The sequence below is a fragment of the Halichoerus grypus genome, chromosome 4 (assembly GCF_964656455.1).
Source record: "Halichoerus grypus chromosome 4, mHalGry1.hap1.1, whole genome shotgun sequence".
Classification (NCBI taxonomy): domain Eukaryota; kingdom Metazoa; phylum Chordata; class Mammalia; order Carnivora; family Phocidae; genus Halichoerus; species Halichoerus grypus.
The window spans coordinates 154,277,617-154,421,795 of record NC_135715.1 but is presented as its reverse complement, the minus strand read 5'-3'; the positions used below and the strand labels follow the sequence as shown (position 1 = coordinate 154,421,795).

The following is a 144,179-nucleotide window of genomic DNA, read 5'->3' as shown; positions in this document are numbered from 1 at the left end:
TCAATGAAGGAGCTGAAAATAAGAGAAATTGGGTTGCCCTTTGAGTTAAGTCATAAAATAATCTGTGATAAAATCTTTCAAAGTCTTCTTGAAAGAGAAAGAATAACTGAAGTGGAAGAAAAGTCTATGTTGACATATGTGAATAATATATTGATTACAAATGTGCATTCATAAGCAATAAACAATTGAAAAAATTCATAGAAGACATTTTGACAGCGCTTCTTTGACTTGGGTATAAGCTGTAAGAAACAAAGTCACTTAAATAGTACGGAGAAAATGATTTTGCTTAAAGGACTTAGCTGTAAGGACAAACTCTTACTTTGTTTCTCTTTGTAGAATACTTCATTCCTCTCACTGTATAAACTAACACAACCTCTACTGTTTATTGTTTTTGCTAACATTGACATGACGGTTTCCTTATAATTTCAATTTCACTATTCCAAAGTAATGACATTATTTCTACTCCCATTCAAAATCCTGAAAGAGAAAACTGATTAAGTCATCATTTTGAACCAGGATACACAATGTGGTCAGAGATGACTGGTCAGCCTGCAGATCAGTTGTTTGGGGTCAGGTGCTCACATTGATCTAAGGTAGGGGAGGCATGGGGCGCCAGGCTGGTACAGTCGGTTAAGCAACTGACTCTTGGTTTCAGCTCAGGTCATGATCTCAGAGTCGTGAGACAGAGCCCCAAATCAGGCTCTGCACTCAGCGCAGAGTCTGCTTAAGATTCTCCCAGGGTGCCTGCATGACTCATATGGTTAACTGTCTGCTGAGCCTTTGGCTCAGGTCGTGTATCAAGGTCCAAGGATAGAGCCGCATGTTCAGGTTCCTGCTCAGCCGAGAGTCTGCTTCTCCCTCTCCCTCTGCCCCTCCCCTCCTTGCGTGTGCTCTCTCTCAAATAAATAAATAAATAAATAAATAAGTAAATAAATAATATCTTAAAAAAAAAGACTTTCTCCCCCCGTGCACTTGCTCGCTCTCACTCTCTCTCTCAAATAAATAAATAAATAAATAAATAAATAAATAAGTAAATAAATAAATAAATCCTTAAAAAAATAGAGGAGGTGAGTGGCAGGTACAGAAACATAATCACTTGGCAACAGGAGATGTAGTCAAGGCAGATATCCTTAAGACTTTTGACGGCATTGTAGACAAATATCAACATTTCCAGTTTAGTTTCTATTCAAGCCCTGTCCAAGGAGAGTATACCGTCCCAAGATCATGTCTGTTTGATCTGAAAGGCAAGAATAATCTATGTATATTGGAAGTCTAACTCAGTCTTCCTTAATCTCTTGCCATAAAGTCTGTGAATCTTAAAACTGATTCTTTTCCTTCATACTTCATGCTTTCCCTGCAAACTGCTGGGAAATTAATAAACAGACATACTTTGTATAAAATAGTTTCTTATAATGTTCGTTGTTTTCAATCAATGTGACCAGTACCCTGTCAACTCATAAATTCAAGTCTCTAAGCCTGCAAAAATGAGTGCCAGATCCTGCGATGAGCCAAACTCACAAAGATAAATGCCAGTTGGAGAGACCTCTTGACAGCCAGTTAGCAAGCTGACCTTCCCTAGCTGAGTGACTTTCTTTTACAGGTCTATCAATCACTTTTTCCCTGATTTGTTTTTATCAATATGATTCTACAAAATGCACATATACTACCCTATACACACACAAACTCACAAATGTAACTACATACAAAAACACTTTAAGGTTTTGTTCTTTATCACACAAATTAAATTTCAGGAAAATATTTATTTGGTGATTTTGTAAAACTAGATTATTTAATAGCAATAAAGGAATGAATTCAACTTCTTCTAGATCATTTATTATCAGTTGTTATGAACAACACAATCAATCTGACTTGAATCTCTAACTTTATGATGTTTTGGTATCATTCAGATGACCTTTCTTCTGAATATTGCACTAATTATTTCTGACAATGTAATATTTATTATAATACTGTTGGGAACTTTCTGACCCAAAACTGGTTTATTTGCTTTTTATGTGTAATGCTATTAAAATATAAAATATTGGTTATTGGAGTTCTGTTGATGTTATATATAATGCTTAATTTGTACTGTTAATATTACTTTAAATCGTGAAATTGTTAATATTCAAATTTTATGAACTACAAAATGGCAATTTAATATGATTCAATGTAATAATTCCAAAACACATTATATATTTTTTAAGATTTACTTATTTATTTGAGAGAGAGAGAGAGAGCACACACACAAGCAAGGGAAGGGGCAGAAGGAGAGGGAGAGAGAAAATCCTTAAGCGGACTCCCCGCTGAGCACAGAGCCTGATGTGGAGCTCGATCTCACGACCCTGAGATCATGACATGAGCTGAAATCAAGAGTGCTCAACAGACTAAGCCACCCAGGTATCCCCCCAAAACCATTATATTTAGAAGGATGACACTGTGGGATACTCCCACTGGATTGCATTGTGCCTCTTTATGCATAAATGTGTAATTAATTATTTTCCCTCACTAGTTTCTTTGAGGACTGCTTTTTCCATCCATATAACACTGTGCTTAAGAATATTGAATCTGGATTAAGAACTGGTGTCCAGTCCTGGCTCCATAACTTAATATCCATGTGACATTAAATAAGTTCTCCAACCATCAGTGCCTTGTCACAAAATCAGAGCGTAAAAATATGAACCTCATAGGATAATTATGAGGGCCAAGTGAGATAGTTCATGTAATTATTTAATGTTGCATTAAGTGATATTATGACTTTAATAAATGTTAACTTTTTTATATTTATCTTTTTTTTTGTGAGAACATTTAAATTCTACTCTCAGCCAATTTCAGTTATACAACACAGTATATCAACTGTAGTCATTTTGTTATACATTTGATCTTTATACCTTATTCATCTTGTAACTGAAAATTTGTACCATTTTACCAACCCCTCCCCATATCTCCCACCTCCCAGTTCCTGGCAACCACTTTTCTATTCTCTGTTTCTATGAGTTTAACTTTTATTTTTAGATTCCACATATAAATGATACTGTGCAGTGTATATCTTTCTCCATCTGGCTTATTTCATTTAACAGAATGCCCTAAAGATCTAGCCATGTTGTCATAAATGACAAGTTTTTCTTCTTTCTCATGGCTGGATAATATTCTATTATACATACATACATACATACATACATACATACGTGTGTGTGTGTGTATCACATCTTTATCCATTCATCCGTTGATAGACACTTAGGTGTCTCCGTATCTTGGCTATTGTGAATAATGCTGCAGTGAACATGGGAATACACACATCTCTTTTAGATTCTGTTTTCATTTCCTTTGGCTATATATCCAGAAATGGGATTGCTTTATCATATGATAGTTTAATTTTTAATATTTTGAGGAACCTCCATTCTGTTAACTATTATTATTAGTAGTAGTTATTTCTAAAACCTCAAATATCACTTCCTGCCTTCTAAAATAAACAATAATATGGGGCGCCTGGGTGGCTCAGTTGGTTAAGTGTCCAATTCTTGGTTTCAGCTCAGGTCATGATCACAGGGTTGTGAGATCGAGCCGTAGGTCAGGCTCCATGCTGGGCGCGGAACCTGCTTAAGATTCTCTCTCTTTCTCTCCCTCTGTCCCTCCCACCCTCTAGAAAAAATTAAAAAATAAAATGAACAATAATATAAAAGCATAAGAAATTCTACTAGGCAGAAATCTTCAAGATAAGTTGTGGATTCTTCAGGATTGTTTAATTTCGTCTAACTCATACACTATGCAGATGCTTCTGTGTAAAAGTGATAATCAAATGCATAAGTGTGGTCATATTCTAAGCACCCTGCTCAATCTAATGTAATACATAGTTATTGAGACCTTGGTATGTGTAAATTACTATTCTAAGTACTTGAGATATGAAAAGAATGTTCCAAGGTTGTCGTAAATAAAGATAAAGAATGAGTTTGCCTAGGGAGAGTTCAAATCATGATGAGTTTTGAGTTTTTACTGTAACTAAGACTCTGTGTAGATTTGTGATCAAGAACAACACTGGGAAAGGATTGAAGATCATTCTCAACAGCCAGCCCAGCTGAGTGTTTAGTTGACTGAAATCACAGCCAGTATCTCATTGTTGAACTGATCGAAAGCAAGAACTGCCCAGCTGAGCTGGGTCAATCCACAGTGTCAGGAGAGATAAGAAGTTGTTGCTTTAAGGCCCTAAGTTTAGGGTTATTTATTATGAAACAAAGATAACTTGAACACCAACCAATCATTTTTTGTTTGTTTGTTTGCAGCAGAAAATAAGCACCAACCAGTAATCATAATTGTATTAATAATAATAGCAGTAAAAAGGGTATTTATTTTTATGTTGCTAAATGTATTTCCAGCAAATTTTAACCAACTTTTTAGGAACAAAGCTTTTGTTAAAATATTCATTTTAGCAGATAATCATGAGTTTAACTTTGCCAGGAAGTTCTGTTTCTGTTTCCTATACATTTCTATTCATTTGTGGAACAGATTAAGACAATCTCATTTGGAGGTTTTCTACCTAATTTATTGTTTCTCATGTGTTGCTACAACCTGGGTAGTTATTGGGCATGTAAACTTGCAAATGGATTTCTGCTCTAGACTGTCAACTTCTTTGCTGATCAGTTAGTCTGACCTATACCATATCTACAAGATGTTCAACCAGTGTCCCTGTTAGTATCTGCCTTCCCCTGGGACCCCTGATGCTGCAGCTGGGGGACATCCCCAGTGAAGTGATCTGTTCTTCCATATAGATCATGAATATCAGGGAAGAGTGACAACCAGAAGTAGAAAGAAAGTTATTTTTACTAAGTGTAGCTTTAAGAATTTGAAAAGTATAATTGGAGTCCATGGACTGTCTGGAAGAATTTTTTAATAAAAATGGCATTTTTTTAAGCTGAGACTTTTTTTATGTTTTCTAAAATATAATGACCCACTTTGTAGAGCTCTGTTTCTCCCTTTCCCCTGTATTTCTCTGTCTGTGTTTGTACACCAACACCACACACAATATCACACCATTTACTTATTTGACATAACATATTTTTAAAAATGAAATTATAAAAAAGAAAACTTATTGAAACAATTAGACTGATTGCAATAGAGAATGCTTTTCTTTAACTATGTGCAGGCTCATATTTGTTTACAGCAACTGATGATTGTTTTGTGATATGCTTGTGATATGTTTGATAACTAACAGTGGAATTTGAAACAGATTAAAGTTTTACAAATAAAAGAAATTTTCCCATGTTTCAAGTTACACACCTAACATAGCTGAATGAACTTTAGATGTATTTATTTCTTCCATGAAGTTTTGGGAATGAATTTATTTCAAATGGTCCTGTTTCTCTTTCTTAGCTAATAATCCATATTTTATGTTGTATTATTATGGAATGTTAGCTAGTCTTGACATTTAACTATGAAAATTAAATAACATGCCTAGTTTTGCATCTCTTCTAACTATATATAAGGACTTTCAGGTAACCTCTAAAGGCCTGTGTTCTGACTAATGTGTCAAATAAGAGTAACAAGAGTCTCTTTGGTAAAATAATAAGTTACAAATATAGATCCCCTTGAAAAATACTTAGTGAGCATGACTGCTTCCCCCTCCCTTTCTCCCCCTTCTCTCCCTTCCCCTTTTCTTCCTTCTCTCCATCTCCCTCTATGATAAAGAGTGCAAGTTTTTCCAAGTAATTTGTTTTGTTTCTTACTAAGTAACTATCATAGCCAGGATCCATAGTACATTAAGTCAGTTTTTTTTTTCTTTTTTGCATTAACACTGTTAGACATTTATGGCAAGATTATTTCCCACAATGCACTTTAATTTTCTCTTGCTAGAATGTGGACAAGAAAATCAATTTCTCATAGAATACCAATGTTCTTATTCTCATACTTTACCTTCCTCTTTCTAGCATCAAGAAAAGCTTAGGAGAACTCATTACAATGAGAAGAATGAGTAGAAGAGTGAAAAAAACCAAAAAGATCTTAATTCAGAATTCCTGGGGTTAAATATTTCATTTTATTTTTTCCTTGTACTATCTTTTTGGGACCCTGGACTGAACTGGAAACCTCCCACTATTCACATCATATCTGTGGGTGAAGTTGATATGTATATAAGGCAGAAAAATAATAATATGTATAAATAATATGTGAGAAAACAAAAACTTTTTTTAGAACAAAAAACTGCATTTCCTTAGAACTTTTCATTCTGCCCAAGAAAGAAAAACAATCTTATTGCCTGTAGGAGATATACTGACCAAGTCAAGAATCATTTTGGTTTGGGTTTCACAAATTTGGTCCCTGTCCAATTAAAAGCTTATTCTTTGAAATCTCTCCTCTTCCCTCTCATTAAGGGCAGTGATAAATGTTGGCTTTGTTGTGGGTGTGATCATGTGTCTAGTTTGCCTCTGTGCAGAAGTGAGGTATGGAGGCAGGACCTCTTCCCCAATTCCTTACCTCTAGCAAATACCCTACTCTGTTTATGCAGTTGGGTGGCCACTTGAGCCCATGGTCAGCCTTCCTGAGCACTTGCCTACATAAACTAAGGCCCCTGAAGGGCAAGCTTGGTCTCCTCACCTTGTGCTTGTGCCACTGCTCAAGCCTGTCCTCCCTCAACCTCTGAAGCACCAAGCGCTTCTGTAGATGTTGCAGGTAGCAAATGTCTGCTGAGAATCAAAACTAGTCTCTGTGTTCAGAAGCTCTCCTCTAACCTCTTGACAATCTTTCACACCCCAGTTACTTAGGGAGAAGACCGAGAAAGCATGTCCTTTTTATTCTTTCCTTAACATTCCTTCATCTCTACTCTCTCATTCCTCTGGTCTCTTTTGATGTCTAGTCTCTCAAAAGGAAGTTAGAAGATATGGGGAAAGATGATATAGAGCTCCCTGTGGCTTGCACATATCCTCAAAAACTTCATTTTCTATGTTGCTCAATCTCTAGTGAATCTTGCAATTTATTATTTCAAGTGTTGAGCCTCATTGGTGTATAGGTGCAGCGTATGTATGAGTAACGCAGGAGTGGTGGGACCCCGTGGAACTTTGAAGCAACAATCTTTTTTCTTCTCCTTCTATATCTCGAGTTATTGCTGCAAGTAAACATTTTGTATCTCACCTCTTTACAAAAAAATATTCTGTGGTAATAAATATGCTCTAGTGACACACCTGAAAGCAAAACATGTCACAGATATTTCAATTCCAGACCCCCTATAATTACTAGAGCAAGGTGCCCTGTGTTCAGTATTCTTTTAGATGACTATTTATTGTACTATTCAAAAAAATGTTGTTTCCATAGCAACCTTGTCTGCAGATAGTTTCAGAACAGCTTTTTACAGCTTTAGAATCATGAATATATTTTATCCACTTGGAAAAAAAAGGGAGCAGAACAGGCTTTACAATTAATTTATATTCAGTATCAGAAAGAACTGTTTCTCCCCAAGATACCTTTCACATACACAAAATATCATTAACAATAATGGTCTCAGTTTATAGAAGGTGGGGGAGGGGTGCTTCCCATTTCTCCCAAAAGATGGTAGTTATTCTCTGATGAGGAATTAGAATTTCTTTGTCTATTCCTTAAAAAGCACACTGTATCTGATTGAAGTGTATATCAAAAAAGATCGTGATACCTCAAATAAGCAATCCTAGAATATGCTTATATGTCGGCATGTCTGGGAGATTTACACTATATTTATTTTCCTTTGTTTAATGAGTATTTATTACACATCTTCTAGTAACAGTCAGTGTGTGGGCCCTGGCAGTAAAAGATGAAAATGACACTATTACTGCCCTCTAATAAAAAATTCTGGGAGTGGAGTAGACAGTTTATAAAGAGGTAAAATATCAAGAATGCTGACAAGACAGGATCATGAATGGGAACAGAGAAGAGAAACACCACCCAATCTGAGTGCATAGGGAAAGCTTCTCAGAGGGGACAATACTATATTTGACGATTTAAAGATCAGTAAGACTATCTCATCAATTAGAAAAAGGATGCAAGATGTTTCAAGTTTAGGGAAAAATCTGAGACAATATCTGGTCTATGGGGAAACTAAATGCAGAATGGTATGCTATCACTATAATATGAGCTGTCAACAAATTAGCAGATGCAGCAGAAATAAGGTTTTGAAACACTAAAGACATAAATGTTAACGTGTAATAATTGAATATATATAAATACCTTTATAGTTTTTGTTTTTTGTTTTTTGTTTTTTGCTATTGTTGCGGGTAACACAAATTTGGTTATGTACTTTAAAGAAATGCTGAAGGAAGTTCTTTCAGACTGAATGAACCCTTTTTATAAGACTCCTCAAATTGGCACAAAAATATTGATTGTAAAAATTGAATTTTTTAGGTATAACATCGTAAGAAAGTAGAAACGCTACTAGTACCCAAGGCAATCCATAGACTTCCAAGGTGAACTCCTGGTGTCCTTTCCCTCCAATATATGCCAGACTGTTCCAGTGAGGGAGATTATGGGGTATTTCTTTTAGTTTGCAACCTCTCCTGACTCTCTAAGAAATAACAAAAGGCAGCAATAAAAAGCTTTGACATTTATGCTGAAAAGTTATGTATACATGTGTTCCTTGATGTTATATTAACAGAAAGCTAAAATACAAAGTACAGAATACAAAAGTAAATAAATAAATAATAAATTAATAACAACTTGCCAAATAACTGTAACCAGGGCTATGACCTGAGGGACAACTGCCCATCATCAGTTAGTCACTGCTCAGGTCCCTTAGAGTTAAGCGTGGAATTCGCCACCAGGGCACACTCCCTGATGACTCAAGTTTCCACCAATTTTCTTTCTTTTTTTTTTTTTTAAAGATTTTGTTTATTTATTTGACAGAGAGAGACACAGCGAGAGAGGGAACACAGCAGGGGGAGTGGGAGAGGGAGAAGCAGGCTTCCCACAGAGCAGGGAGCCCGATGCAGGGCTTGATCCCAGGACCCTGGGATCATGACCTGAGCCAAAGGCAGACGCTTAACGACTGAGCCACCCAGGTGCCCCTCCACCAATTTTCTTCATTTGAACTATATGTAAGACTTTTATTTAATGGACATTTTTTTGGCTTTTATTGGATGGATTTCGGAATATTCCTTGCCACTTTTAAGTTCCCCCAGCTTCAGTTGTGAATGAGGGAATTGAAATAGATGATTCATAAATTACAGAAAGGAAAATGGAAGATCTAAAGTTCTTATAATTCTCAGTAATTCAAATGTCTTTCCAGTGCATTCCATCTCTTGAGGCCATTCGCATCGTGTGCCCTAATTCATTTTTTTCCTGACCTTTCAGTTACCTCCATGACAACTGTGTTTCTTACTACTTTAAGACATCAAGACCCATCTGTGGTTTCACTTTTTCTTGGACTTTTTAATTAGTTCATTGAATCTTTGAACCATCTCCGTAGAGCACAGAAATTTCTGCTTCTCCAGTTTAACCTTTCTTTGCCAATTACTTGCTGGAGCCTTTATTAGAGTGTCAGTCTTAGGGTGCCTCAAGAAGTCAAGTAACGCTCATTACTGGGAACAACAAATGTTTTCACCAAATTTCACTCCCGGTAACTACCTTTGAAATATCTTATTAGTTAGGAAACGGAATAGCGAACGAAGAGAAGAAAAATACTCTAGATCAAGAATTCAGAATTATCTCTTTGGAAAGTCTCTGTGTCAAATAACGCCTCTGACTATTCTGAAAATCAGGAGCTTACAAATGTGTAGGACATTTTGCATGCCGTTTATAAATAATCCTCAAAATATTGCTGTATTAAGTGGAACCCAAGGGGTTTTGTTTGTTTGTTTGTTTGTTTGTTTTCTTTTGCTATTTTTTTTAAATTAAGGTGGAAACTGCAGTTCGGAGAGATTAAAAAACTTGTCCTATCTTGTATATCTAATACGTGGCCAAGCAAAGATTCAAATAAGGATGATGTAGACTCTAAAGCTTAAATGCATACTTTTTGCTATTTTTTACAGCTGCATTACCACAGTGAGGAAATTTTGCTCAAAAATTTTTGGTGGGTTTCTCTTTCTCCTTATGAGATTTTACTTTAATGAATGCCCATATTTTTACTACAAGAATTCAGACAAACAGCATTTTTCATGGAAGATTCATGCCTTAGGCTCTGAAATGATCTGAGGCCACGTTATTCTCCTTCAGGGTTTGGTTCAAGAGCCATTCCCATGATGACACACTTTGATGTACATTAAATTTATTCTGTTTTTAATGCTGTTTTTTGATTTCTTTTAACATTGCCACCAGTTCTATTTTAATTAATTGTGTTTGGAAGTATTCTCGGGGAATCTCTAGGAAAGTGTGCTTCCTCAGACGAAGTCACATTATTTTCTAGGTCATCAGTTATGAGGAATCAGAAGATATGTGTTCTGATCCCTGGATTGTCACTAATTAGCTGTGTGATACCAACCTTGAAAAAAAAAAAAAAGTCACTTAACCTCTCTAAAACCTTCTGGCTTCCTGTGTATTTTAGTGACTGGACAAAAAAATATATTTAAGTCCCTATTATATAATTCTATTATATAATTCTATGATATTTTCCTTACATTCAACCTCCTCTATGTGGTGTCACAAAATCTTGGTCTAAGCCCCTATCCACTATTATAAGGATTTGGTCCTAGAGAGCTCATTCTTCTTACCTCTCCAGGAGACAATCTTGGCATGCTTTCACAACCACCAAACCAACCCCCTTTTCTCAAAATTCTTCCTGTTTAAAAAGATGGAACACTGCCAGCAATATTTATACAGACTCATCCTAACTCAGCAGAGTGGATTGCACTGTAGTGGTCAAATAACTAAGACTGGATGAATTAGATTTTCTTGATGAAAAGGATTTGGGGTTGGAATTCAGAGAAAAGCAGCATAAATATTTTAGATGTTTGGGATAGTATCACATCCTCTTTCATCTACTCTTATAGACACACTAGTCTTCTTGCAGTTTTTAAAACACGCCTGTGCATTTGCAAATATTTCTGCCACTAAGGCATTTCCTTCGAGTATATACATGGCTTACTTCTTTTTCAGAGAGGCGTTCCTTCCATCTTATTTCCAGACTACCATCAAACTATCACTTCTCATTCCATAAAATCCCATCCTGTTTCTATGTGTTATTTTTCTTCATAGAATTCAAGCATATTTTTATAGTATGTATCTCCCTTCTTTATAACTTAAGCTTTGACAGGGGATAATGCCATCTTTGTGGTTTGCCCGCATCTAGCCTTCATCTTGGTGAATAATAACCCTGTTAAAACCTCCTCAGTGCCTAGTCTACCAGAATCCTGACTGATGTGTCTGGCATTTCAATTCCTTCTAGCTTAGATGCCTTTGAATACTTTTCATCAACTAGTAGAGAAGATGATTAGAATTGCTCAAACACTGAATCTAGGATTTCTGGCAAGCACACCCATATGGAAAAGAAGCAACACTGATTAAAAACTACATTTTATCTTCTAGATTAACCTTCTTTAGAATCTACTGCCACACATATGCCTCAGATTTTTGCTGATATAATTAATGACTTCGTGCAGTTTTTAGTATGTAAACCTTTGGCTTCAAATTTGAACACAGCGTCTTGCCTCTGAAACTGCTCACCTCACAACTGTGGTTTCCTACAAAATGAGAAGGAGTTTGAATCTGCAAGCAAAACAAGATGAGGAGAGAAGATATCCATCTACCAGCTAGAGAAATGCACAGATTTATTAAATTTGACACCCTATACAACAGCTGAACCATTAATCATTAGACTGTCCAAATTGCTAGGTAATGAAAGATAGATCTTTTCCTTTCTTGCCACTCTGGAAGACAGTACCCAAAGGCAGGAGGGCAGCAGAATTATGCTTTAAATGTCTCATAAACTAGGGGTGTTGTGACTGGTCTAATATACATTGATAGAATAACTTATTTCTCAATCTATCTATCTCTATCTGTATTTCTATCTCTCTCTCTCTCTCTCTCTTTCTCTGAATTTAGAGAAATAGAACTAAGTGAGCCAAGATTAAAAAGTCATAAATCTATCTAGCAAGTTTGCCAGTCTATATTGACAGGAAAAGGATGCTCAGAGCCTCAGTCCTCTATCATGTGGTTGGGGGTAGGGGAATGGAGTTGGGGATGGGTAATTACTATCATTTTAATCATTTTATATTTGTCTTTCTATTCAGTACAACAGTTTCTTCCCTCATTCCCTTGCAGAGCTTTGTAATAAAAGGTGCTTATTTTTTTTTTTAATATCCTGTCAAGGTCAAATTACAAATGACATTCAAAAATTAAATATAAATCAACAAAATTACCTTACAAATTATTCTGCTATATATGTTATCAATTTAGATGTTGACTGTGTACTAAGATTGCTATCCTATCTAAATCACACGTCCATTTAGCATTTTCTCACTCAGCTGATAAAAATTAAACAACCAGGAAAACAATAGAAAAGTGATACTGAATTTAACATTTTTTTGTGACTAATAGTCCCTTTTTCACCAGTAAAACACTTATAAAATTCAGATTAAAACACACACAAGAATCTCTAACAATGTAGATAATTGGCAAATATTTTAAAAGATTGTGGAAATAGTACAACAGAATCTTGGGGGTGGTGTCAGACATCGTGTAAGTCCCAGCTTGGCCATTACTTACTCTGTGACTCTGGGCACATCATTTAACTTCTTTACTGCATAGTTTTATCAACTGTGAAATGCAGAGTCACCAGTAGTATCTATCCCATAGGATTGCTATGAAGATTAAATGAGAATATGCACATAAAATATATATCACACTGCTTAAGCAGTATAAGTATAAACACTAGTTACTTCTATTATTGCTGTTTTGTTGTTATTGTTTAGGTTATATGCAGAACATTGAAGATTTTTATATGATAGATGGAGGGAGTCATAGATTTTCTAGACAATAAATTGAGGAGAGGATAGCTGGTGAGGGAAATGAAGACAATTGTTTTATAGAAACTTTCCCCCCAGAAAATGACCTTGAAAGATAGTAGAAAGGGTAATTACTGGTTGTTGTGGGGCTTCAAGTGTTTTTTGTTTGTTTTTATTGTGTTTGTTTTTTGGTTTTTCCTTTCTTCAAAGACAGATGAGCTTAAATGAAGGAGAATTTAGAGAGGCTGTGCAAAATCAATAAATCAATGGAACAATGAACAACTTCACTGTGTGTGTTGCAGAAGGCAACGTTATAAAAGTTAAATGGTTAGCCTTGGAAATGAGCAGAGATAGCTTCATTATCATAGCCCGAAAGAGGAAAGGAAAATATGGTTGCCAATGAAGTGAGTTCATAAGTTTGAAAAAAATGTGGTTTTGTCTTGTCTGTGAAGTAGTAGTAGTAGTGTTAGTAGTATGCATCGACTCTCAAAATAGTAATTACTGAACCAAAGGGAATACACATTTCTAATTCACTGGAGACATATAGGCAAAATTATTTTCAGGAGAAAAATACTAATTCATACCCTTTAGTAGTATATCAGTGAGCTTAGCCCTTCCTCACCACACAACTAGACAGCATTTAGTAATCATCAATTTATTCAATAAGAATTATGTGTGCCAAATAGTATTTTAAGCAGTGATGAAAGATATAAATGTATTTTCTGCCCTTAAGGAATGTAAAAATACAATGGGGAACAAAAGATAATAGGCAGGACATATAATAACTGATATCTATCAATCTATCTATCTAAATATACTATGGAAAAATATAGATAGAAGATAGATAGATAGATGATAGATAAAAAATAGATATAGATAGCTATCTGTCTATATCTATCTATCTCTCTATCTATAAATCAAAGATGGTGAGATAAAAGACATAGATTTCTATGTATAGATAGATACATATATCCAGGTCCTTTGACCATAACAAAGAAAATAGAATAAGATGGTTCGGTATAGAATATAGGATCTACTTTGTTAAGTAAGATGGTCATGGAAAATTTCTTCATTTTTTTAATCTTTAAAATCCATGGGAAATAAATGCTATCTACTCAATTGGCATGAATTTCCTCTTTAGATTCTTTACTGTTGGCATGTGGTAAGAGACACATATGGGTGGATTTTTTTTTCCTGAATATAACTACTCACTTATATAACTATATTTTGTTGATTAATCAAAAGATTAAAAAAGAGGAGATTAATGGGGTGCCTGGGTGGCTCAGTCGTTAAGCGTCTGCCTTCAGCTCAGGTCATGATCCCAGGGTCCTGCGGTCGAGCTCCACATCGGACTCCCTGCTCAGTGGGAAACCTGCTTCTCCCTCTCCCACTCCCCCTGCTTGTGTTCCCTCTCTTGCTGTCTCTCTCTCTGTCAAAATAAATAAATAAAATATTAAAAAAATAAAAATAAATAAAAAGATTAATAACATTACATTTTTTTCAAAATTTTATTTAAATTCTCGTTAGTAAACATATAGTATAATATTGGTTTCAGGAATAGAATTTAGTGATTCATCACTTACATATAATACCCAGTGGTCAACACAAGTGCCCTCCTTAATACTTGTCACCCATGTAGCCCATCCCCTGTCCACCTTCCTCCATCAATCTTCAGTTTCTTCTCTATAGTTAAGAGTTCCTATGGTTTGGTTTCCTCTCTTTTTTTCCTTCTCCCATATTCATCTGTTTTGTTTCTTAAATTCCACATATGAGCTAAATCCTATGGTATTTGTCTTTCTCTGTCTGACTGCTTCACTTAGCAAAATATACTCTAGCTCTATCCATGTCATTGCAAATGGCAATATTTCATTCTTTTTGATGGCTGAGTAATATTCCATTGTATATATACCACATTTTCTTTATCCATTCATCAGTCATCACATTTTATTTTTAGAAAAATCATTTGGAACTAGTGTAAAGAGAAATGATGGAGGGTTAGAATGGGAAAATATAGGAGAACATTTTAGGAAGATCTTACACTGAGAATAGAAATGATGAAGGGCAGAAATAAAATTTGGGAACTGGAAGAGAAGATGAGCTGGGGAAATATTTAGGAGGTAGAAATTGTTACTATTACTTCATTTAACTTTTTATACCTAATATCCATTAACAGTGTTCACAAGCAGTTGCCCAGACATTGGCAGAGCATGCGGAATAAAAGTTATCTCAGGGACATGCACTGTTATTATTCTGCCAGTTTCAAGGGCGTCTGTCTCACTGCCACCATCAAATCTATTCCTGCTACAAATCAAATTTCACTTCTATTAAATGTACCAAGAACTGGTAGCCAGAGCTCAGAATTCTTGTTCTAGTTAAGCATGCCTCATTGAAGAATTATGCAAAGCCTTAGAACTAACTGATGGATTTAAAACTTTCTAAAAGAGTTCCATTTTAAAAGTTTGTAGCTAGTTCAGAAATTATCTTTGCATATGTATCTTTGTGATTTGGGTTCTAAATTTCTAAATTACTAAAACTCAAATTTTCTAAAAATATTTTTTTGGGTTTCAGTTAAGGTTATAAATGTTATTTTGTGTTATATCTTTTCTATATTCCCATTAATTTCTAATTTTATTGAATTAGTCTTCAAGGATGCATGTTCACTAGTAAATATTCTGTAAATATTTAACTAAATCAAAAGTTTAAAGTAATAGAGTTTTTTATAGGATTGGTGAATTCTAAAATATTTATGAAGCTTCTTTGTTCTTTTGATTTTATAATATCACAATAAAATTTTAAAGTAATTACTATTCAAGCACTTATGTTTAAAATAAAGGCCCCCCAATTTATAAGTCTCTTATAAATAAGACACAGATCAACTTCTCAATTAGCATATATTTAAAATATATTTTTCTGATTATAAAATAAAATACACTATTATGTAAAATTTGGGAAGTAGAAATATAGTTGACAAGATAAAAACATGCATAATCCCCTATAAAACTTTCTGTTTTAACTTATTTTCCTTTAAGCAGCAAAAGGTTTTCATAATATGACAGTGCAAGTGGCTAGGACAGATGGTTGGTAGGTTAAGTCTGGATTAAAGCAGAACAAACGGGCACCTGGGTGGCTCAGTTGGTCAAGTGTCTGCCTTCGGCTCAGGTCATGATCCCAGGGCCTGGGATCGAGCCCCATGTAGGGCTCCCTGCTCAGTGGGGAGTCTGCTTCTCCCTCTGTCTGCCACTCCCCCTGCTTGTGTGCACTCTCTCTCTCTCTCTCTGTCAAATAAATAAATCTTTAAAAAAATAAATAAATATACAATGGAAGAATGAAGATTCTTTTATTATAAAGAAAATATAACAGTGCAGTTTCTCTTGTATATCCTTTACGTTGTTGAAGCATCGTTAAGAAGAGTAAAACTTCATAAAAATCATTGTTAAGCAGCTTCTTCAGTTCAATTTGCAAATGGCAGAGGAAAATCCAGTGGCTTGAGTAAAAAAGATTGGAAAAGCATTTTTCCCTTTGAAGATCTCTGAATGGATGGTTACTGTTATTCATCTTCTAAATAAATTCGCATATTCATACAGAAACATGAGCCTTGTGGCAAATGACCATTAGTATGAATCCCATTTATAATGAAATTGGGTGACATTGAGCTCTTGAGCCTCTTTTAGTTGCATTTGCTGGAAAAGAGTGTAAGAGATAAATGATAAGGACCTGACAAGCAAAAGGAGATAATGCTTCCTGCTGCCATTCATTACCTACATTATCTATGTTTTTAACGAGCATATTAAGTACCATCCCCACTGGTTTTGTTTCATGTGATTTGGAAATGGTTTGTGATTTCCATTTCCAGCTATTAGCTAATATCTTGGCTAAATGAAAGGTGATTACAACTTTCACGATTAGGTTTTTTTTTTTTTTTTAAAGATCTTATTTATTTATTTGAGAGAGAAAGATAGAGACAGAGAGACCATGAGAGGGGGGGAGGGTCAGAGGGAGAAGCAGACTCCCCGCCGAGTGGGGAGTCCGATGCGGGACTCGATCCTAGGACTCCAGGATCATGACCTGAGCCAAAGACAGTTGCTTAACCAACTGAGCCACCCAGGCACCCTACGATTAGGTTTATTTAGAAGGCTTGACAGAGATTTGAAAGAAAAAAAATTAGTTTCAGAAGAAATTAATTTTGTAGGGGCCACAGTACCAGAGTATCAGTGGTGTAAATTTCTTTTTAGTTTTTCCTGTAGTGTTTTCTTTTGTTGTATTCCCAGCATCTTTGAAATCTACACTGTATCATGTTGTCTGAGCTATTTATAAACTCCTCTCTAAAACCTCTAAAATCTCTCTCTTTTTCTCTCTCTTTCCATATATATAATCCATATATATATGAATATATATAAGAATACATATGTATATAATAAAACAGAAATATAAAAAATGAAAAATGCATATTAAAAACTTACATTGCAAAATTCCTGGAAATCATCAGGCTCGGATCATAAGTTAATATAGGACTCTGGAATAGATATTCACAATTCATACTCGCAGTTCTTTATAGCAGTCTTCTGCACACTAAAAACCTAGAGACAGTTATTACGAGTTCTAGAAAAGACTCTTTTATGTCTGACAACAAAGGAAAATGTTACAGTGGTAAATAAGTGTATTCAAACCGAAGTTAAAATACCTGGAAGGGCAGGCGCCTGGGTGGCCCAGTCACTTAAGCATCTGCCTTCAGCCCAGGTCATGATCCTGGGGTCCTGGGATTGAGGGTCCTAGGATTGAGCCCCTGTGGAGGGCTCCCTGCTCAGCTGGGGACTCAGTGGGGAGTCTGCTTCTTCCCCTCCCCCCACTCGTACTCTCTCTCCCTCAATCATTCTCTCTCTCAAATAAATAAATAAAATCTTAAAAAAAAAAAAAAAAAACCTGGAAGGGAATACCTGATGAGATGGATGTAGAATAACCAAGGGGGATTATTATTTGGCGATACAGAAGTATTTCAACTAATAGGAGTATCTTTTTGCAGTACTGGCACCACAGATCCTGACAGCAAATTCTTTGGAGGAATTTTTTAAAAAAGAAAAAAAAGAAAAAAGAAAGTAAAAATTAAATGAGGAGATTTCAGTACCAAAAGTACAACTGAAACAAATCTAATTCAATGGGCAGAAATTAAGACAATGTGAAAAAGGCCACTGAGGAAAGCATTAACTTTAAATTATAAGCATGCTTTTAAAACAAATTTAAATATAAAGTGCTTGACCATAGAATTTCCTTGATGAATAGACATTTGTATATTCCCTCCTTGCAACTGAAATTTCCTTTATTATTATTTATTTATTTTATTTGAAATCCAAAATTTTAAAATATCTATCCAAATAAAAGCCTGTTTTCCTATTTTTATTTTTTATTTTTTTCTCAACCAAGAGAAAAACAAAAAGGTAGATCTGGGAAGGGAAGAAAATTGTATTTTTTCTTGATTCCAGATTTTTATTAAACAGTAAGTAAAAGCATATTTTTCAGTGAAATTCATTTTGTAAGAATGCTGTTTCATGGTTCAAAGACAGAAAGCTACAACAAATAACAAATGAAGGACTTTGGAGGATGGAATATCAACTTCTCCTACTATTTCTTTCATAAATTTTGGAATTTCTAACATGTGAGATCCCTGTTTGCTAAAACTTCATAAGCTAAAAGCCAAATCATGATTTAAAAATGAAAAACATATGAGATGACTTCAGCAATAATTGATTACCATGGAATGGAGTTCAGAGAAGTATTACAGATGTTTCCAAGAGAATATGTTAGGTAACTATCTCACAATAACTTTAATGCACTGTTAATTATAATCATATTATCCCAAACCTTATTAAACAAAGAATAATAAAATGGACTCATTGAGAGTGAATATATCATTTAGAAATCTTCTAAGTAGCTTATTCCTTAAGGGAATATTCGAGATACTTACAGTCATTTCCACTAATATTGAAAAACTCATGCAATTCATCTCATGTTTATTTAAAAATATATATTTATATATAATCTAATGATAGTAAACATGAGTTTGTAGATTACTTTTGACTAATACTGAAAATAATTAGTAACGAATTCGTTGGGAATTGATATGTAAACACACACGCAAAGATGTTTACAAATCTGATTTTTTTTCCTTTTTATATTTTCTTGCTTTTTAAAAATCATGCCTGGAGCAATGCAGTAATAGATACCTTTTTTCCTGAGGTTTTGAGTAAAATCTTCAGCCAGTCATTCTGAAGAGAAAAATGTTTTTATGATTTTAAGCATTACTAATGTCAATATTATCACCATTCATAGAAGTTGCAAATAAGCATTTATTTCCTCAAATATATATTTTCTAGGAGATGTGTTATGAATAGATGTAACACTCACAAGGAATTACTACCTTGGTAAGAAGCAGCAGGCTACATGGATGGAAGAGTGAGGTGCCTGCCCAGTACTCGCAAGTGGCCGCCTCGAAGGGCTGTCTGGCAGGGATTCTCTCCACCGAGCGGCCACGAGGCTTGTGTGCAATAGGCTACCTCAGGAGTCAAGCCTTTAACCCTCTGCTCTTTGCCTCCACTGTCAGTGGGAAGTAATAGTTGTGAAAACTATTAGAGCATAATCTTAATATTTAGAGCAAAATCTAAGAAATGAAGCCCTCAGAAATCGGCACTGCCACATCTACCTCTAGAGATCTTTCATCTCTGAGAGACATTCCGCAGAACACAGAAGAAACCAGACTCTGGCAGAAGGTAGGCCAAGTGACACCCACGACAGGGAAAATATTTTCCAAGAGCAAATGGAAAAGATACTCATTGGAGGAAAAGAAAAAAATGATGAAGAATGTGAACAAAGAGCATGAAATGGAACATATTTAATAGGACAAAGAACTGGTTGAAGGACAAGTGAAAAAAATATGAAGAATAATGAAAAGTGTGAATTAGAAATAAGAATAGTTGACAATTATGTGAAATATAATGGAAATTGCATACTGGAAATAAGAATGGGTGACAGTTATTCATTTATTTTGCATTATTTTGATGAACTGTTTTTCAATTATTCTCAGGCAGACACAGATTCAAGGAAACATTTTCAGTTAATATGCCCTTGTTTTTATCTTGATAAACTGAAAGACTGTTAATTTTTTTTTACATTTGAGAATGTAAGATTTGAGAATAATTTGAGAATAATGATTGCTAGCACTTATTAAAACACTGTTTATATGCTTCATATGTAATAGCTCAAATATTAATGTATGTATTCATCACAACCATCCTTTGAAGTGGGTATCACTATTATTCATACCTTACAAATGAGAAAACTAAGATCTTGAACAGGTTAACTAAGTTTGCCAAGTATCACTCAACTTGTAAACGTCCACACAAGAGTAGTCCATGCTAATCTGGCTTCAGAGGCAATGTTCTTAACACATATTTCATAATAACCCTAAAATAACAGGCTGCCTTTAAAGAAATGCTAATTATTACACACCTATAATTTTCTTGTCATTTTTAAATAGTTAACCAGTTTTTCACCAAGTTTAAAATTACCAACTGTCTTCCCAAATATATATTTTACCTTTGTAAATATTACATGACTAAACTTAGAGACAGATATGTAATACTTTTTACTAAAAAGCATATGCAAAGCCTAAGGATTAAGCAATGTTAAATATTAACATGACATGAGTTGTAATAAATGGATTTTAAATGGGCATTTCAGATTATTTTCTTAGGAAAGTTCATTGTTAACAATGATATTCATTAGCAATAAACTAGATCCTTTTAAAACATTTATAAAGAATTACAAATTAAATGTCATTCACATCAGCAAGTGCTGGATTTTATTTATTTTAAATTTCCACCCATTTTGACTATATTCTAAAGAGGAAAGAAGCAGGTATTTTTATTTTTTGGTAACTATTATCTGAAAAAAAATCATCATTATAACAAGATCTTTCAAAAAATTTCTCAGCCTGTGTGGTATGTTTAAAATGTTTTCTTTAAAAAGGAGAAATTTCGAGATATTATCATGTGATGTCATTTATAAAAATCCATCTTTTATGTATCTTTTAAATTACATCTTTCTGATGTAATTTTTAAAGATTTATTTGAGAGAGAGAAAGAAAGAGTGCATGTGTGAGTGGGGGGGAGGGGCAGAGGGAGAGAGAATCTCAAGCAGACTCCCTGCTAAATGTGGAGCCTGACACAGGGCTAGATCCCACAACCCTGAGATCACAACCTGAGCTGAAATCAGGAGTCGTTTGCTCACCCAACTGAGCCACCCAGGCACCCCTCTTTTTGATGTAATTTTATTTGTTTATTTTATTTTTTAAAGATTTGCTTATTTGAGAGAGAGACCATGTGTGCAAAAGTGCAGGGAGGGGGAGAGGGAGAGAATCTTCAAGCAGACTCCCCTCTAAGCGCATGACCCATGAGATTACCATCTGAGCCAAAACCAAGAATCAGATGCTCAACCAACTGAGCCATCCAGGTGCCCCGTGTAATCTTAAACTTAAAGAAAAATTTTCAAGAATAGTATAAGGAATCCCGTATACTCTTTATCCAGATTCATGAATTGTTTAAATTTTGCCTCATTTGCTTTAGTATTTTGTATACACACATGTACATGCACACACATACATACATATTATATATGTGTGTATATATTGTGTAGATGCATATATTGCACATATTTATAAAATATATATTTTATAAACTTTTTAGAGAGATGTGGAAATATTATCTTCCTTTACTGTTAAAATTTTTTATGTATACTTCCTAAGTAAAAGAAAATTCTTTTGCCTATCCACAGTATAGTTATCAAATCAGGCAATTTAACAATGATATAGCACTACTATCTAATCCAAAATCCATATGTGAATTCCATCAAGTTTTTTAGCTCAATATACAAACCAGAATCACACTTTCACTGAGTTGTTATAAGTCTTTAGTCTTCTTTGGTAGGAATCAATCTCTCAACCTTTCTTTGCATTTCTTAAAAATGACTTTTTTGAAGAAAACAGTTCAGTTACTTTATAGAACAATTTTGGGTTATTCTGCTGTTTCTTCAAGATAGAAGTAGGTCATGTATTTTTGTCAAGAATATCACTACAGGGTTAGTGTCCTCAGTGAATCTTCTCAGGAACGGTGTGATGTAGGTTTGTTCCAACAGTGATGATGTTAGATTAGATCATTCAGATGGTCTACGTATCCTCCAGGTTTTACCACTGTAAAGTTATTATTTTCTTTTTCAATAGTAAATATTTTGTTGGGAGATACTTTGAGACTATTGCATATATTCTGTTACTTATCAAACTTGTACTTACTAGCTTTAGCATTTATTTTCTTTTTATAGTTCATTAATCCTTCTATATTTATTAGGTGGAATTGTGTCCTGAGGAAGGGCATTGTTTTCTTCCCTATTTATTTACATTAGTATTAAAAATGGATCTTTGTTTTATTCAATGAGTTGTGATCCAATATTATTATTTATTTTAGTGCTCATATTGCCCGAGATTTTGGCAATTGCCCGAGATTTGGCAAGTGCATGCCTCTTTATTTGGCTTCAGTGTTCATTTCACATCATCTCATAATTCTTTAAGCATTTCTTAATTTCCTGGCACAACAAAATGCACCAGGCTCATCTTGTACTTTTCTTGCCTCAGCTCTCTAAATCATCCGTGAGCTCTGGTTACTTTTAGATGTGAATGGTTTTTAGAAAGCAAGACTTTCCTGCTACGTGTGTTTAATGCAGCTGGTATTTCCTTGTTTCTAAGATTTGTTTAATGTGTGCTTTTGCTTTATTTACTATTTATTACTTACAAATAATTAATATTATGTTTATTTGTTTATAATAAAATACTACTAAGAAGGGTTTAACATTTTCTTGACCCTGGGTAACATGACCATAAGTTTCTTTGGCTTTCAACCTTACAACAATGCTATTCACTGAGTTATCTTATTGTTGTCATCTCATGAATCCACAGATTTTGCTGCTTTTCTCTTTTTTCCCATAGCTTCATCACATACCACAGATGCCACCCTAGCACTTTACAGATTGAGCTCACATACAGATGGACAGATCTCCTCTTCCTTTTCCTGAATGTGCACTAGTGTTGATTCAGTAACACCGAGCCCGTAGCCAACATCACTATACCCTGTGTCTGAACACAGCTCATCTGACACGTGTGTTCTCTCCATAACGCACATCACAGCCTTGTTGTTCTCAGGCACACTGGAGAGCATGTTAACACTACATGTGGGGGCCATTTTAAGCAGCAAAATCATCAAGAAAAAGCACACAAATGTAAAAAAAAAATGGCACTAAATACACCATGAAAAGAACACGTGTATAGTATGGAAACTAAAACAAGAAGGCAGTGTCCTCTTGTTTGACCTCAGCTGGGAATGTAGGCCTCAGGCAACTCCAGCTTTTTACTACTCTGTGCATGTCCTCAAGTGACTATGAAAGCAGCGTGACTCTTGATTTTGGGGTTGCAAATATATTTTAGCAAGTAGGCGAATTGACAAGTATGGAATCTATAAATGACGAGAATCAGCTGTATGTTGTAAAATATAAAACATGATATAAGCGTATATGAAATATACAAGATATATACATGTAAATATTTGATGAATAGATATATAGTATGTAAAATAAGTTGTTTTGAAAATATATGACTATATAAAATAATATATATTTTATAAATATATATATAATATTTGGATGGATGTACACACACACACACATATTTCTTTCTAAATTTCTCTCTCCCTCATTCTGAATTTCCACATATGTAGATAGATAGATAGATAGACCAATAGAGGCAAATGTAGATATAGATATCAATATCTTTAATATATTCATTCACTTTCTCAAATGTAAAATACACAGAAAGCAGCTTTAATATTGTTAACATATAACACTGCACCAAGCAAACCTACATACTGGCACTAATATCCATCCACAGCCCTTTGTTACATACATTTATAAAAAATTAAATGTACAAACTTGGACATTTAAAGTGAATATTCCAAATACGTGGAAAAGTAGACATTTGCTAATTCTTAAAGTTTTGGATAAGCACTATGCTTCCTATCATAAACTTCCTAATAGTCTTCTACATCTAAACACTTCTGAAATTAAAAAAAAATAAAATAAAATCAAGCCAACTTTGAAAGTAATTCCAAAAAAGACCTAAAGTCTTTTAAAATTGGTGTTGAAATGATTAAGTAGGACAATTAAGCTAGCTATTCTAAGTGTTAACACTAACAGACTTTAAAAGTTCAAACATCACAAAGAGGAAAAAAAAATCTTGAAACTAATAGTGTCCTTATCTTTAAAAGCAAAATTTAGGTTTTTTTCTCTTTTTTAAAAAGAACACTTATTTCCTTCCAAAGTAAAATATAATATTTAACCATTAAGGAAAATTGAGGAATTTTGTTAAAAAATAACTTCTTTCCAATCAGAGATATTCATTGCTAACATGTAATCTTGCAGTGTACTGGTAAAGAACATGAACTTTTAAGCCATAACTGGATTCATATTTTCAACACTGCTATTTTCTAGCAATATGATGTTAGGATTATTATTTAATCTCTATAAACCATGGTTTTATAACATAAAAAATTTCATTATCTCAATTTCATAGTTATCTAAATTAAAAAAATGGTTTTTAATATACCATATGGTACATCCTCCTCAGTATTACTCAATAAAAGGCAGATTAATATATAAAATCATGATTTTACTGTATATATATATATTATAGTCTGCATTTTTGTTCATCATTATGTGTTAAACAGGATTTTTAGTGGCTTCCTAATATTGCCGTATATTTATGTGTTACAATTTATTCAATTTCTGTCTTTATTGGAATTTGTTTTTAAATATTATAGTGATTCAGTGTACCTCCTATACATTTACTCTCTCATCCCACAAATATCTAATGAGTGACTTTGTTTACTAAGCTTAGTGCTAAATATAGAACACATGTGAAAGGGACAAAGTTCCTGCCTCGTGAGTCTTACAGTCCACCAGAGAAGATATACAGCAAACAAAGAGACAAACATGAAATTACAAAATGTGACAGGCTATATGAAAATGGATGAGGCTCTAAGTAGTCTTTCTCTTTTTCTTTCCATCTTTTCCTTCATCTATCCATTGATCTATGTGACAGGAGCTAGGAAAAGACATTCCAAAGTTTCAAGGTCTAATGTGATACTGAATTTTCAGAAGGGGCCAACTATGTAGGAGAACAGGGAAAGAGCATTCCCAGCCTAGGTAACAATATATGTGAATATTCCATTGTAAGAAAGAGTTTGGGGTATTTAAGGAACCCAAAGAGGGCCTCATACACATCTAAAGCATACTGAAAAGTAAAGATGCAGAACTAACCATGGGCTACATTGTTGTAACAGACATGCTAAAAATGCACTGAGCAAAGTTTTGATCAAAGCTCAGTTTGAGGGGCACTTGGGTGGCTCAGTCGTTAAGCGTCTGCCTTCGGCTCAGGTCACGATCCCAGGATCCTGGGATTGAGCCCCATGTCGGGCTCCTTGCTCAGCGGGGAGCCTGCTTCTCCCTCTGCCTGCCGCTCCTCCCTGCTTATTGTGTCAAATGTGCCACGTGGTGCAATAGAGCTTGAATTGGGTAGATCTGAGTTTGTTTTCAAGCCCTGTCTTTTACTAGCTTTGTGATTTTGGGCCTTGATTTTTCTCACCTGTGAATTGGGTTAATGTTTCCACTATTGTGAGAATTACATTTATATAAAGTATTCAATAAATCTTTTTTTCTAAATAAAAAAATGACAAAACAAACAAAAAAACATGGAACAGTTTGAGCCCTCAGGTGTGCCATGTGACTTCAGGGATGTGAGCGAAGTAAGTGAAAGATGGATGGAGGGTCAGGGAAAGGATGTGCTTGGGTTGCTGGGCATCCAGGGCAGCTCGAAGGATGGTGGAATCTGGCCCTAGGCACTGCAGCCACGACTACACTTCCCAGAAGCCTAATTTCACGGGATCTTGGGGTCTGGGCAGTTCTACCGGTGCTGGCCGGGGAGTCCTGGCTTGAGAAGTTTCCAGGTGCTCTGGTTCAGTCAGTCCCCGCCTCTTAGACTTTTCCAGGAGGAGGTTGGCTCGCACCACCTATTAAGCAAACCTCAATGCTCGTGAATTCCTTGACTTCTGCCTCCCTAAGAATCACTTTGCAGCGGAGCCTATCCCCTGAGGCCGGGCCAGGGCAAGGCGGCGTGTTCTGGAGCAAAAGCCGTGGGCACGGGAGGGACCTCCTCACCAGCCTTGTGCTCTCTGGTAAGGCTAGAAATAGTTATTTATTTATTTATTTAGGCTCAAAACTGCCTCTTATTAGACCTATTACTTTGTAGCAATTTTATTTTATTTAAGATATTACTTAAATTCAAGTTAGTTAACATACAGTGTGATACTGGTTTCAGGAGTAGAATTTAGTGATTGACCACTTACATATAACATCCAGTGCTTATCCCAACAAGTGCCCTCCTTAATACCCATCACCCGTTCAGTCCATCCCCTGCCCATCTCCCCTCCCTCAACCCTCACTTTGTTCTCTATAGTTAAGAGTCTCTTATGGTTTGCTTCCCTCTCTCTTTTTTCCCCTTCCCCCATGTTCATGTTTTGTTTCTTAAATTCCACATATAGGTGAAATCATAGGATATTTGTCTTTCTCTGACTTATTTTGCTTAGCATAATATGCTCTGGCTCCATCCATGTCAGTTGCAAATGACAAGATTTTATTCTTTTGGATCGATGACTACTATTCCTCTGTGTGTGTGTGTGTGTGTGTGTTTGTAGATATATATCTACATATACATACATACACACACACCACTTCTTCTTTATCTACTCCTCAGTTGTTGGACGTTTGGGCTCTTTCCATAGTTTGGCTGTTGTTGATAATACTGCTATAAACATCAGGTTGCATGTGCCCCTTCAAGTCAGTATTTTTGTATCTTTTGGGTAAATACCTAGTAGTGCAATTGCTGGGTTATAGGGTAGTTCTCTTTTTAACATTTTGAGGAACCTTCCTACTGTTTTCCAGAATGGCTGCACCAGTTTGCATTCCCACCAACAGTGCAAAAAGTTTCCCCTTTCTCCACATCCTCACCTACATCTGTTATTTCCTGTTTTGTTAATTTTAGCCATTCTGACATGAGTGAGGTGGTATCTCATCATAGTTTTGATTTGTATTTCCCTGATGAAGAGTGGTGTGTGGCATCTTTTCATGTGTGTGTTAGCCATCTGATTGTCTTATTTGGAAACATGTCTGTTCATGTCTTCTGCCCATTTCTTAGCTGGATTATTTGTTTTTTGGGTGTTGAGTTTGGTAAGTTTTTTATAGATTTCGGATACTAACACTTTATCAGATAGGTCATTTGCAAAAGTTGGGACTTCATAAGATAAAAAGCTTCTGCACAGTGAAGGAAACAATCAACAAAACTAAAACGCAACCTATGTAATGGGAGAAGATATTTGCAAAAGGCTAGAAATATTCTTTAAAACTTAGTCCCATGTTACCAACTAATAATAGGTGCTTTAAATATATATCTTAAAAGGCTCTCTTCACATAAAAATTGGCTTTGTTTCTCTGTACCAGCAATGAACAATCCAAAAAGGAATTTAAGAAAACATTTTCACTTATGATAATATCCAAAAGAATAAAATACCTAGGGATAAATTTAATCAAATAGGTGAAAGATTTGTATGCTGAAAACTACAAAACATTCTGGAGAAATTAAAGAAAACCTAAATAAATGGAAAGACATACCATACCATATTCGTGCTTTGAAAGATTTAATACTAAAATGACAATATTTTCACCAAAGAGATCAATGGATTCAATGCAGTCTCTATCAAAATTCCAATGACATCTTTTGCAAAAATAGAAAAGTTTATCTTCAAAATCAAATGGAATTGCAAGAGACCCTAAATATTCAAAACAATATTGAAAAATGAAACCAAAGCATGAGGAATCATATTTACCAATTTCAAAACTTACTATGAGGCTACAGTAATTAAAACAGTATAATACTGGCATAAAGAGAGATGTAGACTGATGTCATAGAATTGAGAATACAGAAATAAACCCATTCTCATTCCATATACAAAAATTAACTTGAAGTAGATAAATGACTTAAAGGAGCTAAAACCATGAAGCTGTCAGAAGGAAACATAGAGCCCACCATTCATGACTTCAGATTTGGAAATGGATTCTTCATTTTGATACTAAACACATAAACAGCAACAAAACTAGATAAATAGGACTGCATTCAAATTAAAAATATTTGTACATCAATGAACATTATCAAGAATGTGGAGAGACAACCTAAATAATTGCCAAAAATATCTTCAAATCGTAACTGATAACAATTTAATATCCAGAAGACATTAAGAACACTTATAACCTAATAAAAAAGACAACCCAATTAAAAAATGGGAAAAGTCTTAAATAGACATATCCTCCAAAAATAGAATATATACTTATATATCATATAAATATTGAATACATATTAAAAGTGTAATCAGAATATGAAAGATGTTCAACATAATTGGTCATTAAAAAATGCAAATCAAAACCATGATGGGATGTCACTCCACACGCACTATGATGGCTTTAATTAAAACAAATGGAAAATAAGTGTTGGTGAAGATGTGATCTTCGAACTCCTGCCCATTGCTAGTGGGGATATAAAAGGTGCAGCCACTGTAGAAGACATTTAGTTTGGTAGTTCTTCAAAGAATTAAACGTGGAATTACTATATGACTCAATAATTCCATTCCTAGGTATATATCCAAGAGAAATGCAAGCATATGTCCACACAAAAGTTTGTATACAAATATTTATAGCAGCATTATTTATAATAATGAAAAGCCAAAACAACCTCTGTGTCCATCAGTGGATAAATGGATAAACAAATTTTGGTACATACATACAATGGACTACTATTCAGCCATAAAGAGGAACAAACTGTGGATGTGTACTATAGCTTAGATTAACCTTGAAAATATTATGCTAAATCAGAGAAGCCAGACCAAAAAAAGTCACATATTGTATAATTTCTGACATGATATATTTATAATAGGCAAATCTATAGAAAGAGAAAGCAGATCATAGGTTACCAAGGGATAGAGGGGGAGAATGAGAAGTGATTACTTAACTGTAGAAGGTGTTTTTATAGCATAAAATTTAGAGCTGGTGACTGACATTGTGAATACATTAAATATGACTAAATTTTACCCTTTAAAATAGCTAATTGTATGTTATGTGAACTTCACCTAAATTTATATCTCCACCTATGAAGATACTCTGTTACATCTTTCCCATGCACATGCACACACACACACACACACACACACAAAGCCTCTTGAAACTCGTTCTGCCCTTAGTGCCCTAGTTTAGACATCGTTATCTCTTGCCTTCAGTATAATAATCATTAATTATTTTTCATGAATCCAGTTTTTTCCTCCTGAAGTTTATATTCTCTAATTTCTGGCAGAGTGACCAATTGTCCTTTAAAATCTCCTTGTTTCATAGAGGGTAGTGTAAATTTCCTAAAATAACCATGCCTTTCAAGATCAGAATTGTAGCCATATCCTAAGTCTTCTTATTACCATTTCCCCTGTATAATTTACAGTTCTTCAGTACCAAATTGGTAGTTTCCAAAAGATACATTATATTCTTTGATGCCTCTGACTTTGGTAACAATAATTCTTCTTGGATTTCCTTTCCATCCTTTGTAAACATGGATCATCTCTACTTGCCTTCTAAGAATCAGCTTTTTCCTCACTTCCTTTCTCCCCAAAATGTTTAGATGCCCCTCTTTTAATTTCTATAATTACTGTGTTTAGCTATATTGTTGCATTGTATACATTCTGTTGAAATTACATTTTCAAATGTCATTTTCCCCTGGGCACTACTATCTAAGTTGTAGGGTTTGTTTTAATCATTGCATGCATCTAATACTTAGACTCTCAGATTTATTTGTCGACATATCTTGTTGTGGGTTTACATTTATTTTCTCAGTTTTACATCTTTTATATTTCTCTATCGACTTTTTCATATCAGAGTTCATATTTCTGTTGACTAAACCTTCTTTTTAATCTCAATAACCAGGAGCATACATACTGTTTGAGGATGAGAAATTTTATTGGGTTTACATACTCGTAATTACCCAGCTTTAGAAACCTGCCTAATTCTTTACAAGAGTCCAGGGAACCTTCCTCTTTGATGAAGTACAAGGCTATATCTCTTGGTAGTATTGCCAGGATTTTGGAAAGTGGAAGTTCTTGGCCCTTATTATGTTATCTCCTAAGCCTTCTTAAAAAGGAACTGAAACCTTGGAAGCACAGGGGAATCTCTGCTTGAGTCCCTGAAAGTTAATCTTAGCCCTCAAATCCTGCACACAGTACCACTTCCGCATCAATGGCAGTGACTCTCAGTTCTGAGAACGTAGTAGATGCATGGTAAAAAGTTAAGTAAAGCAGTTGTTTTCTATTTTTTAACCAATTTTAATAACCAACTAGTTATTGAAATAGTGAATACTGAAATAGTGAATACTGAAATAGATTCATTTCATAAATACAAATGCATTCTAATATGTGAATATATTTCTGTAAAATAAACATTATCAAATAAAGCTATCATTATTGATGGTAATATACAAAATAAGAGAAGGTTGTTTATCTTATGCCCAAGCAAGGAGTGTATACGAATTTTTATAAGATTCTATAATCACTCAGGATGAATGAATAAATATACTGGCATGCGGTAGAAAATGTCAACACTCTTAACACTTAAATCTGTAAATTCTACAGAACTGCTAGTGCCTCAGCTCTGACATTAAAAATAAATCAATTTATGAGCATTTAGAAAATCTTCTGCTTTTTATACTGGTTATAATTATACGTTTACCTGTTAAGATTGTCAGATTCCCTAAGGAACAATTCTAGGAGTATGTGTTACAGACAGGGTGAAGGTGGTATTAGAGAATTAAAAAACAAATTGAAGGTGTTTTCTAAGCCTTCAAATGTTTTTGACAAGAAATAATATATTAAGCTGAATGATCCTGAATTTGGAGCCACCAGTTTTGATGTTATGCCAGAATTCATTTTTTCCTCCTCAGAGATCAGGGTTTTTCAAAATGCAATATATATTCAGACCCAGGTAACTATAAGACATAAGTAAAGTAAAGCCAATTAAGGGTCAAGAAAAATACTAGAATTTCAGCATTTGTTATCTTTCAAAAACAAAATACTGTTCTTAGGAAACATTCTGGAATGTTTTGAACTGTATATAGATATGACATAAAGAGCCGGCTGCAGCCGGACTGTGTCACAGGAAGGATTTGGTTTTGGTTTTGTTTTGCTTCCCTTCTTTTGTACCACACATCCTCATGCCATTTTTTCATTTGGTACTCTCTGTCTCTTCCACAGTACATACCCAAAGCTGGTTCTTCTTTACAGATGCAAAACTATCCTTAGAGAGGCATAGAAATCAGAAAAGGGATTCTAACATTTCTGCTTACAGTCCGTACTCTGTCTTACAGTGTCCATCTCTATTTCACAAGCTTACTTCTTCAAAGTCAAGATATCAGCCTTTCAAGGTGACAAAGTATTAAATTGATCTATGAATGATTTGTGGTTATTTAGAAAGCCAGAAAAAAATGTAGACATTCTACCCCTACACTCTGAAACAGGTAATCAGCATGTTAACAAGGATCCTTGCTTTTTCCTAATCATTAAGTTGTGAGTAGGATACCTTAAAAGAATCAGCAAGGTTTCTGGGTTTGTCCTTAGGTACCCATTTCTACAAATTTGGCTTTATTAGTGTTATTTAAGATGAGCTTGATCTTAGACTATGATATATAAATATAACAAGTGACCAGATTTCAATTTCAATTTCATATTGAGGCATAAATAACTGCCAACTTGACTACAGTGCAAATTTTGTGTGGTTAATGAGTTTGCTTTTTGTAAGGCATAGTTAGGACATATAGAAAAGCAAAGAATACCCATATCCCCTCAGTAAGATTTAGCACTGTTAATAATTAATTTTGCTACATTTGATCCATCTATTTATGCTTTTACTAAAGTATTTGAAATAGGTTAATAAAACATATCAGATCAGACATAAATAATTCACTTGGCATCTATACAAAATAAGATCATTTTCCTAACATAACCACTATGTCATCAGACCTAGCAAAATAAATAATTACTTAACCATCTAAAATCTGGCCTTAGTCACATTTATTTACCAGTTCACCAAATATCTTTTATGCTGGTTTCATTTGATCAGTATTCATCAAGAATCATGCATTTCACTTGGTTGGTATGTCTTTACATCATTTCAGTTTAAAAGACAACACCGATACAAACACTCATGGCCAAACACATGTGCGTGTGCACGCACACACACACACACACACACACACACACACACACACACACCCTTTATTCCTCTATGGTACTGACTTGTTGAAGAGCTTCTAGAATGTCCCACCTTCTGATTTGAGCATTTTTACATGAATTTTTCATTCACTACTGGAATTACTGTAACTAGAAAGTTAGATCTAAGAGACTGAATAGATTCAGGTTAAATATTTCTTGGAAATGTACTTCAGAGTTGGTCCTATGAACTTCATATTGGAAGATGTCAGGAGGTATGTAACATCTGGTCGAGTGATAGTAAGACTGATCACTGATGCAAAGTAATGAAAATTCATTGTGAACAAGTAATCTGTGGAGTGTGCTTTGTTACAACACAAATACATGGCATCTCATTAGTCTTTTAGATACTGGTTTAGGACCAGTGATGATTATTATGAAATCAGTTATTTCATTGGGATTACAAAATGGTGATTTTCTAATTCTATCATTCTTTTTAAATTTAATTGTTGTCATTCTCTTGTTAAAAAGATCTTTCTCTGATTAAGTAGGACTATACATTCTCTACTGTGAAACAGGGTTAATGCATAATTCTTTTCTTTTATCTGTCAATTTTGAGAATAAGTAGTTCTTATCATAGTTACTTAAAATTGTGGCAAATAGGCTTTTTGTTTTGCTTTTTGCTTTTACTATTTTGAATATTTTTATGGAGCAATGGAATTTTACATATGAAGTGTTTCTGTCAATAACAGTCTTTCTTATATGTGCTAATTCAGCATAACTCACTTTTGTCTATGAACGCAACTTTAATCTGGCTTCTCTGTCCTTTTGATACAACTCCCATTTGTTTCCTTATTTTCTTGTACAACAGGATGGTTCAGACTCATATTATACCTTGCTCCTCCGACCCAGAATCAGACATTCCTGCAATTAGCCCTACTGCCTTTAAGATAAAATGACAATTAGAGGCCCAAATCTGTGAACTAGAGACATACATTGCTACTAAAGCATTATTGCTTTTAGAGTCCCTTAGGAGACTGAACCAGATATTTATATATAAATATAAATATATACATTTACATTTTGATTTGACACTGATATTTCATATTCAAAATTACTACAATGTTTTTACATAATTTTTCTATTTTTTTATTTTTCTATTATTTTCTATACTAAAAATACTGGTTCTTCACAATAATTTGCTTATATTAAATATAAATTCTCAGTTCTCTTTTAAGCATCTTTATAAGCAATGGCTACTGACTCTTTAGGGGTCCAAGGTAAATAGTCTTCATTGAATTTATTAGCTCTAGTATGTTAATTTTTATTAAGCATTTTTGAAACAAAAGTTCAGATTACTGAGAAAGCTAGGTGTTTTTTTTTTAATGTTAGTTCTTTGTGAGTCTGCTTTCTAAAACTGCACAGTGTGGTTTGCACTAATTCCCTCATCATTTTTCTACTCAATTTGAAACATGAATCATTAGGAGAGAATATTTTCCTATGAACTGTAAATTCCCTAGAGTTCAGTCTTGGGTGAGGCCAGTAGTAAGTATCTCAGTGTGAATTATGATAGGAGAGGCAATTGGTAACCTTTGCTCCTTTTGAATGTCAGGCAGGCTTTAGCTGAAAATCCCACTGGGTTTTTACTGACAGATCTTATCCCCTGTTTCTTCTCATCAACACCAATGAAAACATGGAACAGAATTTTGAACAGATAAACCCACGGATATACAAGAAAATTCTGAAATCATAATTTTTTCTCAGAGAAGAGGCAGAAAAAGCTTAATCAGAAAATGAACTCTATCCATCTTTTCTTGGACTTTAGTATTAAGTAAGCTCTTTCTGTTACTTTGGATAAACTTCTTAAATTGTTTCAAGGTCTCATGTTCTTTCTCTGTGAAATGGGTATGTTAATCATATCAGTTCCTATAACTGCTGTAAGAATTTAATGAGATGGTTTAAGCAAAATATTTTGGCACGATGACTAGAACAGTCCTTGTAGCAAAAACATGTGTATTGAGAAGGTAGGAAAAGAAGGTGATACAGATGGAGTGGACAGTCTTTTCATTCCAAGAGGCTTAAAGATTTTAAGAGATTCAACAATCAGGAAACAAATTACAGGAACCACAGGATTGGAAAGTGTGAGGAAGTGTTCAATGGAGGACGGATTCAATGTGATCCCCACAACATCTATGCTAAAACCTAAAACCTATGCTAAAATCTATGCTAAAACCTATGTTAAGAATTCAGATTGCAGGATATTAGTGACATGGGGAAGTGAGAGTATTCAACCTAACATATCAGTCTCTGAGCTAAGGCTGCCTTTCATTGCTTCCTACTGTTGTTAAGTTCATAATGTAATTCTGTTCCAATCTTAGTGCATAATGGAAGAAGTATGGCTTACCTCAGTGAAAGAGAGTTATCAAATGCACAAAGACAACATGAAATAGCCTGAGGGATCTTATCCTAAGGTAAATATAAGAATCAATACAGGGATTACATTCAGTGAAATCTAATTATTACATAGTTTTAATTTCTCACTAAGATCTACATATTTTTTCCTGCATTACTTTAAATGGTGATGAGAAATAACATCTCATATACAAGGCAATTTAGAAAAGAAACTAAGGTTCTGTTTTTGTGTCTCATGTTCACCAAACTTTATAGTTGTCTGCCTTTCACTTACATTTTCATCAGAGAATGGTTTTGTTTCCTAATGGACACTTTGTAGTCAAAGATCACTGATAAAAATTAGAAACAAATTATTTAATATTTAGAAAATATCTAGCTGTTTTCTTTGTGTTTCCTTGGAAAATACATGTTGTTAAATATATGTAATGTATTTAAAAATAACTTTATAACATATTTTTTTGCTCTTGTGATCAAGGAGCCTTCTAATATCAAATCTCTAACATTTTTAAGCTGTCAGCAATGTCTTTTCAGATGAAGTGGTTTAGCAGTGACTTTCCAAATGGTTTACATATGATTTTATCTTTTAAAATTACTTAATTTATAGCCATTTGTTTAATTACACCATTTTCATCCATTTAGCTTTTACTATAAAATATGATTTTAATCATTTTGTATAAAGCTATACTTAAAGCTCCATTAGAAAGACAGTAACTACTATTATTGAAAATACTATTATACTTCAGATTGCTTTTATCACTCAGCATTCTTAGAAAAGTTAAAATGAGAACAATACCAACTGAATTAATTGTAAAACTTGATTAAGATTTTCTCTCTGTTTTCTGCCACATGGTTACTGTAGTAAGTAATCTATTTAGATACACTTTATAGAGTTAAAAATAGATAAACACTCAAAAGTATTTGCATATTAAAGCAAGATGATATAAGATATTTTAAATATTTCATAGCAATTACCTATACTTATGAATTCATAGAACTCAATATTTGAATAGGATTTTGGTTTATCAATGTTAAATTTTTAGTGAAAATAATTTTAGATTATAAAAGAAAAATAAATTACTGTGGCTCATTACTTGAAACATCTTGTTTTTGTCGTTAATTTTTTTTGCAATTATGACTTGCAGTTGGAGTGTTTTATCCCTTTACTTTTATGTAATTAATGAAATATTGGGTTGAATTCTGCCTTCTTGATAATTATTTTTTATTGTCACATCTGTTCCGTAACTTTACTTACCCTTTCCTACCTTCTTTTGAAATAGTGTAATACTTTCATTCTCTTTTCTTCTTTATCAGCTTTTAATTTATATAGTATGTGTGTAATTTATACAGAGTGTACTATTTTTCTCATTCTGGGAATTTCACTGGTATTTGGAGTGGCCAGACCTTCAAAATGGAATTTTGACATATAGTTGTTAACGTAATTGAGGAATATGTAGGTAACTTACTTGTAAAGGGAGATGGGGCCCTGGTAATCAATGGCGGGAGGTGGCATCACAGTCAGTGATTACAAAGGTTGTGATTTGGGAGGCTAGCTTCAAAGACCCTTGAAAGTATACACAAGTAAAAGGTCAAATTGAGGCCTTAAAATCATAACTGGTATAAAATCAGAAAGCCTGTATCCCAGGCTTGTCTTCTAGAATTGCAGGCAGGATATTTCAGAATCAAGGCCAGAGTCTCCTTAAGTAGCATCGTACTAAACAAGCCTATATTACCACTTGATTTCTTATACTAAGTTAAGGGAAGATGTGGGGAAGGAATGAAACCCTGAGACATGGGGTAGGAGTATTTGGGCAAACAGAAACAAAGGTACAAATGTGAACCTATAAATCTTCCTGAAGCTATCTGACCAAATCAGCTTCCCTTCCTAATGAAGGACTCAACCTTCCTCTGTATAAAAGATTTTCATGATTATAATTTGCCTTACAAGGAGATGCCTTTACCCTCAGGGTCACCACTCCCCCAACCCCATCTCGTATTCCTCTAAAGTCTAAACCCATAAGGAGAGATTGATCTCAAAACAGCAACTCTCGTATAAGTCTACACAGGGAGGAGTCAGCTAAGACAGGGAAAGAGTGGCTAATTTGTATCAGCAAGCATGGGGAATATATAAGTACGTGGAAGCATTGTAGTCCAAGAGAGAATGAAATATAAAGCTTGATTAAACTGAATTTATTAATGAATGTGGCACATCCAGCATTCAGGTTTCAATGTGTTGGTTTGATCATAATTAAGTGGTATGATTAGTCAGTTGTGTTAGTTAATTGAAGCCTTTGCTTAAGGTTACCTATAGTCAACGGGGTTGCAAAACCTGGATTTCCTTGAAATGTTGTTGAAGGAATCCAAAATCTAGGGAGTTGGGAATGTTGGAACTTAGGTTTACGTGCAATATAATCATATATTTCTCAATCATATCCCTCACAAAGTTCATTAAAAATATATTATGAAAAGAGAGAACATCAGAATTCCTGCAAAAGCTCTTTAGTAGGCTGGAGATATTCAAGGGAAAGATTACAATAGAATTGGTTTTCCTATTTCAGTAGGAAAAGGGAGTTCTTATTTGTGGGCCCCAAAGCAAAATGAAAATGTTCAAAAAGCAGGAAAAAAGTACCTTTAATAGTACTAAAATATAAGGCATTTTTCTTTCCCAGTATCTGTCAACTTGTCATAGGTTTGCATTTGCTATTTAATATCATCTTAGGTTTAAAAAACCAAAATAAACTATTATCAAATGTTAATGTTAATTTTTATGTTGTATAATGACAATTTTAAATGCAAATATAAAAACATTGAACTCATACTCAGAATCACAAAAAGTACACAATTCATTTGAATATGTATTTTCTTCTGACCAGAAGAGCAGAAGTGCTGCAGAAAACTAATTTAATTGCTTTTATTTCACTTTTTGATCTGTGCACATTCTATCAACACTCTACCTTTGGCTTACTAATGAGTAAAGAAAAACTGAAAGGAAAAGGAACTGTAGTTGCCTTTTCTTTCTTTCACTCTGTCATCATTTCCAGAATAAATGCACGGCGAATACGTGGGAGTACCACAAGTGAGAAAGGATATGGTAGGGTTCCTTGGTCTTTTGGTTTCTTATAATTCCATTGCCTTCTTCCTGCATTTCAAGCAAGCTCTGTTTCAGTGCAGAACATGGCAAGTTGTCAGAGGCTTCCACCTGCCCAGTTGTTGAGCCAGCATGCTGTTCTTGTTTTTGCTTTGCTCATTGGACTCCCTCACATAATCGATCTAACAGCATTCTGTGCTTATGTGGTATTGCAAGTATTATATGCAAATTAAGAGATAAGAAACCAGTGAAAATGCATATTACATGTACTTCCTCTGCTCATATACATACTCCAGTGTCCCATCAGACTTCTCATACAAAAATACAAGTTCAAAGTTAAAATTATTAAGATTACAAGATAGCAAAAGTGGAACATTAAGTGTGGGACTACTTCCTCATTTTATGATCCTCTGGAAGAATGAGGGTACAATATTGACCAATGTAGTAGATCCTAATTGTTGCTACAGAATAACTACAAGGAGTTCTCCCCCCCAGCTTTATTGAGATATAATTGAAATTCAACATTGTGTTAGTTTAAGGTATATAATGTAACAATTTGGTTTATTTGTATCTTGCAAAATGATTACCACAATAGGGTTAGTTACCTCCATCACCTCACATAATTATCTTTTGTGTGTGTGTGGTAAGAACATTTTTAAGATCTCCTTAGCAACTTTCAACAACATAATATAGTATTGTTAACTATAATCACCATACCGTACATTAGATACCCCCAAATTATTTATCTTATAACTGGAGGTTTGTACCTTTTAACCAGTATCTCCCCATTTCCTTCCACTGCCCAGCCCTGGCAACCACCATTCTACTCTGTTTCTCTACTTTGTTTTCCTTAGGTTCTATGTATAAGTGATATCAAGAATCCAGGGTAATTCACTAAGGAACCTCTTAGTACTCTGTAGTCTTATAGCCCTTGTCGGTGAGAGATTGTAGGAAGAATACTTCCTATTGGTAAAACTGTTACCTCTGGGTACCAGTAATCACTTCCTCTCCTTGGCAGCTCAGTTATAGGGGTGGTAAGTTTCCTTGCTCTTTTTGGCCCCTGGCCACACCTTTGAAAATAGTCCCTTCATTAAATTATCATCAGTTATTTTGAGTGTGACATGAACTTCATGCCAAAATCCCAACTGATTTTCAATATTACTGAATTAAATGGTGAATACATGATGCAGACCATTTTATAGGACTAATACTTTGCTTCTTTAAAGAGCAATAATATGAAAAAAGTAGGGTACATATAGTAACCATTTAAAGCTACTTAGAATATATTTAAATTTTAAAACACTTTTCGTAAAAAATAAAGTGATATTTCTAGCAGAATTCCAAAGACAAAAATTATACAGTATATTGTTATTTTGTGTCACATGCTAAAATTATGATTAAGGTTTATCTCCTATATTTTATTCTTTAAAGTTATTTTATTTTATTAAATGTATTTATTTTCTTTAAAGCTATTTTAATAGGATTAAGAAACATGAGATAACTTCTATAATGTAGATAATATTCTAATGAATTTATTTCCTTTTTGTAAGTACATATTTAGAATATTTCTTACTCTGAAGGAAATTATAAACAGCTTATTTTATTTCAAAGACTTCTTTCTTTGTGGCTTTAACTAGTATATATACTAGTTATACTAGTTAAAGCCACTAGTATATATGCTAGTATATACTAGTTATACCTATACATATATATATATGAAAGAAAATGTCCATTTTAAAAGTAATACGATATTAACCAAATTGTCCAGTGATTTTCAAAACATTTATTTTTAATTATTATTTAAAATTTGAATTCAACATTTTAAAGAGCATTTTGAGTGTAGAGACAGCTGACACTCTTGTTGCTTCTTGCCTCTGAGAAATAGCCCTTGCAACTAAGCTGTTACCTTTGTATTGATATACGTTGAAAACTCCTGAATAGGCAGTACTAAGATGATCACACATTGTCTTCATTTGGCACAGACACAGGCCACACATGCAGGTTCATTGTAATTAATGGCACTTTTTCAAAATGATCAGTTTAGATGATGAATTATATGGTTGCTCAAGGCAGTTCTATATGCAGTGAGTTTTAGTTGCCAGTCTTTGTTCTTCATTATCCATATTAAAGGGTTTATTTCTCATACTACCTGTTTATAAATGCTTCTTTAAAACCTGTTTAACATTTAAAGAAAAATTAAATAAAAGTTCTTGCAATCCCCAGTGACTCACTGTTTCTCTCTGACTTTCAGGGGAATTAGCCCTTATAATTCCCTGCTCATGAATGCCTGAGGAATTAGTATGAAGTGTTAATTGGGTACAGATTAATGGTAAACACACCCTGAAAGGTAATATAGAGAGGAAACAAAAGGTCATTATTTTTAAGCAGGTTTTAAAAGAACATGTTTTAAAAAGTCAAATTCATATCCGTGTGGTTGAGCAGTATTGAACTGCAGTATTTTTATATAATAATTGTTAATAAAATAAATTCCTGTATATGAATTTTAATAATGTAAAATATAATTTAAAAGAAAATTACACCTGCAGGATATGAAAAAATGACCAAGTAAAACAAAGCAAACAAAGCAATACATTTTTACCCCTATTTTCCTTCCCACCACATATTCTCAAGCATATTTTTAGCACCAATCCAAGTCTGAAATGTATGTTTACATTTAATTAATCTATGTTTCCCTCTGGGAAGATACATATTTAGGTAATCTTCATATAAATGTACAAGTTATATCACTATATTCAACACACTGATTATATTTTTATTTAAATTATTATTTTTCTTCAATTATATTCATAAGTATTAATTAAGCACCTACTATATGACTGACTCTGTAATCTCTCAGAACATTAGGAAAAATGAAGTTATTAATTCTATCAAAATTAAATATACACACACAAACACAGACATCAGACTAATGATTTATATAAACTCATTTGATTTAACATTTTTATCTATAGGGTCAAAACATATTACCCCAGGTGGTGACATGAAATGAATAGTGTACCAATTTTCTCTTATGTCAGTGAGATAAGTAAGAAAGAATAGTGAGAAATATTTGCTTTCATCTGCTTAATTCTTTCCTACAACAGAGAGAATACCTTATTTTATCTTATGCAAAATTCACTCTTTATCAGCATTTGACTTTAGTAGTTTCTTATTCCCTATTCTCAATGCCCCTGGTTTTTTTTTTCCATATATTTTTTAAAGATTTTATCTATCTATTTTAGAGAGAGAGCACAAGCAGAGGGGGAGGGACAAGCAGACTCCCTACTGAGCAGGGAGCCTGATGGGGGGCTTGATCCCAGGACACTGGGATCATGACCGAACCGAAGGCAGACACTTAACTGACTGAGCCACCCAGGCGCCCCTCAATGCCCCTGTTTTTATAAACTAATCAGTAAAGAGTATTGCTGGGGAGGAAAGATTTTACTTTACTTTTCAAGAATGGCCACACAGTAACTGGCATGAATATTATCCATACATTAGCAGTTATGATGATTTCTCTGAAGTTTCTATCAAGTTGTTCATATTCAGTTGACAGGGCTTCAATAAAAAGGGCAATTTTAGTTCTGATAAAGGCTGCTGGGAACCCCGTAAACAAAGTACCAGGCTGATATTTCCAAGGGGCTTTATTGGCTCCATTAAGTCAACCTTAGATGTTACCCTTACTATTTCTAGTAGCTTTAACCACATGTAACAAATAGGATTTTTTTTTTTTTCTTTTAACAATTCCATCATCACCCAGTGCTCATCACAACAAGTGTTCTCCTTAATCCCCATCACCTATTTCATCCATCCCTCAACCTACCTCCCCTCTGGTAACCATCCATTTGTTCTCTATAATGAAGAGTCTGTTTCTTGGTTTCTCTCTCCCTTTTCTCCCCTTTGCTTATTTGTTTTCTTTCTTAAATTTCACATATGGGTGGAATCATATGATAATTTGTCTTTCTCTGACTGACTTACTTTGTTTAGCATTATACTCTCTAGTCAGGTTATTGCAAATGGCAAGATTTCATTCTTTGTAAAGGCTGAATAATACTCACCCACATGTTCTTTATACATTCATTAATCGATGGACACTTGAGCTGCTTCCATATCTTGGCCATTGTAAGTAATGCTGTTATAAAAATAGGGGTGCATGTATCCCTTTGAATTAGTATTTTTGTATTCTTTGGGTAAATACCTAGTAATGCAATTGCTAGATCATAGGGTAATACTATATTTAACTTTCTGAGGAACCTCCATACTGTTTTCCACCTTGGCTGTATCAGTTTGCATTCCCACCAACAATGCACAAGTGTTCCTTTTTCTCTACTTCCTCACCAACACCTGTTGTTTCTTGTGTTGTTGATTTTAGCCATTCTGACAGGTGTAAGTGATATCTCATTGTAGTTTTGATTTGCATTTCCCTGGTGTTGAGGATCTTTTCATGTGTCTGTTGGTGATCTGGATGTCTTCTTTGGAGAAATGTTTGTTCATGTCTTCTGCTCATTTTTTTGGCCTATTTTTTAATTGGATTATTTGTTTTTTGGGTGTTGAGTTTTACATTTTATAAGTTGAGTTTTATAAGTTTTATAAGTTGAGTTTTATAAGTTCTAACAATTAGAATTCATAACCCTTACAAACTGTAATTTGTGTGAAAACTAAGTGTAAGCAGTTGTGAATTGTCTGTTAAACCAGCAAATTACTGATATATTTTATAATTTATTGAAATATGTGCTTCTTCATAGTACAATCTTCTAATAAAGGGCAAAACATGTTTACTATCAGATCCAAATTTATCTTTAGTTTTTCTCTAATAAGGGTGCCCAATGTAGATAAACCTATGTTCAATAATTAATCTTTCATTATTTTATCTTATTTGGAAATTATCTAAATATTCAGTAAATTTCTACTATTTAACTTCACAATACTTCAAAGTTTCAGATTACTAAAAAGATTCTGGAAACTATTTTTAAGTACACATACCATAAAACATAATTTTTGCTAAAATGTTCACCTAAAAACTCTTACCTCACACCTATCTATTAACTTGCTCTCAGTAATTATGCTTCGATTACCCACAAAAACTTCATGAGACATTAGATAAAATGAGCCATAATTCTTAGTTTTTGCTGACAAACTTTTCAACAGAGTTAAGATTGAATTATTTGACTTGTAAACCCAAGCATAATAAAAGTTGTATGTCTGCATTATATTCAATGTTGATAACTCTAAGACATGGCTGTAATTAAACTGACAGAGTTATAGTAGCTTATATTTACTGCAAATTACCCTAATATCATGTGAACTTGAAAATTATTTGGGTTAGTTTCTCTTATATTTCTGAGGTTTAGAAATGCTTAATGTGTAAGTGCTTAATTCGAAGCCAATTAAATAGAGCTCTTGGGGTGCCTGCGTGGTTAAGCATCTGCCTTCAGCTCAGGTCATGATCCCAGGGTCCTAGAATTGAGCCCCACATCAGGCTCCCTGCTCTGCAGCGAACCTGCTTCTCCCTCTCTGTCTGCTGCTTTCCCTGCTTGTGTTCTCTCGCACTCTCTCTCTCATTCAAATAAATAAATACTTAAAAAAAAATAAATAAATAAATAGAGCTCTTTTATGAATTAATTTTAGCAATACCATCCAGGGATAGAAAATGCTACATATCTACAGTGAACACACGTAGACATATAGATAGAGACCTTGTAGTTCTTGCTTTAAAATTTTTGCCATGAGATGGGTTTGATAATGCAGAACTCACTACAGGCATACCTTGTCTTACTGTGTTTCACTTTTTGCACTTTGGCAGATATTGCATTTTTATAAATTGAAGGTTTATGGCAATGCTGATTCAAGCAAGTCTGTTGGCACTATTTCTCCAACAGCATTTGCTCTTTATGTCTGTGTGTCACATTTTGGTGATTCTTACAACGTTACAAACATTTTCATAATTATTATATAGTTGACCTTTGCACAACATGGGTTTAAGCTTCACAAGTCCATTTATACACAGATTTTTTTTATAAATACAGTACTGTATTATAAATGTACTCCCTTCTTATGATTTTTGTAATAACATTTTATTTTCTTTAGCTTACTTTATTGTAAGAATACAATATTAATACATACGCAAAATATGTTTTAAGTGTTTATGTTACTGGTAAGGCTTCTAGTCAGTAGAAGCTATTAGTAATTAACTTTTGGGGGAGTCAAAAGTTATATGTGGATTTTTGACTGTGCAAGGGGTCACTGCCCCTAACCCCCTCATTCTTTAAGGATCAGCTATATTTGCTATGGTGATATGTGACCAGTGATCTTTGATGTTACTATTGTAATTGTTTTGGAGCACCACAGCCATGCCTATGTAAGATGGCAAATTTAATCAATAAATGTGTGTGTTCTGACTGTTTCACCTACTGGCTGTTCCCCCATCTCTCCCCCTCTCTTTGGACCTCCCTATACACTGAGACACAATGATATTGAAATTAGGCCAATTAGTAACCCTCCAGTAGTCTCTGAATATTCAAATGAAATGAAGGGTAGCATGTCTCTCACTTTAAATCAAAAGCTAGAAATGATTAGCATAGTGAGGAAGCCACGTCAAAAGCTGAGATAAGCAGAAAGCTAGTCGTCTTGGGGGAGATGGCCAAGTTGTGAACACAAAGAAAAAGTTCTTGAAGAAAATTAAAAGTGTTACCCCAGTGACCACATGAATGCTAAGAAAGTAAAATAGCCTTAATGATGATATGGAGAAAGTTTTAGTGGTCTGGATAGAAGATCCAACCAGACAACATTCCCTTAAGCCAAAGCCTAATCCAGAGCAAGGTCCTAACTCTCTCTAATTCTATGAAGGCTAAAAGAAGTGAGGAATTTGCAGAAGAAAAAGTTGAAAGCTAACAGAGTTTGGTTTATGAGGTTTTAGAAAAGAAGCCATCTCCATAACATGAAAATGCAAGGTGAAGCAGCAAGTGCTCATGTTGAAGTAGCAGCAAATTATCCAGATCCAGCTAAGATGATTAATGAAGGTGGCTACACTAAAAACAGATTTTCAATGTAGATGAAACAGCCTTCTATTGAAAGAAGATGCCATCTAGGATTTTCATTGCTAAAGAGGAGAAGTCAATGCCTGGCTTCAGAGCTTCAAAGGAGAGGCTGATAGGGGCTAGTGGAACTAGTGACTATAAGTTGAAGTTAATGCTTGCTCATTTACTATTCTGAAAATCCTAGAGTCCTTAAGAATTATGCTAAATCTACCCTGCCTGTGCTCTCTATAAATGGAACAACAAAGCTTTGATGACAGCACATCTGTTTATAGCATGGTTTACTCTGTATTTTAGATCCAATATTGAGACATATTGCTCAGGAAAAAAAGAAAAGACTCCTTTCAAAATATTACTACTCATTGACAGTGCAGTCACCCAAGAGCTCTGACAGAAGAGTACCATGAGATTAATGTTGTTTTTATACCTGCTAACATAATACCTGTTTTGCAGCCCTGGATCAAGGAGTCATTTTGACTTCAAGTCTTATTATTTAAGAAATACATTTTGTAAGTCTACAAGCTGCCATAGATAGTAATTCCTCAGATAGCTCTGGGCAAAGCAAATTGAAAATCTTCTGGAAAGGATTCACCATTCAAGATGCCATTAAGAACATTTAAGATTCATGGGAAGAGGTCAAAATATCAACACCAACAGGAAACTGGAAGAAGTTGATTCCAGCTCTCATGTATGACCTTGAGGGGTTCAAGACTTCAGTGGAGGAAGTAACTGCAGATATGGTGGAAATACCAAGAGAACTGAAATTAGAAGTGGAGCCTGAAGATGTGACTGAATTGCTGCAATCTCACGATAAAACTTGAACAGATGAGAAGTTGCTTCTTATTGATGAACAAATACAGTGGTTTCTTGAGATGGAATCTGCTCCTGGTGAAGATGCTGAGGTGATTGTTGAAATGACAACAAAGGATTTAGAATATTACATAAACTTAGCTGATAAAGCAGCAGTAGGGTTTGAGAGGATTGACTCCAATTCTGAAAGGTCTGCTGTGAGTAAAGTGTTATCAACCAGCATTGCATGTTACAGAAAAAATTGTTAATGCAAGGAAGAGTCAATGTGGGAAACTTCATTGTTTTAAGAAACTGTTGAATCTTCAGCAGCACTGCCCTGATCAGTCATCATCAAGGCAAAACCCTTGCAAAGGGATTGTCATTTATTGAAAGCTCAGATGATGGTTAGCATTTCTAAGTAATAAAATATTTTTTTAAAGATTTTATTTATTTTTGACAGAGAGAGAGTGTACAAGCAGGGGAAGTAGCAGGCAGAGGGAGAGGGAGAGGCAGGCTCCCTGCTGAGCAGGGAGCCCAATGCGGGGCTCGATCTCAGGACCCTGGGATCATGACCTGAGCCGAACGCAGATGCTTAACCATCTGAGCCACCCAGGTGCCCCTAAAATATTTTTAATTAAGGTATGTACAGTGTTTTTTAGAAAGAATGTTATTATACATTTAATAGATTACAGTATAAACATGACATTCATATGCACTTGAAAACCAAAAAAACACAAAAAAACAAAAAAACATTTGATTCATTTTATTGCAATACTTAGTTTATGGTGGTGGTCTGGAAGGAACCAAATCCACAATATTTCCAAGGTATGCCTGTAGGCAGATTCATAGAATTAAAGAGTGGAATGGTGGTCACCGAGGACTAGAGGAAGGAGGAAACAGGGAGCTAGTAATCAACAGGTATAACATTATAGTTAGGCCAGACAAATAACTTCTAGAGATCTGCTAACAACATTGTATTTACAGTGAACAGTAATGCGCACTTAAAAATTTAAGAGACTACATGTTACATGTTCCTATCACACAAAATTAAAATTATTACTCAGTTTTTTAATATTAAAATTTAAATTATTAAAATTATAGCAAAAATATTTTAAGCCTTTATGTTTAGCATACAGATTTTATTATTTTGTTTATACATTTTGTATAACATTTTATTGTCTTTGAGGAATGCCTGATCCCATTTATAAATTTAAACATCTTCACTTATTTTAACTGCATTTTAAATTTTAACATATTTGATTCCCTTTATAAGTACTTCCATTATCTGACTTAAAAAACAAAACTTTTCTGAATAATAAATAGCCCAAAATGTTTAACAATTTAATTATAAAAATATGAGGGAATTAAAATTCTATTAAATTATCTATTACTATCCAAACTTTGTAGGATTTCAACTTAAAATTAAAATCACTTAATTATGCTCTTTAAACTGAAGTTATAAGGCCATCACCCCACTAGACAGAATTCACTGTCAACACATAAAACCACTAATCGCTTCTTAAAATATGAATATCATGCTATTGATTTTTTTGAAACTAGACTCTACACTGAATTATAAATTTTCCTCAGTGGAAAATGTTTATTTTCAAAGAAAAGGTTGCCATCTTCATAACCTGAGGTTACTGAAGACTAGATATTTTTGGACTTGTGTGAAATCTGGATCTGTAGACATCAAGAGCAGTTTTTCTCACTTTTAATCAATAAAACCATTTTACCTTCCCAAGTAATTTTGGGAGTGACTTTTTCAGTGTGCTTGAAGTTAATACAGACCATGGATGTTGACTGGAATATTTACCAGATTTGTGTAGGTGATGTAGGTGGTTCGCAAAAAATCCTATATAGAGAGTTTGTTGTCAGTGATTTCATAACACAGAGACGAGATTCATATACTCCAACTTCTGAGATTTGTAATATACACATTACCTCATTATTTTCTACTTATAAAATCTGCCACTCCTACCAAATTTGATCATTAAACTAGAATTTACAATTTTCTTGCTAAGATACACACACCTTTTTTTTCTATCACATTCAAAAGCATTTGAACTTGGTGGTGTCTTAAGGTAAGTATTTTATGTCCAGTGATAAAGACTTTGAACTTTATGTATTTTTGCAATCTTTCATGTTTTTTAGATATGACAACTCTTAACAGATACCTTAAAATGTAATATGTTTGAATTTTGGCTTTTTACATGGATTTGTCAAATAATGGCCCAATTTATAAAAGTAATGCTACTGTCACTTACAAGAGGCATACATTTCTACAGATAATCAGAAGATTTAAGATTTCTACTGAATCTCAGAATATTGTGTGATGAAAAGTCTGTGTGTGTGTTTCAGGCTGTGCCTATCTCTAGGCAATATTTTTCTGCAGTGTACTTTGACCTCATGTGCATTCTCTTAAAAGTTTGTGAAGATAACTTACATTTTGGGTTATTTCTCTATATAGAATTGATTTGAAGCCATGTATGTGCTCCTCATTTGAATGTTTGTACTATAATAATTCTGTAACTGCAAGAAATTTTGTAAACCTGGGTATATCGTGAGATAAATCACTGAAATTTAGGAAGGGAGAGACAGAGGAGAAAAGGGGGAAGTTGAAGGAGTAGAGAGATTTACATAACATCCTCAATATGTTGTGCACTCAACTAGATACTTGATAAATGTATCTCATTTAATTTTGATAGCAGTGCTTCATGGAAGATATTATGATACGGATCATACAGATGAAAAACTGAGTTAGACTCGTCTCCAAGCAGAAGTGCTTCACACTGGAGTCATGCCATCGCAGCCCACTTTAGAGATGATCAATAGTTCCAGCTTTTTTTTTAATTTTATTTTTTAAATAGAGGATTCAGCTTAGTCCTAGAGAGGTAAAATGTCTTGCACAGTTTCATTTTCTATCAGGGGCATACTCTAGTGTTCTCACGATCACATAATACTTTTTGCTTTCTATCACACTGACCCTTTCACCCACTCAACAGATTTTTTTTAGTATTAAATTTTTAAAAATGTCACATGGTAGTAGTTCCTGCCTTGATAAATAGTTCAACATGTATTGAAACCTTTCCTTAAACAAGAAGCCTCACTAAACCAGAGCTTGCTACTGAACAATAGTAATTTCCCCCATGATCTGATATAAGTAATTCCTAAAGTTATCTTAATTTGGCCTAGAGGTAAACATGCTTACTAAATCAAATACCAGCTATCTTTAATGAACATCCCACAGAAATGAAGAGGAGTAAAAACCTCTATTAACACAGTCCTCTACACTTAAAAAAATTTCTGATGAGGATATTGAATGAAGGTTTATCTTGGAAAATGTTCTTTCAGGTGTGGTGCATTGACATTTAAGTTTTCTCTAAAACATGTAGAACAGAAATGTTGTCACTTAAAATTTTTTTAAAAGGCATCCATGTTTTGGGGCATCTGGGTGTTGCAGTGGGTTAAGCGTCTGATTCTTGGTTTTGGCTCAGGTGATCTCACGGTCGTGGGATCAAGCCCTGTGTCCTTGGGCTCTGCACTCAGCCTGGAGTCTGCTCGAATTTCTCTCTCGTTCTCCCTCTTCCCCTTCCCCCCTAAAATAAAAATACATAAATCTTAAAAAAAACAGGCATCTATGTTTTATTAAAGACTGCCTGCTCAAGTATGCCCAAAAGTTGGAGCTACCACTACATAAAATTAGATGCATTTAAAATTACATCCTTTAATAAAATGAATATAATGATGAATAATAGTATATTCTAGTCACTACTTTAGAATTCTGAGTCATTTGAATTTTTAATAGTGCATTTAATGGAATTGTGATTGTTCATATAATAATCTTAAAAATCAGAAGTACTATATAGTTCCTAAAACTTGGGGAGCTGGTAAATTGTTACAAGCTGGTCAGTATTTATTTATTAGACATCATTTACTAGAAACACCTGAAATGGAGCCCTATGGCATACTCTTTCATAGCATACTGGCAAACTTTTATTAACATCACACTAAAAACATCCCCCAGAAAGTGTTTCTTTAGTCTTGTAAGATATTTATTTGCCTTTGTTTTGTTTTGTTTTGATTTGAGAAAGAGTCTGCAACTATATCCCAGATCATTTTTTTAGGATTTTTTTTTGAAGGAAGATAATTTGCTTTAAACATTATCTATAGTTATGAAAACAAACAAGCAAAAAAACCCCAAAACCTACTGTAGTCTGTGTATTCAAAAGCTCCAACTGATGCAATAAAATTACTCATGTACATTGAAGATAGTATGTGGGATTGAGTTTCTAAATTCTTTATATCTCTTATAAAATTTTATTACTTATGAGTACTGAGAAGTTACTGGAAAATCATTCAGCACTGCTGAGCTGTCATTTCATTATTCTGAACTTAGTAATATTGTAAAAGAAGCATAAAATAGCAAGATGAAAAAGAAAGAGGTTAAAAAAAGAGCAATAGTAGAAATTACAGTGCAGGGTATGAATCGTGTTGAATTGTGTGAGTTTCTGACAGATAATAAACCAGAGAAAGATGCGATCTCTAAAATTGCATGTGTATCATGAGCTGAACCCTCAGTCTAAAGCAGGGTCATTGGATTTTACAATCTCATAAGCTTCCAGGACTTTGCTTGGCACATCAAAACAATTGCTTAATGTATAATAAATTCTACAGCTAGCCATCTGCTTACCCTCTTGACCTTTCAAATTTTATAAAAACCCAAGCCCATAATTTCTTACTTCATGAACCACCAGATTTTTGGAATATGTTATATTCCAGGGTTACTTTATCTTTTTATGCAACCAAAGAGACTTAATATATTGGATAATATTTGGCAGCAACATGTCTTTTCCATTGAAATGGTTATGAGAGCAATCACTAGAGTTAATAAGATTTAGGCTATTTCTACCCATTATGTAGTTGGATATGCTCATCTAAACAAATATGTCCTAAATATGGGGATTCTTAAACTAAAGAGAAATATGAACTACAGTAAATAACAACTCAAAAATAGATAAGAAAGCAGAAAGATGATTCCAAAATATTTCTCTTCATCAATGGTATATAACTTTATATTTGTGTGAATACAGTATTATTTTACATTTATGGTTTAGTCCATGAACAATTTACTTAATCATTTGATGGGGTGTTTCTTTTTGAAAAGGCATTATGATATATTTTGCACTTCAGAGAAAAGTTTAAGGAACAATTCTAGTTATGAGATTATAAACTCTTAGGCCAAAAAGGCTAGAAATCTGAGACAAATATAGATCATATGACTTGCTCAAGGTCCCATAGCTAGTTAGTGGCTGAGTTGGGGATGATCCCAGAGCTTCTAATCCTTGTTCAAAACTCCTACTGTGTCCTGAACATAACCCCGCTCTTAGAAGATGATGGGAGAGGGCAGACAAATGTCTAATTAATAGAAATATAGGTGCTAAAGGGTCTTTAACCTTTAGTGATTTCCCCAATAGTCTTCTTTCTTCAAGCCATTCATGACTGTCATATATTTTGATGGAAGAGTTGGGGATCTTGGAAGCATCAAGAGATAGTGAGGCTTTGCTGACTCCAGACACAACCCCTGTCCAGCTTCTTTCTTCTCTCTCATCTTTTCCTTCTTCCAGAAGAGCCATGACATGTCTCCCCTTTACTTAAGCAATGCAATTTGTCACATTTTGGTCCCCTTGTCCCCTCAGAATTTAACTTTTTTTTTTAAAAAAAAAAGTAAGTTTATAAAGGAATTTCTTCTGAAAAAATATATTATTTGGCTTCAAGAATATGCCAGGGAAGTGGTTAAATCTGAATGATCTAAAATCAGACAACTTGGGTTCAAATCCCAATTTCATCACTTGCTAGCTATGTGATAACACCTCTGTGGTGGCTTGCCTTTACCCTCTGTAAAGGAATGATATTAACAGTTTGTAACCGTGTACTGTAAATCTTAAAACATATTTTCTGTTGCCTCAGCATCCCCACAAACAGTCTGTGAGCACCCCAGCCAGGTGACCAGGTGCACCAGTGTGATAAGGCTGGCCCCTGTCACAAGTTCTCCTTGTCCTCACCTGACGGTGACCTAATGCACAATGAAAACCCCTCATGCCTTTTGCTTATGTACTCCATCCATAGGTATGACAGCCCACTCCCTTGGCACTCCCCCTATGTTATCCCCTATTGGCAGGTAGTGACTCAGTGTTTCTAGGATCTGTGAGGATAATAACCTTTGTTTTTTTGCACTTCTCGTGTGTCCCCCTTTTGTGGCCACACCTGTCTGACAATTTCATGGAAGAATACAGAACAGACTTTATAGGGACTTTATGAGGATTGAGTCTCATTTATTCATGCATACACACAGTCTCAATCTTTTCAAATCCATAAAAGTTGATATTTTATTATTAAGGTAATTGTAATTATTTTCATTGAAGATATTGTGTCAAAATTGTGTGTACCTTGTTACTGAACTTGTGAGTTTTCTCTACTCAATGAATGCCAGGTAGACATTATGGATAGATAGCATCTATTGAATGCCCACTATATGTTTTGCAAGATAGTTTATGTAGATTATTTTACTTAAATTTCCCAGCTCTTAAAGTATCATTTTTATGGCATTTTCCAAGTACTGATGCATTGTCAATAACGAATTATCTATATGAAGGAATAGGTCAACTAATATAACATCTGTTTATTAGTAATTCTGGCTTTGGAGATTAAATATAGAGACTGAGGTTGATAATTAAAGAGTATCTGCAGACTAGTCCGTGCATGAAGAGGTAACCCATCAATTTTTCTCCCACTGTTTTATGATCAATCTATATTCTGGGTTGAAGAGTTTCCACTGAGCTTTGCAAAGACATGATCATTAGCCCATTCCAAAACTGATAATTTTAAGATGTAGCCTTCTTTCCTTCCTTTCTTCCTTCCTCTTTCTTTTCTTTGCTCTCTTCCTCTTTTTTTTTTTTTTTTAATCAAAATTGCTTTTCACAAGGAAAGCCTTGAACAAATTGTGGCATATTGAGAAATAACATAGAATTCTTTCCACCTTCTCAAGCAGTTCTGTCAGTCATTACATTTATTTCAAAAATTTAAAAGAAAATTCATTAAACACTTATTAAACATAAAAGTGAGCAACATTCAGGGAACTTCACATATTTAATCTATTATCATAAGATAGTTTTTCATAGAATTATAAGATCTGGGACCTATTTGAAATGACATGGCAGGTTATTTATCCTTTGAAGAAAAGTGTCTTCTTTGCAAAACTGTTTGTCAATTGTGGCTGGCTCTGGCCTCTAAAATATGAAAATCTATAATTGCAAAGTACTTGCAAAAATTTAGAATGATTTTTCACAGCAAAGGGAAGCAACATTTAATTGAAGCAGTGGAGCAAAACTGAGAAAATCATTCATATTTCAACAACTGAAGAAATAGATTAAATTAGTGCTCATTACCATTTTCCAACTAACATTTGCCATACACGCGCGCCCGCACATACACAGAATAGATGTAGACATGTAAACCTAGCACTGCCTTCTGTTTTTGTTAAAATTATGATCTAAAGAAGAAAGAACTAGATATCTTTAGGCAATGTGCTTAAAGAAGTACTATACATATTGCTTTCATGTCTTAGTACTTTTTTCATGTGATTAAAGACTACCACTACTTCCTTACAATATACAAGGCTAAAAGAAGTGCAAAACCAATTATTCTTGACAGGATTTGCAGTGACCAAGAAATGCATCCACTGCATATTTGTCAGATATCAAGTTGGAACTCGGAGAATACTCCATCTTTTGAGAAAAAAAAAAAAAAAAAAGAACCCTGGGCTGTGGTACAGTATCCAGTTGTGTTCAGAGAAAACTAAAAATCATCATTGAAAATAGCCTTACTTCATCTTCATGTAAATGAACATGTTCTACTTCTGATTACTTTAATATTCCACAATTACAGCAAAGCCATGGAGAGAAGGCACTGCAATGATCTCTAACCAGGCATAAAATAATTTATTTTCCAATCAAGCTCTACAAGGCAGGCAAGTAGAAGGAGGTAAACACACATTCTTCTATTGTTTTTCTTTCTTTCTTTCTTTCTTTCTTTCTTTCTTTCTTTCTTTCTTTCTTTCTTTCTTTCTTTCTTTTTGGTATGTCAGGTGAGGAATAAATATAAGATAATCCATTTGCAAATAAATAGTGCACATTTATTCATAATCTCTCAAATGCATTTATGAAGCCTAAATATCATACTGAGGAAATACTTTCCTTTAATATGCCATCACACAAATAAGCATTACATGATGTCACCAGATGGCAAAACAGTAAGATTTATAAATAATTCCCCTTTGCAAAATAAACCTGTCTAAATGATTGAACTCAATGCTATAATTTATTACAATTTGGTACACTAAACTTTTTCTTTGACATTTTATATCTATCAGTCTTTTAAAAAATGTATTATTTTTTCTGTTCCTCCTAACAACAGAAATATTTGAGGTAGTTGAGTTCTGTTAGTTTCATTCATTCATCTAATTATTCATCAGGTTTCTATATTAATTATGTACAAGGAAGAGCAAGAACTGTTTCAAACAACGTAGATGTAATTGTGCATTGTTTTTCTTTTTTTATTGTTTGAAAAACCCCATTAAGATGTATTAATTCCATAATATGATAGTATAGGAGTTTCCTTCAGCTTTAAGGTGTAAATGAGAACATAATGAACAAAGAGAAGAAATGAAAATATATGTAGAACAATATGCTATCTGATTTAATATGTTATTTCACATAAACATGCCAGCAGACTAACTAATGAGAGTGTTCACTTTTATTTTTTTCTACTTTTTTTTTTAACTTAATTCCAGTGTAGTTAACATGCAGTGTAATATTAGTTTCAGGTGTACAATATAATAATTCAGCAGTTCTCTATGTTATACAGTATTTGTCATGCTAAGTGTACTCTTGATTCCTTTCACTTATTTCACCCATTCCCCCATCCACCTCCCCTCTGGTAATCATCTGTTTGTTCTCTATAGTTAAAGAGTCTGTTTTTTGGTTTGTTTCTTTTTTTCTTTGTTTTGTTAAATTCCACATATGAGTGAAATCATACAGTATTTGTCTTTCTCTGGATGGCTTATTTCACTTAGCATTATACACTCTAGATCCATCTATGTTGTTGCAAATGGTAAGATTTCATTCTTGTTTATGGCTGAGTAGTGTGTGTGTGTGTGTGTGTGTGTGTGGTGTGTATACCACTTTTTTTTTTTAACCTATTCATCTATTGGTGGACACTTGGGCTGCTTATGTAATTTGTCTATTGGAAATAACACTGCAGTAAACATAGGGGTGCATATATCTATTCAAATTAGAGTTTTCACAGTTTGGGTAAATACATAGTAGTAAAATTACTGGATTATGTGGTAATTCTATTTTTAATTTTATGAGGACCCTCCATACTGTTTTCCACATTGGCTGCACCAGTTTGCATTCCCACCAGCAGTGCAGTTTTCCTTTTTCTCCACATCCTTGCCAACGCTCTTTGTTTCTTGTCTTTTTGATTTTAGCCATTCTGACAGGTGTGAGGTGGTTTCTCATTGTGGTTTTGATTTGCATTTCCCTGACGATGAGTGATGTTGATCATCTTTTCATGTGTCCATTGGCCATCTGTGTGTCTTCTTTGGAGAAATGTCTATTGATGTCTTCTGCCCATTTTTAATTGGATTATTTGGGTTTTTTGGTGTTGAGTTGTGTAAGTTCTTTATGTATTTTGGATACTAATAATTTATCAGATTATGTCATTTGCAAATATCTTTTCCCATCAGGAGGTTGTCTTTTAGTTTTATTGATTATTTCCTTTACTGTGCAAAAACTTTTTATTTTGATATAGTCCCGATAGTTTATTTTTGTTTTTGTTTCCCTTGCCTCAGGAGTCATACCTAGAAAAATGTTGCTATAGCTGATGTCAGAGAAATTACTGCCAGTGCTCTCTTTTAGGATTTTTATGGTTTCAGGTGACATTTAGGTCCTTCATCAGTTTTGAATTTAGTTTTGTGTATGGTGCAAGAAAATGGTCCAGTTTCATTCTTTTGCATGTAGCTGTCCAGTTTTCCCAATACCATTTGTTGAAGAGACTGTCTTTTTCCATTGGATATTCTTTACTGCTTTGTCAAAGATTAATTGACCATATAATTGTGAATTTATTTCTGGGCTTTCTGTTGTGTTCCATTGATATGTCTATTTTTGTGCCAGTACCATACTGTTTTGATTACTACAGCTTTGTAATGTAACTTGAAGTACAGAATTGTGATGCCTCCAGCTTTGCTTTTCTTTTTCAAGATTGCTTTGGCAATTTGGAGTCTTTTGTGGTTCCATATAAATTTGAGGACTGTTTGTTCTAGCTCTGTGAAAAATGCTGTTGGTATTTTGATAAGGATTGCATTAAATGTGTAGATTGTTTTGGTAGTATAGGCATTTTAACACTGTTTGTTCTTCCAGTCCATGAGCATGGAATATCTTTCCATTTCTTTTCGTTGTCTTCAATTTCTTTCATCAGTTTTTTATAGTTTCCAGAGTATAGGGTCTTACCTCTTTGGTTAGGTTTATTCCTAGGTATTTTATTATTTTTGGTGCAATTATAAATGGGATTATTTTCTTAATTTCTCTTTGTGGTGCTTCATTATTGGTGTATAAAAATATAACAGATTTCTGTACATTGATTTTGTATCCTGTGACTTTACTGAATTCGTTTATCAGTTCTAGCAGTCTTTCAAGTCTTTCATGTTTTCTATATACAGTATCATGTCTTCTACAAATAGTACAAGTTTTACTTCTTCCTTACTGATTTGGATGCCTTTTATTTCTTTTTGTTGTCTGATTGCTGTGACTAGGACTTCCAGTACTCTGTTGAATAAAAGTGGTGAGATTAGACATCCCTGTCTTGTTCCTGACCTCAGGGGGACAGCTCTCAGTTTTTCCTGTTAAGGATGCTGTTAGCTGTGGGTTTTTCATATATGGCCTTTATTATGTTGAGGTATGTTCCCTCTAAGCCTACTTTTTTATTGTAGGCTTTTATTATTGAAGTTTTTTATTGTAAATGGATGTTGTGCTTTGTCAAATGTTTTTTTCTGTATCTATTGAGAGGATTATATGATTCTTATCCTTACTCTTATTGATGTGCTGTACCACATTGATTTATTTGTTAATTTTGAACCACCCTTGCAACTCAGGAATAAATGCCACTTGATCATGGTGAATGATTTTTTTAGTGTATTGTTGGATTGGGTTTGCCAATATTTTTTTGAGGATTTTTGCCTCTGTGTTCATCAGAAACATTGGCCCGTATTCTCTCTCTCTCTCAATCTTTTTTTTTTTTTTTTTTTTTTTTATGGTGTCTTTATCTGGTTTTGGTATCAGGTTAATGCTGGCCTCATAAAATGAATTTGGAAGTTTTCTTTCCTTTTCTGTTTTTTTTTTTTTTTTTTGTAATAGTTTGAGAAGAATAGGTATTAATTCTTTTTAAAATGTGTGATAGAATTTACCTGGGAAGCCATCTGGTCTTGGACTTTTGTTTGTTGGGAGTTTTTTGATTACTGATTCAATTTCTTTGCTTGTTATAGGTCTGTTCAAATTTACTATTTCTTCCTGTTTCAGTTTTGGTAGGTTATATGTTTCTAGGAATTTATCTATTTCTTCTAGGTTGCCCAATTTGTTGGCATAGTGTTTTTCATAATATTATCTTATAATTTTTTTGTATATCTGTGGTGCTGGTTTTTATATCTCCTCTTTCATTTATGATTTTATTTATTTGATTCCTTTCTCTTTTTTTTTTTTTTTTTCTTGGTAGGTCTGGCTAGAGGTTTATCAATTTTATTGATTTTCTCAAAGACCCAGCTCCTGGTTTCATTGGTCTATTGTTTTTAGTTTTTATATCATTTATTTCTGTTTTAATCTTTATAATTTGCCTCCTTCTGCTAGCTTTAGGTTTGTGTTTTTTGTTCTTTTTCTAGCTCTTTTAGGTGTATGGTTAGGTTGTTTATTTGAGATTTTTCTTGCTTTTTGAGGTAGTCCTGTGTTGCTATAAATTTCCTTCTTAGAACCACTTCTGCTGCATCCCAAAGGTTTTGAAGCTTTATGTTTTCATTTTCAGTTGTTTCCATGTACTTTTTAATGTCTTATTTCTTAGTTTACCCATTCATTGTTTAGTAGCATATTATTTAATTTCCATGTATTCGTGGTCTTTCCAAATTTTTTCTTGTGTTTGACTTCTAGTTTTATTGTGGTTGGAAAAGATGCATGGTATCACTTCAGTCTTTTTGAATTTGTTGAGACTTGTTTTTTGGCCTGGCATGAGATCTATTCTGGAGAATATTCCATATGCGCTGAAAAGAATGTGTATTCTATTGTTTCAGGTTAGAATGGTCTGAATACATCTATTAGATTCATCTGGTTCAACCTATCATTCAAAGCCACTGTTTCCTTATTGATTTTCTGTTTGGATATTCTATCTATTGATGTAAATGAGGTATTAAAGTCCCCTACTATGTTTGTATTACTATCAATTACTTCCTTCATGTTTGCTATTAGATGCTTTATGTATTTGGTTTGCTCCCATGTTGGTTGCATAAATATTTACAATTGTTATATCTCCTTGTCGGATTGTTCCCTCTATGATTATATAGTGCCCTTCTTTTTCTCTTATTACAGTCTTTGTATTAAAGTCTATCTTGTCCCATATAGGTATTGCTAGCCTGGCTTTCCTTTCATTTCCATTTGCATGATAAATCTTTTTCCATCTGCATCTGAAATGAGTCTCTTGTAGGCATCATATAGATGGGTCTTGCTTTTTTCGTCCATTCCATGACCCTATGTCTTTTAACTGGAGTATTTAGTCCATTTACATTCAGAGTAACTATTGAAAAGTTGCACTTATTGCCATTTTGTTATCTGTATGGTTGTTTTTGTAGTTCTCTGTTCCTTTCTTCTCTTGCTCTCTTCTCTCACAATGATTGGCTTTCTTTAGTGAAGTACTTGGATTCCTTTCTCTTTATTTTGACATATCTTTTACTGGTTTTTGCCTTGTGGTTACTATTAGGTTTATATATAACATCTACACTTGGAAGCTATACGATGATGGCTGCTTAAATTTGAACCCATTTTTTATTCCTCTCCTCCCACATTTTAGGTATATGTTGTTATACTTTTCATACTTTTATTTTGTGAATCCCTTGACTGATTTTTATAGATATATTTAACTTCACTACTTCTGTGCTTCCTGCTTTTTTTACTCTTATGGTCTTTCCTTTCCACTCAAAAAATCTTTAATATTTCTTTTTTTTTTTTTTAAAGATTTTATTTATTCATTTGAGACACAGAGATACACAGAGAGAGAGAGAGAGAGCGAGCATGAGCAGGGGGAGAGGCAGAGGGAGAGGGAGAAGCAGGCTCCCCGCCAAGCCAGGAGCCTGATGTGGGACTCGATCCCAGGACCCCGGGATCATGACCTGAGCTGAAGGCAGACGCTTAACCATCTAAGCCACCCAGGTGCCCCAAAATCTTTAACATTTCTTGTAGGGCTGGCTTAGTGGTGATAAATTCCTTTAACTTTTGTTTGTCTAGGAAACTATCTTTCCTTCTATTCTGAATAATAGCCTTGTTGGATAGAGATTCTTGGTTACAGGATGTTTTCTTTCAGGACTTTGGATATATCATGCCACTTCTTTCTGTCCTACAAACTTTCTGCTGAAAAATCAGCTGACAGCTTTATGGTGTTTCCCTTATATATAATTGTTTTCTTTTCCCTTGCTACTTTTAAAATTCTCTGTCACTACTTTTTACCATTTTAATTACTATGTGTCTTGGTGTGGACCTCCTTGGGTTGATTTTTTGGGGGGCTCTCTGTGCTTCCTGGATATGGATTTCTGTTTCCTTCCCCACATTCAGGAAGTTTTCAGCTATTATTTCTTCAAATAAATTTTCTGTCCTCTTTTCTCTTCTCCTTCTGGGATCCTTATAAGGTGAATGTCACATTGCTTGATGGTGTCTCTGAGTTCCCTTAGTCTATTTTCATTCTTTATTACTTTTTTTTTTTTTTTCTCTCTCTCCTGTTCAGCTTGACTGCTTTCCACTACTGTGTCCTCCAGGCCACTGATGCCTTTTTCTGCTTCTTCTAGTCTACTTTATTTCATCTAGTGTATTTTTATTTTCAGTTATTAAATTCTGCATCTCTGATTGGTTCTTTTTTATGTTTTCTCTTTCTTTGTTGAGGTTCTCACTGAGGTCCTCCACTCTTCTCTCAAGTCCATTCAGTGTCTTTATGACCATTATTTTAAATTCTCTATCAGGCATATTGCTTATCTCCATTTTGTTTGGCTCTCTTGCTGTGACTTTGTCCTTTTCTTTCATTTGGGACATATTCTTCTGCCTCCTCATTTTGTCTAACTCTCTTGTGTCTGTTTCTATGTGCTAGGAAAGTCAGTTATGTCTCCTGCTCTTTAAAGTAGTGGCCTTATGAAGAAGAGTTTCTGTGGTTTCATGCAGTACCATGTCCCCTTTTTTACCAGTACTTGGCACATCAGTGGTGTCTCCTGTGCATGTTGTATGCACCCTGCTTTTATGGTTGAGTCACGTTTGCCTTCAGTCCAGTCATCTGCAATGGCTCTCTTTGTCTGTTGTGGGCAGGGTTTTGTCCTTACGTTGTTAGTGGGCCAGTCTGGGCCTGCCTTGAGTTTGAGTTGAGTCAGACAAGGAATTTGCCAGAGATGCAGTAGCACTGAACTGCAGGGCACCTTCCCTGTGTTGTCTCTGAGAAGCTTTTGTTGGTGGGCAGGGTCTACAGTCAGACCTGATATATACTCCTAGCCCATTGCTGGGGCTACAGTTGGACTGGTGTGTGTGGTTGTCTTCCCCTCTTCCTGGGCCATGTCAGTTTGGAGTCATGCTGGCCTCTCTCAGGGCTGTTGCACACCACCAGGCTTGTGGCACCACTTTGGATGGTCTCGGCCAGGCGTATGGGAGGGGCAGGTCCATGAGAGAATGCAGGTTGGGGCACATAGTGCCAGCAAGGTTGGCACTGATATGCTGCAGGAGGGGACCTGCAGCCACCTAGGGAAATTCCTGTGGTGGACAGCAGGTTGGAGGTGGTGGATCCACAGAAGTGTATGGGGGTGGGGCACACTGGTAACAAGCTAGGTGGAGAGTGTTTAGGCTGTGCTGGTTCCTGAAGGTGTCTGTGTATCTAGGCTGGAGGGTGGGGGAGGGAAATGGCACTCACCAGCTCTTATTTTTTGGAGAAGTCTTCCAAAGTTTCTTGTTTCCCCAGCACATGGCTCTGAGATTAGTAAACAGATCTCCCTCCCATATATCCCAGGCATTTTTCAAACTGTTGTTTCTGTGTTATATCTCAGCAGGGCTATTTGTTCATCTGTCTCTTTAAGGGTCAGGACTCAGTTTCCTATAGCCCTCTGGCTCTCCTAGAGCTGAGTAGCTGATTTTTAAAGCTTTAGGTGTTAAGCCATACTGTAAGAAGCTAGGCTCCTCTTGTTTTCAAAGCCAGATGTTATAGGATTCATCTTCCCCATCTGGGTCCCCCATGCCTAGGGTGCCTGGTATGGGGTCTGTTTCTCTCCCTCTCTGTGTTCATCACATTCCTCCCTCTCCTGGACAGTCCTGTAGGTTCCTTTAGCTTTGACCACATCTCTGTCTTTCCTGTTCTCTTCAATGTGGGCTCTTTTCTGCATTTAGTTGTGGAGTCTGTTCTGCCAGTCGTCAGGTCATTTTCTGGCTTACTTACTCTGGTGTGGGTGTTATCTAGTTGTGTCCATGAGAAAAGGTGAGCTTAGGGTCCTTCGACTCAGCCATCTTCCCCAGAAGTGCTACAGTTTTCATTTTTAAATCAATAAACTAAACCACCAAAAAATAATTTGCATAGATTTACTATTACTATTTCAGGCATTGTTTCTTATCTACTACTGCCATGGTGTAGTGTTCCTGAGGATATTTGGACATACTATTTCTCCAGATTAAAACAGTCTTTCTCCAGACCTTCCTAGGGTTTATGCTCTCACTTCTTATTTCATTTAAGTCTGAGGAAATGCCATCTCTTTCTGATCATCCTATCCAGAATAGCCTTTCTGCTCAACTTTCTCACTTTCCATATTATTACTTTGATATTTTCTCTATAGAGTTTGTTACTACATTAAATTATAATATATTCTTGTTTTCTTGTTACTCTCAGTCTTTCACTAGAATGTAAGTTAAACAAAAGTAGAATTGTGGGGCTTTTTCCGGAATGCTCTTCCATGCCTTGAATAAGATGGAACATACTGAAGTACATAATTTATATTAAATGTTTTTTTGAATAAATAAATAGAAAAATCCATGCTTAGAGTTAAATAATAATACCAAGAAGTGTGGGGAGGAGATAATCCTTTGGAAAGATACAGGAAGGAAAAGTTAAACAACTAAGATTTAGGAAATAAAAGACTCTAGACAGTGGGCTATCAGCCAATATACATAGGCTGTGAGTCCATTCTTATGCCTTGCTCTGAGGGTACATGATGACTTCTTTCTCCCCATTTGAGATTTCAAATTCCTTTGAGAGAGAAGCTGATTGGCTCAACTATAGCACAGGTAATTATACTGAGATCAAACCACTGTATCCACCATGGCAGTCACACAACGTAGGCATGCTCACTTTGATATTTTGTTGCCATTCCCAGAGGTGATAGAAAGCTGTGAGCTCAGCAGAAAACTAGAGAAGACTGCCATCTAATTATAATCATAAGAAATAAATGGACCTTTAAAATGCCTCTGTTTATAATCTCATATTCTAGTGATGAAATATTTCATATTTCAGTTTGATATTAAATTAACAGTTGTCTCTATTAGTATATCTTTATTCTAGCAGACTTGAAGATCAGTTATGTATTGCTGAGTCACAGTTAATTCAGTTTAATTAAGTCAAATTGTCTTATTACATTAAAAATTTGAGGGAAGAAAATATTGGTGAAAGAGTTGAGTGTATATTTTGTACATTTTGTTGATTGTAAAGAGAAAGAAAAAAAATCAGTCTTATATAATAGTGGTATAAGAAGTTCAACATCAAATAATGTGTTTCATAAGATAAAAGGGATGTGTGAGGTTTTTGTTGTTGTTTGTTATTAAATTTATTCAGCTACAATAGTTCACATACTATTGATATCAATATTTGAGAGTATTGGTTTCTCCACATATTCTCCAGCAGTGCTACATAAATTTTAGCGTACCGCAGAGGAAAACTACTTTGAATTTTGCCATAAGTCAACTGATTTAGTTTTACTGTATGTCTCAACCTCTAGTTTTACTGTAAAATTGTATAAAATATAAAGTAACTGTTGAAATGATAAAAATTCAAAAAGATGGGGCACAATGTTCTGTTGAAATGGACAATGGTGTGGGATAGAAATTGGCCAGAAATGGGCTTGAGTCTGCCCTCTCTGTGTGAGATTGGGCCTGGAAAATCTAGACCCATAACCAGGTATTACTTAATTCCCTGAGTCTTGAAATACTTATGTGTAAAATTTGAATAATTAGTTCACAGTGGTATTTGAAAAACTGTATGAGATAACATGTTGAAAATACCACAAAATTTTGGCAAAGATTTTTTAAATAAATTACAAACAGCAGATCATAACATTTAGTAACTGAATATCCTGTAGCCACTGAAAAGAATGTGGAAATTCCTTATGAACTGATATGCTGTTAAATAAATATATTTCTATTTTAATAAGTGCAAAATTAGATTTAGAAAGATACATGAGAAAGTGATATTGCTGGTTGCCTCTGGGGAAAAGAACTGAGTGAATTTTCCAGAAGGGAGAAAAAGAACTTTTGTATACCCTTGGGTACTTTTTTGATTATGAACTGTGGGAATGTATTTCCAATACAAAGATGAATAAATGATGTTGAAAGCTAAGTAAAATACCCACTTCCCTATCCTTCCTGATTCTTAAAAGAGGTCACAGGTATAGAAAATTTAACATAAAAATGAGGAAGTCTTAGCAGCTAAGATTTACTGTTTTTTTTTAAATATTTAAGTACTGAATAAAGTTAATCATTTTAGATTATATAAATATTTTTTCATCTCAACCATTAGGTCTCTTTTATTTTGGTTTAGGATTAAAGTATTAAGATTGCTTGTTACTAAAAACCCTATTCAACTGAAAAATGTCTATTTTTTCACTTTTCATGTATATTAGCGTACCTGAAGAGATTAAGAAAATACTAGAAAAATTTTATAGTATATAAAGTGTGCTTATTATATAAATATATTCTAAATACATGCCTTGTTTTTATAATTAAAGAGTCTTGTGTTTAACCTGTTTTTATCTAATCTTATCAGCACAGATATTTATTCAGCATTCAAAGTTTTTCTCACAGTTTAGAAAATTAGGAAAAACAAATACTAAGCATATTATAGTTTATTCATCAGCAACTGCATAGTGTTCTCTACCTTTAAACATCTTATCCATGTAGTAGTTACATTGCTTTTAGAGGCAAAAGTGACAAATACTCATATTAGTCTTTATGTGTTAAATGATGTGTTGTATTCTGAAAATAGCACTTCCTATGCCAAATAATTCAAAAATAATTGTTCAAAATGATGATTCAGGTCAAAATATTTTAGATTATTGTTACCTGAAGCCCAGTGATATTTTTAGTTATAAAATAGAATCCTCTCATACTTGTAGTTCTTTAGCTTTCACATGCATCATCTGATTTGATTTGAATATTTTTATATGGAATTTAGATCTTTAACAAGGACAATAGTGATTTAGTTTCTTCCCATTGTTGAATGTAGTATAGGATAAAAACAAAGTTTGTCATGAACAAAGCATCCAGTGGGACATGAAGTTTCAAACAGATCTTTTATTTTTTTTTCTATTAAAAATCAAATCTGCTACAGACTTCATCATAATGCCCAAACTAGAAATGATATGCAGAGTTAAAAATCACGTCTATGTTTTGCTGGCACTTATGTTCAAGTATAGTTGTCTTCTCACATTTTAAAACCAGCAAAATTTTGTTATGACAGATGGACAAAAGCAGTAAATGCCAACTTTCCGTGTGGCAGAATCATATACAAAAGGCTTGAGTGGAAGGCCAAGAGAACAAAAATGTTCTAAAATTCATCTCTTCTGCTATTAAAAATAAAACTTTAGTTAAGGTTTGTGGCATTAGGATCACCAGTTAATCACACCTTCAACATTATGGCAATTATAGGTAACAATAACAAAAAATTGCATTGATTTGATGAATCCAGGGACAGAATAAGATGCTTCAGAATGTAGAAGAGTATTACAAAAGAGAGACTAGAAACAAATTGAAAGGGATGCTGAGAAAGAGAGAAAAGCATTAGAGGTATTGTTAGAGGCTCTGGCCTTTTAAGGCTTATTCAGTCTTGAAATTCAAAGAGTCTACATTACTTTTTTTCTTCTGTGCGGTTTCATAGGCAGTGAGTAGAGAAAAATGATATCTACGTAGAATCCCTAAAATTATTTGATATTCTCAAGGTGCAAATGGTGATTTTAATTCATTTTAGGCTTTTATTTAAAAGATAGACATCAGCTGATTTTTATAATTAAAATATGTAGACCTCAAGGGGATTTTTGAAATGGGTAAATCAATGCATAAAAAAATAAAAGTCATACATTAAGTTGAGTTAATGCTAGGGTGTAGCATTTTTGACTAAATTGCAAACACTGATTTATAATAATAAGTCAAGCCTTTCAGCATCTTAGGTGTATTAATTTTCTATTTCTATGGCTGCAGTGACAAATTACTGCAAACAATGGTTTAAAAGAACAGAAATTTATTATCTTACAATTCTGAAGGTTACAAGTTATGCACAGATCTCATTTGGCTAAAATCAGAGTATTGACAGAGCTGCATTCCTTCCTGGGAGTTCTAAGGACAAATCCATTTCCTTGCTTTTTCCAGCTTCTAGAGATTGCCCAAATTAGTTGGATCATGGCTCCTTTCTCTGTCTTCAAAGCTAGCAGCTTTGCATCACTGTGATTGTCCTTCTATAGTCACATCTCCCCCTGACTCTCTTCTTTTGCCTTCCTCGTAAAGCTTTCAGTATCCTGTGATTACATTGGACCTGCTTAGGTAGGCCAGTAAAATCTCTCTAATTTTAAGTCAGCTGAGTAGCTACCTTAAATCCATCTCTGATGTTAATTCTTTACCATGTAATTTAGCGTGTTCATATGTTCCATGGATTAGTATGTGAACATTTTTTGTAGAGGTGTGGGATGTTATTGTCCTATCATCGGTGCCCTTTAGGCTCCAAAAATTTATTATCCATCCACATGCAAAATACATTCACTTCCCCTCAAGACCTCCAAAAAAGTCTCAGCCCATTGGAGCGTCAACTCAAAGTCCAAAAATCTCATCAGCTGAAAGGCCAAAATTTCATCATCTAAGTCATCTAAATTAGATCTTGATAAGGCTTTGGGTATAATTCATCCTGGAGCAAAATTCTTTTCCATCTGTGGACCCGGGAAATGAGAAGACAAGCTATCTGTTTCTGAAATACATGGTGAGAAAGGAATAGGAATATTGGTAGATATTCCCATTCAAAATGGGAGAAAATGGATGGAAAAATGAATCACTAGTCCTAAGCATTATCAAAATTAAGCTGGGCAAACTGGTTTCAATGCCTGTGAATCAGTGGTGTAGCTCTGCACTCCGGGCTCGTGGCTCCACTCTTCGAGTCACCTTTTTATGAAAGGTAGCACGTGTTTGTGGCTGAGTAGTTTTATCAGACTCTCTTGCCTTTGGACTTCTGGGGGTGCAATAGCCTTTTTTCATTCCATTCTCTCTGTCCTTTCTGGTCCCAAATGGCAGTGTTTCTGCTGATTTAAAATTCTCAAGAATTCTGTGGGTGTCCAGTGTATGACAGAGGAATTCACTCCATTGGACAAGAAGGCCCTTTGCAATTTTTTCTTAAATAACCCATATCTATTTTTATCTTCTACTGGGATGACTAAGGGAGATTCATGCAGCACATACTTGGTTGGTTCAAATACCCTTTTCTGTGACTGAATACTCTGACCTTTTAATCTTTCTGAAATACAGGCCAAAATTCTACTTTGAGCGGTAAGAAGAGAACAGGCTATGTCTTCTAGTCTGTTCACAACGGTTTAGGAATTCTCTAAGGCAATATATGTTTTCTCTACATGCTCCCCACTTTGTCTTGAGTTCTCCCTAAGCAGAGTTGTTAACATCCATACTACCACTAACCATCTGTTCAAGGCAATCTACAGGTTTTCTATCAAGATCCTCCAAATTCTCAGCTTCTTCCTACTGTCCAATTCCGAAGGCACTTCTAAATCTGTAAGTACTTTTCACAGGAGCACCCCACTTCCAGGAAACAAATCTATAGTAGCTTTCTAGAGCTCTGTAACAAATTATTACGGACTTAATGGCTTAAAGCAACACAGACTTACTATTTTATAGTTCTGTATGTCAGAAGTCTGATGTCATTCTCACTGGGCTCACTTCAAGGTGTCAGCAGACTGCATTCCATTTTGAAGGCTCTGGGGGATGGGGGCAATCCATTTCTTTGTTTTATCAGTTCCCACAGTCCATTGCTTTCATTGGACCACAGCCCCTTCTTCCATCCTCAAAGTAGCAATGTTGCATTTCTCTGCCCATTCTTATTACATAATCACATCTCCCTCTCATTCTCTCCTTCTGCCTCCCACGTATACTTTTAAGCACTTTTGTAATTAACATTGGGTCCATCTGGATAATCTGGGATAATCTCCCTATTTTAAGGTCAGTTGTTTAGCAATCTTAATTCCATGTGCAATCTTTTTTTTAAGATTTATTTATTTTAGAGAGAGAGAGAGAGCACAAGTGGGAGGGAGAGAAAATCTCAAGCAGGCTCCCTCCTGAGTGTGGAGCTGATGCTGGGCTCTATCTCACAACCCTGAATCACGACTTGAGCTGAAACCAAGAGTTGACTGCTTAACTGACTGTGCCACCCAGGCACTCCATCCATGTGCGGTCTTAATTCCCCTTTGCTGTATAATCTAACATGCACAGGTTCCAAGAATTAGGACATGGACATCTATGGAAGGCTATTCTGCCTAACACATTAGAATTAAGACAGACATTGTAAGTGAATGTATATTGATTATAGGAATTAACAGATCCACTAACTCATGGCATTTCTGCAAAATGGTTTCATATGTAGGCGAGTTTTCAAATGCCAACACACAGAGATTCCCATCCTGTAATTCTAGAGTAGGGTAAATAAATTGTTAAAGAAAATATTTCCATAGAGTACATATGATCAGCCAAGTTTGCAATAAAAATTAATAAGGTCTCAAACATTCTGAAATACACAGTGATATGTCTTCCCTCAGAACTTGGAACAGTTGCAAGAAAAAAATGATGCAAAAATAACCTGAGCATTAATCACAACACCTAAGTTTCAGGTTCGTTTCTGCCATTATGAGTTACATAGGTCTTTAATTTCGCTAATATAAATTTTATTTTCAGGAATGTGGAGAATCTTTGAAAATACAATGAGACAACAATGATGGAAATACAGTTAATGTTAAGGTTCCAAATTTTTATTATTACATTTTTTTATCTCGAAGCAAAAGATTTTTTAAAAAAGTTTATGAACTGTTTTCAAAAATGATTGCTATGGTATTTATTAAGGTCTTACACCAAGTCCACAAGGATGCTGAGATGATCTTCAGTCTAATTCTTACAAACTAGATACTGCTTCATGTCTTTCTTTTTTTTTTTTAAAGATTTTATTTATTTATTTGAGAGAGAGAGAATGAGAGAGAGAGAGAGAGAGAGAGAGAGAGCACAAGATGGGGGGAGGGTCAGAGGGAGAAGCAGACTCCCTGCTAAGCAGGCAGCCCGATGCGGGACTCGATCCCGGGACTCCAGGATCATGACCTGAGCCGAAGGCAGTCGCTTAACCAACTGAGCCACCCAGGCGCCCTGGTTCATGTCTTTCATATTAAGTGTTTTGAGTTGGGGGTAAAGATATTTAAACTATACTTTAAATACCCCCTTTTACTTATCGTATATTTTTTTGGCCACAAATGCATTTTCATCCAAAGGGAAAAAGAAGAAACCAAGATTAGCAATAAATTAAACTACACAACTAGTACAGAATGTTTTGTAACATTAACTTAATCAGATAATTATATGTGTAGATATTTACCAGGAGCTATAGAGAAAAAGAGGTCACCAAATAAGGAAGAAAGGCCGCAAACTAGCTTTACCTACAGATTCTCTGATTAGTGTATCTTGTGTTTCACCGTGGGTGCTGATGGCTTGCGCTGTGTATCTCCCTTCATTGATTAGCATTTGAAATGATGCTTGCCCCAGAGGACAGAAATGTCAAGAAGAATTAAACCTGTGAATTCAATCTCGGTAGTTCTTATAGTCAAATCTGGAGGGGATAAGATCCCTTTCAGGATCTTTCCAGGGCCAAATATGGTGTAAAACTTAAAACGCCAACACTATAATACAGTTACTTTACTACTTACTTCCGGATTTATATCATTAACAGACATTGAAGCATTTTTTGAAAAGTGATGTGAATATCAATATTTTTGTTGTTATTCCTCTAGTATTCGCGGAGACAGATAGGATCATTTGCAGCTGGATTAAATGACTGTCAGGATCCCAGAGTAAGAGTGAAGTGAAAGAAGCTCAGTCAGTGCATAATCATGTCTATTAAAGGACCTCCCACCCTTGCCTTAGAAAAAAAGTAATTAATCACCTAATCATATCTTATAATAGGACACTCACAAAACCTTGAAAAGTTATGAAACGAGTTCAGGAATTGTAGAAAAAGTCATTGGTTTCTTCAAAACTTCCTTTCAAGCATCACAGGATTAAAACATAATAGGAGAATGAACTTTGTTTGAACTCTGCACACTAACATTTTTTACCATTGCTAATATGTTTCACTTACATTAACAGGTCTCTCTGAGTTCCCTCTTGTGGCTAATCTAAAATATAAAAAAACCCATTTTCTTCATTTACCTGTGACGGCACTGTATTAGGGAGATAACGCACTGTAACTGCCGGCTGCATGAGAGATTTGTGTTTCAGATTCTTCTCTGGAGTAGTTTCTTAAATCTGTTGATGATTAAAATACATATTTGATGCAACTGTTATAGGAAGGAATATATTTTTACCAATTATTTTCCCTACTTATTTCCAAACATATCAGAAGAATTGTAAACTAAATTATAATTCAAATATTGTCCTAGGAAATAGTAAAAGGTTTTCTGTGTACACACAATATAGAAACACATGAAGCACTTTTTTTTTGTCTCAGTGGAGAAATACTGTTAGAATTCTTTTGTCTTCCGTGAATATTTTGGGGACTTAAGATAGCTCCTTTTTATGACTTAGAGCTGTGCTGCTGGGTGTCCTCATCCTGTGACTGTTTTATCGCTGCCATTGTACTGCATGATTTCCTGTCTTAGAATACAGTTATTTAGGTTCATGCCTAGTTTATCCTCTTTAATAAATTATAATCATTCTTGAAAGCAAGAATCATATCTGTATTAACTCTACACATGTCCCAAACTCTTATTCCAGGGCCCTGATACAGAGTCAATAAATAATTTAATGAAGCTATGAATTCTCATAATCATGAAATTTTATTGAATATATAATATATAGTTATGTAACTAATTATGAATAATGCAAAGATGTTACTTCAATTTAAAAGATTGAATTTACAAAATAACTTGATAAAATATTCTGTTTACTTTTCATTTACATTTATAGCTGATGATTTGCTATGAAATGCATAGAAACTTGGTGATAAATTAGTAATCTGTTAAATTATCTGCACTAGATTAAATACGGGGCTTTCTTACAATGAAGACCAACTATGGATCATGAACTATACGAATTACAATCAGGCTGTTTGCAAAGGCTATGTTGGTTAGACATTTGTATAGATCATTGAGTAGAGTAAATAGACTAAAATAGACTAAATCATTTAATTAATAAATAAATAAACACAACAAAAAGGCCCATAGAACTTAGAGAGTGAAGAGTGGTCCCAAAGGAGGCATGAAGGGCAGAGTTCTTATATCTGACTGAACTTAGCAATTGTCCAGATAGGCCCCATGCTGAGAGATGCTATTTAAATGGTCTGGGTAGGGCTCTGATTTCAATAGTTTTTAAAATCACCTGAAGTGAAAAATGAAGGGGGGGAAATCGGAGGGGGAGACGAACCATGAGAGACTATGGACTCAGAAACAAACTGAGGGTTTTAGAGGGGAGGGAGGTGGGGGGATGGGTTAGCCTGGTGATGGGTATTAAAGAGGGCACATACTGAATGGAGCACTGGGTGTTACGCAAACAATGAATCATGGAACACTACATCAAAAACTAATGATGTAATGTATGGTGATTAACATAACATTATAAAATAAAATTTAAAAAATAAATAAAATCACCTGAGTGATTCTTCTATGCAGATATATTTGAAAATCACTGGTGTAGGGGTGCCTGGGTGGCTCAGTTGTTAAGCATCTGCCTTCGGCTCAGGTCATGATCCCAGGGTCCTGGGATGGAGTCCCGCATCGGGCTCCCTGCTCGGCAGGAAGCCTGCTTCTCCCTCTCCCACTCCCCCTGCTTGTGTTCCTTCTCTCACTGTGTCTCTCTCTGTCAAATAAATAAATAAAATCTTTAAAAAAAAAGAAAATCACTGGTGTAGATTTCAGCACAGTGCAGATGATGCAGAGACTTGTTGGTGTTGCAAAGGATTTAAAATTCAACCTCAGGCAGTGGGAAGTCACTATAAGATTTTAAAGAGAGCAGCCATAAATTCTCATTTGATTGTGTGTGGAGAGTGAATTAACTGGAAGAAAGAGAAGTGGAAAACCAGTTAGAGAACTGGTTCAAAGGAGGGAAAAAAATGGCCTAGAGTAGTATGCTGGCAGAGGACAAAAAGAGAAGTATAGGGAATTAACACAGTGGCTAAGAAGTCACTCTTGCTCCATCTGTATTACCACTGTGACCTCAAGTGGTTACTTTCCTCCATTAGCCTCTGTTCATTCCTTATAAAAGGAAAATAATAATGTTAAGTTTAATGTGCAGCTATTAGGATTAAATGAGTTAACGAGTAAGATGCTTTGCAATATAGAGTGCTTATTATATATCAGCGATACCATCTTATTTAAGTGGATTGGCTTGAAAGATAATTTGGATAACAATGAAACATTGAAATAGTCATTCAACTATTATTAAGAATATTTTAAGTAAAAAAATAGTAGATGTAAAGCTTTCTCCTTTCAATTTCTGGGAGTGAGAATATTAGAGGTCTAATATTGATAATAACTGGGAGAGGCAAATTTGAGAAAAAATACATAAAATAGTAATATAAGAAAGAACTCTCATACAACAACCATTAAGCATTTTGGAATTTAAATAATGTAAAACCTCATTACATTAAATATTTTTTCTGACTTGGAATTTCTTTCACTTGACTTATATAAATTCACTATTTTTAAAAGAGCGCATGAAATAACACTGTAAGATTAAAGAAGTATTTTATTTCCAGGGAGTATGTCTGTGACCTATTCTCAAAATATATTTAAGAAATAATGATTCAAATTTATTACCTATTTAGTAAAAATGAAATTGGGTATACATTCATAATGAAACAAATGATGTCAATAATTGTTCTAATAGGCTTTTGATGAACCAAGTTATTATTTAGTGCTATATCCAGAGTCCTCAAAATATGTCTGAGTATTCACTGAATAAATAACATCTGCATTACATTAATAATAATCCAAGTTGTTTGCAGTGTTAGGTTATATTGTTCCTTTGCTTTTACCACTATCCTAGATATACATTCACCCATTTATTAATTTATCCTGTATATATTGAGGTCTTTCCGTTGTCAGGTATTATAGGCTCTAGGGAATACAACAGTGATAAAATCTTAAAAACAAACAAAAATGTTGTCAGAGTACAGGGTTTTTACCTCCTTGGTTAAATTTACTCCTAAGAATTTTATTGTTTTTGAAGCTATTATAAATCGATGTTTTTCTTTATTTCTTTTTTGGATGCTTCATCATTGGATTTCTGTATGTTGATTTTGTATCCTACCACTTTACTAAAATTGTTGATTAGTTACAACAGTTTTTTGACTTATTCTTTGGGATTTTCTATATGTAAGATCATATCATCAGCAAATAACAATGATTTTACTTCTTCCTTTCTAATTTGGATGCCTTTTTATCTCTTTGACATGCCTAACTGCTCTATCTAGGACTTCCAGGCTATATTAAATATGAGTAGTGGGAGTGGGCATTCTAGCCTTGTTCCACATCTTAGAGGAAATGCTTTCAATTGCTCTCTCTTGAGTATAATGTTAGCTGTGGGTTTGTCATATATGGCCTTGATTATGTTGAGGTATGTTCCTTCTAAACAAGGTCTGTTAAGGGTTTTTATCTTGAGAGGCTGTTGTGTTTTGTCAGATGCTTTTTCTGTCTATTGAGATGATCATGTTATCTTTCATTTTATTGATGTGATTTATTACAATTACTGATTTGTGTATGTCAGCCCAACCTTGCATCCTTGGGATAAATCCCACTTGGTCATGGTGTATAATCCTTGCTAATATTTTGTTGAGAATGTTTGCATGTACATTCATCAGGGATAGTGGTGTGCAGTTTTCTTGTGGCATCCTTATCTAGTTTTGGTATCACTTCTAGATTACATAATTTCTTGGCATATTTGTTCATAATAGCCTCTTATGATTCTGTGTTTTTCTGCAGTTATCAGTTGCAGTGTCTCTTCTTTCATTTCTAATTTTATTTATTGGCGTCTTCTCTCTTTTTTTCTTAGTCTAGTAAAGGGTTTGTCAATTTTGTTTATCTTTTCCAAGAACTAACTCTTAGTTTCATTGATCCTTTTCTTTCTTTTCCAGGTCTCTACTTTATTTATTTCTACTCTGATCCTTGTTATTTATTTCCTTCTGCTGACTTTGGGTTTAGTTTGTTCTTTTTCTAGTTTCTTGAGGCGTAAAGTCACATTGTTTATTTAAGATCTTCTTAATTTCTTAATATTTGCATTTATTGCTTACAGATTCTCTCAGAACTGCTTTTGCTTCATCCCACTATATTTGATATGTTGTATTTTCATTTGTTTCAAGGTGATTTTTTATTTTCCTTTTGATTTGTTTTCTGGCCCAGTGGCTTTTTTAAAAGTATGTTGTTTAGTTTCCACACATTTGTTGTCTTCTCACTTTTCTCTTATTGATTTCTCGTTTCATACCATTGTGATCAGAAAGAGTAGCTAGTATGATTTCAGTCTTCTTAAATTTGTTAAGATTTGTTGCCTTTCACGTGATCTATCCTGCAGAATGTTCCAGGTGTTCTTGAGAAGGATGTGTATTCTGTTGTTGGATGGAATGTTCTATATATATTAAGTCAGTTTGTTCTAAAGTGCTGTTCAATCCCAACATTTCCTTGTTGACTTTCTGTCTGGATGATCTATTCATTGCTAGTAACAGGATATTAAGTCTCTTACAATTATTGTATTTCTGTCTATTTCTCCCTTAAGATCTGTTATTATTAATTGCTTCATATATTTTGGTGTTCAGGTGTTAGGAGCATATATATTCACAATTGTTATATCTTATTGATGTGTTGACCCCCTTTTCATTATATAATGACATTCTTTGTCTTTTGTTACCCTTTTTGGCTTGATTTCTGTTCTGTCTGATACGAGCTTGGCTATGTCTGCCTTATTTTTATTTCTGTTTTGCTGGAACATCATCTTCCATCCTTTCACTTTGAACATAGTCTTCTGTAGGCAGCACACAGTTGAGTCTTGTTTTTTATTCATGTAGCCACTCTGGGACTTTTGATCAATGAGTTCAATCACTTTACCTTTAGGGTGATAATTGATATGTAATGGATTCCTGCTATTTTATCTTTTGTCTTCTGGTTATTTTGTTTCTCTATTGTTTCTCTTTCCATCTGTTTCTGTCTACCTTTGCAAGTTCGTGGTTTTCTCTAGTGATTTTCTCAGTCTCCCTCCTTTTTTTAATGTGCGGTATATCTGCTCCAGATTTTTGCTTTGGGTTTGCTATGGGGTTTACATAAAACATTTTACAGATAAAACAGTCCTTTTTCTGCTGATAACAATTTATCTCCGTTGACCGTGAAAGTTCCACCTTTTATCACCCTCTTTCATATTTTTGATGTCACAAATTATCTCTTACTATGTTGTGATTTTGTTACCAAGTTTTAGTAGCAATTAGTTATTTGTAATGTTCTTTTCCTTTAACTTTTATGCTATAGTTAAGAGTTTAATATACTATTCTAAAAAGGAGTTTTATGTACTTTGTCTTTTCATTTCAGCTTGAAGAGCTCCTTTCAACATTTCTTATAAGGCAGATTATAAGTGGTGGTCAACTCCCTCAGATTTTGTTTGTTTGGGAAAGCCTTGATTTCTCCTTCATATCTGAAGGATAACTGCCAGATAGAGTATTCTTGGTTGGCAGTTTTTATATTTCAATATTTTGAATATGTCATTGTACTCTCTCCTGGCCTGTTGAGTACTGATAGTCTAAAGGAGATACCTTCGTAGGTTACTGTCTTCTTCTTCTTTTTTTTTTTTTTTTTTTTTCCCGGACTGCCTTTAAAATTCGTTCTCTATCATTGACTTTGGGCAGATTTAGTATAATGTGTCTTGGGAAAGGTCTTTTCCTGAGATAATAAGATATTATCTTAGCTTCATGGACTTATAAATCCAGTTTCTTTTCCAGGTTTGGGAAATTCTCAACTTTTATTTCTTTAAATAGGCTGTTTGCTCCCTTCCGCTCCTCCTCCTCCCCCTCTTCTTCCTCTTCCTCCTCCTCCTTTTCTTCGTCTTCTTTCTTCTTTCTTCTTGGATACCTATTATTATGTTGGCTTTTCTAGTGGAGTCAAAAAGTTCTCATAGAGTTTCTTCATTTTTAATAAAAATCTCAGTTCTCTGCCTTCATCCTCCTAAATAATTTCTGTATTTCTATCTTTGAGTTTGCTAATTCTCCTTTGTACGATCTGCCCTATTTCCAGTGCTTTCCAATGGATTTTTCATCTCATTTATTGAGGTTTCTAGCTACAGAATTTCTGTTTGGTTCTTTTTTAGAACTTCAGTCTCTTTGGTAAAATACTCATCTGTTTGTTAACTTTATTCCTGAGATCATTGTATTACCTTTCTGAGTTTTCTTTTAACTTGTTGAATTTCTTCATAACAGCAATTTTAAATTCTTTACCAGTTAGATCACAATATTCCATGTTTTTGGGTTTGGTTGCTGGAAAATTGCCATTTTATTTTTGTGATGCCATATTACTGTGATTTTTTTCATGGTATTTAATGAGAAGTTCCTCTAGGGGCACCTGGGTGGCTCAGTTGGTTGAGCGTCTGCCTTTGGCTCAGGTCATGATCCTGGAGTCCTGGGATCGAGCCCCTCATTGGGCTCCCTGCTCAGCGGGGAGTCTGCTTCTCCCTCCCTCTGCCTCTTCCCCTGCTCGTGCTCACTCTGTCTCTCTCACTCACTCTCTCTCAAATAAATAAATAAAATCTTAAAAAAAAAAAAAAGAAAAAAGAAAAGTTCCTCTGCCACTGCATTTAAAGTAGCCAACACCTTTCTTATTTAGGCAAGGTTTTGTTTACTTTGATTCCTACAGTTCAATGGGTTAGTAGTTAGGAGCCTTCCTTTTGTTTTCCAGAAGATGACACTACAGCCTAAGTTTTCGGTTTCTGTTCTGGAACTGACTGGGTGCTAAGGGTGGGAGTACATCCTTTTTATTTATTTATTTATTTTATTTATTTTTAAATCAAATGTTAGTAGCAGAGTTGTGGAGGGGGATGAGTACTTAGTACTCAGGGCTTTGGTGTGCCCATGTCTGGTAGGGGATCCTCAAATGGGGTGTGGAGTGTTCCATAGATCTGTAGCAGGTCCTCTTGCCTTTTGGGAAGGACAGGAGGACATGCTTTCTGTCAGTTCTCTTGGTCTGCCTACTCTCCCCTCTCTTTCCCCTTTCCCTAGTCACTGCAGTCTTTCCTCAGAGAGAGAAGTGGTCCCTCCAGCTGCAGTATATACGGATTGGGAGACCCCCACTCACCACCTTTACCCTCTACCTCCTCTACCAGAAAAATCATGCTGGCTTGCTGCCTGACCAGCTGCTGCCCCCTCTGCCATGGCTGGTTGGCCACCATTTCCTTCACTCTGCCATCTCCTCCACGGTCCAGTCTACCACTTTCAGGTACACAGATGGATGAATCGCTCAAGCGTCCTCATATGCTCTATGCTTTTTTTTTTCAGTTGTAGATGTCCAACTGGTTATAAATCAAAGGGGAATAAAGAAAAACAATTCATGCCACCATGATGCTGACATCTCTCCTTACACCTTCTTTTTTTGGTTATAAGTATGTATATCTTGATGTCCTATTAGCCCCACTGTTGAGAGGGTTCTATTAATTGCCCAGTGTAATTATATTCTCTGTACTCTGCAAGGGCCTTTCAGAAAAACCTATGATAAAAGTTTGTATCAATAAATAATCATGACCATAGTTTTTTTTATGTTATGAGTGCATGTCCTAAATCAATAATAGATCTATATCAATGTCAATGGCTAATGATAAAATTAACATATGATTATCATCAGTTATCATCATATAACACAAAAAGACGTTTTTGCTAAGTGTGCATAGAAGGTTAACTCCAGTCCTTTTACATGCTGCTACTATTGTATGCAGTGTATCACCAAAAATTACCACCATCTCTTTAGTTTGCATGGTCACTGATGCTTAACTCCTTTATATCTCCTCAGCCTCACATCTAGCCAGTTAACAGGATTGTTTAATTGACCAACAAACATATCTATGATCATCTAATGATCTTCTTCCCCTTGGCCATAACTCTAGATTATTGCCATCCCTTTTCTGTATTAGCATTAAAATTTTTCCCTGGCTTCTATCTGCCTGCCTTATTCACAGCTTATTCTAAGGGAAATTGTCCTAATTTCTGGCTTTGCTCATTTTGCAAACTTGTGACCATAAGAGTTTACCCTGATGAGACTTATAGTTAATCTACCATAGCTACTCTTAAGATAGTTATGGTTTGTGTCATAAGAATGGCCATTGACTTGAAAGTAATTGTTGTTGTTAAAAGGGAAGTTAGGTTTATCACTCTCTCTCAATGTCTGTTGTCTCTTGCTATCTCACTCTCTCTTCCTCTTTCTCTGGAATCCAGACTGGATAATACTTAGTAAATAGTTCTGTTAATCCTGGGAACTGAAGCTGAAAGATGCATAAATAGAAGCTGTGAGGTACACTGCAAGACACAAATGGATCCTGATCAAAGCAGTGACACAAAATCAGAAGCTATGTGTAAAAAGAAATAATGGTATAGAAGAGTTATAGGGTATAAAAACAATCATCCAGCAAATTAAAAGAGAAAAGAAGAAGCTGATGAAAATTAGTGTATTAGAGAAGGTCTATATCCTCTTTCTACTGTGCTTTTTAGAATTGCCCATTTTCTCCTGCCTCCACAAGACCTTTCTCCATTACTGTTCATGTTCATGGTTAGCCGTGCAACTTTGCCCCTTTACTGCTGAATATTTATGTGTGCAGTTACAAAGATAACTCCCTTCCCTTTTTTGAACTAAAGGACTTTCTATTCTTTACAAACAAAGAGACGTAGCTATAACACCATAATCCAAACAGCAGGAAGGGCACCACCTTTTAATAATACCAATCTCATCATGCATGTTATTGTAAGATGACTCTAAGCACTTTGTGATATGACATGGATTGCATATCAAACCTCTCTTCTTAATGTTTTCACTCTATACTATATTCGCACTCTATTTTCTCATCCCCCTTTTTCGTCTGCTGTATTTTCATTCATTTGTCAAATGTCAAATTATGTGATACAATCTCTGGAAAGTTCTGTTCAATTCATGACAAAAAATCTGGGTTGTTTGCTTCTTTCATGTGTTCATGTATTGTTTTTCTGCTTTTCCCTTTAAAATTTATCACTTTTTTATTGTACTCTACTGTTTGCTTGTATATGTGAGGATTTGCAGAATTTTATACATGAGAATTCTAGGGGGGATATTCCTCAGACTGAGGCAGAAGGTGTAGTCAGAACCAACATTAAACTATACTTTCCTCAAGGTTATTCTCAGGATGGGACCTTTGGAAAGGAAAAGTGAATGAATAGAGCAGGAGAAAAAAAAAAAAGAATTAAAAGTAGCGTGGCATTTAAAGGTCTGTATGAAGATAGGTGGAAAAGGCTTTAACAGCTGCTAAACATTTTATTTATATTTTATTAGTAAGTCATGGTGATTATTTAATAATGACATAATTTTGTTTTATATTCTGTGTACAACTTTTCTGAAATAGCTGCTAAGTTGTTAGAACACAAATCCTAATGAAGTTATTTGTGCTTAACTAAATACAACATGGCTGCTGTACATTTCTTTTGTTTTAGGAGTGCTGGGGAAAAATAATCTTACCCAGATCCTAAGAATAACATTAAATAAGAAAGTTTAAAAACTTTTTTTTTAATCTGCTTATGAAGGATCCAAAAATTTATTCTTTTCTACTTTTTTGTGCCTTGGTTTCCTCATTCCTATTTCCTTATTTCTACTTCACCTTGTTTTATTCTATTTACAACTATTTATTTCTTCTTTTGTTTGGCAAGGTATAGGACATTTGACAAGCCCGAGACTCCATCTTTTGAGAGATCTTTGCCACTTGTCTAGTATGCTTTGTCATCCAACTCTGTTCTAAAGTGGTCTCATTGAAACTCTGGATTATGTTGTAATAAAATGTACCAGAAGGATTAAAACCCATTCGATGCAAAGCTCTATTAAATGCAACATAAACAACCATAATTTGTACTCTACTACTCTATGTTAAGTCACACTGGGTTTCATTTTGGGTTCTGTTGCGTAAAGATTATTTTTTTCCTCAGAATAAAACTTGAAAAAAAAAAAGAGTAAAAGGGAAAATGCACCAGTCTAGACTATTCATGTAGAAAAGGCTTAAATTATTACTGATTTTCTAAACAGCACTTATTTGAAAAGCATGCACATTTTATCGAACTATTTTAATGAGTTCACTTAAGTACAGTCTCACTCTTCGTTGCTCTATTTTATGATCTAGGTCACACCACACAGTATGGAACACATTTTCTGAATTAATGTACATTGCCAAGAAATTGAAGACAGCAGTTTATAGGAAGCAAAGAATATTATATCAGATGCTTTTTTATTAGAGTACATTGTCTTCTAATACTGTTATACTTACTTGGTATTCTGTGTCATAGACTCCCAATCTGTATATTTTATTGAGGATAGTTTATGCTGTAATTGCCTAACTTTTCAGTAAACCATGATTTCACATGCAAAAATTAAATTTAATATAAATTTATTTACAATTATTAAGCCATAAATAACATTACTGCTACTTCTTGGAAACAGTCCTGAATTAAAAAGGTCTTTTAATGCATTTCTCCTCCATAGCATTAATCTGTTTTAAAGCAATAACACTGACAATGTTGCCGTAATAATGAAAGCATTTCCATTTGTGTTCAAATGATAGGATTCCTAAGCATATCTTCAAAATCACCAAAATGAGGACTCATTCCTATTGTCTAAAATACTAAGTATTAACCTCTCAATTCTAATCTACTGTTTTTATAAAAAAGATGTAATTTCTCTGATGACAATTTTTTGTTTAAATACATGGAAAATAAATGATTTAAATCGAAATATGTGAACAATTTTTATCCATGTAATTTACAAAAAAAATCATTTTTGTTTAATGTTCTCCTTTTGGTTAAATTTAGACTTTATACTTAATTCCGTGTGTTACTAAATTTGAGTGTCTACCTTTTAAAAAGACAATGAGTTGTAAAATATGTTCTCATTAATTTTACCTTGAGATTCTAAAGCAGTTTGCTATAAAATTTAATAATCATTTCCCAAAAAAATTGCAGTTTCTAAAATAGCATGACTAGCATATTTGGAAAATGTATTAGGATGAGTGTGCTTTTGAAGTATAAACCGTTTGTCACCACTGTGCATCTGGAGAAAAACCCTCTGCCATATTGATGGGCAACATCATAACATAAGCACAGTAACAACAGATTCTGATACAACCAGATGTAATATTGTACTTTCATTGCCCATTCATTTATTCACACACAGAGTTGGCTTTTTTGCAGTCTTTTTCCATTTATTCAGACACCCAGTAAACCATCCTCAATCTTCCCTGTTTCAAATGGCTTTCTACTTCATTGAAAAAATTGAAGCAATCATGAAAGCTAGATGTATTATTTATTCAGTATAATAACTAAACAGTAGTGGTTGAAACGGGTCATTGTCTCCTCCCTAAACTCAGAGGGAAATAATGCAGTCCTTCACCATTAAGTGCGTCATTAACTCGAGAATTTTCATATATGCTCTTTACCAATTTGTGGAGGTTTCCCACTATTCTTAATGTACCAACAGTTTTGATCACTAATAGATGTTTTTTAAAATTTTTCAAATACTTTCTCTACATCTACTGAAATGATAATTTGGTCCCTCTTCTATTGTTAATATAGTAAATTACATTGGTTGATTTTAAATGCTAATCCAATTTAAAATATTGGATAAATCCTTCTTGGTCATGACATATATTATTTATATATTATTAGAATTTATTTGCTAATATAATAAGGATTATGTTGTCTATATTCATAAAGGATATTATCTAGAATTTTTTTGTGTTTGTGTCATTTCCTTACTAGGTTTTCTTAATGATTATGCTAGCCTCATAATACAAGTTAGGCAATATGATTTCTCTTCCTCTATTCACTGAAATATTTTATGTAAATTGGGGAGGGATGTTTCTTCTTTCACTTTTGTTAGAATTTAGCAGTTAAACCATTTGGACCTGGATATTCTTTTGGGGAGTTTGACAACAAGTTGAATTTTTTTATTAGTTATATGCTATATTCATTTCTTCTTGTGTCAGTTTTGATAAATTGCATTTTTTAAATGAATTTACCCATTTTATTTAAGTAGTTGAATTGGTTGCTTTTGTTATTATTTTTATTATTTTTTAATTTTTATTGCATTGTGATTAAGATATTGCATCATTTCTACTTTGTGGAATTTATTGATATTTTCTTTATGTTCTAATACATGATCAATTTCTATGAGCCCTATGTTTTCTTGAGATTGAATTATATTCTCTAATATTGGGTATTAAGTGCTGGTATATTTTATACGATCTATGATCTTTTTATAATGTCTTTTACATTCTGCTTATTCTTTTTCTCTTGATTTTTGTTGGACTGATAGCGTGTTAAATTCTTCTCTATATATATTTCTTTCTGTTCTTCTCTTTCGTGTACTTTTTTATTTATTAAGTTCATTTTGTTTATTTTTTTGCACTTTTGTGTAGATGGTCAAAACTGTTATATATTTACTATGAGTGTGGCTTTTAGAATTTCAAGTTGTTCTTTATCAATATGTTTAATATTTGGGGTCTGAATTCTGCCTTCTCTAGTATCAGAATAGCAGTGCCTCCTTTATTTTCTTTCTCTGTGATGGTGTAATATTCTTATCCTTTAAATTTTAGTCTTTCAGAGTCACTTTGCTTTAGGCATGCCCCTTGAATACAGTATTGACATGGGTTTTACTTTGTGAGTTAATTTATAGTTTTTTGTTTGCTTTGTAAGTGTCAGTTTACATTCACATCTATTGATACAACATATGTGTGGTTTTAATTACATCATAGAGTGTTTGTTCTGATAATTTTGGCCTTCATGTTATATATACTCTTTCTCTGTGGTTTGTTTTCTTTGTTCCAGTGTATTGCTCTGGTATTTAGGAAGTATATATTTTTATTCTACTGGCTATGTTTATACTAATGACATTATATAGTATTCTTGTCCTTTTCCCCTGCTTAAACTTTTAACTTTGGGTTTTTTAGCTATAAAAATATCTCTGGTCTCTGCTATGGATTGAAATATTCACTCTCCAAATTCACACACTGAGGCCACAAATCCCAGTGTGATGATATTTGGAGATGAGGCCTTTGGGAGATAGTCTTACATAAGGTCATGAGGGTAGGTTCTTCAATGATGGGATTAATGCCCTTATAAAAAGAGACCCCACAGAGCTGTCTCTCCCTCTGCAACATAAGGACATAGCAAGAAGGTGACTGTCTGCATCCAGGAAGAGAGCTCTCACCAGATACCAACCCTGCTGGCACCTTAATCTCAGAGTTCCAGCCTCCAGAACTTTAAGAAAATAAATTTCTGTTGCTTAAGCCATCCACTTTATGGTATTTTGTTATGGCACCCCAAGCTAACAGAGAGACTCTCATATGCCCATGTAAAAATCCCTGAGCTTATTCTATTTCCACCTTCCTTCTCTCTTCCACATTTTTAGTTGTATTCTTTATGCCTTATCAATATGTGTATCAGTTTATACATTGGTTATCACCTTTGTTCCATTTAGTCTTTGATCTATAACTAAATATATTCAATGCATACATTTTTGATAAAATGTCCAATATCATCTCTTGGTTAGCTGCAGCTCATTTTCTAGTAGATTTCTCAGGAGGATTCTAAATACAGTGCTCCTTGGGTTCTTGCATGTTCCATAGTTTCCTAAAGACAAGATCCTTAAAGGGAAATTGGCTATTTGTAAAATCTTTGGTCATTCTTCTCTGTAATTGAATTCCTTGTTGATTTGCATTGCCTGTTCCTCCAGAATCAAGAAATCAGACACCAATCAGGTTTTGTTCCCTTTTGATAATAAATATGGTCTTTTTGCTTGAAGGCTCCAAACACTTTTTCCTTTATCCTTTATTGTCTAACAGTTTTGATAGGACTCATCTTAAAGTTGAAGTTTTTAGGTTAATGTTCACTGATACATAAGCTCTTTCAATGCGCAGATGCAGATATACCTTTATTTCTGGTATGCTTTTTATAGATTATAGTGTACATACTGTTCTTTTCCATTGTTTAGCTTTCGTTTTGTTTTGTTTTTCACAGTCTAAATATATATATAAATGTGTGTTTGCATGTGGTTTGTGTCTGTGCATGGTGTGTGTGTAGATAGAGGACCAAGAGGACAAAAAATTAGAGAAATAAAAACAATCGGAGAGAAAACGTTAGATAAAAAAAAAGATATTCAAAGTCAGTTTTACTATATTTGAAAATTATTATGTAGGATGTCTAATTCATATTTTTAGTTTGGGAGTTTTGCTTTGCTTTGTGGTTTGCTTTTTTTTTGTCAGGGTAAATTTTTATCATCTTTTTTTTTTTTTTTCCCTAACCATGCATTCAACAATTCCAGTCCAACATCCCAAGTTTCATTCTAGGCTTCTCCCTTTCCTTATTTCTAACTTTTTTTCCCAAATCATGGACAACCTGGTTCTCATTGCTTAAAATATATTTACTAATTTGTTCAACCCTAGTATAATCCTAGTATAAGCATGATGAACATAGCAGAGAGACCTAAATGTTGATCTCAGAAAATTAGTCTAGAGCCTAGATTCAACTGTGAACAATAAACTGATACAGAAATATGGTGAGGGTATCAACTATGTATTCTTACCCAGGATTGGGGCAGCCATGAACATAAGTGTGAATAACTAGAATTTGATACTGTATTTGTTTTCAAATATTATCTAGCTTGATTGTGATTTATTTCCTCTTAGGAAAATGGAGACCCAAAGTTTGTTTGGCTCCATTCCCAGGACTCAGAATTTGCGCACACTTGCCTCACACATTTCTGTGGCAGAATTTCCTAAGGTAATTTCCAGAGAACATAGTGACTCCTTTGTTTGTTTTTAATTTGTTTTGTTTTGTTTTGTTTTTGAGGATGCTCTATATAAATAACTAAATGTGATTAAGAAAACATTTAACTTCTAGATTCTGGTATACATTTCTAGAAATTATTTGACCTTATTTTTTTTTAATGTAAATCTCATCAAGATTGCTTCCGGTCAGTTCTTTGGAGCACACTTAGGAAAACAATTGGGTAAATTCTAAGCCAATAAGAAATTGTAGATTTACTGTAACCCTTTTTCAAGAGATAAGAAATATAAAAAGGCTTGTTGAGAACAATATGATTAGCACCAGGTTTGTACAGGGAAACACCTTCTTGGGTGGGCTTAGCATAGATACAATGCATTCCCCAGTAAAATTTGTCCTCTTTAGTGAAGACACATTGGACTTATAATTTGTTGAAATTAATCTCTCTCAAATCTAAAAGCCAGTGTTTAGAAGGGTATTCATTTTCATAAACTGGGCATAATGTTTCCAAAGATGGAATTTCTCAGGAATAGTATAAGCTCTGAGTCCCTCCGCGGAATCAAAGTTACCAAAGCAACTGCATTAAGTAACTTGAGTATAGAGGATAGAGATTTGAAACATATTATTTGACTGCTTTTCTTCCACCATAATTTTAAGGCCAAAATAAAGGGTGGCATTATGAAATCTGTAAACCTTCTTTTGAGATAAAATAAAAGTCATAATTTTAAAAAAGAATATTAAGTAGATTATTAAAAGAAGATGGGCATTCTAATTTAGTTAGTCTACCATTTTCCCTGCTGCTCTGCAGATTTCAGTCTTAATTTTGACTCTAAAAGGCTTTAGTAAATTTTCATTTGCAGAATTATGTGTTAGTACTGTGAATTGTCATATAGAAGCACTGTTCAGAGTTGCCTTATTTCGTATGCAGATTTTAAATGACTTTGTGACTTGTTAATTTATTTACCAAATGAATGGCAGTAAAATACATGCTTATAAATTCGGACCTACATAAATTCAAATGAGGTGTGGAAATAAATTATATATTATAAATTATATTTAAATTTATATTTAAAAGTAAATTATAATTTAAATTATAAATCATATGTAGGATTCAGTTGGTTTCATAGAAAAGAATAGTCATGTCTGTCTATCCAAAAGAGTAGCTTAATAATGTCCACATAACTTGAAAATTTGTGAGGGACAAAAAAAAGGAAAAGAAGGAGAGATTGAGTGAGAGATTGAGAGGGAAGAAGGGAGATTTTACATCTGCCAAGGCACTCACCCAGCACTGTGATGCTTCTTGAGGAACACGAAGCAACTGACTTCTAGCCACATACTATTGCATCACACACCTTGAATCATTTAAAAACTCCTGTTTAAAACTTATGCAGTGAAATTTCAAAACCTGATGTAAACAATGGTAAGAATCAGTGAAGTTTCGTTATTTATTTCCTCTTTGCATTCAGTGAATCCATATGATTAAATAAGCGGAAAGGCAAACAACTAACATAAATATATATATTAACTACAGCAGTATTGTTATTAGAGTCTTCCTCTATCTATATAAAAATCCAACTTGTGTGTGTGTGTGTGTGTGTGTGTGTTTGAACCTGTATGCATACAGATCTTGGGTATTGCAGGGAAAGAGAGCTGGGTTATGAATCCTAACTCTCCCATTCTGGCTGCATATCCTTGATAAATTCACCAGTACTTAACACCACCATTTCCACATTTTACATCAAAGTGTTGCAGAACATCCTCTCAACAAATATATTTTTATACAGGAACCAGCTCATACACCAATGTGCAAAAGCAGAATGTATGCATCTTTTTTCAACTCCTGTACCGTGATGTCGCATTGGCAGGTTGAAAGCAGCCTTGGTGGAAGTATTCACATCCCGAAAACCAAGACCTATCACTTCCCTCTGCCCACACAGTTTTAATAGCACACAACTGAATGGTTCATAATATGTACACAATGAATAGTAGTTCTGTAACTATTATTCAAACACTTACCGAGTAGCTATATCTAGACTCCTTTATAAATAATGAATCTATACAAACATTTTAGAGATTTTGAGTAAAGGTAACCCTAATTTGAGGTTTGAAGATCAGTAATATGTAGCAATAAAAATAACAACAAAAATTTGGAAATCCTGAATATTTAAATGAAATAACGTTCAGTGGTTCTCTCAATATATACACATACATTTATATAAATTAGACATTTTTCCTAGGGCTTTGTGATTAATATAATTTATTGCATTGGTATCTCATTCTAAATGATTTGCTCTACTTATGCTTTCTTTTAGAATTCACCTGTTCATGATTTCACCTTTCTATGTATATTTTGTTAGTTGTGTGCATCTTCCTTTGGAGTCTATTATTTTATGCTATCCTCAAAATAAAATTCTCTAAAATCTTAAAACACAAAATAAAACATATTTTAATGTCACATTAGAGTGCTTTTTTCAGGGCAGAAATACAAAGTGAATCAATTTCTGTAGCTGCAATTGACAGGGCAATACTCTAGTTTCCCATTAAGTCCAATCCTATAATGATGATAACATTTTTTTTTTACCTTTGCTTTGTATCATGCTGTGAATTTCAATAGAAATTCTGGTTCCAAATGCACTTAATGGATTTTTTTCCTGCAACATATGCATTTAGTTATGAGTGAGTAACTATATACTAGCTTTCAAAGAAGGATAAATATTGTAGATTATTATTATTATTTCAGTGAATTGTGTGAATTGTACTTGGAGGTAGAATCAGAAGTGCAGTGAAAGTACACAAAAGAAAAAATAAGTCAAGTAAAATAAATAAGACTGTGCAAAGTAAGGTCCTTTCCTCATGAAAGGAAAATGTTCCTTTTCCTGTGTTTTTCTCTGTTGTTAAAAAATAAGTTGCTGATATCTATGTGTGCTTGCCATTAAATGCCTTTCTTATACATTCTCTTTCCTTGGCCACATTTGTTGTTTTTCCATATTTTCCACAACATAGGAATCATTTGTTAGCTTTAAATGAAAAGTTTGCAAGGGCAATGCTAATTTGTCTAGATTTGTGAGAACTTGGATCTGCAGTAAAAGTGCTATTGCTGCAAATAGGTGGGTGCAATCAATATAAGGGTACACTTTCACCCAAAAAAGTAATTATAAAGCATTTTGGAAAGTGGTTTTACTATATTTTGATAATTACATTTGACCTCCTTGACCTCCTGATCAGAAAGTTTTAGAGTAGGCAAATATCTCTATCTCAATGAATACTGTTGAAATAAATGTCAAGCTGGATTCAGTCTTTGAAACCATTTCTTTTGCTTTGCATTTCTTAATCCAGTTAAGCTAGTTTTCAAGTAAAGGAGTCATTATATACTTAAATATTTGATCTTGCAAAAGATTATATAAAACTTTCTGCTTTCATCCTGATAAAGAAACTAATGCTGGATTAGCCCTTCCACCATAAACAACAGAAAATTGAATAAAATACACAAAAATTACTAGTTTTATACATTGTCTAATAGAGAGCACATGATTGTAATTTTAATGTATAATATATAAAGCAGATCACTATTTGCCAATAGCCAGATGAGGGGAAGAGAATTGACTTCACAGGAATATAGGGAAATTTTATAGGAAGATAAACATGTTCTATATCACTTTGTTGGTTGTTACACAACTATGTATATTAGTCACAATGATAAATTATACATGTAAAATTGGATAACTTTATTGCCTGCAAATTATATTTTGATGAAATGATATAAAACCATTGATCATAGACCTAAATGTAAAGAGTCAAACCTATATTGTATCTAGAATAATACATTTGGAAAAATCATCCTGGTTTTGCAATAATAATTTTGTGTGACAAGCAGACACAAATGCACTCTAGGTAAAAATTAAAAGTAATTTTTAAATTGAATTTTATCAAAAATAGATTCCTGCTCTTCAAAATATTTAAGAAAATGAAAACACAACTCTTCAGCTGAAAGAAAAGAAATACACATGTAATATATACATATATTATACATATATATCCATATCTATATTCATCTCTTTATTTGAATAGGATAAAGCACTTTTATCTTTCAAAAAGAATTTATACCACAATTGTAAAACAAAGATCTTATGTTTAAAATAGAGAAAGAATGGAACAGACATTTCAAAAAAGGTAAATATGAAGAGCCAATAAACAAAAATAAAATTAAATGGCTCAATAATTTTAGTCATCAAGGAAATGCAAATTAAGCCATAATTAGATGTTATTAGGAACCCTCTAGAATGACTAAAATAAAAAAGACTGGTACTACCAAGTGTTGGGGAAAATCAAACACCAAAATTTATGCCAGGAGTTTAAAATAATAGAACCACTTTGTAAAACCTTTGGCAGTTTCTTATTAATTTAAACATACAATTTCCAGATGATCTAGGTATTTATACAAGAGAAGTGAAAACCTATATCTACACAAAGACCCTTACTGAAATATTCATAGAAACTTATAATATCCCAAACCTGGAAAAACAATTCCATATATCCCAATATCTTTGTTATGGGTGTTTATATATGACTATGTTTTTGACAATAGAATGTGAAGAGATGTGCTGTCTGTCTCTTTCATACCATTGTTGTTAGGTGCATTGCCCACCATCTATTTGTTGTTTCACTTCTTCACCAGGGAAGCTTCAGGTAATGAAAAGAAGAGATTTTCATAGAGAATTTAAGAAATCTCCAGATGGCCTCCCTTGAGTCTTTATCTGAATACTCATTGGTGCTAATTTATAAGGAAATTACCTGAAGCCAAAGAAAAAAATAACCCAAAAACAGCAGAGGGAACAATACTCAGAGCTCACTCATGATTTCAAATAGCCCATGTTGCTCTCAGCCAGAGTGGGAAGCTTATAATTCACGGGGCTTACACTACAGTAATAACAAGAGTATTGTCTCAATAGTGGGAAAAAGAAATCCTAAAATAAAGTCTATGGTGATTCTGCCATAAGAAAGCTTAAAAAAATCCTATAAGATCAATCTCTTTCCAAGTAATTTACCTACATCCAAGTAAACATTTAAGGGATATTTATAGGAATATACAAATATCCTGCAACAAACAAGATAAATTCAAAATATCTGGCTTCCAATATAAAATAATATCATATGCAATGAAGTAGAAACATGACCCACAAGGAGAAGGAAATAAATCTAAAATGATCCAAAACAAGACACACACACACACACACACACACACACACACACACACACTCTGCTAAGATTAGTGATCAAGGACATAAAAATCTATTACAACTATATATATTTAAGAAGGTAGGGAAAATATTGAGTACATTAAATATGGGTATGGAAGATATAAAAATATTGTACTTCCAGAGATAAAAACTTTTATTTATAAGATAAATAATACAATGATAGGTGGGATTAATTTGAGGCTAAAAGGAGTAAGAAAAGTTTAGTGAATTGAAGACATTGCAAATGAAACTATTCAAAATAAAAGTCAGAGAGAAAAAGCAGGAAAATAAAACAGTTTAGTGAACCATAAGAAAACTGAAAACAGCCTAATATATGTGATATATCCTGGAGTATTCAAGGAAATAGGGTGCTGAAAGAATATTTGAAGAAATCATTACCCAAAAATTTCCTAATTTGATGAAAACTATAAACCCTCATATTAAAAATCTCAATCAATGCAGCCAGAATAAATTAAACATTCCACAGGGAAAAACAAAAAGAATAATTACAGCATCAAAAATGCAGGTCAAAAGACAGTGGAGCTACACTTTTAAACTACTTTAAAGAAAAACAAACAGAGTCAATATTGAATTCTATAGCTAGCAAAAATATCTTTCAAACATGATGGTGAAATAAAGACTTTTTCAGACATACATAAGGTGAAACAATCACCGGCAGACCTGAACTACAAGAAATGTTAAAGAGAATCCTCAGGAAAAGAAAAAGCCCACTCAGATTGAAGTCTGAATCTACAGAAAGGAATAAAGCTCACTGAGAAAAAGTAACTCTCTGGGTAAATATAAATGACCGTTGTCATTTTAAAAATTATCTTCAAAAAACAAGTAACTGTTAAAACAAAAACAAAAATATTAACAATATATTGTGAGATTTATAACATATGTGGAAGTAAAATATGTTACAATAACACAAAAGGCAGTAGGGGGAAACAACTGTACTGTCAGAACATAACATACAGTTCTTACAACATATGTGATATATTATTAGTTGAAAATAGAATGTAAGTTAAAGTCATATACATATAAACTCTAAAACAGTCATTTTACCTATAATGAAAAACCAACAAAGGAAGATGGCAGAAATATGAAATATGAAAAAGAAAAATAACAGGTAGAATTAATGAAAAACAAATAAAATGGTAAATTTAAACTCAGGTATATCAATTATTATATTAAATGTAAATTGTCTAAATACCTACTTAAATGACAAAGAATTTCAGATTATGTAAGAAAGGCAAGACACAATAATATACTGCCTAAACATAATCCACTTTCAGCATAAATAGAGAAATTAATTATTTACGTAAGGATGAATATGTGATATAGCATCCTAATGCTAAACAAAGGAAAGCTGGAATGAATATATTAATAATAGACAAAAAGCCAAAACATATTGGCTGGTATAAAAAGGGAAATTTTATACTGATAAAGGTCAATTCTTAATTATGGCATAACAATCCTAAATATTTATACACCAAATTAAAGAGAATCACAATGCACAAAACAAAAATGGATAGAATTACAAGGAGAAACAGACTCATGCACAATGTTTGCCAAAGGTTTCAACAGTCCTCTGTGTTTCTATTGCCAAGTACATGATTTTTAAAAACTATTTTGGGGCACTTGGGTGGCTCAGTCGGTTAAGTGTCTGCCTTCAGCTGGATTATGATCCCAGGGTCCTAGGATCAAGCCCCGCATTGGGCTCCCTGCTCAGCTGGGAGTCTGCTTGTCCCTTCTCTCTCCTCTGCTTGTTCTCTCTGTCTCTCTCTCAAATAAATAAATAAATAAAATCTTTAAAAAATAAGTAAATAAATAAAAACTATTTCACAGGCAAAAAAAAAATGAAATTATCTGTTATTAGAGTATATATGTTTACACAATATAACATTTGGTGATTATATTATATAAATCATCTATATTTTATTTATTGTTGTTTTCCTCTGCCAAATTTAGAATAAGTACATTAAAATCTAGGCATCTAATTCTAGTGATTTTTTAACAAATTCCATCAGGTGCATTCTAAATTATTAGAATCCTCATGTTTACAGTATTATGAACCTGTTGAGAAATAAATGACAAGCCACCTGAAGCTAATACAGCACATTTATTACTGATGAAAGGCTAAGAGAAGAGTAGATCTTGGTGAGAAAGTCTAATTAGGGTGTCAATAGAACTGTACAGAACAGCAGTGCCAGGCTAGGGAGGATATTCCTTGACCAAAGTACAAACCTGTTCTTGATGAAGAAAGCAGAATGTGTGTTTTCTGTGAATAGGCAGAATCCAAGAGGCATAAGCAAGATCTAAGATGAGTGTGCCTATTCTTTTGCCAAATTTACTAACCAGACAAGCCACCACACCTTTCCTAAAATGGATTTAAGAAAATGGGCAGAAGGAGAATGGAAGTGTTGTACTGATGAGCTTCATCAACATGAAGGAAAACATCAACAATAAATGAGAAGTACTTGTTTGAATGGATTTTCCAAAACATCTACCATTAAAATGACACTCAAAAGTGGAGGGCTTTTCCATTATCAAAATATTTTGAAATATGATTATTAGTATGGGGTTTAGCTGCATAACCCAGATCAGATTACATATTCAATTTGTGTGTATGCAAGAAAATATTCTCAACATTTTTCTGAATATGTTCAAATTTATAATTCAAAGTGCTGGAAACACCATCTAAAAATACAGATGTCAATTACAGATGTTTTATTTTTTCACAAAATATTCCAAAGAAGATACACATATTGAGTCACTGAAATGTGTTTTAAACAAATTTCTACTGGGAATTTTTGCAACAGTCTTTCTGTAAATAGAGCATACTCTGAAAGGTAGTGATTTTAGTATATTAATCAGTAAAGTGTCTGTAGTGCTTTGATGAAATTTAATCTGGAGTGTAATATGCATAGTATCAGATGGATTTCCCCAGACAAACAGAAAAATATAGCACATCGAATTTCTCTTTTAACTAAATGAGTTGGCAAATAGTGGGGCATCAATCTGTCTTGAAACCTGAGGTGAATATTGAAAAAATGAGAGGGAAACATGAGGAAAACCTTTGTCAAAATAAAAGCATCTTAGCATGAACATACTTTGAAAAAATTGAACTAAAAACAAAACCAAGTTCCAAAGATTAACATGGGACCTTCAAGGATTGTCTTTTGCAAACTATCAGTTATTGGCATTTGCTCTCTTATTACTGTCTTCTGTGTCTTCCACAGTGGAGCAGTGTCTGTTCTTTGAAACAACCCACAAAATGTCCAATGCTTTATATTTTCCCTGTTTTATCATGAAGTTTCAGAAATGATATTTAACTATGTCAAGGGTTAAACTAAGCAAGCAAAAAAAATGCATGTCTGTTTTGTTGAAAATAATTGGACTAGAAAAAAGATAGAGATGGAAATGCACCAAGTGTTCAAAATTGATAAGGCTAAATGGGAAACACAATAAAAAATCATAGAGAACAAAGAAAGTAAATGAGCTCTTTTAAAATGTAAGGAATAAAAAGACTGTGAATTACTTAAGGGTTAAGTTGAGGAGGTTAAAGCATGCTAAACCTGATATATAGGGAACTTAAATCAATCACTGACTTTATTCAGTTGAAAAGAAAATAAAGAATCCTGCAATTAACTTAGTTTTTTGCCATAGACCATATATATATATAGTGTATGTGTGTACACACACGTTCATCTTTGCAGTTAAAATTGCTTTCTATAGCATCGTTGGCTAATTACAGTGTATTAACCATTGGTATTACTTGAAAGAGCAGAAATTCTTAAGATTCCCTGGCAATTTAATAAAATACTGGATTTTAAATCTACAGGAATATCAAAATATTATGGTAATATAATTCCTTTCAAATGATCTTTCTATTAAAAATTATATAGATATGAAAAATGCCTTCTCTGAAAAATATTTCAGTGTGTTTAATTTATCTCTCTTAGGATAGCAATTGCAATTAGATAATGTGGTAATACCCACTGTTCCCCTTGACTGCATAGTGTAGATTGAGCAAAAAGTGTTCAGTCATTTCTTTTGCCTTCACAGGAAACTTTAAGCATGTTATATTTTGAAGCCAGACAAAAGTGGCTGAGGTAACGCTCATTTGATTTTATTACTGACAATTGAAACAATATGAGTTCTTGGAACCCAACATTAGATTGGATGACACTGTTGACCACCTGTCAAAGCTTTGATTATAGTTTGAAATAGCCATCTTTATAATAAAGTTAGGTTCTAGACAGAGGAACTGCAAATTACTTTACAGTGTATTTCTTCTCAGACCTTTAAAGCTGCACAATAAATATAACTTCTATTCATTTGAACATAAATTCAGTTTTGCCATTTGGACCATTATATTATGCTTAATCATGGTCCAAATAATCATATATTGTTCATTAATAATATTTATACCTTTTGTGGACCAAACCATGTCCCTCTGAAATTTGTATGTTGAAACCCTAACTCTTGATGTAAGCATATTTGGAGATAGGGCCTTTAAAGAAGTAATTAAGGTTAAATGAAGTCATAAGGATGGGACCCTAACCCATTATGATTGGTGTCCTTATAAGAAAAACCAGGGATGCACATACTTAGGGAAAAGGCCATGTGAACAGTGAAAAGATGGCCATCTTCAAGCCAAAGAGAGGCCTCAGCAGAAACGAAATCTGTTGACACCTTGATTTTGAACTTCCATCCTTTAGAACTATGAGAAAATAAGTTTTGTTTCTTTAAGCCTCCCAGTCTGTGGTATTTTGTTATGGTAGCCCTAGTCACCTAATACAATATTACCTATAGGTGCTCTTACCTGGATTAATTGATTTAATTTTCGCTATATCTGTATCAATGGATGTACTAAGATTAAGCATCTCTATTGTGTAGATAAGGAAAACAAGACAAAAAACTTAAGTAAATCGCCCTAGTACACACAGCTAGCAAATGCACTTGAATTGAACGCAGGTATTTGGGGCACTAGAACCCTTGAGGTTCTGCATCTGCTGCTGCTGTTCTATCTTGGTATTCCCGTCTCTGCATATCTTCCATGTCCAAGTGATGCTGAAATTCTCCTTTATGCACCCCCTGTAGTTTTTTGGTTACAAGCTACTATGTATTGCCTACTTCTCCTAATTCAAGAGTAACACCTTTGTTTTCTTTTCATGTTTTACTGTTCATCATGTAAGAGGTTAAATAACTTTTAACTTTTATTTTTTTAATTTTAAAATCATTTCAGACATACAGAAAGTTTCAAGAATAGTACAAAAATTCTCATATACTCTTCACTCAGATCCCCCCCTTTCCCCTTTGTTGTATTTGTGAGTACGTTACTGATATATCTCTTCTTCTGTAAATATCTCACTGAATACAATACACTTAACAACATTAGGAAATTAACACTGATACAACACTTTTATCTAATTTGAAGACATTATTCAGGTTTTGGCAACTGTCCCAATAATACCATTCGTATCAAAAGAAAATCCTGGATCATGTACTGCCTTAAGTTGTCATGTTTTAAGTCTCTCATTTTGGGACATTAATTTTTTTTGAAAATGGGTCAGTAATTTTACATAAAATGCATTTCTCTTTGTGTTGTTTGATGTGTCCAGATTAGGTATGGAGATTTTGTCAGGAATACCACAGAAATGATGTTATACTGTTCTCAGTGCCTGTTAGCATATGGTATTGATAATGTTTCATTACTGGTTATGTTAACTTGATCACTTTATCAAGGTGCTCCTGTCATGTTTTTTCATTATCTTGTGAGGAGTTATACTGAGATGATATAAATATTTTGTGACACCTCAAGATGTCACTTAATACTTTTAGTATCCATTTATGAGTCTTGCCTAACTAAATGTTGATAGTTGCCAAATGGTGATTTTTGGATCTTTTCATTCCTTCCATATTTCATTACTTGACCCTCAACTGTAAGAAAGGGCTTTTCATATAAATATAGATATATAAAATATTATTAAAAATGGTATTACGGTAGGCTGATATGTTTAAGAGGTTATAATATTTATTATCACTTAATTTGGCCGTGGGAGCTCCTTCAGGTTGGTTTCTGTGTCCTTTTGTGTGTCTCAGTTTTGAGTACTTCCTTACATTCAGAAGTAACAAGAATATTCAAGTTCATCTTTTACTTTTCTTTCTCCAGCCTGGAATCAGGCATTTCTCCAAAGAGTTCTAGTTCCTACTAGTGAAGACATAGTATTTAGAAAGCATGATCAAGCTGTGTGATCTGTTTGTGATCATCACTTGATTGTTATTGCTTCTAGTGTCCCTCAGAGGGCAGAATCAAGAACTGAGACCTCAAGAATTGTTTCTTTATCTTCAACAAATCCAATCATGAATTGAATTTTCCTTGCCACTATTCCATTTCAACCACTTTTTTTTAGACAACTTTTATTTTTTTATTTCATTTCATTTCATTATTTCAATTCATCTTTTTTCTTAATACTTCTGCCTTTTTTAGGGCCCTTTTATAAGTTTTCATTCCAGTCTTTTCTTCCTTGACATCTGTCTTTATTTTGATGTAGATAAGATAAAGCAGAGCCTGAATACTGAGGTATATTTGTGAAAGCATAGAACATGAAGAAATTACATGATTCCTTCATGATTAGGAGCAGATGGATTTAAACCCAGGTATTTTGACACATAGTTAAGCATTTCTCAGTATGCTTAAAGAAAAACATTTCAAAACTCAGTCAGTGTTATGGCTTGAATAGCAAAAAAGATGTTGGAATTCAAAACCGCAGTGCCTATGAATTGGCCTTATTTAGAAATAGGGTCTTTGCAGATGATCAAATCGACATGAGTTCATTAGAGTGAGCTCTAATCCAATATGACTGTATCCCTAAAAAAACGGGGGGGGGGGGGCGGGGATTTGAACATAGAGACAGAGGGACATACACACACAGAACTCCATGGGAAGATGAAGGCAGAGGTCAGGGTGATACATGTCCAAGCCAAGGAACACCAAAGAGTGCATGCAGACCACCAGAAACCAGGAGAGTGATACGGAACAGATTTTCCCTCACAGCCCTTAGTAGGAACCAGCCTTGCTAACTCCCTGATCTTGGAGTTCTTGCCTCCAGACTGTGAGAGAAAAACTTTCTTTTGGTTAAGCCACACAGTTTTTAATACTTTGTTATGGCAGTCCAGCAAACTAATAGAACTAAAAAGTAGGGTGTTACCAAATTTCCACATTATGCTACATATCTACATAGATCATAAATAGTTAAATGTTTCCTTTCTACTTAACTCATTTGAGAGAGTAGGGGGAAAATGATGTAATTAATTATGTACTAAATGGTGCAGACATTTAAAATATCGACCATTAATGCCATGTATTAGAATAAAAATGAACTACACCATAAATTAAGCGATTAGAATGGTAGGTCATTATAAGAAAACAGAATATATTGTACTTGGGTTAAAATATCTCTCTCTGGATTGAACAATTTCTAGTAAGTAAAAGAGAAGGATTTTAATGACATAATGTAAGTGCTTGCCTAACTAAAGGGAAAAAGTTGGCAAGCAGAGGTTTTAGAGAGAAGTGCATACCTCGATTCTTTTGAAGGTAAGTATTTCTAAATTTATTTTAGAATTTCATTTGGTTTAATTAAGTGAAAGGACTCTCTTGGCTCTCTGGGCATACAGGTGGGAATCAATGAAAGTTGTTCATCTTTTGGTTCTATGCATAAAATTTGCATGGTGAGTTTGCTTCTATATTTTAAAGATGAGCACTAAAAGTGGAAACTACTTTATAAAGGGGAATCAAATGTTCCTTAATTCCTTAGGGAATTTCTTTCCTATTGTTTTTTTCCCCCAGTGTAAATAAAATATACCACCCTTGGCTTCCAGAATTTATATCATTCTTTTGTTGAAAATAAAAAATCTTTTAATAAATTCACTTATAAAAATGAACCTTTCTAAGTTTATTGAGATCTTAGAAGTCCTAAAGTAGCAATGAATTTGCTAAAAAACTACCAAGGAATGGATTTAGAAAAGATGTGACATAGTTATCCATGAAAATTTCTTTCAGCATCATTCTTAGTCATTTTATCTTGGTGAAAAGAGTAGGAGGATTATTAGAAGGATTTAATGTTTTAATGTTTTCATAAGAAAATCAACCTAAAGTTACTAAGCCATTATATGGTATCTTTACAAGAGTAGCGTAGTTATATATAAAGTGGCATATGTGAAATTCTTTGATGAACTGTGGGGTGGTTTATAAATATTAGCTGTGTGATTATTTTAACTAAACTAGTTACGCTCAAGGAAACTTCACAGCCTCACCTATGACAAGTGCATGTTGGTACTTTCCGGTAAATACACGATTTCCTTTTAGACCTCATACTTCCCCATCTTCTATTCCCTTACTCAAGCCTAGACTTCTTTTGCTTAGTTGCCTCTAAATATCTATTATTCCATTGTTATGCAGCTCAAAATTGTACTCTTTTTTTGAAGCTTTTTTATTACTCCCTCTCCCACCTCCCCAAAGAGAACAAGGTAGTCAGTATCCTGCATGCTTATTATATCTTGCCTGTACCTTACTTTGTAATGTTTGTGTTGTAAACATCTGTGAACATGTCTTTCTCCACTGATGAATGTGTGTTATTTTAGGGTGAGAAATTTTATTCTGGTCATCTCTTTAATATTAAGATGTATCTTAGTGGTGCATAATATTCCACAGAAGAAGTGAATTAATAAAGTCATATTTTTGTTACATATTAGCTAACGGCATTGTGATTACAATTAGGCATTGTACCTACCTCACCCATCCTTTGGTTTTATAATTCCTCATAGCTAGAAAAATTCCTCTCTTATGGGTTTTCCAGGACAGTCATAGTTTATGCTTATTAGCCTGGCATCCTGTCTGGTTAGGCTTTTCCCGGATTTATCACCGGATTTATCATTTTTTTAAAAGGTTTTATTTATTGATTTGACAGAGAGACAGCAAGAGAGGGAACACAAGCAGGGGGAGTGGGAAAGGGAGAAGCAGGCTTCCTGCAGAGCAGGGAACCCGATGCGAGGCTTGATCCCAGGACCCTGGGACCATGACCTGAGCCGAAGGCAGACACTTAACAATTGAGCCACCCAGGTGCCCCACAGATTTATCATTTTTAAGGGCCTTATTTGTTAATAGTTACTTTACAGTAAGTTGGGTAGGTTGGATGAACCTCTAATTTATATTTTCAGTGGTTTCATCTAGTTTAAGTCATCTTCTTATCTAGAAGTGCTTGAGACATATTGCAGTGAATATTGTTCTCACTTTACCTGGTTATGATATCTAAAAGATGAGCAGCAATAACTCATTTCTCTTTTTCTGCCTTTTAGACAAAACAACCAATATCTCCCTTTCAAGAACAACATGCCCATAAAACGTTGCGCGCTCTAACAGAGGCAAGTTGGGAAAGCTAACCTTTCTGTTGTGTGGGGAGTGGGAAGTGTTAGATGCTGTTGCCTCTGCTGGCCACTTGGTTTACCAGTATGGTGCAGTCAGCTGTTCTGTGGCCTTCTATGATGGTGCTTGATTGGTTGAAAAGTCTGTGAATACAGGGAGTGACTTATGATCAGGCTTGATGCAGTGGCTTAAACAATATTCCAGATCTTGGTTTCTCTCTGACCTTATCTCAACTTTCATTTCTAGTAAATTGGAACAGTTACCCTTAGATTTTCTGGTAGCAAGATGGCTACAGCTCCTAAATTCTTAGTTTAAGAGCAAAAAAGGTAATTTCTCATATAAATCCTCCAAATTTCTGAGATTTATTCTGGTTAGATAGGTTTCGGATATTCATCATTTAATATGCTGTTTGGCTTGGGTCCCCTCCTCAGGAACAATCCAGGGGAAAATTCCCATAGAGACTTCATAAACTGCTTAAAATAATATCTGGAGGGAGAATGGATACAAGGTAGCCAATAAAAATATCCATGACACTGAGACCCTGAAATGTACTAGATGTTCTATAATTAGTTTTTTTCTTCATAAGCAAGGCCAATTATGTAGGTCTGCTCCCAAAAATCTGTTCCCAAAATCAATTTTAATCTTTCTCACTGAACTAGTTATACAGGTCAAATTTTCAGAGCAGTTTAATTCAAGATCTAAAGCCAGGCTTGTCCTATTCATTAGATCTAACATCCAGCTGTCCATAATGCCTTCTAGGGTTCCACAGGCATTATTTTTGGCTAAAAATAACGATGTATTACTGTGGACATTTGAAAAAAGAATAGTGTGTTTTTTTACAGGATCTTTGGAAGTTTATTTAAAAAAAAACTGGCATATTTCATCATCTATTAAATATTGAGATGAAAATTTGTTAGAAGATTAAATAAGACTAAATTTGTTAAAAGATTAAATTTGTTGGAAAAGAGGGGAAATAAAAATACTAAATTATAAAATAGTATCTTATTTTCCCCAAGAAGGGCAGATAAATGACTGATTAAAAAAATGGAAGAAGCGTATTACCTGTAATGGTTCTGCTTTTCTGGAGAGCGATTTGATTGAGAATGATCACTTGAGGCCAAAGGTCTGCTGACCCCTATGTCAGGGCCTGATTTCAAGTTAGAGAATACAGGAGAGTTCCCCGGGAAACAATGTGAACATGCTACTGGTTATCTTTCCAGGGTTTCCTTTTTCTATACCCTTTTTTTAATCTTTGGAGAAACATTTGTAGTCCTGCTGCCTCTAAAAGTGATGTTTGAATGTATTCCGCAAAAGTTGCAAAGCTGGTAACTCATAAAATATTCCTGAGGTTGGCAAGTTTCACAAGATGAAAGGTTCACACATCTCTAACAAGTAACTAAAAAGGATACTGGTGTCGTGGGCACCAGCCCAGCAGTTTGAAGCCCCACCTGGATACTGGACAGGGGTTTGAATTCTTATCATGGACCCTGGAAGACAACCTCCCCACCATGAATATCCTTCATGGGTGTGCTTAAGCTTTGTCTACCTTACTACAAAATAATTGAAAATATGAATAAAACTGCTCTGTTATTTCTTCCTTTAAAAATGGGATTAAAATTTTACTATGAAGAGGATTTTCACATTTATATTTAGCTCGTTTTGCTCTAGCTTGAAAAGCAGTTCTCTCCCTTCTGCCAGCGCTTGTAACCAAGGAGAATGATTACCACATGCAGGTGTCACTGATTGGTTGGAATTGAAAGCGGCACAGATCCGCTTGGAGACCTAACCGATCACTCCATCCTCTAATCTTGGTTTACTGCTGCCAGATGTCATTAGAGAGCAGTCATATCCGTTTTGAGTGACAGCATAGCTAACAAGTAGGATGAATGTCAGTGTATCGTTGGTGTTTGTGGGGAAATACACACACACACACGTAATAGGTAAACCTTATTGTCTGTAAGTTTTATATACAAGTATCTATCAATACATTTTAGCCAACTAAATATTTAGCCAACCTCACAGCCGGCTGCTATTGAGAATTCTGTTTTCTAGTCTTAATCTTCCAAACTACTGTGCAATAGTGTCATAAGGAAGGGATGTATAGGGGAGAAACAGCAACAACACTACAAAACCTGCTATCTGATGAATAGGCATTAAGATGTATGGCATAAAGCTTTAGAGATACTTACAAATAATTACAGCCCTTTGCAGATAGTAAATAAAATCCTTATTAATTAAGCAGACTGTATCTTCATTTACAGAACACACAGAAGCTCTCTTAATATGTCTTCACATAAAGAATCTTTGTGATTAACTGAAGGTTTCATTTCCCTTTTGAAAATGTACTGACTGAAGAACCATGACTACTAAACACCTCTCTTCTGCTCCACACCTGTTGGACCTCTTCCTTCTCCCGATGAAACCACTGCTAGATATTGCAGATGAGGTCTTAGGAGGTCTTTTTCTGTAAAGTTGGAACACAAATCAGCAAACTACAGGAAAGAATTTCCTTCCATCATACGGTGGTTGTATATATGTTTTAACTTGAAATAAAATTTTTAAGGTATGCATACATTTGTTCATGCTTCCTGCTTTAAACTACTTCAATTAACTGACCAAATAATTATCTCAATCAAGTAAGATAAGATGGTTCCTATTATAGAAGTATTATGAATTTGGCATAAAACAGCTCTTTTTAAGTATAACATGGTAATGGCACTGAAAATTATATTTTTATCTCAATATTTTAAACATGAGTCTTTAATTCCTCTAAATCAGAATTTTTCTTTTTTTTTTTTTTAAAGATTTTATTTATTTATTTGAGAGAGAGAGAATGAGAGAGAGCGAGTACATGAGAGGGGGGAGGGTCAGAGGGAGAAGCAGACTCCCCGCCGAACAGGGAGCCCGATGCGGGACTCGATCCAGGGACTCCAGGATCATGACCTGAGCCGAAGGCAGTCGCTCAACCAACTGAGCCACCCAGGCGCCCTAAATCAGAATTTTTCTTAATCAGAAACTGTATATAAAGAAAATTCCAAGTGCAAAAAAATAACAGGACAGGAGAGACTGAACTTATATTTGCCAAGATTTTGGAGGCATGTTAAAACTACCTACAACTTTTGGTGTCATATCTAAAAATCCGTTGTCTATCCTAAAGTCACATATAATAAACCTTATTGCTGAACCTTATTGAAGCCCATTGACTCAAAGGATACTATCCTCCCCAGAATTTGGAGAATTCTTCTATTAAAGATTAATTCCATTCTTTTATAAATCTTTCTGTTACGAATGAGAAATAAACGAATCCAAGCTTTGAAGTTGGTGAACAGATGAAAGCTCCTAGAGTGTGGTATGCCGGGAAGGGCACAGAACCCCAGCTCCCCACCTCTCCATACCTTGCTATATGCGTGTCTTCCATTTGTCTGCACTTGAGTTGTATGCTTTATAATAAACTAGCAAATGGTTCTTCCGATACCATATACTCAGCAAGGCATGTTGGTTTGAGTATGGGTATCTCAAAAGAAACCTCAGCTCTCACCATTAATAGGCTCTGTGGCTCTGCTTTCCCGTCCATTGTGAATCAGTGTCAGGAAGTTTGTATTTAAGATGCTGAAGCTGTATTGTATGGAGGAACCAAAAATATGAGCCGGGTTCTCTACTGTGTCAGAAACGTGCATTTTAGAACCAAGTTTGGAGATGCTCTCAAGCTGGAAGTGTCTTTGTGAGCAACATTAACAGATCAACATGTCCAATTTCCCATGGGAATTACTGCAGAGAATTTTGCTGCAGAACATAAAAGTAGCAGAAAAGAATATAACAAATATGCCCTGTAATCACAGCAGAGTCGGAAAGCTGCTAATGATGCTGGTTACTTTAATAATGAGAAGTTACCAACTGAGGTGAAGACAGAGAAAGGAACACAGGCAGTGAAGTAGATGAGCCTGCTGGGCTCCGAACAAGCCTGGAGCAGTTAAATAAACTTCCTCCAGTATTCACAAAAGAAGGGACCGTCACTTCAGGTAGTGCACTGGGAATATCTGGCACTTTCGAAGCTAGCGAAGTCGCTGGCAAAGAAACATAACGTCACACCACTGGCAAGAATAATGGGCTATTTTGTGTCTGGATGTGATCCCTCGATCATAGATATTGGGCTTGTCCCTACTATCAATGAGGCAGTAAATAAAACAAGACTGGACCTTAAGGAGATGGGTATGGTAGAGGTGAATGAAGCTTTTGCCCTCTAGCACTTGACAGTTGAGAAGATCGCGACCAAAGTAAAACCAATGTGAATGGAGGAGCCATTGCTTTGAGTGAGCCATTGAGAGGATCCGGAGATAGATTATCCCATACCTGGTTCATGAATTAAGATGCGGTAGTGGGAAATATGCTGCCAGATGAGCTTGCTTTGGAGGGGTGGCTGAGGTATGACACTCCTCGTTCAGGCAGAGCACAGCCTGACGAGAATAAGGGTTCTGCCAAGGGCCTCTGGTGCTTTACTTGGCCAGGCCACATAAAAACAGGTAAAGATGTATTTATCATAAGAAGAGCTCAGGCCAGAAATAAGGTTTCTCAAATTTGCACTAGTGAAATATACATTTCTTAACTAAAATATAATTGTAGAAGGCCTTAAAAGAAATTGTATCCCTGTATAACCACCATGCATGCTCTAGATAATATGATTAAAAAGAAATTGAAAAAACTTTGCCTTCACTTCCAAAACTAAGTACAAACATAAATACATCAGTGAATAAAAACCTCTATGAGAAATTCCCAAAATTTTGCGTGATTTTTTTTTTTTTTTTTACACTTTATACTTTACTATGTAACATTCTGTTAACATTCTTTAATAGAAACAAGTGAGAAACAGCAAACCCTAGGCATATTGGACCCGACTTGGTACTTTCAACCAGGCCTTGGTGGTGCTAGAAGCTTACCTAGCACTCACAGGTCTTTGCGTCTCCTTTTGAACATAAAATTTTTCACAGAACCTTAAAATTAGATAAGACCACTCTGTAACCATGATGGATAAAGACAAAAATGAGACCACTCTGTAATCATGTGTGAGCATAGACAAAGCATTGTCCAAGCAGCAACATACCAACATTCCAAGTGTAACCCTTCCCCAGTTAATATGAGCAACTGCTGTCTTTTTTTTTAAGATTTTATTTATTTATTCATGAGAGAGAGAGAGAAAGGCAGAGAGGCAGAGGCAGAGGGAGAAGCAAGTTCCCCATAGAGCAGGGAGCCCAGTGTGGGACTCAGTCGCAGGACCCCGGGATCATGACCTGAGCGGAAGGCAGACGCTTAACCGACTGAGCCACCCAGGCGCCTGCAACTACTGTTTCTCAACTAATTATAACATTGAGCCTTACTTTAGTATCCATTCCATAGATAAGATTTTTTGAGATAATCATAGAATTGCCCCCACCTCCTGATAGTAGACAAACCAGGCCCAAGTCCTGTTTCCTTAAACCTCTTCACCGAGTAACTCAACCAAAACCTAAATTATATAATAGGCTTTTTTAAATACCCTCTGTGATAGTTAATTTTATGTGTCAACTTGTTTGGGCTAAGGTATACCCAGATAGTTGGTAAAACATTATTTCTGGGCATGTCTCTATAATCCACCCTTCTGTCTGTCTCTTTCGTCCTTTTGGTTCTGTTTCTCTTGGGAACTCTAATACACCTTCTTACCAAGACACTGCACATTTCTCCATGCCTTTCTCGCTGTGAACAAGAATAAACCCAGGTGTTTTCCTGATGGTCTTTGGCTGATGAGCACTAACACAAAAAAGAAGAAATAGATTGCAAGTGTTTAAAGACTTGGTTAGAATGGGGAAATATATTATCTAAATCCTAGAGGAATGCAGTGCAGGAAGATGGAAATAATAGGCAGCAGAGATCAAATTTCTCTGCTCCTAGAATATTACATAGTACCACATTAGAGTGTATTGTGACTTATTGATTATATTATCCAATTCAATAAAAGTATGGTGAATAGATGCAGGAAAGCTGTTTCTGTTTGCTCTGTTTAAATTACAATTAAGTTTCCAGCTGGAGATCTCCAAAACATAGTAGAACCCTCGCAGGGATGGTATTTGCCTTGTTCTATTTTGGGATTTTTAGCAACATCACCTTATAGCAACAGCTGTTCAGAGTGCTGAGATTGGTATGAATTTTTCTTCTACTGCTGGCAAGTTGAAAAGCTGTAAAATATTTTCAGTTCATTTCAGGTTCAGGTATCCCTAGGAGCAATTGTCTTCATGAAATCAGAAGGGAAGATTGTAAAACAGAGATTCAGAAACTAAATGCAAACTGCTGTTGGTTAGAAATTCCAACTGGGACTTTATTGCCAAACACTAGACATTAGAAGATCAGTAGCTAAATTAGTCAGAGTAAACATCTTGAGGTGTAAAGCTAGTGCCAGCTCACTGAGCTAACAATAAGACACAGGGTTAGTAGTAAGGCTGAGGAAAGACCTAAATAAATATGGACAAATTCAGTATCTGTTTCTATATTGAAGGGCATGGTTTGAAAAAATATATGTATATTAGAAAAATAAGGTCAGCTATACAGATGTAGAATAGAATTTTTGGAATGTTTTTGCTCTTGATTAGAAATACATGTAATTTGAGGGCTAATAAAGGAACCTCATGAAAATTATTGTTCAGATAATTCATCTTAATAATCTTACAGGGAAAATTTTGATCTTCTATGGCATTATTTATTAAAATGAGCACATATTACTACATATTTCTCCTTTTCTTCTTTCCTTTCTCTTTTTTATACTATGTATCTTCTTTCTAAATCCTCAAATTTAAAAATGTTTACTGTTATAATGTACATACCAAAAATTGCAACAACCACAATTTTATATTTGGTGACTTTTCTCAAATGAACTTACTTTTATAACCAACACTCAGATCAAAAGATAGAACATTACCAGCACCACATCTCCCCATCTAGTGACTGTTTTTTTCTAGTGACTTTTTAATATCTAGAATACAGTTACTTTAAAAAAAAAAAGTCACCTCTGCTGAAACCAAGATGGATAACTATAATAATAATACTATTGTACTGTAGTAGCAGTAGTAATATAGTATGTATCATCTCTATTCAGTGGTCCTGTATGAATGTAAGTCTTATAGGATAACTGAAATTTCAAGCATCTGAATTTTACTTTTTTTAAACATTGAATTTTTTTTTTCAAAACTATAGGCCATGATAGTCAGTTTGAACCTTATCCCAAAAGCAGTGGAAAGCCACTAAAGAGATTTCTTCAATAGAAAAGCATCAGTACACTTTTTTTTTTTTTTTAAGGAAAAACAAGACTGTCATGCCTCTAGATAATATGTTAATAAGAATCAAGTAGGGTTAGAGTCCAGAAAATTAATTTAGAAAGTAAGGAATTAATCTACTAGATAAATTATAAAATTTTGAACTAAGGATGTCTTAGTTAGGTTGAAGGTAATAGAAAGTATGTAGCAATAAATGAAAAGAGGACTAATCATGTCTAAGTGACTGATTTAATGAGATTCTGGGGGACAGAGTCAATCTCAAGTTTTGGCTTGATGGATGGTCATATCATTTAATAACAAGAAATACAGAGGAAGAAGTAATAGCTAAAGGCTCATTTTTTCCCCATTTCATGCAGAATGAAAAGCCTCCTGACTCTCCCTTTAATTTTCTTAAAAAAAAAAAAAAAAAAAAAGCTAACATGAAAGTCACATTATAAAATCCTTCACAACAGAAGTATCTTATCAAAAAAGAAAATGTGGTACACACACACACACACACACACACACACACACACACACACTGGAATATTACTCAGCCATCAAAAAGAATGAAATCTTGCCATTTTCAATGACATGGATAGAACTAGAGGGTATTATGCTAAGTGAAATAAGTCAGTCAGAGAAAGACAAATATCATATGATTTCACTCATATGTGGAATTTAAGAAAACAGATGAACATAAGGAAGGAAAAATAAGATGAAAACAGAGAGAGAAACAAACCATCAGAGACTATAGGAAACAAACTGAGGATTCCTGGAGGGGAGGTGGTGGAGAGGATGGGGTAACTGGGTGATGGACATTAAAGAGGGTACTTGATATAATGAGCTCTGGGTGTTATATGCAACTGATGAATCACTAAATTCTACCTCTGAAACTAATAATATACTATATGTTAATTAAATTTAATTTTAAAAAATGGGGAAAAATAAAGTTAATAAAAACAAGAAAGAAATAAAAATGTGTTTGAGACCCAAATGTTGGCTCTTTAAATCCAAGGGCCTGTTTCTCATAATATGTGCATTTTTTTTTTACTTAAAGTTGCTTTATTTTTCAACACTTTCAAACATTTTGATTCCTAATGAGTCATTTAAATCTTCTTAAATATAACTATTTCAAACTTTTTTTTCTATTGACTAAGACTTATTATGTTTTATACCATAATACGATAACTCAGTTGTTTCCTGGATATCTAGGACTGATCATTTCTAGATGAATTTATTTCCTTTTCTTTTACTACTTCTTATTTTCTTCCATTACATTTGTTTATTTGCTTCTTTTCCTTCCACCATTCCCAGCTGTTAATGGCCAAAAAATACTAACTTTTCTCATTAAATAATTTAAAGTTAAAAGAAATTTAACTTTTCTCATTAAATAATTCCCCTTATTGCTTTTACTTAGAGTTGAATGTTCATTTTATTTGCATTAAAATTTAGCACTATTTTCACACACTTGATAATACTGAGGACTAATTATTTTTGATTGGAGTAAATTTCATTGCAGGTCATCCTTATCAAAATTATATTATCTAGAATGACATTTGCTGGCACAGTTAGTTTCTCAGCTTTTCTTTGTCTTTCTTGATTTTGATTTTTTTTTGAAAAGCAAAAATCAGTTATTTCATAGAATATGCATCAATGTATATATCTTATAATTTTTCATTATTAGACTTACTTTATACAATTGTAACAGAAGTGCTCTAGGAGTGATTTTTGTTGTTGTTCTCAGTAAATGAGATCAAGACAAAAATGATTCTGGTTTTACTTCAGTATTGGTGAGGCTAAGTTCGGTGGTTAAGGTGGTATCTACTAGGTTTCTTCAGTCTAAAGTTACTATATTTTATTCTGTAATCTATTAAAAAAATAGTACAAAGATATTTTGAAACTATGTAAATATCTTACTGCTTATCAAACTTTCACCCACAGGTATTATCAACCATTGATGATTTTCTAATTTTATATATATATATTTATACATATATATTGAACAATATATATGCTTTGTTATATATTATTTATATTATGTTATTTAAATATATACATATTTATATATTTTTATAATTATAATTATATACTATATTATTTACATATAAGATATAAATAAATATATATAAGTAAATAAATATATATAAATAAATATCATATAAATATATATATTCTAGCTTTCTATTGTAAGGAGAGCTTTCTCTTTGCCTATTTGTTTATATCAATATGGAGTCATAAGTTATTATTTTATTCAGGAAATTAAAATAATTACTCCATTTATTTTATATTCAAATTATCCATTATCTGTCATAGTGATGTGTCTATCTAGGCCCACTAAACCTTGGGAACAGAAGTCAGAATTTTTTGTATTTCAGAACGATCATAAATTGCATATGTAATATATACTTTGAAGAATCTGGATGAACACATATTTTGGCAGTAAATTATATGAATATTCAACCTAAATGTGATTAATAGAGAATACATATACAGTATCATAGTTAATTCAAGTCAGATTTTGCCATAAAGTAAGTTAGGGAACATTTTGTTTTTCAAAGATTTTGGGATTTCAGAATCTGAAATTCAGGCTAGTTGTAAAATCTAGAATTTGAATGTAATTATGAGATTCTCTTAGGATTTAGACAAATTAATCTAATTTTGGTTATATATTAACTTAAAATGCATATAGAGTTAGAAAGCATTCAGGAAAATCCATTAATAAAGTATAAGAATTATTTAAGATAATATCTATGGAAACCCAATAAGATTATTTTTATAGCAATGGCTTTTATATATGAAACATAAAGTTTATTTAGATTAAATGTTGTCTAATCAGTTGTGACATGATATAATACTGATACCATCCTGGGGAATTAGTTATGTGTATAAGATACATAAGCTTGTAAAACTTTACATATTAATTTACTAAGAATTATCTGAAAAGTGGTTCTGTTAGTAATAAAAAGCAAATCTGAAAATTTTAGATGAACAACTTACTGTAAGGAATTCTCTCTCTAAAGATTTTTTAAGAAGAAACAGTAATAAAAGATATGTAGGGGCATACATTAGGTAAACTAAAACTGGTTGCTGGGCCCTTTAAAGTACATTACTCCCTAGTTCAAGGGTAACACTTAATAATTTTCCTCCTCTCCATCACCCTGCTTTCAGTGAGGTGATGTTGAATGAAACCACTGAAACTGCAAGATGAATGGAAAATTTTTGTTGCCAGGGAAACATCTACTAGGTGTTGTATGATCTTCATGTTCTCCTTTTTTTTTTTTCCCTCAAAGCAGCAGTCCCTTGATGCTGGAAGAAAAGGATTGGGACTAAAGTGTGTTCATATAATGAGAATATATTTCTTGTAAAATATCAGTATCCTAAATAAATCCACTATTATAGTGTCTGGCAATATGTCAACTAGCTGTTATTAAAAGAAAAAAATCAGATTCTTTGTCTTTGAGTGTATTATTTAATTTTATTTTTGCCCTCAAGGCTTCCATTAAATGTGCCATGTCTTAAATGTACAAAGTCTATATTAGTAGAGAACTATGATGATTTCCACCTGTTCTGTTTTTAGTGCCCTACTGTGCCAATGCATTATCTATAAAATTCCTCCACATTACTTTTAATTTATTCCCAGAAAAAAAAAGAATACCTGCATAGTTTGTCTAAAAGTATTTTTCCCTGGGATTAAAAGGGTTGCCACTTTTACATGCTGACCTGAACTTTTGAAAAGGAATAAAAATGAGAGCTATTTTCACTTCCCAAACATTGCCTTTGAAATCTTCAAAGTGAACCTTGATAGAGAATATAGACAGATAAAAATGCTACTACTGCTCTGGCCTCAGGAAGAAAAAAATCAAAACAGAAATTTCCCACGGTGATTCCCTTTTTGGAGAACTGATCATTAACCATCATGCTGTTTGACATACTTTACAGAAGTATGGCATTATGCCTATTGAAGCTTAATTGGGGAAATTACCTTTTTAAAGAATTTTTAATCCTGTAACTTTAGAAAGAGTGAAATAAAGCCATTCTTCCTATCATGATGAATGTACTCTCTACACCTAAAAAGGTTATTTTCTCTTAGATCTCAATAGACTAAATCTGGGTTTGAGACCACCAGGGATCTATATACTTGGATGTCAATGTTTTGGCCCTTGATAAAATTGCTTTTACTGAATCGCACTGGGGCATTTTACCACCAACTTACATTATGGACATTAAAAGAAACAATCCTAAGGAACTTGTTAGCTCTTCTTTTGTGTCAGTTTATTGGGGACATCAGTCAATATATGGAACAGCTTCCTCTTTGCAGCATCCCAAAGGAGACATTTTTCTCAGGCGTCAGGATCAGTAGAAGGTACATCTCTTTTGAACACAGCCCCCGCTCCTTCCCCACTCCCCTCATCTTACAGATACCGCATCTCTAAATTTTATCCCGCTTGCTTTCACCAGCAGGAAGGTTAGAGGCAGCGTTTTGGAATCTCTGCACCTACTCAAGACTTCAGTGTGGGCCTTACTATCTGCTAATCTTGATCTTGAATTTATTATTTCCTTTCTCATGATTTCTTTTCTTCTATTATTAAACTATTTTTATCTTTTTACATCGTAGGCATTTTAAATATAAAACACATAAGGCAATTATTGAATGAGATAGGGTGTTCAAAAAGATGTTTTGGCTTTTTATATATAACTGAAACTCAAATGCCTCTCTACAATTAATGACTGAAATAATAAGTTAAACATTTTTTTCCTATTAAAGACGGTGAAGGGGAGGGCTTGGTAGTGATAATTGAACTACTTTTAATTTCCTTGTCCATTATTTTTAATTGAGATTTCATTGATATATAGTATTATATTAGCTTCAGATATACACATAATGATTCAATGTACGTATTGAAGCCTTGACTCTAATCTCCTCTTTAGCTTTATGTCTTCTTTATCTCCTTCCTCCTTAAGGGGTATCTTTATCTTACTGGTTTCATATTCTTCTCAAGCTAAGCTTTTCAGTGTTCCTACAAGTACCTCTAAATTTCTTGTTGTATTGTTTAAACTTGAGGTTTCAAAATGCTAAGTGCCAAAAATTTAATTACAACAAATAAACTAGTTGGAAATGGTAATAAGTGAGTCTCTGAGAGGTGTTGTATCCCTGTGTCTAGGGGCATAAACAGTACGCCATTGATGTTAACATAGAAAATTTCTATCGAATGTTACTTCAACACATTTTTTAATACACAAGGAAAAGCCTCATAGAAATCTCCAAACAGTAGTGTGATTAGTTGTACATATAAAATGAGAGTGAGTGAAGAAAATTAAGGCATTGAGAAAGATGCTGACATTTATTGAATATTTACTATATGCCAGGGCTAAGTTATCATATTTGAATTTTTTATCATATATGGACTTTTAAAAAACTTTTCTTAGCCTTTGAAGAGCAGTGAAATATTGTCAGACCTCTGTAGTGTTCCCTGTTTTAATAGACATAAAAATCATCCATGGGTGAATAGTAAGATAGACATATATAAAATGGTACTTTTAAAAAAGAACTGAAGCTCAAAGCAGAAAATGCTCTTATTTATTTTTATTATTATGAGAATGATAGAACCTGAAACTTTCTATTTACAGTTGTCTTAAAAGAAAAGCTCACAGCTTTGCTTTATGTCCAATTCAGTTATTTTACCTTGGGTACCTAGGTTTGCTGTTAATATTTACAACCCTTAACCTTTTACAGTGGTCCCCTCTTATTCATGGGAGATACATTCCAACACGGCCCAGGGGATGCCTGAATCAACTGCAGATAGTACCAGATCCTATAGATACTATGTTTTTTCCCATACATACATACAAGCCTGAAGTTTAATTTTATAAATTAGGAACAGTAAAAGATTACCAACAATAACTAATAATAAAATAAAGCAATTATAACAATATACTCTAATAAAAGTTGTGTGAATGTCATCCCTGTTTCTCTCAAAATATCTTACTGTACTATTCTTACCCTTCTTGTGATGACGTGAGATGATAAAATGCCTACTTGGTGAGATAAAGCGAGGTGAATGAAGTAGGCGTTAGCCTACTGTTGCCTTTTGATGATATGTCAGTAGGAGGATCATCTACTTCTGACCGCGGTTGACCTTGAGTGAATGAAACTGCAGAAAACAAAACCATGGATGAGGAAGGGCTACTGTATTATTGTTTCTCATCTTTTTATTTTTATTTATTTTTATTTTTCATTTTTTTGGAGGAGAATACTTTTTCATTAAAAAAATAGACATGCAGTAATCCTTGGGTCTAGGAGGAAGGCAGAATAATTATAAAATTTGCAATTTGATTTTTTTTAAGGATTTATATGACAGGGAATGATAGGAGGGGGCTATCAATGGCTCTGGGTAAGGAATATCATTACTGTTAACCAACTGAAATGGGATACTCTGTTTTCCAGTCCTGTTCCTGTGTTGCTTCAAACGTTCAGGATATGCCTTGATTGCCCTGTCATTTTTCTCTGTTGTCTTCCGTCTTCAAAAAAGATTCATGATACTTGTGAACAAAAAGCTTTTCTATATCTGAGAATTGTGGATTCCTTTCCAGGGTGGAAGAGGGCCAATAGGATTAATTAAAAAAAAAAAAAAAAGACATTGACATTTATGTTTTGACTTGAGACCTAAAGCCCTGAATTAATAAATTGAATTTCATTCAGAACCTCTGTATTCATACTTTGCATGGGTCCTGATTTAGAGGTTTCATTTCTATTATTAACTTTTTTTGATATTAAATAAAATCACCCTTAAAGATAGATTTTATATGCTCTTACCTTAAGGTCCTTGCACCAGCCTTTTTCTCTGCTTGGATTGTTTTCTCTCACCTCTTCGACATTTTTCTTCACATGGGACTATTCCGTGGAGGCCTACCCTGATAATTGTACTTAACGTGGTATTTCCCCACCTTCTTGATCTCCTTTATTCTGTTCCCTCATTTCCATCACATTTATTGCCGTCTCAGGTTATATGGGTTTGTTTGTTTATTACATATCGCTCTGTTTTAAGAGGTAAGCTCCATGAGTTGTTTTGTTCACTAACTTATCACAAAGGCCTAGCCTGGCAAAAAGTAGGTGTTCAAAAATCTTTGTTCATTGAGTTAATACATTCTTTACAAGGCGTAGGATTAAAAATGAATGCAGATAATACTCTGGTAAGAAGACATCTTTTGCGTGAGAGTGAAAACTAACCAGTTGGATAAAAGGTGAACAATATGATGAACTGTGAAAAGCAGCTTCACATATGGATGAAATTTTTATTGTCAAAACAAACATAATTTGGTGTTAAAATTGTGAAATATTAAGTAAAAAAAAGCTAAAGAATAAGTCGATATTGTTTATTAATTTTTTGCTTAACTTCATTTTTGGAGAGCTTAATTTGACTATTGAGTATGTACTTCAGGAAATTATATAAATGTCAATCAAAGACTATGAAATACTCTTGGCATTTTTAGGCTTCATTTGGCTATGAATTGACATATGCCATTAAATAAGTTGTGAAGTGTTATAGTGCCCAGCCTGGTCATCCAGGTGTATATAATCTAGCCGTCCTCTGAATTCACATGGGTAGTTACACCCTTCTTAGTCAATCTTTGAACCCTTTTGTAAAAATGTTTAACTTGTAGAAGTGAAGATCCTTATGACCTCTCCTATCTAAATAATCTTTATATTACCCCAGTTGGCTTATATATGTGTCATCAAGAAATATTTGTTAAGTACACAGATACATGATTACAGGTGAAGGATGAAGACTATACTTTTTGGAAATAAGATCAAATTTCTTTTAAAGAGGAAACTTCCTTCCATCATGACTTCTTATTGACAGATTTTTAGGACTCTGTAATATCAATTATAATCTTATTAGAATCAAGAAGATAATCATAAAACATAACTTAGTGATAAGCATTTTATCACTATTACTATCTTTTTGGTCTGATTCTAAAATATGGGTTAGCCTGGTGATGGGTATTAAAGAGGGCACATACTGCATGGAGCACTGAGTGTTATATGCAAACAATGAATCATGGAACACTGCATCAAAAACTAATGATGTAATGTATGGTGATTCATTCATTTGAACTCCAAAACATGTTCTTGTGCTCCATGAAAATAATCATGAGAAGTTATTTCTAAATACTTGGATATTTGACATTGTGTATGATAACTCTTTAATGATGAACAGTTTTAACTTTTATATATTACTTGATATATTTTGGATTTTTTTTGCTACTAGTAGAATTTTATCACAAGCTATTTCATATAATGGATGATAACCCCTACTTTATGCTAAAATTCTCTGGGTTTAGAGTGGATAAACCAGCTACCAGATTCTAAAACTACGACAGAGGAAGGCCACTGTCTGTGCAGATATGTTCATTTGATACTGTGAGATGCATTGGCCAGGCACGTGATAGAAGGCTGTCTTCTTGAATTTACTCCTCTTCTTTATAATAAGACTAATTATCTGAGATACACACTATGAGGTGCTTTACGTTGTGAAGCAGATGCTATTCTCATAACTTCCTTACGTCAGTAAGACTGTATATATTTATTGAAGAAAAAAAAACTTTAAAGGCGGTAAGAAAGTGGGAAAGAATTGATATTTGCTGCATGTGCCCTATGTATACACGTATTAATAGGCAATTTATATACACTTGTAAGATGTACCCAATGAAGTGATATATTTCCATATTTACAAGTAAAAAATCTGAAACTCAGAGAGAAGAAATAGCTCTCAGTAGGGTACACAATTATTAAATGACAGATTTAGGATTCAGTGAACTGCTATTTTTTTTTAAGATTTTATTTATTTGAGAGAGAGAGAGAGAGCATGCGCACGCAAGTCTGGGAGGAGAGGGAGGAGTAGAGGGAGAGGGAGAATTTCAAGCAGACTCTGGTATGTGCTATGGTGAGAGCTGTGAATTGTGTAAGACTGTTGAATCACAGACCTGTACTTCTGAAACAAATAATACGTTATATGTTAAAAAAAAAAAAAAAGATAGCAGGAAGGGAAGGATGAAGGGGGAAAAATTGGAGGGGGAGACGAACCATGAGAAACTAGGGATTCTGAGAAACAGAGGGTTCTAGAGGAGAGGGGGGTGGGGGGATGGGTTAGCCTGGTGATGGGTATTAAAGAGGGCACATTCTGCATGGAGCACGGAGTGTTATATGCAAACAATGAGTCATGGAACACTGCATCAAAAACTAATGATGTAATGTATGGTGATTAGCATAACATAAAAAAAAAAAAAGACTCTGTGCTGAGCATGGAGCCTGACATGGTGCTTGATCTCCTGACCTGAGCTGAAATCAAGAGTCAGAGGCTTAACCAACTGAGCCACCCAGGCACCCCCTTCAGTGAACCAGTATTAAAGTCCAAACTCAGTTTCTTTCTACTGCAGCAAAGTTGTCTGCTGGTAAGAATCATCTGGAGCTCTCACTGAATCACTATCCCAGCCCCTCCTCTCCTTTGAGAATATATTCTGGTTGCCTAGGGTACTTTCCAGTAATCTGAATTTTAACAAGAGTCTCATGTAATTTTGGGAAACACTGGTCTACAACTTGCTACTTTATCTGCAGTAAAACAAATGCCTTTCTTGTATCTAAGGAACAGACCATTCTAAGGGTTCTATGGATGCATAGTTTTGTTATACTTACACTGTTTCTGGATTGCATATAAAGACTGAAGTCTTTATAAACTTTTGAAAATTCAAAGAAATTACCAGTGTACAGTATCTGATAGAAGGTCAGAGTTGTGATGGGTGTACTTAACAAAATGTTTAGGCAGATTTAATTTTTAATTTTTAAGGCATTGTATTTACTAGATCACAAGCCACTTTGTGCAGATGGGCACATTTTCTTACACCTGGAATGATCCCAAAAGCATTATCTGTGGGAAGACCTTATTGTTTTAATTGTGCACTTATATTAGGCTGTGTGGAATCTGGGCAGCAATGTTAAATTACATTTCTCAGTAGCTTCAAGGCTCTGTATCTGTAATTAGTGGCTTCTGTTCTTCATTACACTGATCAGAAATGCAGCTCTATTCATCACCACAGTCTCAGTTAATTATCCTTGCTAATGATTTTCATGGTGTAAAGAATCTACAGGACCCATTTGTAAAGATATTTTACGTTGAGATTATTGGACAGTATGACACCATAGTGAGCTGATAAGCTGTTGGAGGGATGTTGCCATGGGAAATATTTATAACTCTCTTTTCTATTGTATTTGTTTTGATTGAGAAAAAGTTACAGAAGAGGGAATATAATGTAATTTTGCATTTACAAGATTATAATACTCCAGATGTGCAAGGAGGTGGGGAAGGAGTCCCCCAGAACACAAAGAGAAAATTAAACTTCCTTGGCATGCCTGACCCAGTGGTAATACTAAGTGGCTGGTCCATCTGTAATGAAATTGAATATACTTCTTATTTGATAAAATGAGATTGCTACTTCATTATGTGTTTAAATTTTAAAATATCTGATGTAGATAAAATAAGTCCATTGTGATTATTCTATTCCTTCTGGATTATTAGAATTTCAGAATAAATTACAGGTCTCTAGTAGATATGATATGTTAATACTGAGAATTTTATTTTGAAGATTCATAATTATAAACCTTGTCTAAAGATAGTTAATTTTAGAAAGAGTTTCAAAAGTTTTTTAAGCTTTATTATATAAAGCAAAATTAGCATTGATTAGAAACAATTTTATAAGGTAATATTGAAAGAGGATATATGTCTTCAAACTTTTTCAACATTGTTTTTTGTTAAAGTAGTATCAAATACATACAAAAGATCTTCTACATTCTTTTAGAAGTTCTTTTAAGATGAAGAATGTTTATTTGCAAAATGGCAAAATAAATTATTAAATAAGGGATGTCACTGAGAGAATTACATCTCTCCATCCAGCAAAGTCAAATACATTTTTTATTGTTTATTTTGGGTAATCAAAATAATTACTGTTAAAATAAATGTTTCCATTTGTCTTCAGAGCTCTAGTCTTACTTTTTTTCTCACTTATTTGTTTTCTTTTCATATACTACCAACCAATTTTATGAGAGCATTCGGAATATAGGTGGTAGACACTGAAATCCCTGAAATTAGATGGTGGAACTGATATTTGTTGCCAAGTTCTAAGCCAAAGTAGGTGTTACAATTTTGCTTTTTGTGTCTGTATGAAAGGAAGTGAAATTTCATAGTAAATAAGGTCAAATCATTTGGTTATATGGATGAGTAACCTATATGGAAGTCAACTTCAAAATAATATTTAAAAATATTATAAATCAAGTTTTTATCACCTAAAATTAAGAAAATATTAAGACAGTATAATACCAGAGCAGATATTAACGGCTGAATAATCTTCTTGACAAATTTTAATGTACTTGTTCATTTATTTATTTATTAATGTCATCTGGTAACACTATACTGAATCATTTTGAGAAAACACACAGTATTTAATGATTAAATAATTGCAGACCTCAATATATCATTAAGTTTCTGACTGCTAGAAATTCCCACAAAATAGGGATTAGATTCTCAAAATTTGAAGAGACATTTTGATATTAGAAGAGATACACTAAAACAATTCAGCAGTACCTCAGCCAGCAGAGTTATCCCATCAAATATGTGTTTTATATTTTAAGAATCTGTCTCTCTATTTATCTACCTACCTACCTACCTATCACCAGTCTTTCTGTTGCTTCTGGTTATAAAGAGGGGCAAAGTTTTATGTCTTTCTCTTTGAAAACAAGAGGCCAGCGAAAGACAGACCTGGAAGGTTCTGTAAGTTGATGTTTTTCCTCCATCCAATTGCACCCTCTCTCCAATGAAGCATTCTGGGACAATGAACTTCAAAAATTGGTGTCATTAAACTTATATATATATTACCAACATCTCTACAATATCTCACGCTTTCTGACCACTCATAACCTACAGATATCTCAGAACCCTGGCCTGTCCTGAACAATCGTGTAGTCCCAGGCACATGAACTCACTGGAACATGACGACTTTGGACAAATCACTTAACCTTTCTGAGTCTCGGTTTCCTCAGATGTAAACTGGAATAACAGCACACACATCATAGGGTTTTATAAAGATTAACTGAACCCAAGCAGATAAGATTACATGATAAGGAAAGAACACAGGTATTGTTATTCACATCCCCATTACTTTAATATCTAGTTGACAAATCTTTCTCATGTTTTCCTACCACGTCTTCTTTCTTTCATTCATTGATTTCATTGTAAATTAAGGATATCAGCACATACTGCATGCACCGCATCTAGTTTTTTCCCGTATGTCATTCGTCTTTTGCTTTTGTTATGAGAGAGGTTTAGAGTATTTAAAAATATGTATCTAGACATATCAACTTTCATATATTGTTTCTGGTTTGGGTCTCATTTAATAAAAGCTTTTGCCTAATCTAAGATTATAATTTGGGGAATAAGAAGGAGGAAAGGGATTATATACCAATATATTTAATAGCTATAAAATAGCACAGATGGAGCAGGGAAGACCTCTTGAGATGAAATTGATTAAGGCTTTATAGGAGAAGATTATAGTCTGATATGTGACAGTAGGATTGATGATGAAGGGGAGAGCAGTTTGAAAAATATAAGCAAAAGTAGAACTGTGTGCTTATCACATAAGTTAGAAAATAGTGACTAGTTCAAACTGAGTCACTCATTACTCCGTGATTGCAGCAATTCACTTACCTCTATAAAGATAAGAAAGTCTAGGGGCACCTGGGTGGCTCAGTCGTTAAGCGTCTGCCTTCGGCTCAGGTCATGATCCCAGAGTCCTGGGATCGAGCCCCACATCAGGCTCCCTGCTCCGCAGGAAGCCTGCTTCTCCCTCTCCCACTTCCCCTGCTTGTGTTCCCTCTCTGGCTGTCTTTCTCTCTGTCAAATAAATAAAACCTTTAAAAAAAAAAAAAAAGATAAGAAAGTCTATTCCATGTATGAAATACTATACGTACAAAAAAAAAAATCTCTGGAGACTCAAAGTGATAAATACTATCTCTGTCTATTAAAAGGGGGGGGAATGAACAAACAAGCAGACAAAAAAAAACAAAAAACAAAACAACAACAACAAAAAACAGTGCACATAAAGACATAACAGGACATCACTTAATTGAAAGCTGAGCCCTTTGGAACACAGGTAAAATTATAGTTGAAAGAAAAGTAAGTCTGAGTAGCCAAAATATATATTCTAATGTACACTGCATAACCCACAGTGGGTAGTAAATTATTAGTTGGGTAAGATGAAGCATTTTCTGTGCATCAACAGCTCTTAATCTCTGCTGCACCTGTGAACAGCTTGAAATGAAAAATCCAGGGTTTGAGTTTTCTGAGGTGAGATTACCTTCATCATTATGGTGCTCAGGAGTTAGTTTCTCCAGGAACATACAGACTTTCTGAAAATTTTTAAATTAGCTTCCCAATAAATGAGAAAGCTATCTTCCATTCAGAAAGGAGTGGCAGACAGTATGTCAAGGAAAGGGATTCACATTTATTTTGAATTTATTTGAATTTATTCCTCATCAAATACTAGATTTATTCATCTATCCATAAGCCTCTATTTTATACACTAAAGATTGTTTCTTTTCAATAGATATATTGGAATGGGATGCTAAATTAACCCAGCTCTTTCATATGCTTTACCCTAACATCCAAATCATGAATATATAAATGATTTTAAAATGGTTTCTCCATAGATGTTCCAATGAAACCAAACGTGCATAAAAGTAGATATGAAATGTTTCCTAAAAATAAAATTAGCCTACCAATGCCTTCATAAAATGAAAGATACTCTCTTGTATTTTGTACTATGATTACAAGAATAGGTTGCAAGCTGGCTATGTGAAAGCTAACATTTATTCAGTGCTTTTTATGTGCTGGAGATTATGCTAAGTACTTTACATGCATTATCTCACTTAACTTGCACAGTGAAACACTACGTAAGGTTATTAATACCAATTTATAGATGGCAAAACCATTTGTATAATGGAGAAAAGCATTAAACTCCAGAGTGACTTTTATAAATTCATAGGTGTAAGACAGCTGTCAAGAATATGATTAGTTATAAACCAAAACTAAGGGAATTTACACAGTGGCAATGATTTCATTCTATTTTTTTTCAACAGTGCTTTTCCCTAGTTGTACTAGGGAAAACTGCAAACTATGTCAACCCTGAAGTAAACCTGACCAATCATCATGCAGGTCAACTAGAAAAGAATCTATATTAATATCTCATACCCAAACTGCTCCACTTTTAAAGTATGCGTTTGATTGTGATCAAATGTCTATTTCCTTCAGAGAAAAATTAGGTGTCTACTCGTTGGCAGAAGTCATTTTTTTGTTACATGTCTCTTCAAAAATATTCAGATGAATGTTATTATCTTCTGATATTTGAAGATTTATTTTTCAAATATCATATTAGGTTTCATGAATAAATAAAATAGTTATATATGTGTATACATTGTGTTATATTTACATATATAAACCTACATATAATGAAGGTTTTTTTCATAAAATAATGAAGTGTAAAACATACCTAGTAAAAATTCACACCTTACGAAAACTTTAAACTACTAAAGGTTTAGTAGTTTACTCCTGCTAAGCACAGGAGTAATGAAAAGTACTAAATGGAATTACAAAATTAAACATTTTATATATCCTCAATGCTCATAATTTGGAATAATTTATATAAAATAGGATACATATTCTTTTTATTAGAGATTACTTCTTTTTTTTTGTTTTGTACTTCAGGTATTTCACTTTCCCTAAATATTATAGCATCCTATTTTAGAGCACCATAACTTATTAAAATTCTAATTGTTAGAATCTTATATGGAAGAATGCATTACAAGCATTCTCTGAAAATTAATAAAATTTTAAAAATCAGTATATAGGAATATTTTATAGGAAATCATTCTTAGTTGTGTTAATCCATTCTATATTGTGAAAATAATGGTCTTGGGATACATATGTAGCAAGACACATAACAGTGATTCTTTTAAAACTTTATAAGTCATAATCTATGCATTGAGTGCCGTAAGAGGTTATTAATACTTTAGTTGGAAACAGAAATCGCTAAGTGTTTTTATGACATTTAATGCTGTCTCTAACTATTGAAACGACTATAATAAGAACATACTATTTAACATTCTACATCAGTGTTTTCCAATAGAAATGTAACGTGAGTCACATATTAATTTATTTTTATTTTAATTTTTTAATTCGAGTATAGTTAAACACAATGCTTCATTTTAGTTTTTGGCAAGTTTATACTTTATGCTATGACAGGTGATTTGACAAGTTTATACATTATGCTGTGTTCATCACAGTGTCACTACCATCTGTCCCATTACATGGCTATTATAATATCATTGACTGTATTCCTTATGCTCTGCTTTTAATTCCCATGACTTACTCATTCCTTAAATGGAGGCCTGTATCTCCCTCTCCCCTTCATGCATTTTGCCCACTACCTCACACCCCTCCCTTAGGGCGACCATCAGTTTGTTCTTTGTATTTATAGTTCCGATTATGCTTTTGTTTGTTGATTCATTATTTTTAGATCCCCTTTTTGAGTGGAATCATACAGTATTTGTCTTTCTCAGTCTGTCTTATTTCACTTATCATTATACCCTCTAGGTCCATCCATATTGTCTCAAATGTCATGGTCTCATCCCCTTTTATGGTTGTGTAATATTCCATTGTATATTTGTTTATTAATGAACACTTGGTGGCTTCCATGTCTTAGCTTTTGTAAATAATGCTGTAATAAGCATAAGGGGTAAATATATCCTTTTGAGTTTTCCCTATGTAAAAACCTAATAGTGGAATTAATGGATCATATGGAATTTCTATTTTTAATTTTTTGAGGAACCTCCATACTGTTTTCCATAGTGGCTGCACCAATTTACATTCCCAACAGTGCACATGAGTTCCTTTTTCTCCACATCCTCACCAACATTTGTTGTTCCTTGTCTTCTTGATTTTAGAATTCTAACAGGTTCACGTTGTGGTTTTGATTTTAATTTCCCTGATGATTAGTGATATTGAGCATCTTTCCCTGTGTCTGTTGGACATCTGTATGTCTTCTTTGGAAAAATGTCTGTTCAGGTCTTCTGCCCATTTTTTAATTGGGTTTTTTTTTTTTTTTTGATGTTGAGTTGTATAAGTTCTTTATATATTTCTACTAAATATTCGAAAAGTAAGTGAAATAATAATGTTTTATTTTTACTCAATCATCCAAAAATGTTATTTCAGTATTTATTCAATATAAAATAATGAGATATTTATATTTGAAGAAGTACTGTGTCTTGAATTCCAATGAATATTTTACACTTATAACACATGTCAGTTCAGACTAACCACATTTCAAGAGCTCAACAGTCGCATGTGGCTAATGGCTACCATAAAAGACAATATAGTTCTAGAACATAGTCTGCAAAACCAAAAACCCATATTTACCTGTCTTTTGAGTAATAATATTATCGACACTAGTATTTTTTCTTTCTTAAAATTCAACTTTATTATTTATTTTCCTTTATCATTAAGATTCACTTTAGTAGATAGATGTAACAAAATTATCTTCAGAATGACATTAAAAGTAAAATGAATAGGATGTTTATTCTGTTAGGGAGGTGACACGATGAAAGAAAGTTGGAGATTTTGATAAAGAAGGGGTTGATGCTAGAACTGGAGGACAATATAGAAAAGTAAGTTTCAATTTACATTTTCAAGATTATTCAATATTACTTAATACGAGATGGAGGAAAGAATATTATAGGAATATCATCTATAAATTTTACCTTCAAGGCCAGTTTAGCCCAGAAGATGATTTCTTAGCCATTTGATAATGAAATCATATAGTAAGGATCAAGTCATATTGTCTTTTATTATTATTATTATTATTATTATTATTATCACTGCATCATATAATTTAAAATTGGACTGTTGCTTATATAACTAAATTGGGTTTTAGTCAATATATCTATTCAATTTGTTCAGATTTCTAGCTTGACTAAGGTCTAAAGTTAACCAATTTGATAAATTCATATTTTTCTTTTTAATAGTGATAGCATTTATCACTTTGAATCCCCAGAGACTCTTTTTTTTTTTTTTTTTTTCAAATTCTTAGAGAATCTCAGACATGGAATGAATTTTAGAGATAATTGAATCCAACACTTTCATTTTATAGATAAGAAAACTGAGATCCAGGAGGTTAAGTGACTTGCTATAGGTCACAAAACTAATTAGTGACTCAGTTTGAGCTAGTCACTATTTTCTGACTTACAGCCTAATGTACTACTTTGCTTCTTACATTTTCTGCAAAGTACTCAATGGACCACAATGAATTGTGTCATCTTTCAAACACTCCCCTTACCTAATGTATAGAGAGGAAATTTTCTAATATACAGATTAAATTTTTTCTGGATTACTGTATTTTACTCTATTACTCTCTGTCACATCTTCTTGACTGAAATACACCCTATTCATCTAGCTGGTATAATTCATATTTAAATAAGAATAGAAATGATCTCTAAGAAAAATAATCTTTAATTAGAAATTTTTTTTTTTTTTTTAGTATTTTATTTATTTGACAGAGAGAGACACAGCGAGAGAAGGAACACAAGCAGGAGGAGTGGGAGAGGGAGAAGCAGGCTTCCCGTGGAGCAGGGAGCCCTACACGGGGCTCCATCCCAGGACCCTGGGATCATGACCTGAGCCGAAGGCAGACGGCTTAATGACTGAGCCACTCAGGTGCCCCTTTAATTAGAAATTTAAGACTAAAATCTAAAAATGAAAGGTTCTTGTTGGAATAAGTGGAAAACATATTTACATTTCTTTCTCTCGCCTCCTTCCATCACCAGTCTCCTGGCATGGCTTCTGGAAGTCATGAGGTCATATGTAGCGACACAGAAGCATATACTATTGTGAAGCAATATATGCATCACATTGAAAGTGGATGTGCTATTTTCTGGGAGATACATGATATTTTGAAAGTAATTTAACCATTTGTTCTTTGGTTTTGTCTAAGGTATATCTTTTGAGTCATCCATCCTTTCATTCCTTTCCTCATTTAAACACATATTTCTTGAGGGTTCACTATGTGCTACACAGACTTATGTGGTCCTTACACTGATATTCTAGTTACAGAAATGGAAAATAAATTACTAAATATATAATTATCTGTGCAGCAAGAGTAAGGGCAGAGAGGGAAAGAAACACCTATTAAATACTGGGATAAAGGTGGATTTCTGTAACAGATGAGCAGATGCACAAAGGAATTGAGGGAGCATGCCACTTGAAGTCTAGGGGAAGATCAACTGGTACAGAGTAGGTGAACAAGATCAAATCTTGTATATTGATTAGAGCACATGCTTTTCACTCAAGGAAGGGCAAGAAGGCCAATGGGGCAAAAATACATTGAGTATGTGGCAAACTGATTGTATGTTAGGTTAGAATCATTGAAATGTAAAGTCTGAATGTCACATGATCTTATTTCTATTTTAAAAGAACTCTTCCAGCACTATGTGGAGATTTATCTAGGAGAGGGCAAGAGAAGAAAAGAAAGGTCAGGTAGCATGTTAATGAACCTAGTGCAAATTAGAGACGATGGTGTCTTGGAAGTGAGAAGTGGTTAGGCTTGGAAGTACTTAAGATGTTAAAGATAACTCTAAAGTTGTAGCCTGGATAGCTAAGAAGACAATGATACTCTGTATTGAGAATGGGATTACTTGTGGTATATCATGATTGGGAAGAGAAAAAGAACTGAACTTTAATGTGATAACCTTTTAATCTTTAGGCATACGAGTGGAGAGAAGGGATAGATAGGTATACAATTCTGGAGTTCAAAAGAGAAATTAAGGATTTAAATTTTAGAGTCCTGGTAAGATAATGTCTAAAGACATGAGATATTACTTAAGAAGAGAGAGAGAGGGTGCCTCAGTGGCCCAGTCAGTTAAGCATCTGCCTTCAGCTCAGGTCATGATCCCGGGGTCCTGGGATCGAGTCCCGGCTGAGCAGGGAGCCCGCTTCTCCCTCTGCCTGCTGCTTCCCCTGCTTGTGCACTCTCTCTCTCTGTCAAATAAATAAAATCTTTAAAGAAAAAGAGAGAGTGAGAGAGAGTGTATTTAGAGAGAGAGGGAGAGAGAGAAAGAGAGAGAGAGAGATGAAAATGAAGCACTAGTTTATTTCAGTACCTACACATCAGAAAGAGAAGAAACAACCAGTAGAACAGATTGAGAACTGGCCACTATGATACACAGCAAATTAAGAAATAGTTCTGTCCTAGAGACAAAGTGAGAAAGAACATGTAATTAGCATTATCAAACAATGCTTGTAAGTTCAGTATGATGAAATTTTAGTATTGACGATTTTATTTGGTCATATGGTAATCCATGCTCAAACCCTGGGTTGAAAAGAGACTGGGATATGAGGAAATAGAGATAGTAAATATAGCCAATATTTTAGAAATTTTATTTCCAACTAAAGAAAATGAAGCAGTAATTAGAGGACCTATCAGGTTAAAGATATTGTTTTTAAATTTGGGAAGTACATGACATGTTTTTATGCTGATAAAAAAAGATTCATTTTTAGGCAAACACATTTTGAGCATATAGTATGGAGTCCCTCTCACTTTTTCATGCACTTAGAATAAAACACTTAAAAAAAAAGTCTCTCCTCTCTGGGACCTTATGTTCTAGTGGGAAGAGGCATATAATATGCAGATATATAATTTATCAGGTGATGGTGAGTGCTATACACTAAAATAAAGGAAGGTCGAAAATCTAGGGAATGATGGGAGGTATGAAGAAGTATTATATATATTATAGCCAATGAAGGCAAACTACTTACTTTTCAGAGAAAACAGCATCTTCAATGACTTGAGGATGGAGGTAAGACTATTGGTGTGTTCAAGGAACAGCAAGGAGTTAGATCAATGACTCAAGTTGAAAGCAAGGAGGTAGAGTGCTTGGAAGTTGAGGTTATGGAAGTTACAGGGTGTGGATCACAGAAGTCAGCAGTACATGGTTAGCAGTTTGAAGTTAAATCCAATGAAATGAAAAGCCTCTTGGGATATTGAGTAGAGGGGTGACGTGATCCAGTCAATTTACATTTAGAGGGATCATTCTGGCTGCTGTGTTGAAAAGAGATTAGGAAGTATGGAGATCAGTTAGAATGGAAGAATCCAGGTAAAATAAGATGTTTGTCCATGTCAGGATAGTAGCAATGAAGATGGTGACAAATTATTCATTAGACCTATTTTAGAGGAAGAGCCTGAATGGTTTGAGAAGATATTGTAGATTTTGATATTTAATGAAATAGGGATGACTATGGGAGGAGTATGTTTTGTAGGTGATGTAAGAATTTGATTTTGGACACATTATGTTGGGATCGTTATTAAACTACAATTAGCTCTGTTGACTAAGCAATTAGATTTGAGAAGGAAGAAAGTGCCAGAATTACAAATGTGGGTGTAATTGATTTATACATAGTACTAAAATGCCGACTGCAGACTTATCTCCATGAGGTTTAAGTTATACAAGGTAGGTATGGAATAAACAGTGTTATCAGCATAAAACATCAGCTCATTTATACTTTGTCATCTTTGAATTTGTGGCATAAGTACTTGAAGCAAAATGAACATTGTATTTCAATGTAATATTGAACTATTATGAGACAATGTGGTTTTACTAATTTTTCTTGTCTTGATTACACAACAGTTAAAAGATACAGAATGCTCTAAAGTGATCTCAGATATAAACATCCCACATATAGTCAGGTTGTGTTAAAATACATTCCTATTATTTTATTATCAATGTCCAAGATTTGTCAAATAAATATTATTGTAGTGCCATACCATTTGCCAGTGTAATTTTACTAGTATGTAGCTATGTACATCTTAACATTTTCAGCCATCTTGCAAGTTCTAAGTAAAAAATAAATAAATAAATAAATAAATAAATAAATAAATAAATAAATGCTGCTTAAGAGTTAGAAAAAGTATCATAGGGCAACTTTCTTACCAAGGATTTCCTCTCCATTCACAAGACCTAGTCTTGCTTCCTTTCTTGATACTGTCTTTTATTCTAAATGGATCGTCATAAAAATTACAGCTAATTATCTGAATATTTGGTGCAAGAACTGAATCACTAGAAATAAAAGTGTTGGCGGTACTGGATGATTCCTTCATTGTTTTACTTTTGCCTTCACTCAGAAATCAGCATTTGAACTCTTGCAGGAACTCAGGGCCATGCAACCTTGTATTTAAGGTTATGGTTAAATCCTGAAAAACCTGATTTAACACAGGTACTGGTAGAGGCTCCCAGTTCATGGAAGGGTGAGAACACTCCCAGCTCTCCCTTGCACATGAATACATCCTCTCATTCACTCTCTCGCTCTGGTTCTTTCTCTTGCTCTGACACAGACATAAAGTGTGCCCGAACACTTTATGGGGGCAGATACAACCATTAGAAAACACCACAGCTGGTGGCAAAAAGACAATTAAAATAAGCAGTTGCAGCATGGCTTTTTATTTCAACTTAAATTAAGGAGTACTTTCCAAAGTCTTCTGAATAGAAAGCAAATAAAAACTTTCTTTAGGTACTATGCATTAAAATATTTATGTTGTTTAAACTCATATAAAATGAGTTCATGAAGGAATCTTTCTGGAAAACAATGTAAAAGTTAAGCCTATTTTCTAAAAACACTTGTATTTTAAGTGTGATTCTTAAAGTTAGCAATTCTATTAGAATTTAATTTGTTTTACTTTTCTATCATCTAAACATGCAAGGGGTCTTGCTCTAGGTGTTAGATTAATATATATAAATGGTAGGCAAATTTAGTTTATAGCAGATGCTAGTATAATTCCACTAAATGTGTTTATATCTAAGTTTTGCCTTGCACTGACATTGTCTCTGGAATCTGTGTAATCAGAAGCCTTGTTCCCAGCCTTTATAGACTGGTGATAGAGCAGAACAAGTGTCTCGGCTTTTTGGCTAGGAACTTGCATCACTGCATCAGAAGTGTCCTGAACACAAATGGTGAGACAAGAAAGTCAGCCATAAAGTAAATTACAACTTACTGCCTAAGACTAAGGTCCAGGTACTCATCTATTCTAATGGGCCATTTAGATTTTGGATAGAGTATATTTTTCTCTTGGAGGGTATTAAATTCTTCAATTTTTTTTCTTTTTTTACATTCTGAGTTGTCAGCATTTGTATGAATGGCTCTAATTCGTTATATATTCTGTACGGCTTAGTGTTTTTAAATAAGGGTTTTTTGGAAATTCCTCTGAAATAATTTACATGTAATCTTTATAGTGCTATTTGGAAATAGTGCACACACGATGAGTGAGTCATATGAACAACTATAATATTTATGTCTTCATTCAACCAAATCATTTTTCTTACTTGTTTTATTTAGAATTGGATACCTTAGATTTTCTTAATGATGTAACATTTTATATCTATTTCTCTATACTATATATACATATTTATAATATGTAACACACACATATATACATCTTAATGATACAGTATCTTTTTTTTTTCAACTCTACTATTGATTTTTTTTTTTTTTTTTTTTTTTTGGAGTAGTGTTGTTGGGGTCTGGAGCCAATGGCCAAGAAAGAATTCTTGAGAGGTCTTTCATTGGTGCAGAAGGGTGATTTTTTTAAAGCACGGGAGCAGGAACCGTGGGCAGAAAGAGCTGCTACTGCTTTGGAATTGTGAGGAGCAAATGACTATATACTTTGGGGTTGGGGTAAGTAAAGACGAAGGGAGGTTCCAAAGGATTTTCATATGCTGCCCACCACTCTTCATCTGGTCTGCCTCTTCACTCTTTGAAGCGTCGTGACCAAGAACTGTGGGCACTAAAGGCTGAGAAATCCTACAACAACATTAGCCCCACTTTTGTCCTATCAAACCAAACCTCCCAGAGAAAATGACTACAAAATCTGAGGGGACAGGGGACTACTTGAAGACATTGTAGAGTGAATAAAGTGAGAAAGTGGACAGGAAGTGGCATTTAGCAGAGCAGGTCCTGGGAGGTTTTTCACATTTTCATGGTGTCTAGCCTCACAAGCCCTAGTTTGCTCAAGCTGGGCAGTTAAATCTCTGATAGAAAACTTATAATCCTGATGTTTTGAAGATCTATAGGATATGGTTTAGGTCAATCACAAATGATAGAAAATGAGGGACAATATCTGTGAAAGGAGAGATCCAGACTAAGGTAGCCCCAAGTCCTGTGTATAAACTAACCCCTGAATCGTGCATTTGGGGCTTGTATGGGATCGTCTTCAAGTGGCTAAGAGAAAAAGAACTCAATTGATATTTGAGATGTTTATTTAGCAAACAACAAATACAAAAACAATGACATCTAAACACATTTGGTTGAAATACAAATATAAATAGAAAACGTTTAAAACAGTCAGGGAAAGATAAAAGGCATATCTCACACAAAACAATGATTAGAATGACTGTTGAATACTCACCAGAAACAATGGATGACAGAAAACAATGAAAAGCATTGAAAACACTGAAAGAAAATAAAAACAACTGTCACACCAGTATCTATATTCAGGAAAAGATATCCCTCAAGAATACAATCAAATAAGGATATTTTCTGACAATAAAAACTTAAGAGAATTTATCTCCAGCAGATCTGCCTTACCAGAAATGTTAACAGAAGTTCTTCAAGCTGAAGGAAAATAAAACCACATGGTAACTCAGGTCAGAGAGAAATGAAGTGCATCAGAAATTGAAATATTTGGCTTATAATTAATTATTAAATCCTTTTATTCTTTTATAAAAATAGGTAATTATTCAAAGCATAAATTAAAATTTATTATGGAATGTAACAAAAAGAAAATTTTATTGTGGAATGTAAGCAAAATTATAACATTGTATTGCAGAATTACAACACAGTATTGTATTTGACAACTGTAACAACAAAGAAAATGGTGGTGAGAATACTTTGTTGTCTTAACTCTAAATAGAGTGTGAATAGTTAAGGACATATTTTGTACTTATCAGAGTAGTGGTCTCAATCACAGGGGACATTTGGCAATGCCTGGAGACATTCTTACTGTCATAATTGCAGGAGGAGTGTGTGTTACTAACATCAAAATAGATAGAGGCTAAGGATGTTGTTTATTTTCCTACAGTACTCAAGACGACACCCACAATGGCCCAAATGTCACTAATCCCAAGGTTGAGAAACCTTTCTCTAGAGTAACTACTAAAAAATAAAAATAAAATTAAATAATGCCAAAGATAAAAATAAATTAAAATCATATTAAAACGTTCAATTACTTTAAAAGAAGCCAAGAAAGGAGGAACTGAAGAACACAATTAAAAGAGAAGAAACACAGAAAACAAATGGTAAAATGATGGACTAAAATCCAACCAGATGAATGTAATTATTCGTAATTAAACCCTCCAACTGAAGAGAACTTGTGTCTTTTCTCCATCCCACTCCTATTTTAATAGACTGGACAGGCCTTGTGTCTCTTGATGAGAAGAGAGTGCATGTTTATTATTTGTACTTGTGATATTTGAAGCATGTTATGTGAACAAATTTTTAGAAATGTGTCTTAGAAAGGAAAAATACGTATGCTGGGAATTTAAAATACCTACCATTTGCTCCTCATCCTCGTTGTTCTTTTTTTTTTTTTTTTAATTTTTTTATTGTTATGTTAATCCCCATACATTACATCATTAGTTTTAGATAAAGTGTTCCATGATTCATTGTTTGTGCATAACACCCAGTGCTCCATGCAGAACGTGCCCTCCTCAATACCCATCACCAGGCTAACCCATCCTCCCACCCCCCTCCCCTCTAGAACCCTCAGTTTGTTTTTCAGAGTCCATCGTCTCTCATGGTTCTTCTCCCCCTCCAATTTCCCCCCCTTCATTCATCCTCGTTGTTCTTAGAGAAATTGCTTTAGCCAGGTTATCTTGCCTCCTTGGCATAACCAACTGGGCCAAGTACACGCTTGATCTTAGAAGAACCAATCCATATTTTGGATTGAACAGATAGTTTCACGTGAAAATTTGAGCTAAATTCTAGAAACTGTGTGGGATTAGGATTTACTAATATTTTGCTAGAGAGCAAGAAGACCCATGAACTTCTTTGCTGCTGTGTCAGATTTTTTCTCCTTCCCTCCTTTTGAGAGGTCTACATATTCATCTTTGTTAAGTATCATTAGATTCTACTAATACACTCCTTTGTTTAGCTGGTGCTATAATTAGTACACTTCAGATTCTTGTACAAAATATTAGAATGAGTTTCAGGGTTGTTAAAAATCTGGTGCAAAACTTCAAAATATTTTCTCTTTGACAAACAGTTATATGCACCACTATTAGGGAAAAGGTGAAATTAAAAACAACTTGTGACTTGATTTCTGAGAAACTAAATATGTAAACTTTATATTTGAAAGTAGAAACTAATGCCAATATTAAATGGATTAATTTCTCAACCTTTATTAGGTAATTAAGCCAGCTGATTTCTATAGAGTGGTGATGCTATTTTAGCTATTATTTTAAAAACTAGTGTATATGAAGCAGATCTGGAGCTCAAGGGCTCTTGGCAACGATTTACTTTTCAAATAATCTTTTGCCAACTTGGACTTAAAACAGAAATGGCACCATTCACTGGAGAATTACATATATTTATGTAATCAATAAACTTTTTCTTAGTAAACCTACATTCATGAAAACACTCTCAGGTGGCTTTGTTTTTACACAAAGGCCATGAGATAAAACTCTAAATTATTATAATTTGGGGACAGGATTTCTCATGAGCTAAAAATTCTAGGCCAGGTGTTGCAAAGTAATTTTGCTTACACTGTCTCAACATGCTAAGACTAAAAGAAGCCAAGTTTATAAATAGAAAATTGGCAAACAGTTAAGACAGGTTAGTAATGTCAGTGCTAAAAAATAGTATTGCATACAATTTTTGGTAGCCCAGTGCTATCTGCAGAATAAAACAAAAGATTTCTGTACTGATTGTTCAATAATCTAAGATAAATACAGTATTTTTGAAAGTAAAGAAAACTATGTGGAAAGTGCCTTTATTAATTTATTAGATAGTGATTCTTATTGTAAGATTATATGGTTTAAATTATGAAATTTAATTGTTTTTAAAATAAGATACTGAAGGTAGATAATAGTGATTATTTAAATGTTAAAAATTGTAGAACTATTACTGTAGTTACATTTGTACCCCCCATATCATGTTGATTTATCCTGTGAAAATTCCCCCTTTTCTAAAATCAAGCTTAAATTAGTGTTGGGATATTAACTCCTGTAGTAAAACCACAATTCCTATTTAGAATTTATTTTGTGAGCCTATAATTTTAAAAAGTACTTAGTACCAGTAAATTATAAGTGAATTCTTAAATCTGCCTTTACTATTTTCCTCAGCTCAGATTCACAAAATTGCCTTAGGAATATCAATCCAATAAAAATGTACCTCTTTAGGATGCATTTATAAAAGAAAATATGTTAGAATATCATCTTGGATGAAAATCAACAAGTCAGTCAACCAATTGAAACTAAACAAAGAAAGAATAAACAGCCTCTATACTAGAAATCAAGTATGAAAGCTCTCAATTCCCCTTAATGAATTTCCTAGATGAAAAATAGGACAGTTGAAAAGGGAGGGAGGAAGAGAGGGAGGGAGGAAGGAAGGAAAGAAAGGAAGGAAGGAAGGAAGGAAGGAAGGAAGGAAGGAAGGAAGGACGGAAGGAAGGAAGGAAGGAAAGGAAAGGAAAGGAAGGAGTGGTTTTGATCTCAGGGTCTTGAGATTGAGCCCCAGCTCTGGCTCTGCCCTCAGTGGGGAGTGTGCTTCCATCCCTCTCTCTCTGCCCCTCCCCCCCCTCAAATAAATGAATATTTTGAAAAAATAATAATATTTAGGGAATTTCACAACATGGGTAACCAGTCAGTTACATTGCTGGCCATAAAAAAATTGTAAGGATATGCTTGGGGTACCAGAGAAGTTTCAGCTGATACTCCATGGAAAATAGAGCAACTGAATGTACCAATTTATATTTTAGTCCCAAGATTTGAACATACTCAATGCTAATTTGAACAGACCCTAACACTCATATTAATGTTGTGTGACTTGCAGTTGATTGCTTTATAAACTGAAAATTTGAGCCATTTATAAAGGCATCATCAATCTGATTCTCAAAATCAATTTTGATACTGGTGTTTTCTCAGCTTCTGTATTGTCTGATAAATAGTTTAACCAGTTTTATGTTAATTTAATTTTTGCTTCTTTAAAACAGCAAATCTTGGTTTTCATTTGAAATATAAATTATTAGAAAATCTTTCTCATAAGTTTCTTCATCTACCTTCTGGAGATCATTGCTTTGATTTAATTTTTATTAGGTTGGTGTACTTCTTTCAGGTGTATTCTCATAAACTGTACATATTTTCTGAGACTTTGCATGAAAAAAACTTTTATTTGCCTTTATCTGAAGTGATGTCTTGACAAGAATAGAATTCCTGACTTTTGGCCTCTTATTCCAGGCTCTTTGAGGTGTTTTCATTGCTTTCTGGTGTTCTGTTTTACACTAAGTCAGAAATAATGATTTTACAAATAAGAAATACAATGTCACTCTGGTTCTCATTCCTTTTTGAAGCAACTGTTTTCCCAGTTGGAATGCAAAGAACATTTTTCTTTTATCTTCAACTTTAGCAATCTTCTTACTATATATTCATATTCTTAATTTTCTTCTTTCTTCCTCTCTTTCTCTCTCTAGTTCTCTAGCTCTAGCTCTTTCTCCCTTTCCAGTTAATTAACCCCACCAGGAGCTTGGGATAAGTGTTGGGGTAATGTCTTTCATGAAAAACCACAGTTCAAATTGGAATATTATTTAGCTGGCTTCACATTAAAAAAAAAAAAAAAGCATTTTACTTTTACTTTTTAGATAAGGTTATTACTTCTGTTATTTATATAGTTAAATATTTTGACGATTTGTGCCATTCTTTTCTTGGTGTCTCCTATTATTTTTGTATGAGGTCCTTCGCTCTTGTCTCCAAACATCCTTTTTATATTTACAAGAAATTTTTATGGTTTTGTTCTTTATTGTCATACCTTCTCCATTAAATACTCCAAATAATAAATGTAGTTTTTAATACTAAGGAGTGCCCTCTGTTCAGTTTCCTGTTGAATTTTAAATCACGGAAATTATATTTTACATTTCTAAATTTTATCTCTTCTATAATCAGTAATTAAAATTATCTTTCATCTAAAAATTCTTCTTCCATTTCATTGTTTCCCAGTTTGGTCTGTTATCTACTAAGCTCCTGAGTTATCTTACACTGCCCACATATTTCAGTCATTGTGGATTCCCCCAGCTGTTGCATAGCTCAGTCCATGAGGGCAGTTGGCAATTAGGGAATGGCAGGCAGTGAGAGGTAATTAAAGGTTGAGCCAAAGAAAGCAGACTGGCAAGCTAGTCTAGCATTTTGAGAGCGAGGCCTCAGATTTTTTGTTGTTGTTGTTATGTTGATGCCTTAGATTTCTTAAGATTCTCTGGAAGAGAATGGCGAGCAGTACAGAACGATGGGGCACATTGGCCCACAGAGCTGAGCCTGAGGAGTAATCTCTGCTCCAGAGAAGTGGTGTCCCTCTAGGCTTCTCAGTTCACTGCCATCTCTTTCCTAGGTTGTAATGCATGTAGTGCCCTGCTGCCTCTTTCTACCAGGCATGCCATTGGTTATATGTTATGTTCTTTAATTTTGAAAAATAATGAATTTTTTTTTAAGAAAAGTAAATAGACCATTTTTATTGAAAAAAAACAGGCAATAACTAAAGCTCAAAAGATGAAATGTTTAAAAAGAATCCCTCTACCTTTCGGAAATACCCATTAGCATTTGATGATCATCATCATGTTCAGGCCTGTGTATGTATGTGTGTGAATATGTGTGTGTGTTTGTGTGTGTATGTGTGTACACACACACATCCTGTATATGTATGCATATATGTGTGTATATGCACACACATCATACATACCCTATTCCTAGATACTAATTTCAGGATCATTTAAGATAAGTTAGTTATGTTCTAGCCAATGACTCAAGAATCTTAGGTTTTGTTTTGTTTTTAAAGATTTTATTTATTTGACAGAGAGAGACACAGCGAGAAAGGGAACACAAGCAGGGGGAGTGAGAGAGGGAGAAGCAGGCTTCCCACCAAGCAGGGAGCCTGATGTGGGGCTCGATCCCAGGACCCTGAGATCATGACCTGAGCCGAAGGCAGATGCTTAACGACTGAGCCACCCAGGTGCACAAGAATCTTAGGTTTATTTCTTACTCAGCCTTCACCTCTGAATTTTTGCTCTAGAAACCAGCCTAATTGATAAGGCTGTATCTTAAATTCTTTCATGTGTTAGAAAAAGGGAAAGAGAGTATGAGAAGCACACCATCGACTTTTAAAACTTCATAATAATTTTTTTTGCAATTAATGTAAAAGTAATTTTTTGTCATCAGAGAAAGTATCTATTTTGTCTTTGGTTCTTTATTCCAAGGGTCCTATGGAGGTATATATATATATATATATATATATATACTGTTGTAGAAAAGTTTATATATATATATATAATGTTATAGAAAAGTTTAGTAAGTTATATAAGTGTATTACAGAAAGTTTTAAGCTCCTGGCATTCTTTTCTTCTCTTTGAAAGAGACTCCTTGGTTCCTGTTATTAATTGGAGTCTAGGTGAGATGTTAATGAAAGAGTTAAATGATAAAATGTTAATATATGATAGATAATATTATTTACAATACACTTATTTTAAAGAGATACATTGTCATCCATGTAATAAGAAAAATGGATTTTATCATGGCTTTTTATATTACATATAAAAATGGAACTCACATTAAAGTTAGTGCTTTACTCCATGGCTGAACTTACCAGGTCGGTGGAAAATATATTCTTACTATGAAAAGAAGAGCAACAGGCTTAACAGTTTGATGCCAGACTATAATTGAATGATATAACCACTCCCCTTATTCTGTTTTCATAGACATTAAACAACCTTCATATTATAGCTTTTTTTTCTCCTGGCAGTGTGTGTGTGTGTGTGTGTGTGTGTGTGTGTTTATAGTTGCAGATTATTCTTGCCAAAGATTTCAGTTTGCTTTAGAGTTACATTTGACATTGTGACATAAGAATACTCTAGCATCTTACATGATCTCTTTTGAATTATGTAGTTTGGAGATCATTTCAAAGGGACCTTTATTTGGTTAATAAAATAGGTATTCAATATAGCAAAGCTAAAACTGACTTGATTCATTGATTGATTTTTTAAAACTGACTTTAAAGTCAAACAAGATGTTGTTAAGTAACTTTCCCAAACATTTTTCTTCCTTGATACAATTCCCTTAAAATCTTGACAATGAGAAGTAGATACTTTAAAATAATGATTAATACATATTAATGAGATGAATTAATCTGGTAATAAAATTCCAATTAAAAATACAGATTGGGGATTTTTTTCATAATATGCTTTATTCTTCATCATTATATCTATATTTAGATCTATAGATCTAACATAATATTAGTTTCAAGTGTACAACATAATGATTTGATATTCATTCTTGAATGTGGAAGAGAAATTAAAGTTTTGTTTGTAAAAATGTCATAAACTCAAATATGTTGTCATGAATAAGATTGCAACTGAATTGTAATGCTGTATTCTTAATTTTCAAATACAAATCGATTGATAAAAATGAAGGTCATCCACATTCTATTGAATTATATTTTAGGTAATGTCAGTATTTTTTTTAAATGATACTTTTCTAGACTTCTGAAAGGTTTTATTTATTAAAACGACACAGGTCATTAATGGCTTCATTGGTGTCTTGTAAAATACTCTCAAGGAAGTGTAAACCTTAGTGCCTTTTTCAAAATGGGCTATTGTTCAAGAGGCATACATCTCATTTTGCTTTGCTCAGAACTTACACTGCTTGGCATATTGCTATATATTCTGTTAACCTCCAGCATTATTTGCTTTATTTCTATGGTACAATTTTGCTATACTGCCAATGTCTTCTCACAGAGAATCTCAAGTGCACCTACCTCTCCCCTTTTTTAAGTCATTTTGTCAAATATAAGCCACATTTGTAGTTGCTGATTATTTAGTAGTTTGTCTGAATTAACAAATTGATTAACAAGTGCCTTATATAGCCAGTCTGTATGAGGCACCTGTTAATATATTAGATATACTTCCTTATCTAATAAAATTGCTTCCCACTACTTCTTTTTCCCTTAAACTTCTGTGAAAATATTTTAACTGTGAAAATTCTCTTGCAAAAGAGAACATTTTACAGGATTTATTGGTTATGATACTGTTTATATAACTTTGTCAACCTATGTTAAATGGGAAGACAGAATTTAACATGAATGACTTTCTTCTTTAAGAACCTTACATTTTATTTATTTATTTATTTATTATTTATTATTTATTTATTCACTTATTCATTTTAACCTTAATTTTAAACACATACATTTTATTGTGTGAAAATAATTTCATAAACAATTAGCCTTCTGCTCATCTTTTTTTTTTTTTTAAGATTTTATTTATTTATTCATGAGAGACAGAGAGAGAGAGAGACAGAGGCAGAGGGAGAAGCAGGCTCCCCATGGAGCAGGGAGCCCAATGCGGGACTCGATCCCAGGACCCTGGGATCATGACCTGAGCCGAAGGCAGACGCTTAACCGACTGAGCCACCCAGGCGTCCCTCCTGCTCATCATTTTAGAGGAAGCAAGGCTCACTGAACCTGCAGTTAGCCAATTATGTAAACACATATATCGCTTGCAATTGTCAACAGCAAAAATAAACTCAGGCAGATCCCCCAATACTAAAGGAGTGATATGTCAATAGCTCATTTTCAGTCTGAGAGGTAGTGAGCCATGCATTTTCTTTTGTTTTTATTTGTTTTTTGTTTGTTTTATAGTAATGACTTTATAAAATGATTATCAGTTTTGTCACCCTGGTTTTCCCTTTAGTTGCTTATATAATGAGCTTTAGTGCTTTTCTTTTCTCTTTTGTTGTCTGTAAAAATGGAAGTTTATCTTTAACTTTGTGGAATAAGGATGCTATTTATAAAAATATTGTATTAGTTCAGTTGATTAATATGAAAATGATAACAGTTCCTTGATCTAAGGGATTTTAAAAGGGATATCTATATTTCAAATAAAGATTTCATTATTATTTATTTCTTATTTAGTACATTAGATGTGAGATTAAACAGTTATCTTTAACTTTGTTTTTATCAGAGAGCCAATTTATTGAAAATTTAAAACATTATCCATTCTTTTAGACATGTACCCAAAAGTGAGATTGTTAGGTCATATGGTAATTATATTTTTAATTTTTTGAAGAACTTCCTTACTGTTTCTCATAGCAGCTATACCATTTTACATTCCCACCAACAGTATGCAAGAATTCTAAAACCTCCACATCCTTCCCAACGCGCCAACACATTATTTGTTTTTGTTTTTTGTTTTTTGTTTTTATAATAGTCATAGTTAACAGGTGTGAGGTCATATCTCATTGTGGTTTTGATTTGTACTTCCTTACTATTAGGGATATTGGGCACTTTTGATATACCTGTTACCCATTTGTATGTCTTCTTTGGAGAAATGTCTATTCAAGTCCTTTGTCCATTCTTTAATCAGGTTATTTATTTTTGTTTGTTTTGTTCTGTTTCTGTTTTGGCTTTTACTATTGAGTTATAGGAATTGAAATACACCACTTTGAATTGAAATACAACACCTTGTCAGATATATGATCAATCTTACTTCTGGGTATATCTCCAAAAGAATTGAAATGAGGGTCTCAAAGAGATACCTGCACTTCCATGTTTGTTGCAGCATTTTTCATGATAGCCAGGATATGGAAGCAACCTAAATGGCCATTAGGCGATGAGTAGAAAAATAAAATGTGGTATGTACATACAATAGAATGCTACTCTGCCTTAAAAAGAAGGAAATCCTGTCATTTGCAACAATAGGAATGAACTTGGAGGACATTATGCTAGTGAAATAAGCCAGTCACAGAAGGAAAAATTGCTACATGATACCATTTATATGAGGTATCTAGAATTGTCAGACTCATACAAGCAGAGAATGAAATGGTGCTTGTTAGGGACTGGAGGGAGGGGGCAATGGGAGTTATTGTTGAATGAAGTAAAGTTTCAGTTATGCAAAATAAGTTCTAGATGTCTGCATCTAGACATATATAATACTGCACAGTGCACTTAAACATTTGTTAAGAGGGTAGATCTCCTATTAAGTGTTCTTACCACAAAAAACATATGCAAACATATAAACCAAAAGGCACAAGGAAACTTTGATCGTGGTGCTGGTTTCATGGGTGTATGCATATGTCCAAATACATCAAATTAAACACATTAAATATATGCAGTTTTTGTATAACAATTATACCTCAATAAAGCTATTTAAAAAAAAAAAAACATTACCCAACTGACCTGTTCCTCCCACCCCCAATTCTTCCTCTGTCCCTTACAATTCACAGACACAAAGTGTATGTGCAGTTTTAGCAGAATCATAAATTTCCACAGAGAGCAGGTTAAGAATTCCTTGTATACTCAAGACTTAAAGAAAAATGGGCTGGAAAGTATAATTTTACCTTGGTCAAAATATTTCTCATCTTCCCAAATCACAATATATTTTTCGAATATTTTAGATTTAAGTCAAACACTGTTTTTAATACCTCAGCTCTACCTGTGCTGTACATAATTAGAAAGCTCAGTCCCTTACTGCCTTCAGTGTTTTGCTATCTTTCATAAGTATTAAGACCATTTTAATAAAATTAAAATAAAATTATACAAATCCATTGATATGAGAATAATATGAACAGTATGTTGCACATTTAGAGGACCCACACATCTTATTTCTCTGGGGAAAGCATCAAACTTGTGTTAAACCTATTAAAAATAAAAGCAAATGGCAATCAAGAAAATAGACTATTGATTTTAATATCATTGTCTCCTGATGCTAAAACCTCTAACCTCCAGTATCAGGAAGAATAAACTTTAAATGGTTCTTCAGTTTCCCACATAAATTATTAACATAAAATTAAAATATAGATAAGATGCATTGTATTGTTCAAAGCACCATCTATTGGTCTATATTTGAGCTATTTCAACCTGTGCTAAACCAAGTTAATTTTACTCTTGGGTCTTTCTTCATTAAGGACTTAAAATATACTTAGAGCAGGGAAGTCTTTTCACTCTGTGCTCTGTAAATGTTTTTACTTGTAAGCTCTAATAAATCGTGTTTGCTCTGCTTTGCTACCATTTTAAAATAACTACAAAAATACACTTTAAAATTTTGTAAAAAGTGCAATATTTAAATCAAATAACCAGAATGCATTCCTTTCTAATAAGACTTTCAGAAAAAGAGCTTTGGAGATGTAAATTGTATAGACATTACTTATTAATCAAGGAAATGCACTTACTTTTATATAGTTGATTTTTTTGAGAGAGAGATTGAAAGAGAGGGGCAGAGGGGTAGAGGGAGAGGCAGAGAGAATTTTAAGCAGACTCCATGCCCAAGGCAGAGCCCGATGTGAGGCTTAATCTCAGGACCCTGAGATCATGACCTGAGCCAAAATCAGGAGTCAGACACTTAACTGACTGAGCCACCCAGAAGCCCCTGTATTAAGTTTTTATTTTTATTCTCATAGGAATACTTAATTATTTTAATTATATTAAGTTTTCACTTTTGGAAATGAAAGATTAGAAGAATAAATCAATTTTCTACTGAGATACTGATTTATCCTGATAGCAAATTTTAGCAAAATTTTGTTTAGCAAAGATTGTTTAAATTCTACATTAGGAATGCAAATTTTAGCAACAACATAAAAGATTGTTTAAATTCTACATTAGGAATAGACAATACGGTTAAAACTGTATTTGTCTTCATTGGCTCTGTTTCACAGTATACAAAAGCTAGTTGAGTTTCATTTGGTAGAATTTAAGAAAAAACTGGAGAGGAACAGAAAAACTAGAGTGAATGAATACAATAATCATGCGTTAAATTGGGTCAATTCACATGCAATTAAAACTTTAAAGAAAAATAACACGCAGTAAATGAAGTGTGGAAGCTGGGGCCCAGAAACTAAAGCAAATGGTCCAAACTATTTTTCCCCCTAATTTTAGTGAACTGATACTGATAGTCTCTGATCCATGTTTACACTTCTTTAAGTCTCAAATAAGAACCCTTAAAAAGAAAGATCACATATTTTAATGAAATACTTTGTTTTGACAAAACAGTAAATTCATCAGTTAAAAGTTCATGTTTATCTTTTAATTACATTTTACATAGTTGATATATTTATTCACGGGTTGTTGACTTTCTTTTTAACATTTATTTGATTCCATATGAATAAACTTTTTATTCCAGTTCTTTGTTTTAATATAATCCCAGTAATCTTTAAATATTTTTCTAATATCTAATGTATTTTAGCTTTGAAATCTTTCCTTTTTTTTTTTAAGCATGGGCTATAAACAGGAATACAGGAACACTTGTTTTTGTTTTTGACTTTTTCTCACCGCTATCTTTAAACTCAGTTTTGGATCTAGTTCCTTGTGGCCTGGTGATATCTCAGTTGAAACTGATCTTCCCACTTATTTTTTCTAATCTATATTGAGGTATAATTACAAATAAAATTGTAAGTTATTTAAACTATATAACATGATGATTTGCTGTGCCTTTACATTGTGAAAGGATTTCTTCCTCCCATTGAGTTAGTAAAAACATCTGTCACCTCACGTATTTAACTTTTAAGTTTTGGTCAGAACATTTAAATTCTTTTCTTTTCACAAGTTTGTATTATACAATACAGTGTTATCAGCAATAGTCACCATTATACATTAAATCCTCAGACATTATTTGTCTTATAACTGAAAGTTTCTGCCCTTTCCTCAGTCCCTCCCTATTTCCACTAGCTCCCATCCCTGGCAATCATTTTTCTACTCGTTTCATGAGTGGAACTTTTTAAAATTTTATTTTATTTTTATATGGGACATATAAGCAATACCATGCAGTTTTTGTCTTTCTCTGTTTTGTTTATTTCACTTAGCAAAATGCCTTCCAGTTTCATCCATTTTGTCCCAATTGCGGGATTTTCTTCTTTTTTATGGCTGAATTCTATTCTGTTATATATGTCACATTGATATGATATGTATATAAAATATACATTACACATTATGTTATATATAATATATATTATACATTACATGTATTATATTAATATATGATGTTGATATAAATTATATTAATATATAATGGTATTTATAATATATGTAAAGATATATATATAATGATATATATAATGATGTATCTATGTCTATATGATGATGATCTATATAATATATATTCTAAATTATGTTATATATGATATGTTATACATTGTATTATATTTATGTATGATATTGATATAAATTTTATTAATATACAATTATATTATGTATAATGATATATGTAAAGATACATATAATGATATAAATAACGATGAATCCATAGAATGATGATGATGTGTGTGTGTGTGTGTGTGTGTGTGTGTATCACATTTTCTTTATCCATTCATCTTAGGTTGTTTCCATACCTTGGCTATTGGAAATAATACTGCAATGAATATGGGGGTGCAGCTATCTCTTCAATATGTTCTTTTCACTTCTTTTGGGTATATATCCAGAAATGCAATTGCAGGATCAAATGGTAGTTCTATTTTTAATTTCTTGAGGAGCCTTCACATTGTTTTCCATAGTGGCTCTACCATTTTACATTCCCACAAGTAGTGTGTAAGGGTTCCCTTTTCTCCACCCGCTTCCCAGCATTTGTTCTCTTCTTTTTGATAATAGCCATCCTAACAGATGTGAGATACCTCATTTTGATTTTGATTTGTGTCCCTGCAGGCAGCCTTCTTTGCTGCAGAGTTTCAGGAACAATTTAAGTTTGATTTCCTTCTGCAATGCCCATTTGACCCTGGGGAAATTGACCAGTTCTTTTCCCACTAAATGGCAAATTTGTTTAACAAACTGCCATGCCACTGGAATTTCTTTAAAAAGTAATTGGTTATTTATATAACTTTCCTTTCTCCTATTCTGCTGATATACAACCAACAGTGATTGGGAAGGTGATAATTTAAAATTTAAAATGCACATGTTCAATAGAGAGGGAAAAAAAAAAGAGAGGCAAAACAAGAAACAGACTCTTAACAATAGAGTACAAACTGAGGGTTATTGGAGGGGAGGTTGGTGGGGCGATGGGTTAGATAGGTGATGGGGATTAAGGAGGGCACTTGTGAGGAGCACAAGGTGTTGTATGTACATGATGAATCACTTACTCCTACACCTGCAACTAATATTACACTGTATGTTAACTGACTGGAATTTAAATAAAAACTTGAAAAGGAAAAGGAAATATTAAAAAAATAAAATGCACATTTTCAACCATATTTTTTTTAACATTTCTTCAGCTTTGCTTATTACCAGTAATTTGCCTTCTGCTTTTACACTTTCTATTTTATATGAACTTGGCATTATATTGATAAGAATCATTTACAAGTAATAATCTATTCACCATAAGCAAAGAAACTTGGGATAATGTATTTGAGTAATTTTGTAAGTAAA

The 144,179-nt window shown here is 33.9% G+C and overlaps 1 long non-coding RNA gene and 1 pseudogene across 1 annotated transcript; both read left to right on the top strand.

The window, feature by feature from the left end:
- Nucleotides 1–26,173: 26,173 nt before the first annotated feature.
- Nucleotides 26,174–99,146, top strand: LOC118525800 (uncharacterized). The gene is made up of 4 exons (XR_004912317.2): nucleotides 26,174–26,206; nucleotides 34,696–34,788; nucleotides 84,400–84,493; nucleotides 99,097–99,146. It is a non-coding gene; the product is annotated as an uncharacterized LOC118525800 (long non-coding RNA).
- A 3,346-nt stretch (nucleotides 99,147–102,492) lies between these two features.
- On the top strand, nucleotides 102,493–103,577 carry LOC118525794 (3-ketoacyl-CoA thiolase, mitochondrial pseudogene; annotated as a pseudogene).
- The last annotated feature ends 40,602 nt before the right edge of the window (nucleotides 103,578–144,179 follow it).